We start from the raw sequence: 118,615 nt of genomic DNA on the forward strand, positions 1-118,615 counted from the left end.
CACAAGTCCAGACACAGAGTGTGTTCAACCTGCCAGCAGCCCCTACCTGATGATATCGAAGGGAGCATATGTCGGAACTGCCAACCAGCTAATATATCTTCAGCTTTTCAAACCCAGGACTCTTCATTTAGGGACTATTCAAGTCTCAGATTACAGAGACAGTGCAGAATCTGCTTCCAGTGCACGTGGCTAAGAAAGCTAAAAGAATACACAAAGAAACTACACCACAATTTGTACAGACTGCCTCTGATTCTGACAGCGCTGAGAAAGGTATATCTTCAGACGATTCATCTATAAGGGCCTCTGAGGATCTGTACCTGTTCCATAGTGACTCCTCTCTCATGAAAGAGGTTAAACGGACTGTGGAATCGGAAAGGAACACAGAAAACTCTTATTTCCCTGCAACTAAGGGCAAATACTTCCCTTCTCATCCTGTGCTCAAAAGTGCTTGGAGAGTGAATGGCCAAAATCAGATAAAAGAGAGGATAAAGGCTCAAGGTTTAAAGCAGTTTACAGACTAGACCCAAAAGAAATCTCCAGTTGGGAAGCACCGCCTAGGGTAGATTTGGAAGTCGCCAGGATCTCTAAAAGATCTGTGTTCCCTTCTCATGATTCCTCTCTGCTTAAAGAGCCTTTAGACAGAAAGGCTGACTCCTTTTTAAAGAGAGATTATGTAGCCACAACCTCATCGGCGCACATTGCCTTGTCCTCAGCTCCAGTAGCAAGAGACCCAAGGATCTGGCTTAGTCAACTGACAAATGACCTACAATAAGGGGTTCCTAGAGAAGAAATTTTGGAGAATCTTCCTATCATGAAATCAGCAGCAGATTTTCTGTGCGATTCTCAAGTGGATGCGCTGAAGTTCTCCTCTAGATCCATGGTTCTGTCAACAGCAGTCAGAAAAGCGTTGTAGATCAAACAGTGGTCCGGAGATGTACCATCAAAGTATACCTACTGTGCTTTGCCCTTTCAGCCAGTTTCATTGGTCAACAGCTGGAGGACATACTGAAGAACCTAAGCGAAGGCAAGGGTATCGCATTTTCACAGCCTAAGAGACCAACAACTAAGCTTTTTCGTGCCCAAAACAAAAGATCTCCGATGTTTAGAGGAAGATTTACTGGAAGGAACCAGTTCAGACGGAAACCAAGCTCAGACAATAAAAAGAAGATCACTAGTCAGAAGTTCTCTGATTTATGACGCCAGATCATCAATTCCTCCAGTTGGTGGCAGATTATCAGCATTTGCTGCTGTTTGGTCTTCAACGTCAGACTCTTGGTTGTTCTCTATAATAAAGAGAAGTTATTCTTTGGAACTGACACAAGTACCCAAAGACAGTTTTTTTTAGACAGAGGAGGGATTCCAATTCTTCTGCAACTAGTGGAAGAATTTGAAGCCAAAAACATCCTAGAACCCATTCCTCCTGCAGAAAAAACAAAGGGGCGTGTACTCTCATATTTTTGCAGTCTTCAAAACAGGAGGAGAATGGTGCTTAGTGATAAATCTTACTTATTTAAACAGATATTTAATCAAGAAAAAGTTCAGAAAGGAGAACATCAATTCCATTACTGCATTCCTGAAAAAAGGTGATTTTTTGTCAACAATAGACTTGAGAGATGCCTATCTCCATATGCCAATCCTTCCAGCCCACAGGAAGTTTCTAAGAATAGCAATACAGATGTCCTCTCATGTTCACCTTCAGTTTACGTGCCTTCCCTTTGGAATCTCAGTAGCCCCACGTGTGTCCACAAAGGTGATCGTGGTACTAACAGCGGCACTCAGATTAAAGGGGATATTTCTGGTTACATGCTTGGACAACTGGTTGGTCAAAGCCTCCTCAGAACAACAATTGAAGCTTCACCTACAGGTGACTCTGGAGATGAATCAACTTAGAGAAATCGAGTCTCAATCCATCCAATCATCTTCAGTTTCTGGGATTCATCATCGACACCAGACGACTCACAGCCATTAATGCTCACCTAAGTGGAAGATTGACCAAACAAAATGTGGTATACAGGTTTTTTAAAGCAATTAAGAACCTAAGACCAGTATTTCATCCTCCAGTTCACACATGGGACTTGGCAATCATTCTTAAGCAACTTGCCTTGCCACCCTTCGAACCTCTGGAAATGGCCTGTATAAAATATATATCCTTTAAAAGTCTCTTTTTTGTTGCTAATACATCTGCGAAAAAAATAGGACTACTGCAAGCCTTGTCCTCCAGAGAGCCTCATCTCAGAGATCTCTCTGACTGCTTAGTTCTTAGATTCCTCCCAGGTTTTCTACCTAAAGTTAATTCTGCAATTAATCTGAATCAAGAAATAGTACTACTAGTATTATTAAGAGATAATCCTGAAGACCCTCAAAAACAGTCTCTACATTTGCTGGACATAAGAAGAGCGGTCCTCTTTTATATTGAAGCATCACAAGAATTCAGAAAGGACGAAAACCTCTTACTCCAGTTTGCAGGCCTGAATAAGGGTAAGAAGGCCTCAAAAGCTTCACTGTCCAGGTGGATTAAAAATTTAATCTCAGACGCATATCAACTGGATGGTCGGGATGCTCATTTTCCTCTAAAAGCGCACTCTACGCGCTCCCTGTCAACCTCATGGGCAGAATTAGCACAAATTCCGCTGGATCTAATTTGTAAAGTTGCCTCATGGTCCTCAGCTTCTACGTTTGTAAAACACTACAGACTGAATGTCCCAGCACTAGAGGGGTCAGCCTTTGGCAAAATGGTGATCAAGGAAGCAGTTGGTGTATAACCCTCCCTTGATTTTTTTCTATTGCTACAGAACTCCCATTGTGTGCTGCCATAAGACGTCCAGGAAGTATTAAAATTTACTCACCAAAATTTCTATTTCCTGGAGTCCGTAGGCAGCACAACTTCCCTCCCTTAATAAATATATGTTATTGCTGCAGATAATACATGGTCTTGTCTTGTGCGCAACCCTTTATAGGCGTCAAAAGGGGATGGGCCAAAGTGATTGATTGTTTGCATATTTAATTAATATTGCTGATTAACATGTCTTCTGCTTTGAGTAGGGGTCAATCGAGTTGACCCCATTGTGTGCTGCCTACGGACTCCAGGTAATGAAAATTTCGGTGAGTAAATTTTATTACATGTGTCTTATACTTCTAGACCTTAGGGCTCATGCACACGAACGTATTTTCTTTCCGTGTCTGTTCTGTTTTTTTTTTTGCGGACTGTATGCGGAACCATTCCTTTCAATGGGTCCGCAAAAAAAAAACTGAAGGCACTCCGTGTGCATTCCGTTTTGCAAAAAAATAGAACATGTCCTATTATTGTCCGCATTACGGACAAGGATAGTACTGTGCTATTAGGGGCCAGCTGTTCCGTTCCGCAAAATATGGAATGCACACAGATATCATCCGTATTTTTTGCGGACCACAAAATACATACGGTTGTGTGCATGAGGCCTTAGACTCAGGGAAATCTCCGTTTGTATTGTAGGGGGATGCAGACTCATCTCTTCTGACCTTCAGAGATTACATCTGATTGGCAATAGCTCCTCTTTTCTCCCTTCCCCTTCTTACTTTTATTCCCTTCTCCCTTTTTTTTCCTTTGTCTTGTCTTTCTTTTTTTTTTGTATCTACTTGATATTTGGTTAAAAAGTGACTGCTGTTTTGATGGCCAAATCACTAATGTGGCCAAATTTATGGCTGGATAATTCTGTACTAACATTACGTACTCGTCTGTCACAAAATGTCATGATGTACAAGTTATTACCTTTACCCATAAAACGTGAAACATTGGGGGCAGATATAGCGCTGTATGAAATATGGAATTTCAGATTGACGGTATTCCCCATTTTGTCTCTTTCAGCACTACCCCAGATATCCAGATTTGATCTGTGTAAGTATTTCATCATATTTATAGTTTATACATAACTACACAATTATAAGGGCACATGGGATGTTACTGACTTGGCTACGATGGAGCCAAAACCTGTGGCAGTGTGCAGCTGATGCCGGTTTTTAATTAATTTCTAAGTGCCCACATGCCCAGCTGCTTCACCCATGTAGCCACTACAATCAACCACGTGATATGGCAGGTAATACAGCTGTCTGCAAAAAAAACTTGCGCTCACCTAAAGACAATTACAGTGATTTTCCGCTATCTCAGTTCCGCCCCGTGTGGCCCCACCTTTAGGAATGATATTTGTGTTACTTTTAGATCAATGATATGAGATCCTGAAAACAGCTACAAACGATGTAAATACTTAAACTCGTCCACTTTGTGTTCTTACAGAAGAACCCACCAACACGGAGTACAGTCACCAAAACACCTAACATATCTGAGACAACAGTCCAGCCTTCACAAGAGTCACCTACTGTATCGGTGACAACTACTGGGCCTACCCAACAAACGACATCATCTTTCAACACTACTGTAGACAATGATGTCATCATAAGAGGAGACAACTGAGTTGCTCACTCTGTACTATGTTTTAGACTGCAAAAGAATATTATAGAAAATGTATGAAGATTCCAGGCTGATTGATTATTCTGTATTTAAATGAAAACCCCCTGAAAACACGTTTCCTATATGAAGTCTCACCAGTATCAGATATCTGATGCAACTAGTGTCACTTGTAGGTTTCTGAAAATAATAAAATATTGGGCAATATGTACATGCGCCATTGCATAGCAGCAATGCAAGAATTCATTGGGTGGCAACTGCTAATGTTTTTGTGTGTTCTGCTGTTGCCATTGAATCGTCTCCAGGCTACTTTGTGTCACATTTACATGATATTAGGCTATTTCCAACCAGTCATTTCCAACACTACCAGGAGTTGGCTGGAGCCATCATAATATCTGCCCATAGATCGCTTGATAAAGGTCACCCGAGACCCAAACGTTGGGGAACTATAAATTACTTTATGATTATATAGATTTTCTGGATATGAATTATATTGTCTTGATATGACATTTTCTTGATTAAAAGCATCTACAAAACAATTGGAGTGCCATAGAACCTTTTATATATCATAATATCAGTGTCTTACATGCTGCCCCTCCTGTGCCTTTACCGCTGTCTTGCACCGGTGGCTTCCCAGGAGCTACATTACAATAAAGGGGTTATCCCATGACTATGGTAAAAAATTTAAATCAGACATCATATAGGACATGACAACCTCTTTCTAACAAAGCTAGAACCAGCCCTGTACCTCACATGGATCCAGAGATCTCCCCATTCATTGCTCTGCTAGATTGATATCAAGCTGGCAGCTCAAAGGGAGTGTCTTTTCTGCTGCAGCTAAGGGGCGTGTCCATGCTCTCCCTATCCCAGCTCAGGAGGTGTGTCCATGCTCTCCCTATCCCAGCTCAGGAGGCGTGTCCATGCTCTCCCTATCCCAGCTCAGGAGGCGTGTCCATGCTCTCCCTATCACAGCTAAGGAAGCGTGTCCATGCTCTCCCTATCCCAGCTCAGGAGGCGTGTCCATGCTCTCCCTATCCCAGCTCAGGAGGTGTGTCCATGCGCTCCCTATCCCAGCTCAGGAGGCGTGTCCATGCTCTCCCTATCCCAGCTCAGGAGCCAGTTGAAGGATGAAACTGAGCATGTGCGGCCATCTCAGTGAGCAGGTCAAAGAAATAAGAAAAAAAGCAAACAGCAGGTGGCGCTACACAGACACATTTTATTAAATAACTCTGTGGCTATGCTAAATTATTTTAATCACATATAAATACAAAAGTATTCAGACCCAGGTGCTGGTTTGAAAACTGTGGAATATTTTTCGTGGGACAACCCCTTTATTATAATGATAGGGTCTGACAAATGTGATTGGCTTCACCTTCCTACATAATGTTTGGGCAAGGTTGGATAAGATGTCAGGTGTTTGCTGGAGTTTTCTATGAATAGTAAACTTGTTCGTCACCGTAAGATGTTTCAGGCAAGGATAGGTTCAGATAAACTAATTGATTTATTCGTTTCTTTTTTTTTTTCATTCCTCTCATCTTGACCTCCATAATAAAAAAAGACAGATCTTGAAAAAAATATCTGATTGTTTAGATACAATGACAAAGATTCCACCAGTCGATCTCTTATAATCCTCTTTTTTCATAAGAAGCAGACAGGCGGTGCTTGATCCATGTAAGAACTGCTTAAAAGGGGCTGTCTCACTTCAGCAAATAGCATTTATCATGTAGAGAAAGTTAATACAAGCCACTTACTAATGTATGGTGATTGTCCATATTACTTCCTTTGCTGGCTCCATTCATTTTTCCATCACATTATACACTGCTTGTTTCCATGGTTACGACCACCCGGCAATCCATCAGCAGTGGCCGTCCTTGCACACTATAGGAAAAAGAGCTGACCTCTCTGGTGGCCCGGGACCATGGCACTGCACATAGGGTGGTGCTTTTTCCTATAGTGTGCAAGCACGACCAATAGTGCTGGAGTAAAGGGTGGTCATAACCATGGAAACGAGCAGTGTATAATGTGATGGAAAAATGAATCCAGCCAGCAAAGGAAGCAATATGGATAATAACAATACATTAGTAAGTGCCTTGTATTAACTTCCTCTACATGATAAATGCTATTTGCTGAAGTGACACAACCCCTTACTTCCCTGTAACTGCCACGTCCTCTCCAGAATAATCATCATCACACCTGGCCCTGTCAATCAAAGTGCAGAGGGTACGGCAGTTGCTGAAAGAGCTGAGCCTCTAGGTGTAAAGGCAACGGCCCTCCATTTGCATACATTAAAACATTTTTCTCAGCAATGCGGGCACATATGAACATGAAAGCAACACAGATGCCTTCAGCTGCCAGGTGTACATGTAACAGGTCAGCCAGTGTCATGGGTACAAATCTGCTGACAGATGCCCTTTAAATAACCAATGCAAACATGGATAAGGAAATGCATTATTTTATTTGTAAAACATGAAATTAATGTAATTCATATTTTCACTCCTTTAAAACATCGTTCTGTGGCAAAATCTCTAGGCCTGACTTTAAGCCAATAAATTATATAACTCTGACTTTACTGGTTCAGACACCTACTGGCAATGGCAACAAGCTTGACGATATCTATCCAGGTTTTAAGCAATCCACTCTCCATTTTAAAAAGACATTTTGATGCAAATAAAAGAAATAAGGATCAGAACTACCAATACGGATACCTCCACAGGTTACATAAAATAGGGTATTACCACTGTGGACTGCAGCCGATTCCGGTGTGAAGGCACTAGACTTTTCCAGGTCTACACTCTAGAGTTCAAGCGGAGGTACAGAACGATCCAACCCCCCAATTCCATTCTCTATATAAAGATAGACATCTTATCAGGGTTTGCTGTGAAGAGGCCATAGCAGCAACTTTCAGAAGAGTCAAGAGGACTGGGGATCGTTTGACACTGCATAGCAATGCTTTGCTCATGGCAAGGGAAAGCAGGAGCACCAGAGAGAATAAGGTGCCATATAACACTGGCAGAACAATAAAAGCCCAAACTTCCAAGCTATATTCTTAACGAAGGCTTGGAAGTAGGTGGACTATATTGAAGGTTTATGGCAACAGATCTAGGACCTAAATTATGCACTTCCTTTGGATTTCACCTTCACATTGCCTTCATAACATACTATGGGCTCAATTATGGGAATTAATAGTGAGTATTTTTACTGAAAAAAATAAAATGAAAAAAAATCAGGAGTTCCGTTTCCAATAAATGTCTCTATATATCGTCGTCTATGCTGTCTTCCTCATCCAGGTCATCTTCATCACCTGCATCTCCAGACTCCAAATCATCTTCATCCTCCACCTAAAGAGAAGGAAAATAACACATAAGAGAAATTGACAGTATTTTTCAGAATTCCTTGTTAAAGTTGTTCCTTATTGTAACTTGTTGAGGACCACATCAAGTCATTTTTTGGACTATAAGATGCACTTTACCCCAATGTAGAGCTGTACTCTCTGCTGAATGTAGAGCTGTACTCACTGCTCCCTGATCTTCTTCCGGGCCCCAATCTGCACTGCATCGTGCCTCTATACAACGTCAAGATGTAGTGTACGTAGACGCTTACTATGACCTGACGTCATGTGATGTCAGGTGACCAGGGAGCAGTGAGTGCAGGAAGAGCACGTGGTCTGGAGTAGGAGAGGCGAGGAGATCTGATGGAGCTTGGGGGTTTGATCTGAAGTCTGAGAAGGAATGGGTGTCTGATGAAAAATAATTTTTTTCTTATTTTCATCCTCTATATCCTAGGTGCATCTTATGGCCTGAAAAAGGTAAGAATATGCTGCGTGGTCTTGGGCTATAAACCTGTGTCATTATAACTGAACAGTGTGTGTTTAACCCTTTCAGCCCGGAGGTTTTTTTTTTTGCGTTTTCGTTTTGCGCTCCCTGCCTTCCCAGAGCCATAACTTTTTTATTTGTCTGTTCACATAGCCACGTGAGGGCTTGATTTCTGTGGGACAAGTTGTACTTTCCAACGCCACCATTTAATATTGCATATGATGTAGTGGGAAGCAGGAAAAAATTCCAAATGAGGTAAAATTGCAACAAAAAAAAAGCAATTCCACCATTTTTTTATTTACGATGTTGAATGTATGATAAAACTGACCGGTTACTTTTATTCTATAGGTCAGTACGAATCCAGTAATTCCTTATATGTATAGTTTTTCTTGCGTTTTGATAGTGATAAAAAAAAAATTAAAAAGTGGGGGAAAAAAATCAGTTTTATTCTTTTGTCGACATATTTTGACCCCTATAACTTTTTTGTAATTATGTGTACGGAGCTGTATGGGGGCTCATTTTTTGCGGGGGGGATCTGAACTTTTCATTGATACCATTCTGGGGTGTGTCTGACTTTATCACTTTTTATTGAATTTCTTTTTGTAGAAAATGAAGCAACCAAAAACGGCGAATCGGCCATTTGGACGTTTTTTCCGTTTTGCTGTTTGCCATATGGGGAATATATTTTTATATCTTTATACTATAGGCATTTTCACACATCGCGACACCCATGATATATATATATATTTTTTTGTGCTTTTATTTTTATTTTAGGAAAAGGGGGGTGATTTGAATGTTTATGTTTTTTTTTAAAACATTTTTTCCTTACACTTTTTTATAGTTCCCATAGGGAACTCGCATTGGAATCTATGATGATTTTACTACTTTCCTATGGAGCCCTATTACAGGCAAGAGCTCCATAGGAAATACTATGCAGCAGCCTCCTGTCATTCACAAAGACAGGGGCTGCTGCATACACGCTCCGGCTCCTCCGATCGCCGCACGGGGGAGCCGGAGCATAACCGGAAGCGCGCGCTTCCGGTTTTGAACGCGCTCAGATGCCGTGGTGAGGATGTGACCGATTTCTGTGTATCCTCAAGGTGTCTAACCTGTTCGCCAAGTTCTTTCAGTTTATTCTTCAGACTGAGAATTTTTTGGTCTTGGTCAGCCAAAAGTATCAAAAGATCATCTTGCTCCTTCTTGGATTCAGAAACCTCTTGCGTTAGTTTAATTTTCTCATCGTTTAAAATGGCTGCTGTGCTGTGAGCCGAATCTAGCTCCTGCTTTAAAGAAGACTTCTCCTCAGATAGTGCTTTACGTTCATCCTTAAGTATAAAAAAAAAAAAAAAAAGAGGTGATTACAAGTTCAGACAATTGCTTTACACTACTGCTAGCAATGGTTATTTTTCACAATACACTTGTTCTATAAAGGACATTATGGGATTAGAAAATATTGCAAAACCCATATGAGAAGGGATGATGTCTCATAACATAAGGTTTCAATGCAATCAGTCCAAGATCCATCAAGGTGAAACAATGTTGTCTAACAGATGAATCAATCAACCAACCAACCCACACTTACCAATTCCATTCCCACCCTGTCAGCGCTATGCTGCCCCCCATCTCATCTTGTTGACCGTATATCCTCGCATGTGATGACGTACATGAAATGTATTAATGGCAGTATCAGTTCAGTAGATCCTGACATGACTGTTCTAGTCAGCAATTGGTTACCACCGTCACCATCAAGCTTGGCATGTAAACAAAATGTAGCAGGGGACACAGCGCTTGGCTAGTGGGCATGGCACAGAATTCAAAGGTCACCTTCAACACCAAAACTTCAGAATACAGTAGAGAGCGCCACTGCTCCGCACCTTCTCACACTATTCTAATATCCTGTATTCAAATCCATATTACTATCATACGTTTTTGCCTGTATATATTTTATAATGGAGGAAATTTTGTGCAAAACAGCATTTAAAACAAAAAAAAAAAGGCATAAAAACCTTACATATTGTTCTGTCCAACTCCATGCATGTTCATATGCATCCAGAGACGTCTGCGTTATTGTGCATTCATTACAGTTCCACTTCTGGGGCACTTGGCTGGCGTTTTCCTGGGAGCATAGCCCACAAGCATCACTCACCAAGTGACGTTTTGAGGCTGGACACAAAACCACTGCCAGCAGCGTTTTTGTGTCTGGTTTTCAAAACGCAACAAATCGAATCCGGAATGAAAATCAATGTAAGTCAATGGTGCTAGATCCGTTTTTTGTTTTTTTTTTGTTGCTGAAAAAAAACTGATCCGGCACCCGTTCACTTACAATGATTTTCATACCAAATCCAAGTTGTTGCGTTTTGGTTTAATACAACCAGATACAAGCTGAAACAGAGCCATCAGGATGCATTAAATGCACCAGACCAGTTTAATACAGGTTCTGAGATCCTCTGCCGGATCTCAAAACTTGAATTAAAAACGCAGATGTAAAAGTAGCCTAAAATGTTTTCAATGGCAGAAATTACCTCTACTGTGCAAAGTCACGGTCCAGCCTTATAAACGTTGTAACTTGCATTTGTTAAACCTGAATTTTCTGTAGGGTGGAAAACATTATGTATATTATTGTGACCAACAAACCTTTAAAGAGCCAATCTCCTGCAGTAAACTGGCTATTTTTTCTTCCTGGTCATTATTTTTGGAGGAAGCAGTAGAACTGTCACCTGATGCCGATAGCGTAGCCTGCGGTATAAATGGAAAAAATAGATGATGACCATTTTGTTGAAAAAGCGGTTTACCGAGATTTATTTAACTGAAGACCTATCTGGTCCTCTGGATAGGTCATCAGTATCTGACCGGTTGGGGGTCCAACTCCTGGGACCCCCGTCGATCAGCTGTTTTAGAAGGCGCTGGCACTTGCAGTAGTGCTGCGGCCTTCTCTCAGCTCACCAAGCACAGCCCCGTATATTGTGTAGAAGCTGTGCTTGGTTTCGCAGCTCAGACCTATTTATTTCAACAGGGATGAGCGGCGCCTAGGCCATGTGACAGATGAACGTGTCATCACATGGCACAGGCAAAGCTGCAAGAAAGCCACGGCACTACTGCAAGTGCTGGTGCCTTCTCAAACAGCTGATCGACGGGACCCCCGGGTGTCGGACACCCACCGATCAGATACTGTTGACCTATCAATAAAAAAAAAAACTCTGAAAACCCTTTTAATTAAATGCCATCACGTAGAAGAGGAATAATGCCCATAATAATTAGTATATTTCAGACCAAATCAAACAAAGGAGGTAGTAGGTGTACTATGCATCTCATTTCTGAGCAGCTGTAAAACTTTTCCATTAATATAGGCTTTTTTTCTTAACCTTTCTTGGCGTTCTGTAGTATAAAAGTGCCTGTCCGCCTCTAATGATTATGTGATGAGACTGCCCATTGTGCCTCAGTCTATGCAGGATAGCTGATAAGTGAACTACAGAATGCAGAGAGCCTGGGCTTACACATTGGGAGGCCTCGTAGCTAATTTACACACTGGACTAGTTCAAATTTGTATTTATGTTGAAGGCCGCTAAAAAAAAACACCTCTACAATAAAATTAAAAAATACCTGATTTAACTAATATAATTTCTAATTCCCTTTAATCCAGGGTGCATACACAACGGAAACTTACACTGGCTTCTACTTTTTGAACCAATTCCATTCTTTCCGCCTGTAGCCTGTTGATTTCTGTAGACTGAACATGGAGCTGGGATCGTAGTGTTTCCATTTCCTGTAAATTAGTAGTAGAAAAACAAAAGGGGGAGATTTATCAAACGGGGGTAAAGTGTGGAACTGGCTTAGTTGCCCATAGCACCTTCCACCGCCTTTCATTTTACAAAGACGACGTGAAAAATGAAAGGTGAAAGATAATCCATTGCTATGGGCAACCAAACCAGTTCAGAATATTATAAAATTCATATTTACAAATATATTTCCTAAGTTTTGGTACTTGACACATTAACACAAGTGACAGTGTGCATGTGCTTTAGATTTCATGGCCATACTGATGGAACAACCGGCACTTACATTATTCTTTTAATTACTATTATTTGGTTTGCATTTATGACCTGTAAAATAATGGTCTGGTCAGCGGATTCCTGCTGCTATCTGGTACGGTAAGTGTTAACTTTGGTTAATGGTTTGTCCCTCTACAGCAGGCAGCTCTTGTCCATAAAGCATGAGAAGATGGAGGGTCATGTGATTCTACATGTCCAGGAGCAATCTGCGCATAGTGTAGCTTTCTGGATGCCCAGGACCTGTCAGTACTCACCATTTCCATTGGGCAGAGGTAGATCCTAATTGCCTGTTATTATTGCATTATTATCCTTTCGCACTGATGTCTTTGGGAAGAAACATCTGCCCCCCTTAACCATTTTCTGGTGTTCCCTTATGCTGTAGACAAGGTCCTGCTAACAAGCTACGATAGAGAATAAGAAGACACTGCTCCACAAGCTCTGGTAAGTCCTCCATCGACCTCCTTCTACCTGTAGTGTGTCCCCTTTATCACACAGTATGGCAATAATGTAATAATGGCAGGCAACTAAGATCTGGTGAATACGGAGACATGTCCTGGACCAGGGATGCCCAACCTGCGGCTGTTGCAAAACTACAACTCCCAACATGCCCCGATAGCTGTAGGCTGTCCGGGCATGCTGGGAGTTGTAGCTTTGCAACAGCTGGAGGGCCGCAAGTTGGGCACCCTTGTCCTGGACATTTAGGAATGCGCAGATTGCTCATGGACGTGTAGAATCACATGGCCCTCGATCTCCTGCCATTTTATGGATGAGAACTGCCTACCGTAGAGTTAGAAACCATTTCTGAGCCAGAAGTAGTGGTTTTTTTCGGATCAAGAAAACGGCACAGAATATTTAAATTAATATGCAGATGAAACTCGAAAAATTAGAATATGGTGCAAAGTTCATTTATTTCAGTAATGCAACTTAAAAGGTGAAACTAACATATGAGACTCATTACATGCAAAGCGAGATATTTTAAGCCTTTATTTGGTATAATTTGGATGATTATGGCTTACAGCTTATGAAACCCCAAAGTCACAATCTCCGAAAATTAGAATATTACATGAAATCAATAAAAAAAGGATGTTAAATAGAAAAATGTAGGATCCCTGAAAAGTATAATCATGCATATGTACTCAGTACTTGGTTTGGGCCCTTTTTCATCAATTACTGCCTCAATGCGGCGTGGCATGGGTGCCATCAGCCTATGGCACTGCTGAGGTGCTATGGAAGACCAGGATGCTTAAAGAGGACCTTTCACTGATTCTTACCCTATGAACTAACTATACAGATATGTAGAGCGGCGCCCGGGGATCTCACTGCACTTACTATTATCCCCGGGCGCCGCTCCGTTCTCCAGTTATGCCCTCCGGTATCTCCGCTCACTAAGTTATAGTAGGCGGAGATACCAGTCCCTAAGTTATGGTAGGCGGAGTCTGCCCTAGCGCTGGCCAATCGCAGCGCAGAGCTCACAACCTGGGAGGTTATTTTCTCCCAGGCTGTGAGCTCTGCAATGCGATTGGCCAGCGCTAGGGCAGACTCCGCCTACCATAACTTAGGGAACGGAGATACCGGAGGGCATAGCAGGAGAACGGAGCGGCGCCCGGGGATAATAGTAAGTGCAGAGAGATCCCCGGGCGCCGCTCCACATGTCTGTATACTTAGTTCATAGGGTAAGAATCGGTGAAAGGTCCTCTTTTTAAATAGCAGCCTTCAGCTCTTCTGCATTGTTCGGTCTCATGTCTCATCTTTCTCTTGGCAAGGCCCCATAGATTCGCTATGGGGTTCAGGTCAGGCGAGTTTGCTGGCCAATCAAGCACAGTACACTGCGTGCAGAATTATTAGGCAAATGAGTATTTTGACCACATCATCCTCTTTATGCATGTTGTCTTACTCCAAGCTGTATAGGCTCGAAAGCCTACTACCAATTAAGCATATTAGGTGATGTGCATCTCTGTAATGAGAAGGGGTGTGGTCTAATGACATCAACACCCTATATTAGGTGTGCATAATTATTTGGCAACTTCCTTTCCTTTGGCAAAATGGGTCAAAAGAAGGACTTGACAGGCTCAGAAAAGTCAAAAATAGTGAGATATCTTGCAGAGGGATGCAGCACTCTTAAAATTGCAAAGCTTCTGAAGCGTGATCATCGAACAATCAAGCGTTTCATTCAAAATAGTCAACAGGGTCGCAAGAAGCGTGTGGAAAAACCAAGGCGCAAAATAACTGCCTATGAACTGAGAAAAGTCAAGCGTGCAGCTGCTAAGATGCCACTTGCCACCAGTTTGGCCATATTTCAGAGCTGCAACATCACTGGAGTGCCCAAAAATTGGATTTTTTGTACTCACCGTAAAATCCTTTTCTCGTAGTAGGCATTGGGGGACACAGCACCATGGGTATATGTCCAACTACCACTAGGAGGCACTAGACACAAAAAGTGTTGGCTCCTCCCCGTTGGGCTATACCCTCTCCACAGGCACAAGGCTATTCAGTTTGTACAAAAAGCAGTAGGAGAGAGAAAAAAAGCAAGGAACCAACAACTCCTGTACCGGGAAAGATCAAGAGACCAGCCCGGAAAATCGGAAGTAAAAACATAGGGTGGGATCTGTGTCCCCCAATGCCTACTACGAGAAAAGGATTTTACGGTGAGTACAAAAAATCCAATTTTCTCGTGCATGGCATTGGGGGACACAGCACCATGGGACGTCCCAAAGCAGTCCCCGAGGGTGGGAAAAGAACAGCCATGCCACCGGTTGGGTATACAGGTGCAGGAGAACCATGTGACCCAACAGTAGAAAACACGGAATGGGCAAGAGGTTCCATAACAAGGAAGAAGCCTCAAGGAAGAATCAGAGAAGACTGTCAGCAGCCCAGGAAAAATGCCTGGAAGAAAATCCCAAATGCAAGAAGGCGGCAAAAGGGAACACCGAGCTCAGCCAAGGGCTGGAGAAAAAATTAGGACAGCACCGCGTGTTGGGACTACCTAACGCTCTAAATTGTCTCAGACCCAAAGAGCGAAAAAACCTGTGGTCAACCCCTGACAGGCCAGGGGAGAAAGGAAACAAGGAAGTAATGGAAGCCAAACGAGTGAGGGAAGCCATAGCAAGGCTCACATGTGAAGGGAGCAGGTCTCCCCTCACCACAAGGCAGATGATGAAGTTATGCGCCCTATTTAAAAGGCGAAAACCCAAGGCTGCTAGAGGAAACCGCCAACCCTTGGAGAAGGAGGGGGTTGTAGGTAAAAGCCAGGAAAAAAGAGTAAGACCTGCGTCCCAAAAACAGGAGATGAGGCCCGAGCCTCGGAAAACAAGATATCACTGTGAAGCGTAAGACCAGAGGAAACTCTGGGCATGTGAAGCATCAGGGGAAAAAAGGAACCAGATACAGGCCCAGGAAATCTCAGCAGGACACACTGGACTGAAAGACATGGAAGTAGAAGGAGAGTACTCCAACCGCCGAAGGAGGAAAGGTTCTACAACAGGAGGAGGTCCCTCCCGAAGGAGACCATACGGCGGAATTGCAAACCGTTGTGCTAAACCACTCAATACCAGGTACTTGACGTGGGAGGATGGGAAAAGAGACACGAATCCCAAGAAGACCAAGGCTATTGGAACCCATAAAGGGAACAATCAACCCAGGCCCCGATCCCCCCAAAAAAACGATTGCCATGCAGAACCTGAGTGGTCAAATAAACGGAGACCAGGGACTCCAGAAGGAGTACCCCGGATGGGCTCACAAGGAACCAGGAGCTGAACCACCAGAAGACAACGCAAGCCAGAATATCCAGGAAAGGAGAGATGAAACTACCATAGGGGAAGGGACATTGGCCATGGACAACTACCCGTTCCAAGAACAGTGACTAGCAAACTGTATACATTGTCCCAGAGAGGACAAGTACAGCAGCTCGGGATGTACCACTAAATTGACAGACATCCATATGCATAAGGAATGCAGAAGTCGCCATGAAAAAGCCGGGTGAGACTACACAGAAATGTAGAAACCAGCCGCGACCGGCGTACTGAAAACTCCCAGGGGGGAGAAAGTACCTGACAGGTGCAAACGACGGCAAGGTCCAAGGGGACTGCCCCTCTGTCATGAAGTACAACTAAGCAGAGAATATAAGGGAATACAGAGAACACCTGGACCCAGAAGGAACTACGGGACCCTGTCCGATGCCAGAGCAACCAGCTGAAAAATTACCTGCCAGGCAGGTGTGTGGCGCTCAGTGGTCCTGTCCCTGACCCGTCAGGGAGGACGTCCAGCGATGAAAAATGCTGATGACCCCAGAATGATTCCGTGTGGCGGAGGACATCCAGCGATGACCGAAAACTGCTGCAGCGGCCGATGCACACCAGCTACGTGCCCCAACAAGGTAGAAGATCCAGTGGAGATCCCTGTACTCCACCAGGAATGGGCCACTCTGTAATAGGAAACAACGCGAGTACTCCTCTATAACATGGGGTAACGCGAAGCGCAGCAAACCGTAGTACCTTATAGAGATGGCAAGAGCAACCCTAGCACAAAGGCCAACAACCACCTGGCCATGGTGTAGGGAGCATGGTTGAATGTGGACCACCCGCCAGATCAGAACAGATCAGCCATATACTGGAGCTACAATAAGTAGCACTAGACCGACAAGGTGGGGGTTGGGCTGGCCCACCCCTGCCAGATATGGAAACCATGCACATGCAGAACCAGGATGGCCTGTTGTAGACAGTGCCCTGAGAAGTACAAGGAGACCATTGAGTACGACAGAAACGGAGTGGAGATGTATGGAAGAACCAAAAGGGTGAAACCAACATCCGCAGCACAGATTAGAACCTGGGGGCAGAAAGCACCCTGTAATACAGAAACTGTATGGGCCACAGATTGCACCATAGCGCCCAGCACCTTGAGTAATACAACCACACGCTTAAAATATAGGGAAAGTGGCTGCATGTCTAAGGAGAGTGGAAACATAGCCACAGAATCTGGGAATGCTACTGCATTTGGAGGGTACAGGTACTCAACCTGTAAAGTAGAAATATGGCTGCGTAGTGCAGAAAACGACCAGAAAGGTGTAATGGGTACAGCATCTGGAGATGGTAGAGGTACTACCTTTAAGATCGGAGCAATGTGGCCACATGGTGCACCCTAGAACCAGAGAGGTGCAACGGCTACCGCGTTAGCAATGGTACCTATATTCCGCCCGGGAAGGGGAAAATAGGGCCGCACGGTACCACAAAGAACAAGACAGGTGCACACTACAATCAGGTAGGTGAAATGGCAACTGAAGGAGGCCCTCTATTTCGCCTGAAAAAAAGGGAAACAGGGCCGCATAGTACACCATAGAGCCAGACAGGTGTAACGGCTGCAGCATCAGAGACGGTGCAGGAACTCTACCTATGAAGGGAGTAAGATGGCCGTTTGGTGCACACTATGATGAGGTAGGTGCAATGACCACGGCAATTGGAGGAGGCCTCAATATCTCGTCCGGTAAGGGAGAGAAAATGCCACATGGTACACCATAAAGCCAGACAGGAGCAACAGCTACAGCATCAGGAAATGGTGCAGGTACTCTACCTATGAAGGGACCAAGGTGGCAGCTTGGTGCCGACTAGAACCAGACAGAGGCAATTCTACGGCAATTGAAAGTGGCCTCTATATCTCGCCCGTAGGGAGAAATGTTGCCGCATAGAACACAATAGAGCCCGCCAGGGGTATTGGCTACAGCATCGGAGATGGTGTAGGTACTCTACCTAAGAAAGGGAGCAAAAAAGTCTGGGGACAGACAGGAGCAATTGCAATGGCAATTGAAGGAGGCCTGTATATCCCGCCCAGAAGGGAGAAATAGTGCCGCATGGAACACCATAGCGCCAGCCAGATGTATCGGCTACAGCATCAGGAGATGGTGTAGGTACTCTACCTAAGAAAGGAGCACAGTGGCTGGGAACAGACAGGTGCAATTGCCAAGGCAATTGAAGGCGGCCTGTGTATCTCGCCCGGAAGGGAGAAATAGTGCCGCATGGAACACCATAGAGCCAGCCAGGAGTAATGGCTTCAGCATCTGGAGTAGGTGTAGGTACTCTACCTATGAAAAGGAGCAAGGCGGATGGAAACAGACATATATAATTGCTTTTCCTTACCAACCAACAGGAGGCGCTTGCCAAGAACAGGGACCCCCGTTATGAGGTAGAGTGACGAACACCAGCACCAGGATGGGGACCCGGTGGAAACACTCTCAAATGTGTAGAGCATAGCCCCTGGTATAGGGGAACCAGGAAGGCTTGTCAGGTACAGCCTATGGCAGTGGTGCAGGTACCCCCCTGTTAAGGAGAAGGCGTACGTACCAGAGACACCAAGTAGGTGACTCATTATGCTAAACACGGGGACGGCTGCCTTACCTGTGCGGTTGAATACCTGTGCAGTCAGGGGAGCGCCATCCGAAAATCCACTAGAGGGGATACCAACCCTGGGTAGGAGAGGTTCCTCCGTGCACGTTAGTCTTGACCTCCCAGAGGCTTCTGTATGGAGGAAGACCGCCTGATGCTCTGTTCCGAGGGAATCGGTGCAGAGGTGTCCCCCGAGGCAACGGATGGGGTGACGGGAAAGGATTCGTCACCAGCCTCAGGCCTGTCCTGGGGAGGACCCGAGGATGCCGAGGAGGGGTGGAATCCTGTTGAGACCACCCGAGGTTGTACTGTGAGCTACCCCTTGCCGGACCCGGTATCTGAGCATGCCTCATCTGCAGGGAGGACCCTGGGAGGGCATAGGTGGCCGCAATTGGATAGATAGCGGTCCAGCGACTCCGCCAGGGATTGGGAGAGTCGGACAAGGTTCCCATGGCTTTGACAAAGAGGGAGACCATTCAGAAGGGACCTACCCAAAAGGATTTGGTCAGGGGACACAATGGGGTCTGGAAAGAGGTACTTCACACAAGCAGGGACAGGCCGACCGCATGGCAGCCTTCGTAGACAGCGGACGCACGTGAAAAGACGTGGCGATCCGAGGAGAGGCTGGGAGAGGAGACCCTCATAGAGCAGCCAGCAGAGGCTGTCATATCTGGACCCGGATGCCATGTTCCCCAAAGAGGTGCTGCAGCAGCTATAGAGGCTGCAGGAGAAATGAAGCAATTGAGGAGGGGTGGGGGGGGGGGGAACGACTCGAGTGATCCCTATGTACAGCATTAGCTGCCTTCACACAGTACATAGGACAATGACCTAAAGGGGGTCTGTAGTTCTTTTAAACTGAGGATCTATCCACTGGATAGATAACCCACGTTAGATCCAGTAAAGGGAGGAGAGAGATAGCCCCTCCCGAGGGCCGGGCGGGGTCTGAAAAGCCCGGGAAGCAAGGAGGAGGGGCCGGGAAGATCGCGGCCTAGCAGGCCCAAAAGCCGGGGCCTCGATTTATGAGGCGGCCGGGAATGGAGCGAGGGGGGCGGAACAGGGGGGGGGTAGCGACGCCTAGGGGTGGGCGGAACAGGGCAAACAGAGCACCTGGGAGCCGGGAACGGGCCATGGAAGATGAGGCCTAGTCCCTGCAAAAACCGGGGACTAAAGTAGCGGGGAAGGCCCAGAAGAAGCGACGCCTGGACTGTGTAGCCAGGGAGGAGAGAAAAACCAACCAAGGGGGAAGAGAAAGGTGGAGGAAGATGGAAGCTTCTCAGGACCCCCAGCTAAGGTGGATCCCACCCCCCTGGCCACAGGAGGGAACCTAACCCTGGGGCAGGGACAGGGGAGTATACTCACTATACTCACCATCTGATGTCTTCGGGCGCCGCAGGGTCACCCCTTCGGCAGACTCAACACGGGAACCGTGGGAATGCCGGCAAGCCACTGCGGATGCAGTCTGTGGGGACTGGGTGACCGGCGATGGTACAGAAGTACGCGCCCGCAGGGGGGGCAACTAAAGTGGAACACGATGGAGCCCCAGCCTGCAGCAGGTATAACGGTGGAGATCACCGAGACCTGCAGAAGAGAGAAAAAAAGAATAAAAAATAAAATAAAAAATAAACAGCAGGACCTGCAAAAAAGCAGGACAGGTCTGCCTCCTACGGACACTAGACAAAAACTGAATAGCCTTGTGCCTGTGGAGAGGGTATAGCCCAACGGGGAGGAGCCAACACTTTTTGTGTCTAGTGCCTCCTAGTGGTAGTTGGACATATACCCATGGTGCTGTGTCCCCCAATGCCATGCACGAGAAAACACAAGGTGTGCAATACTCAGACATGGCCAAGGTAAGAAAGGCTGAAAGACGACCACCACTGAACAAGACACACAAGCTGAAACGTCAAGACTGGGCCAAGAAATATCTCAAGACTGATTTTTCTAAGGTTTTATGGACTGATGAAATGAGAGTGAGTCTTGATGGGCCAGATGGATGGGCCCGTGGCTGGATTGGTAAAGGGCAGAGAGCTCCAGTCCGACTCAGACGCCAGCAAGGTGGAGGTGGAGTACTGGTTTGGGCTGGTATCATCAAAGATGAGCTTGTGGGGCCTTTTCGGGTTGAGGATGGAGTCAAGCTCAACTCCCAGTCCTACTGCCAGTTTCTGGAAGACACCTTCTTCAAGCAGTGGTACAGGAAGAAGTCTGCATCCTTCAAGAAAAACATGATTTTCATGCAGGACAATGCTCCATCACACACGTCCAAGTACTCAACAGCGTGGCTGGCAAGAAAGGGTATAAAAGAAGAAAATCTAATGACATGGCCTCCTTGTTCACCTGATCTGAACCCCATTGAGAACCTGTGGGCCATCATCAAATGTGAGATTTACAAGGAGGGAAAACAGTACACCTCTCTGAACAGTGTCTGGGAGGCTGTGGTTGCTGCTGCACGCAATGTTGATGGTGAACAGATCAAAACACTGACAGAATCCATGGATGGCAGGCTTTTGAGTGTCCTTGCAAAGAAAGGTGGCTATATTGGTCACTGATTTGTTTTTGTTTTGTTTTTGAATGTCAGAAATGTATATTTGTGAATGTTGAGATGTTATATTGGTTTCACTGGTAAAAATAAACAATTGAAATGGGTATATATTTGTTTTTTGTTAAGTTGCCTAATAATTATGCACAGTAATAGTCACCTGCACACACAGATATCCCCCTAAAATAGCTAAAACTAAAAACAAACTAAAAACTACTTCCAAAAATATTCAGCTTTGATCTAATGAGTTTTTGGGGTTCATTGAGAACATGGTTGTTGTTCAATAATAAAATTAATCCTCAAAAATACAACTTGCCTAATAATTCTGCACTCCCTGTAATCCCATGGTCATTGAACCAGGTTTTGGTACTTTTGGCAGCGTGGGCAGGTGCCAAGTCCTGCTGGAAAATGAAGTCACCATCTCCATAAAGCTCGTCTGCGGAAGTGCTCCAAAATCTCCTGGTAGATGGCTGCGTTGACTCTGGACTTAATGAAGCACAGTGGACCAACACCAGCAGATGACATCATGGTTCCCCAAATCAACACAGACTGTGGAAACTTCACACTGGACTTCAAGCATCTTGCATTGTGTGCCTCTCCATTCTTCCTCCAGACTTTGGGTCCTTCGTTTCCAAATGAGATGCATCAGAAAAGGGGACTTTGGACCACTGAGTAACAGACCAGTTCTTTTTTTCTTTAGCCCAAGTAAGAAGCTTCTGGCGTTGTTTGTTGTTCAGGAGAGGCACGACAAGAGGAATACGACATTTGAAGCCCATGTCCAGGATCCAAAACTCCCAGGCTGTGAGCTGTGCGCTGCGATTGGCCAGCGCTGCAGCCTAGGAGGGGGAGACGCCCAGCAGAACAAGAGCAGACTCCGCCTACTATAACTTAGTGAGTAAAGATACCGGAGGGGAGAACGGAGCGGCGCCCAGGGATAATAGTAAGTGCAGTGAGATCCCCGGGCGCCGCTCTACATGGCAGCATACTTAGTTCACATAGTTTTTACAACTGAAAGGTCCTCTTTAAGCCTAGAATATTGAACCTTTTTCACAATATTCAAATTTTCTGAGATTGTGACTTTGGGGTTTCATAAGCTGTAAGCCATAATCATCCAAATTATAACAAATAAAGGCTTGAAATATCTCACTTCACCTGTATAGTATACTTGGTAAGTAATCTATTGTTATGTCTGCTGCACATAAATAGATCCAATAAAAAGTGGCCAACCCCTTTAAGCACATTGAAAGCCCTACTAACAAAGGAACAGCACCTTTTGGAGCTCTGTGACTTGCTCTGACACTCCAGTGGTTTGCTCTGTCTGACCGCCGGTTTGACTGTACTTCTGTAGATAAAAAGAAGAAGAAGAAGCAAATAAAATGTGCAAGATGTATACAGCATGTCTTAGAAAAAAACCGCAGCATCCAACCTCTGATTAGTACAAGATATCTTCCAACCATATTAGAGGCCTCAGTATGTTCAGTGCATTGTCATTTTTCTATTTACTTACATGGCTTATTGTAGATCACAGGTAGATTGCCTGATGCAAATTTGCCCACAGGCCTGAAACGTAACCTGTCATCAACTTTATGCTGACCGTACTGAGGGCAGCATAATATAGTGACAGAAATGCTGATTTCAGCGGCGTGTCATACATCCGCTAAAAGTAAGTGGTTGCCGAGAACCAGCATCATAATCATTGCAGCCCAGGTCTTGAAAAGAGTCAAATCTACCTGAGAAGAGTCATAGTTATTCATAATCTCCTGCTCTCTCACACATCTACTGATGGTTGGCAGTTCTCTCTGTTGTGCTTATTCATAAGTGTATAAAACATTTATCTAAATATTCTAGTTATAGTGGATTTGATTATATATATCTACAAGAGGCTATATTGCCATTTTGTATGTATTTTAAAGATGGCCTAGAGAGAGTTCATGGGAAGGGCACTGTTAATAAGGTTTCTTCTCATGAATGTACCAGTCTTAAAAGAGGCCTTCTTGTCTCCAAATAAATTTATGGCTGAAATAAGAGAGTAAGCTCTAGAAGCAGCTGGTGCTAATTAACTCTACAGTTTGGTATCTATTAATGAGGCAGAAAATCTGTGGTACCTATATACACTTATAATCAACCTTAGTTTTGTATAAGAAAATGAATAAGTCATATGTATTGTTTTATATTGTTACGTCTTAAGGACATTTATGTATTTGCTATCGCATATATATTCTTAGGAACGCATATATTCCTATTATATGATGAAGACAGTTTGGGTTTGGAATTTGTTAATGAGTATCTGTAAAGATGTGGTGTTTTTACTCACAATCAATTAACCGTTGGTGTAGCAGAGGAGGCACAGATATCTCTGTGAGAAAACAAGCTCATCATTTTCTTATCTATAACATAAATTTAGGAGTGTGAGAAACATTCAAAGGGGCGCCTAGAAGTCTGTCCTTAATTGGTAAGTGTCAGAATTAATCCCTCTAGTTTTGATTTAGGTTCTAGATGTCAAATGTATAGAATGCAAGATGAAGTCAGACTTGCGTAGTTAACTCTTTATAGTATGATGCTAATGGATTATACAACAGTGACACCTAGGTATGAGTAGGTGACATTACAACAGGAGCAGAAGTGCATTCTGGGTGATGTAGTGACATCACCACCCTTATCACATGTACACGCCTATCCGACAGTGATTGGAAAGTTCCAAACTAGGAAGGTGTTTCTAACTGATAAGTTTGTAGATAATAACCCACACAGAGGAGGTTGAAGAAAAAAAAAAAGAAAAAAAAAAAAGGACCACCAACAAGAAATAAAGGAGAGACCCCAGGAGAAAGATCCCGATGACCAGAACGTACCTTAGAGCTGACTTCCCTTAGTCTCTGCACATCATCTGCATTCTCGGTAATGTATAACTTTATTTTGTGTAGTATTGACATAACATTAATCAGGCTGATATTTAGCAAACTTCCCGCTGTTGGCAGATGTATAGTTGTTAAAGGGCGCTACATCAATATTATAACTATTCAGCAACGATGCATATTACTGAATCAAAGATCTAATATTGATTTTCAGAAGAAACTCTCTGATTGGAATAATTTCATTCCATAGTCAATATCAGCCTTGATAATTTCTATTGCTACCCATTATCTGAGATTTGTCATAGTTGTGTACAGAGCAAGGGTTTGTATCTTTTATTAAAGGTTATTGAGTTTTTATATCTAAAATTGTGGTCAAGACGGATTGTATTATAGTCTTATGTCTGAGAGGTACTGTGAATACGCTGCTATTTGTGTTGGTGCCATCTTGTGGCGGATTTTGGGTACTATATTTTACTAACTATCATTGGTTTTATATTAATTGTTATTGATGGTATATAAATTATTGTATAATAAATCATTTATATTTTTGCATAGATGCTTGCACCTTGTTTTACTGATTGCATAATATAATTAAATAACCGATTGAACTCTTTTTGAGGTGTCATATATGTCGACCTCGAGGATCAAAATCATTTGAAATTTTTCTTTGATCCTTTCTTTTATATAAAGCCTTTTGCTTTATATCCCCGACATCTCCTAGAGAGAAAGGGAGAACACTAGGTAGAAGACTGTCAGTCATCAGCAGGTGGGCAGGAGAACAGGAATTTATGAATAACCATGACTCTTCTCAGGTGGCCGTGACTCTTTTCCAGGCCCAGTCTGCAATGATTGTGATGTTGGTTCTCGGCAACCACTTACTTTTAAATGACAGACCGCTGAAATCAACTCACCTGTCTCTACTTCATTCTGCCGTTAGTATGGGCAGCATAAAGTTGATGACAGGTTCCCTTTAAAAGGGGTTTTCCCATCAGACACAATGGGGACAATATCGCTAGGATATGCCCCCATTGTATGATAGGTGCGGGTCCCATCCCTGGGACCCGCACCTACACAGATAACGGAGTGAGGAAAGGTGGTGGAGGGCGTACTGCACATGCGCAGCCGCCCCATTCATTTATATGGGGCCGACAAAAATAGCTGAGCGCTGGCTATTGTATGGAGAGAGCGATTGGCGGTGGCCGGACTCCGTTCCATTCTCGGCGTAGGTGCGGGTCCCAGAGGTGGGACTTGCATCTATCAGACAACGGAGGCATATCCTAGCAATATGCCCCCATTGTCTATGATGGGAATACCCATTTAATCACCTGAACGTTCGACTGGAAACTCAGAGTTTCTTCTACATCTGAATGTCAATTAGCACACTATCCCAACGTGAATACAGTATATAAACAAAAATCTTACCAAGTTTTCTACAAAAGTGTTCTTTTCAGAAAGCTCTCCTTGCAGTAATTCTTGCTGTTTCTTCAATTCTTCTATTTCCTCTTTTAACCGGCTGACCTCTTCAGACTGAAACCCATTCATCTGTGCATTGCTGTTATGTGTGTTGTGATGCGTGTTATCTTTTCCTATTTATATAAAAAGGAAATGCCAAGTGAATGGATCTAGGCCTCCAACAAAAAGGACAGAAGGAATGCAGAATGCGAGAATGGTCATAAATAAGGATTCACTCACATAGTAAGGGGGGAAAAAAAAAAAAGAGATCCTATAGACATTGGTATTCATTAAAGACACACTCAAGTAGTTTTTTTTTTTTATATAATGTTGACTCACCAGCAATACTAAGTGTCATTTGTTTCATTGCAGCTCATCTGTATTCATAAATTTTGAAGCCTTTAATTATGGGTAGATGTGTCCCCCCCCCCCCCCCTCCCCACTTATTATATATCCAGAACTTGATCTCCATTGTAGACAAGAGAATCTCTCCTGCTTGGCTGACTTCCTGTAAACTACCCTTATCAAATCTCTGCTGGCAGCACTCAGAGAGCTCCCTGTCCAGCTCTGCTTCCTTGTCATTCTGCAATTCCCTCCGTACATAAAGTGCGGCTGAAGATATCATTTCTACAAAGGAGTGCAGCGATTTAACATTTGAGTCCATAAACAGCTGTACAACTCCCATGACTCACACTATACTATGTATTTTGATGACATGCAACTTCACACTGCTCTCCCCTGCCTCCTCCTTGTTAGGGCTGACAAGGAGATACCTATCACAAGCAGGAGGCAGAAGAGACAGGCTGAAGCTGTATTACATAAGAATATACTAAGACTGTGTAATGTGCGTTAGGGGACAGAAGGTCCATGTCATTGATCTATCATTGCCTGCCTGAACCTCTGCAGCAGGGATCAACAACCTCCGGCACTCAACTGTTCTGAAACTTCCAGAATCCTTCTTTCACATCTATGGGAGTTACAAGAACAGCCGAGTAAAGTACATGCTGGGAGTTGTAGTTTCACAGCAGTTGGAGTGCCGAAGGTTGCTGATCCCCGTTTTACTATATTCTTTGATAATACGTAAGAGTTCTGTTATGCAGGCAAAACATTGCTGGAGTGCTTCTTTATGTAAGACATGAGCACAATATTCAGATTCTATTTTTTACACAATGGTCAATACTGAATACATATAATGAAGGTATGAATATCTGACCATTACCTAGTTGCACCTTGAGAAGATTGTACTGATCTTTGTGCTGTTGAATCTGCACGAGTTGCTGGGAGATAGTAGTCTGGAACTGTTCATTTTTAGCTTGTAAAGAAGAGACTGATTGTTTCAATTCTTCCAGTTGTATGTCCTACAAAATATAAATGAAGGAATGATAAACCTTAGTCCCTACTCATCAAGGATCTTCCAGTGTTACTGTAACAGAGGCAGCACCTGCTATGTATGGAGCAGGCTCAGTTGTTGAGCCCACTGAATATTTTTTTTAGCAACCTATAACATATATGCCCACTGCTCTTAGAGGTAAAGAGTAGGGTTGTTTCGGGTATTGAAATTTCGATACACAATCAATACTTTTGTAACGGTTTCAATACAATACCGGGATTTCCATTTTTTCGATACTGGGCTGCAGCGCGGTCTAGTATCACAGAACTAGGAGCGCGCTCCAAGTACCCTCAGCAGCAGACGGAGAAGGAAGTAGTCTCTCCCTCTCCCCTGTGCCGCCGCTGCCAATGAGGAGAGACGGAGGAGGAGGAGGAGGGGCGAGCGCACTGCGCCACCAATGAAAGTTAACTTCTAATACAAATAGAGGAGACGGCAGAATCACATAGCCGGCACCCTGTCTCTATGACAGGGCGCCGCGATCAGCCACAGTTAACCCCTCAGGTGCCGCACCTGAGGGGTTAACTGCTACTGATCGCAGCTCCCTGTCAGAGGCAGGGTGCCGGCTATGTAATTCTGCCGGCACCGCCTCCTGTATTAAAGGTTAACTATCATTGGTGGCGCAGTGCGCCCTCCCCCCCGGAATTAAAAACATCAGTGGCGCAGTGTGGCAGTGTGCCCTCCCCCCCTCCCTAGAATTAAAAACATTGGTGGCGCAGTGCGCCCTTCTCCCCTTCCCAGTATTAAAAACATTGGTGGCGCAGTGCGCCCTTCTCCCCTCCCCAGGATTAAAAACATTGGCGGTTGTCAGTAGTGGGAAGAGTGAACCTTTTAAAAATGGTAGTAATGCCTCAGCTGCTGTATGTACTTAATAATGCTCCTGTCTGGATCCCGCTAGACAGATTCAAGAAAATACATTCCATATTTAGAGATCTTATATGGAAGTATGGTCAAGCAAGGATCAAATTAGAGACGCTGCAATACCCTAAGACAGAAGGTGGTTTGGCAGTCCCTAATGCTTGGATTTATTTTCTGGCATCTCAGTGCCAGCACTTTAAGGGCTGGATGGATTTTCAGGTTCCAGATGTGACAGGCAAGATACTGCAGCATTGGTTGGGCAGTCGAGACCTTATGTGTATTCTGGAGGGGGCGGGAATGCATGGAGGGAGAGAGAAAGTTTTACTTATTGAACTTATGAAGAAAGTATGGGCGAAGGTGAAGCAGCTCAGAGGTGTGGGAGGAGTTGGAGAGCTTTCCCCAATATGGAATAATAATCTATTGCCAGAATTCACGTCCTTGTCAGGATTTAGGAATTGGGAATCCCATGAGGTACTGAGGATAGGTCAACTAACCGAGGGGAATGTTTTTAAATCTTTCCAGGGAATACAACAAGAGTTTAAGGTCCCCAAGAGATGGTTTTATCAGTATTTGCAACTGAGGCATGCCTATGAGGCCACGGTAAGGAAAGGGTGTAATATAGCTAAAATGGATGTGGTACAGAAACTTATTCTTCCCAAGGGGGAGAAAAGAGGATTGATATCACAGGTGTATACACTATTGTTAGATAAGTTTCTAGATGGGTTTCCTCTGTCGCGGATGACGAAGTGGGAGGGCGATTTGGGTGCAGTTTCCAAGGATCAGTGGGAGGATATATTAGAGGCAGTTCCTAGAGTGTCTTTAAGCGAGCAGGCTAAATTGTCTCAGCTGTTTATTATTCACAGAGTATACAAAACACCAGTATTTTTACAAAAAAATCGGGCTTAGGAATGATGATAGGTGTCCGAAGTGCATGGAGGAAGGAGCGGATTTGATACATATGTTATGGTCGTGTTCTGTGATAGGAAGATATTGGGATGAGGTGCTGAACATGATCAATCGCAAATTGGAGCTGAGATTGCAAAAGGATCCTAAGGCGTGTGTGCTGGGATATGTGTCGGAGATAGGAGGAAGTGAATTGGTCAAGGTGGCGGTGGGAAGACTGCTATATGTGGCCAGGAAACTGGTGGCGCAGAGGTGGATCCAGGGGAGTCCGCCAACGATCGAAGAGTTTGAAAGGAGGGTGAATGACATGTTGATTATGGAAAAAAGTGTGTTTGTTAAGAGAGGTTGTCCTCAGAAGTTTGAGAAATTGTGGAATGATTGGATGTCTCATACTCATATTGTGTTATAAATTATGACAGAAGTTTTATTACTCCTTTTCATGGGAGGGGAGGGGGGATGGGGTGGGAAGGGGGGGGAAAGAGCGTTAATTGGATATGCTTTGTGCCATAAAAAGTGTTTGGGGATATATCTTGTATTGATGTTGTATATTGTATACATTTTCAGGTACCCACGATTGATTATTCCTTACTGCTGTAGTTGGCATTTTGCCTGATGATGCAATTTATTATTGTATTTTGTATTTTATTTTTATATGTTCCATGGTAAAATGTATAAGTGTCTACAGAAAATGATTATATCATAAAAACAATAAAAACTATTTGATTAAAAAAAAAAAAACATTGGCGGCGCAGTGCGCCCTCCCCACCCCCAGCATTAAAATGATTGGTGGCATTGGACACAGGGTCCCCTCCCCTCCTCGGTAGCAGTGGCAGCTTCTGATCGGAGCCCCAGCAGTGTAATCCTGGGGCTCCGATCGGTTACCATGGCAGCCAGGATGCTACTGAAGCCCAGGCTGCCATGGTAAGCTCCCTACTGCCGTGTGTACTAAGCACAGGGCAGCAGGGAGAGTGTGTAGTCCTATTCACTCTAATAGAGCTCTATCAGGGAGAATAGGAAAAGGGATCAAAGGATCCCAGGCTCTAGCCCCTAAGGGGGAAATAGTTATTAAAATAAAAGTTAAAAAAATTAAAAATACCAACCAAAATATTAAGTATAAATCACCCCCTTTCCCAATTTTGCATATAAAATATATAAACAATAAACATATCACATATTGCCACGTCCGAAAAGTCCAAACTATTAAAATATTTAAAAAAAAATCTCCTATGCGGTGAATGCCAGAACAGAAATTTTTTTTTTATAAAACTGCGCGATTTGCCATTTTTTAGTCACCTTGTCCTCCCAAAAAATAGGATCGGACTTTTCGATTAGGAGCTGCACGTTCCATAAAATGCGGAATGCACGCAGCTTTTTTGGGAGTTTTATTTTTTTTGCGTGGTATTGAATGGTATCGAGTATCGCAATACTTTTTTATGGTATCGAAACCGAATCGAAATTTTGGCATCGAAACAACCTTAGTAAAGAGATGACAGTAGGGTAGTCTTTATATACTATCTGCCACTGAGGAAGGGGAGAGACGTCTGGCGTAGTTCACCCCCATAAAGAACGATACGGAGTCATCAAGAAAGTTTGCAAACTTCTTAAACATTGGAGCGCTCCATTTAGATACGAACCCGAGGTCGCTTTAAGGAGAGATAGGACTGAACACACTAACGGGCAATATCCCGCGAGACAACCACCACGTGGTACGGAAGTCTCGAACGAGGACGCCAAACAGCTAGAGAGGACGGCTGCACAGTGTGGTAAGTGGCGGTCAGAGAAAGGAACTTTCCATCTACCTGCCTCGGCTGATAAAGGGTAAGAAAAACCGCTATACCTTACCAGCCTACTCTCCACCTGCAGCTTTATAGTTATATAGTTCTGTGTTAATATCCATTGGAGTTATATATTCCCTTCTTGGAACCAACATATGACCATAGTGCCGACTCTGGACCATTGAATATCCCGAATTGGGAATATATTCTAAGGAAGACACAGCCATATGATATAAAGTTATCCTTTTCTACAGTTCTTTGTAGATTTAACCGAGAGATATTCATCTTAAGTTATTCAAGAGACATCTCTAACGTTTCCCTAAGTGGTAAAGACGGTATTGGTAGTCTGCATTTACTCTGCGGTCACCTGCATCTTATTTGCACTGTATTTTATTTTATTGCATCTTATTTCCATTACAAGTAATTGCATTTTATTATGTTGTTTTGTGAATGATATGCTGATTTTAACTTAGTATCTTAATAAATAGCCATCCTTCGATTGAACCACATATTTGAGTGCCAGCCTTCTATTCTTTTATTTTACTATTCCTCTTTACTGATTGGGTGATCAGTTTTTAGGCTAGAGCACCAGTTCCTGTTTGGAGAGGTGGTGAGCTATCCACTATTGTGTTATTACATATTAATTTATTAAGTCATTTATTTTCACAGGTATTTGATCATTAGCACATTTTATGTATGGTGATTTGTTCACATTTATATATGTATTTTTTTAAGCTAATATTTATTATCTAATATTATTTTTTATTTTATGTTTATTTATTTTTAAGAGATTTTTGTAAATCATGTATTATAGTTTTGCCCACACTGTACATTTTTGTTTAGTGCACTATACACATCTTTTCTCATATTTATATATATTAATATATTTTTTCACACATTTTGTCACTCAGATTCAATCACTTTTAGATCATATTAATTTATTTTATTACTTCAAGATTATGTGCTTTATAATATACCCACTAAGCTCGATCATGGTATTCCATCTACTATCTATTTTATTCTGCTTGATATGTTGATATGCGTTGGGCCCGCACATGCGTTATACCAGGTTTGATCCCTCCGGCATTTTCGTGATCTAAGTATCGCGGTTTTGCCGGGGATATCACGTGCTTTAATGGGTGGTCATGTGACTGCTACGTCACCGCTGACATCGCGTGATATTTCGCGTCTTACTAATGCGCCTCCATCCTTTCCTTCCCTCTTCTTCTAGCGCCATGTATTGAGATGTTATATATCATTGATTAAGTTGTGGGGTTCACGATTGGTTAGCCATTGTATTTAATGTGTGTCCCTCGGAGATGACGCCACCCCCAGACGAAGGTCCGCCAAAACGCGCGTCGGGGCTGGCGCCATCCCAGAGGAGATACATAATGGGTAAATAGACTCTTTGCATTATATGGATTTGATATTTATATGCACTATATTATTGTTCATGTGTGGACTTGAGTCACCATTTGTGTCTCTTGATGTGGATGTCGCCTTTTCCCTGCACTTGTTTTTATGTATGGACCGCTTTTTGAAGCAGCTCTGACTTTCTGAGCACCTGTCACGTTTCCTGAGGTTCTACAATGGCCAGACAGTACAAACACCCCACAAATGACCCCATTTCGGAAAGTACACACCCTAAGGTATTCGCTGATGGGCATAGTGAGTTCATAGAACTTTTTATTTTTTGTCACAAGTTAGTGGAAAATGATGATTTTTTTTTTTTTTTTTTTTTTTTCATACAAAGTCTCATATTCCACTAACTTGTGACAAAAAATAAAAACTTCCATGAACTCACTATGCCCATCAGCGAATACCTTGGGGTCTCTTCTTTCCAAAATGGGGTCACTTGTGGGGTAGTTATACTGCCCTGGCATTCTAGGGGCCCGAATGTGTGGTAAGGAATTTGAAATCAAATTCTGCAAAAAATGACCAGTGAAATCCGAAAGGTGCTCTTTGGAATATGGGCCCCTTTGCCCACCTAGGCTGCAAAAACGTGTCACACATCTGGTATCTCTGTATTCAGGAGAAGTTGGGGAATGTGTTTTGGGGTGTCTTTTTACATATACCCATGCTGGGTGAGATAAATATCTTGGTCAAATGCCAACTTTGTATAAAAAAATGGGAAAAGTTGTCTTTTGCCAAGATATTTCTCTCACCCAGCATGGGTATATGTAAAATGACACCCCAAAACACATTCCCCACCTTCTCCTGAGTACGGCAATACCAGATGTGTGACACTTTTTTGCAGCCTAGGTGGGCAAAGGGGCCCATATTCGAAAGAGCACCTTTCGGATTTCACAGGTCATTTTTTACAGAATTTGATTTCAAACTCCTTACCACACATTCGGGCCCCTAGAATGCCAGGGCAGTATAACTACCCCACAAGTGACCCCATTTTGGAAAGAAGACACCCCAAGGTATTCCGTGAGGGGCATGGCAAGTTCCTAGAATTTTTTATTTTTTGTCACAAGTTAGTGGAAAATGATGATTTTTTTTTTTTTTTTTTTTTTCATACAAAGTCTCATATTCCACTAACTTGTGACAAAAAATAAAAACTTCCATGAACTCACTATGCCCATCAGCGAATACCTTGGGGTCTCTTCTTTCCAAAATGGGGTCACTTGTGGGGTAGTTATACTGCCCTGGCATTCTAGGGGCCCGAATGTGTGGTAAGGAATTTGAAATCAAATTCTGCAAAAAATGACCAGTGAAATCCGAAAGGTGCTCTTTGGAATATGGGCCCCTTTGCCCACCTAGGCTGCAAAAACGTGTCACACATCTGGTATCTCCGTATTCAGGAGAAGTTGGGGAATGTGTTTTGGGGTGTCTTTTTACATATACCCATGCTGGGTGAGATAAATATCTTGGTCAAATGCCAACTTTGTATAAAAAAATGGGAAAAGTTGTCTTTTGCCAAGATATTTCTCTCACCCAGCATGGGTATATGTAAAATGACACCCCAAAACACATTCCCCACCTTCTCCTGAGTACGGGGATACCAGATGTGTGACACGTTTTTGCAGCCTAGGTGGGCAAAGGGGCCCATATTCCAAAGAGCACCTTTCGGATTTCACAGGTCATTTTTTACAGAATTTGATTTCAAACTCCTTACCACACATTTGGGCCCCTAGAATGCCAGGGCAGTATAACTACCCCACAAGTGACCCCATTTTGGAAAGAAGAGACCCCAAGGTATTCGCTGATGGGCATAGTGAGTTCATGGAAGTTTTTATTTTTTGTCACAAGTTAGTGGAATATGAGACTTTGTATGAAAAAAAAAAAAAAAAAAAAAGCAGCATTTTCCACTAACTTGTGACAAAAAATAAAAAATTCTAGGAACTCGCCATGCCCCTCACGGAATACCTTGGGGTGTCTTCTTTCCAAAATGGGGTCACTTGTTGGGTAGTTATACTGCCCTGGCATTTTCCAGGGGCCCTAATGTGTGGTAAGTAGGTAAATGATCTGTGAAATCCTAAAGGTGCTCTTTGGAATGTGGGCCCCTTTGCCCACCTAGGCTGCAAAAAAGTGTCACACATGTGGTATCGCCGTATTCAGGAGAAGTTGGGGAATGTGTTTTGGGGTGTCATTTTACATATACCCATGCTGGGTGAGAGAAATATCTTGGCAAAAGACAACTTTTCCCATTTTTTTATACAAAGTTGGCATTTGACCAAGATATTTCTCTCACCCAGCATGGGTATATGTAAAATGACACCCCAAAACACATTCCCCAACTTCTCCTGAGTACGGCGATACCAGATGTGTGACACTTTTTTGCAGCCTAGATGCGCAAAGGTGCCCAAATTCCTTTTAGGAGGGCATTTTTAGACATTTGGATACCAGACTTCTTCTCACACTTTGGGGCCCCTAGAATGCCAGGGCAGTATAAATACCCCACATGTGACCCCATTTTGGAAAGAAGACACCCCAAGGTATTCAATGAGGGGCATGGCGAGTTCATAGAAAAAAATTTTTTTTGGCACAAGTTAGCGGAAATTGATATTTTTAATTTTTTTCTCACAAAGTCTCCCGTTCCGCTAACTTGGGACAAAAATTTCAATCTTTCATGGACTCAATATGCCCCTCACGGAATACCTGGGGGTGTCTTCTTTCCGAAATGGGGTCACATGTGGGGTATTTATACTGCCCTGGCATTCTAGGGGCCCTAAAGCGTGAGAAGAAGTCTGGAATATAAATGTCTAAAAAATTTTACGCATTTGGTTTCCGTGAGGGGTGTGGTGAGTTCATGTGAGATTTTATTTTTTGACACAAGTTAGTGGAATATGAGACTTTGTAAGAAAAAAAAAAAAATAATTCCGCTAACTTGGGCCAAAAAAATGTCTGAATGGAGCCTTACAGAGGGGTGATCAATGACAGGGGGGTGATCAATGACAGGGGGGTGATCAATGACAGGGGGGGTGATCAATGACAGGGGGGTGATCAGGGAGTCTATATGGGGTGATCACCACAGTCATTGATCATGCCCCTGTAAGGCTTCATTCAGACGTCCGTATGCGTTTTGCGGATCCGATCCATCTATCAGTGGATCCGTAAAAATCATGCGGACGTCTGAATGGAGCTTTACAGGGGGGTAATCAATGACAGGGGGGTAATCAATGACAGGGGGGTGATCAGGGAGTCTATATGGGGTGATCACCACAGTCATTGATCACGCCCCTGTAAGGCTTCATTCAGACGTCCGGATGCGTTTTGCGGATCCGATCCATCTATCAGTGCATCCGTAAAAATCATGCGGACATCTGAATGGAGCTTTACAGGGGGGTAATCAATGACAGGGGGGTGATCAGGGAGTCTATATGGGGTGATCACCACAGTCATTGATCATGCCCCTGTAAGGCTTCATTCAGACGTCCGGATGCGTTTTGCGGATCCGATCCATCTATCAGCGGATCCGTAAAAATCATGCGGACGTCTGAATGGAGCTTTACAGGGGGGTAATCAATGACAGGGGGGTGATCAGGGAGTCTATATGGGGTGATCACCACAGTCATTGATCACGCGCCTGTAAGGCTTCATTCAGACGTCCGGATGCGTTTTGCGGATCCGATCCATCTATCAGTGGATCCGTAAAAATCATGCGGACGTCTGAATGGAGCTTTACAGGGGGGTAATCAATGACAGGGGGGTAATCAATGACAGGGGGGTGATCAGGGAGTCTATATGGGGTGATCACCACAGTCATTGATCACGCCCCTGTAAGGCTTCATTCAGACGTCCGGATGCGTTTTGCGGATCCGATCCATCTATCAGTGCATCCGTAAAAATCATGCGGACATCTGAATGGAGCTTTACAGGGGGGTAATCAATGACAGGGGGGTGATCACCACAGTCATTGATCATGCCCCTGTAAGGCTTCATTCAGACGTCCAGATGCGTTTTGCGGATCCGATCCATCTATCAGTGCATCCGTAAAAATCATGCGGACATCTGAATGGAGCTTTACAGGGGGGTAATCAATGACAAGGGGGTGATCAGGGAGTCTATATGGGGTGATCACCACAGTCATTGATCATGCCCCTGTAAGGCTTCATTCAGACGTCCGGATGCGTTTTGCGGATCGGATCCATCTATCAGTGCATCCGTAAAAATCATGCGGACATCTGAATGGAGCTTTACAGGGGGGTGATCAGGGAGTCTATATGGGGTGATCACCACAGTCATTGATCATGCCCCTGTAAGGCTTCATTCAGACGTCCGGATGCGTTTTGCGGATCGGATCCATCTATCAGTGCATCCGTAAAAATCATGCGGACGTCTGAATGGAGCTTTACAGGGGGGTAATCAATGACAGGGGTGTAATCAATGACAGGGGGGTGATCAGGGAGTCTATATGGGGTGATCACCACAGTCATTGATCACGCCCCTGTAAGGCTTCATTCAGACGTCCGGATGCGTTTTGCGGATCGGATCCATCTATCAGTGGATCCGTAAAAATCATGCGGACGTCTGAATGGAGCTTTACAGGGGGTTGATCAATGACAGGGGGGTAATCAATGACAGGGTTAATTATGAAATTGCTAATAAATTATACTTATATTTCATGCGTCTGGTAATTTTTGATGGACATATGTACATATAGAGTACGTATGTATAGTGCATTGTTCACAGGAAAGATGATGATTTCTATCTAGACTGCATAGCTTGACAAAAACCATGGCAAATACAACAAGTGAACATAGTTATCAACCCTATTATAGCTTGTAAAGTTAAAACATAAGTAGTAATCAGATCATCTCAGCTCTGTACAGAAAAAAGGGCTTCATATTTTTAAAAAGACCAATTGAAATTTTTTTAGCTCAAAAGGAGTACAACGCAATAATAAAAAAAATAGCTCCTAAAGGTGTACATAGCTTTTAAGGGCTATTGGTTATTTACTACTTTTACCTGCTCTCGGATGACACTTTTGTAGTGAGATATAATGTTATCATGCTGCTCCAGGGACTTTTTCTCCTCCTCTTCTTTCTTGTCTTCTTCACTAGATTTGTAGATGGCTTTAGAAATGACCACTAGAACCAAGAAGAGAGTAAGGCTCAATATTCCATCTATTTCAACACAACACTGGCTAATGCTGTATTTTTTTAGTATAGTACTATGCACAAATACATAGCAATATATACAAATAGATCTACATACACATTATTCGCATACTATGCTTCAGAGCATTACAGGAACATTGAGAACAATCTAAACAGAAGAAACAAGAGAAACTTATGTGTTTTGATTCAAGATTGGCGTATTTTGTAGATGTTCACCGCCGTCAGTGGGACAACGATAATGTGTGTTTTACATTTCCATCTATCACCAAAACTCTCCATTTTTATAAAGCCTTTTTACCTCATGCAACAATCATCATGTTGTGTTCGTTGAATTTTGCTCTAATCCTAAAAATACTGGGGCAAATTTACTGAACATTTTAAACGCAGAGAGGGTAAACTTAGACAGGCAGTCTAAAGACGCATCAGAAATCTGGTGCATGGTTAGACCCTTTTGTCTATCGTTAGCTTACTTGGAAATAGCATTTTGAGACAATTTTGGTGAGAATTGCTGCACCTTAAGTCATGGCCCTTTCCCACTAAGCTACTCCCAGTTCCCCAACTACACTACTTGACAAGCTAGGTGCTGTGGATTTTTATTTTGTCACCTTGGCCTCATAAATAGGTCCAAATCATAGATGTGCAAAGAATGCACCACAGTACGCCAACTTTTGGCGCATTTTACGGCAAGGTCTAGTTGCATTAGTTACATTAGTCATGGGATAACCCCTTTAAGTCTCAATCTACTCTGCATCATATTGAAATGGAGTTTCCAGTCTGCAGGTAACTGAAGCTTAGAGAAGTAACAGAGCAACCAATTTTTTATTCTAGACTATGAACTTTGATTTACACAGAGGAGTAGATAGATAGATACACTGTAGATATTAGAGAGAGCGATATGAGAGAGAGCGATATGAGAGAGAGCGATATGAGAGAGAGCGATATGAGAGAGAGCGATATGAGAGAGAGCGATATGAGAGAGAGCGATATGAGAGAGAGCGATATAAGATAAGGAGATTTTTTGTGAAGCTCACCTGTAAAATCTTTTTCTCGTCTCTTCCATTGGGGGACACAGACCATGGGTATAGCTTAGAGATATTAGTAGGAGGGACACTATGCAAATACAAATAGCTCCTCCTCCTCGGGCTATACCCTCCGACTCCACCAGGAGAAGCTCAGGCGTTGCACAAGCAGTAGGAGAAGGAGCAAGAAAAAATTATGGAAACCATCGGACCAAGCCATAAGGTCCAACCATAAACAGAAACTGAATTGAAGACCCCTCCTGCAACAGGCAGAATGGGTGGGAGCTGTGTCCCCCAATGGAAAAGACGAGAAAAACATTTTACAGGTGAGTTTCACAAAAAATCTCCTTTTCTCGTACTTTTTTCCATTGGGGGACACAGACCATGGGACGTCCTAAAGCAGTCCATGGGGTGGGAAAAAATATCAGCACCGCCAGGAGGAACGTCCAACGGTCAAACAGGAACCACAGCCTGCAAAACCCTGCGGCCAAAGACCACATCAGCCGAAGCCAGTGAATGCAACTGATAAAACTAAAGGTAAAGGTATGTAAGGATGACCAGGTGGCCGCCTTACACAGCTGAGACGCAGAGGCACGATTGAGTCTTGCCCAGGAAGCCCCCACCGCCCTAGTGGAGTGAGCGGTAATCCTAGCCGGGGGAACTCTACTACAAGCGCGATAAGCCGCGGAAATAGCCGAGCGGATCCAGCGCGCCATGAACGGCGGACGGAAGCAGTAGCCGCGAGATACACCTTCAGGGCCCATACGAGATCCAGGGAATGCAGAGTGCGTTCCTTGGGGTTAGCCGGAGAAGGGCAAAAGGAAGGCAGGACAAGATCCTCATTAAGGTGGAAGGGAGAGACCACCTTGGGCAAAAAGGAGGGGACCGGACGGAGCACAACCTTATCCTGGTGGAAAACCAGAAAAGGCTCCTGACAGGAAAGAGCGGCCAGCTCCGACACCAGTCTGATTTAAAAGCTTGTGATGGGATTTGAACTCACAGCTTCTGCATAATAGCCCAGAACTTTAATCACTACGCTATGTAGCTGTATTAGAAGTTATGGCCACAAGGAAGACCACTTTCCAGGTGAGAACAGTCAGAGACCTCCCTCAAAGGCTCGAAGGGGGCCGACTGCAGAGCGCGCAGGACCAAATTGAGATCCCAAGGAGACAAAGGGGGAACATACGGGAGAACCGAATGTGCCACCCCCTGAAAAAAGGTCTTCACCGGATCCATAAGAGCAAGGGACCTCTGAAAAAAAGACGGCCAGCGCCGAAACCTGACCTTTCAGGGAACCAAGCGACAGTCCCTTCTCAAGCCCGGACTGAAGAAAAGACAGTACCATCAGGATGGAAAAGCGAAGGGGAGGGAACCCCGAACTCTCACAAAAGGACAGGAAGGCCTTCCAGGTACGATAGTAAATCCGGGAGGAAGAAGACTTCCTCGCTCTGATCATGGTCCTAATCACTGAATCCGAGAACCCCCTCTTCTTCAGGTTCGCGGTTTCAACAGCCACGCCGTTAAACGAAGAGACCGTAAATTCTGGTGGAAGAGCGGGCCCTGAGACAGTAGGTCCTGTCTGTCGGGAAGAGGCCATGGGGCGTCCGCCAGCATCCGAGCCACGTCTGAAAACCACGCGCGGCGAGGCCAATCTGGGGCCATGAGAACGGTCGGGATCCCTTCCGCCTCGATCTTGCGTAGAACCTTTGGTAGGAGGAGAGGAAAACATAGAGGAGGCTGAGGTCCTGCCACGGAGACACCTGCGCGTCCATCCGTACGCCTTCGGACCTCGGGCGCGAGCCAGGAACGCTGGGAGCTTGTTGTTGAACCTGGACCCTATTAAGTCCACATCCGGACGGCCCCATCTGTGGCAGATTTCTTCGAACACTTCTGGATGCAGAGACCACTCTCCTGGATCCACCTTGTTGCGGCTTAGAAAGTCCGCTGTCCAGTTGTCCACTCCTGGAATGTAAACTGCTGACAACACTGGAACGTGCGTCTCCGCCCACGTCAGAATTCTCGTCACCTCCTGCATTACCAACCGGCTGCGGGTCCCGCCCTGATGGTTGATGTAGGCCACGGCCGTGGCATTGTCGGATTGAATCCTCACTGGGAGGCCCGCAAGGAGAGGGGTCCAATGGGAGAGAGAGAGAGAGCGGAAAAATCGCCCTCAGTTCCAGAATGTTGATTGGAAGGCGAGACTCTGCCGCCGACCAAATCCCTTGAACCGTGCGAGACTGGAGAACGCCGCCCCAACCCAGGAGGCCGGCATCGGTGGTGACGACCGTCCAGGAGAAAGGATCTCCCCGACCTCAGGTTCAATGGGGATAGCCACCAACGGAGAGCTGCCCGAACCCGCTGAGACAAGCGGATGCGATCGTCTAGACCCCGAGAGGTTTTGTCCCAGAGGGAAAGGATCTCCTGTTGTAACAAGCGAGTGTGAAACTGGGCATATGGAAAGAGGCCACCATAAGACCCAGGACCCGCATGCATTCCCGTATGGAGAGGAACTGGGATCGCAGTAGATTCGACACTGCCCTCTTGATCTGGGAGGACTTGGAGGGTGGCAGGAACACTCTGGCGGACAAGGTGTCCAAAACCATTCCCAGGAAGGGGAGCTTCTGGGATGGGAGCAGAGAGGACTTTGGAAAATTGATTATCCAGCCGAACTGTTCCAGAGTCTGAACAGTGAACCGGATGCTGTCCTCGGCCTGCGGAAGCGAGGGGGCTTTTATCAGGATATCGTCCAGATAGGGCAGCAAAGGAATGCCCCTGGTACGAAGAAGCGCCATGATCGGTGCCAGGATCTTGGTAAAGACCCGAGGGGCGGTTGCCAACCCGAAAGGAAGGGCGACAAACTGATAGTGACGAGCCCCAATGGCGAAGCGCAGGAATCGTTGGTGAGATTATGCGATCGGAACATGCAGATAAGCGTCATGGATGTCCACGGACTCGAGGAACTCCCCTGGAAGAAAAGAAACAATAACGGAGCGGAGGGAGAAAAAACGTTCCGGTGGTCTGGACGCGAACTCTATCTTGTAACCAGACGTTACAATCTCTAGAGCCCATGCGACCTGAACATGAGTCCAAACCTGCTGATAAGAAAGCAGGCGGCCCCCCACCACGAGGGGTGGGGGCGCCACTTCATGCAGAAGATTGCTTGGGAGCGGCAGGGCGGGTCGACTGTGTCCTCGGGCGCCAGGTAGGCTGGGGTTTGAAAGAGGGCTGCTTGCGGGAGTCCTGTGAACCTCCTGCAGAGGAAGCAGGCGACGACTTGTTCGCAGAGAAGCGGAGAAAGGACTGGTACCGAGAACAGGAAGTCCTCGCCCGAAAGGGGCGCTTAGCCCTAGCCTAGGGAAGGTGAGTGCTCTTGCCCCCAGTAGCGGCAGAGATGAACTCATCCTGTTGAGCCCCAAAAAGTCTGGAACCCTCAAAGGGGAGGTACGCAAGGGAACGCTTGGAGGAAGCGTCAGCATCCCATACCTTCAACCAGACCTCCCTGCGTTGAATGACCGAGAGGGCCGAAATGCGGGCAAAAAGGGGACCAATGCCCATGGAAGCCTCACAGAGGAATTTGGAGGCCTGAGACATCTGGAGAACCAAATCCAGCGTGTCCGCCGACGCACCTTGGTCCGCCAGGTCCTGGTGATGGCGCTGCAGCCACATTGAGAGAGCTCTGGCCACCCATGCCGAGGCAAAGGCAGGTCGCAGGGACGTGCCCGCCAGTGAGAATATGGATTTTGCCAGAGAATCTAGGCGCCTGTCCACAGCGTCCTGCAGAGAGGAGCCGTCCAGGACAGGGAGGGCCGTGTTTTTGGCCAACCTGGCTACCGGGGGGTCCACCCTAGGGGGAGAAGACCACTTCTACGCGCTGTCCGCCGGAAAAGGATAGAGAGTATCCATGCGTTTTGTGGCGGAAAACTTCTGATTAAGATGGTTCCATGCCCTGGCTATGACAGCGGAAAATTCCTCATGGACAGGAAAGACAGCAGCCTCCGGTTTTTTGGGAGGAAAAAGGGCGAACTCCCTCCTAGTGGAAGGAGGAGAATCCCCTTGGAGATTAAAGGTGTCGCGGACAGCCGCTACTAGATCAGCCACCATGGTGGAGAGCTTTGGCGGAAGGTCCCGCTCCGTGACCTCGAATTCCCCTTCAGACCTGCGCTCCCTAAGGGGGGGGGAGAGGAGTCTGAGCAAGCTTCTAGCCGAGGGGGAGAAGCGGAGTCATCCGAGGAGGGATGCTGTCGCTCACGCTGCCTCTTAGTAGTCAGGCGTCCTCTGCAGGAACCACTGTGAGGGGACGGAGTGGTTGGCGCCGCAGGATTGGAAACGGACATACGTTCTATGAAAGACATGGCTGCCTTGGCGAACAGGGCCAAATCAGCGGCCGCGCTGGACATGGCAGATGCCCAAGCGGGGGCCGCAGGCTCCGCAGTGACCGGGGGGGGGGGGGGGGGCTGGACTGGGCAAGAGAAGGGGGAGAAAGGTGATTCTGTCCAGAGGCAGGGCAGGAGGCACAGGCACCAGTGACCGAAAGTGGGAGCAGACACTCCAACAGGACCCCATTGGGGTCTGAGAAGAGGTCTTACCGGACTTAGTCTTAGGCATGATGGTCTCTTCACAAAAGTGACTGGAATCAGTACAGAGAGAAAAAATCCTACCGCTCAGGCAAGAGCATCAATCCAGAGAGGAGCAGGGGAGCAGCCGTTCAGTGTGAGAGCTTCTCAGCAGCAGCAGCAGGAAGGAGCCGGAGTTCCGATTAGGCTCCGCCCCCGGCCGCAATTGGCTCCGCCCCCATTGCATCATAGGAGCGGGAAAAGAACTCTCTGTGTAAAGAAGGGAAATAAAATGGCCCCCGGCGCCGCTCAGCGTGGAAAAAACTAAAGTAAGGCGTCCCCAGCAAGGGGGATGGCAAGCCCAGAGAAGCGGAGACCGGAGGGGGAAGTGCTCAGAGACATGATATGCCGCCAGAGAAGGAGCAGGGACGTCCAGAGACGCCTGCCCAGTTAAGTGCCTCCATGACCCTTGCGCCCCAGACAGAACAACAATGCCACCTAGATCCCCATTCACCCAGGAGGCCCATAGGTCTCAGAGCAGAGAGGTAGGGAGGGAGGGACACACAGAGGTGCAGCTTCATACTTATCTGCTCCTGCAGATCTTCTCCCTCGACTCCAGGACCAGCAGGGATGCACCTCTTCAGACATCTGACTCCTTGCCCAGGAGTGCAGTGCTCTGGTGGAGGGTGGCAGCAGGTGACCCAGGAGCTGGTGGGATGCCGGAGCTGACAGGTCGAGCCCGGATCCACTTGCCTTCTTGGGGGGATAATGGAGGCAGCCTGGCAACGTCCAACAAACAGCGGCGGGCACTCCATGGGGGACCAGGAAGGCGCAATGCCGACCTGCGTCCCCAGCTGGAAGAAAAATAACAAAAGGGAGACGAATGAAAGTGTCAACCTCCTTCACCAGACACTAAGCAAAGACTGAGCTTCTCCTGGTGGAGTCGGGGGGTATAGCCCGAGGAGGAGGAGCTCTTTTGTATTTGCATAGTGTCCCTCCTACTAATACCTCTAAGCTATATCCATGGTCTGTGTCCCCCAATGGAAAAAAGTACGAGAAAGAGCCATATGAGATAGAGCCATATGAGATAGAGCCATATGAGATAGAGCCATATGAGATAGAGCGATATACTGTAGATAATAGATAAATGGATAGATAGCTAGATAGACAGATATGAGATAGACAGATATGAGATAGACAGATATGAGATAGACAGATATGAGATAGACAGATATGAGATAGACAGATATGAGATAGACAGATATGAGATAGACAGATATAAGATAGACAGATATAAGATAGATATATAGACAGATATGAGATAGATATATAGACAGATATGAGATAGATATATAGACAGATATGAGATAGACAGATATAAGATAGATATATAGACAGATATGAGATAGACAGATATATAGATAGATAGATAGATAGATAGATAGATAGATAGATAGATAGATAGATAGATAGATAGATAGATAATAAACAATATGGATTAGTATCTTACCCTCTAATTCCTTAACTAATTTGGTGAACTCGTGATCAAACATCATGTGGTCAGGACTGGAGAAACTTGGTTGGGGTTTCTGAGCAGCCTTTGAATAGAATTCATGCTTTGTGATGAAGCTCAGCTTTTCAATAAAGATTTCCTTCCCTATTCTTTTTTCTATCAATTGCTTTAACTTCTCTCTAAAGAAAAAGAACCAATGTAGTGAGGTTAATAGACAGACAGCATATGGTACCACAATTAGATTTATACACCCACAAAATTCTAATGAAAATCTCCCTCGGCAATAAGGCAAATTTTGAGGCGGAGGTTTCTAGTATCCTCTTCTAATAAAATAAAGGCCTTTTAATGCACCCTGATAGACGCGGATATTGTGTGTGAACATACAAACCATACAAAATATTAACAAGAAATGAATAAGCCATCGGCGTATGAGGAAAAAGGAGGACTTTGTTACACACTTACTTGGTATTGTTTTCCAGTGAGTTATCGGTATAGTAAATGCAGATTCCTAGGAGCAGGGCACACAAGCCCTGAACAAGCTGCTCCTCTTCTCCAAGGTTCTCCGATATCTGCGCTGTGAGCTTGATGTCCACTAAGGAAGAACATTTCTCAAGAAAGAAGACATTGCTACCTTTTAGTGGTACTTTAAAGTGAAATGTAAAACTCTGCCTGAGGTTTGGTGCGCATTCTGAATCTGGCTATGAGGCACTATAGTTCTGTGTACATCTCTGGGGACGGTCTGAGGAACATGGACATCAGTCACTCATTTTTAATACTACTCAGATTATAGACTACTTTTCACTGTCCATTTTATGAACGTCATAAAAATGTTAGTATTTTCAGCATGAAAAATGTTTTGGCATAAAAATGATAATATAATGCAAACCCGACCATGGGGTCCAGAGTCCCTTGTGTGAATGGAGCATTAGTGTGCAAGTGTGGCCACCAGACTGCTTGGAGCAGAGGTCACACGCACTCCCATTACTTTCACACACTGAACTCGGGGATCCCTGTTCTTGGAACTTGCAGGGGTCCCAGAGGTAGGACTCCCAAGCGTTCAAAGATTTATCATCTTTGGAGAGGTAATACATGATTTATAATAAAAGGATACAAAAGGCACATTAGCTGCGTTGTGTAGAAAATGTGTAACCGCAATGGGACAGTTGGTTAACCAAGTGCACAGCAACATTAAAAGTCCAACTCTGGTCTGCACTTTACTACCCTGCAGAAACGGAAGACGATGTATAAAATCATGCCAACAATTTGTTGAGTGGTGTGTATATATATATATATATATATATATATATATATATATATATATATATATATATATATATATAAGAAGCCTTGCAAGTAAATGTCCCCCTCCCACTTAACAGTTTTAAATTGTATAAAAAAAACTGTAATACTGCACAATGGAAACCTTTCTTTAATTAGGCCACACACATTAGAAGAATTACGGCTGCCCCCGACAATTTCAGCTGACCATCTAGTATGTACAGGGGTGTCTAAACTTGAATTTCAACATGCCTGATCCTTTTCTTCTCAAGGGAGATAAGCTGCCACCAGGTGTGTCAGTTGCCTGGGCCAAGTGAACCGTTTGCTCCCAATACCTGCCTGCTCATCATAGGAGGTGAGAACTGCATTTCCATGCAGCAATCTCCTCCACTATATAGTGATGAATGATTGCTGCTCATACAGCTGCAATTCCCCGTTCTATTGATAACATATGCACGTTTGCCTGACCGGAACGTGTATGTGTATATAGGGGGATTGGAATAGCTCTCAGCCGACAGCTATCTTAGGTGTGACCAGCCTTAAGATAGGCCACCAATATCTGATCAATGGGGGCCGAACTAATGGCACTGCTACTGATCAGATGAATGAATCCCCTTCCTTATGCTTTCTGCACGGCAATCAGCTGATCATCATAGGTACCACTCCTGGCACCACCGGCAACCAGCGGATGTTTTTGTCGGGGAAGATGGTGCTAGCTAGGCATTTGGAAATGCAGTGTTACATGGTGCTCATTGGACAACTCAAGTCTGGCAGAACAGGAATCACTTTTACAGAACGGCTTTCCACTGTGGCTCAAAAAGGGGGTCTCAAGTGGGAGAGCTCCCTTTATGATGTCCACATTTCCTAAAAAGGGAGTATGAACAGGTGTTGCCTTCTTCATAAAGGAGCTTTAAAGGAATTCGATATTGAGGACCTACCCTCAGGTTGGGTCATCAATATCAGATTAGCGGGGGTCCGGCTCCTAGCATCCCCAACGATTAAGTGTTTTGAAGGAGGCTGCAGCGCTCACTGTAGTGACATAGCCTCCTAAAATCTTACCAAGCACAGCGTCATACATTGTAGAGTTGTTATCCTTGGTAATGCAGCTCAGGACCATTGATGTAAATAGGACTATGCTGCTCCTAGGCCATGTGACCGATGAACATGACATCACCGGCCTAGGAAGAGGCCACTAAGACACTCACAGGGGTTCTGCGGCCTCTTCAGACATAGGATCGGAGTGTGTGCTGGGAGTCAGACCCCCAACTCATCTGATATTGCTGACCCATCCTGAGAATAGGACATCGACATATAAATCCTGGAAAACCCCTTCAGCGCTGCAGATGCTTTGATCAGAATGTGGGAGAGGCAGCTTACCTTATTTCTATAACCCGGGCAGATCTATTAATATGGGTGCACTGCACAGAACTGTATGACTTGCACCTTAGAGAACCTTTTTTGTTTTCAATCATAATAAAGATTAGTGAACCCTCAGATAATATGTGAGCGGCTCTCCACCCGTATTTTGCAAGATCCCCTGTGTGGCACTTGGCTTTCTTGCATGAATCCTGCTGGGAACTTGTATTTAAAATGCCCTTATATCAGTAAGAATGGTCCTTTGCTGTTCTCGTAAGTAAATCGGGTCCCATGTTCTTTTATTTATTTATTTTTATTTATTTTTTTGGGAGGGGGGGAATTTTGTACAAGTCATAACATAGGCATGAACATTTCTTCACTTCTAGTAGTTGTCACTACACTGTCACAGACCACAATTTTAGGGGAAATTCTAAACTCTTCATTCTGGAAATCATTGAGATCACAAGTTCCATCAAAGTGATCTCTTTGACAGGTTCTGAATATATATTTATACTATCTGCAACCAAATTGATAGAATATAAAGTATACAGAAGATAGTATGTAGGCTTCTCTGGACACAATGAAAATGAGAGCACTCACGGCATGCATGGACTTTCAGTGACAGGTCTTAATTCACAAATTCCAGCAGCAAAGTTAGCACAAAGTTTAGATAACCCCAAAATGCAACAGCAAAACAATTACAAAGAGGTTAGTGCAAGTCAATTTTATGAATCTATTGAAAGAAATTAACAGGGCTTCTTCTGTCAAAACAACCAATAAATACAGGAGTGATTTATACATTGAAAATGTTTCTACTACCTTTTTGGTGGCACTCCTCTCACCCCTCCACCTACATTAATGGTACTGGTGAATGGTCCTAAAGAGGTATTTTGGTTGTTTGAATAGGATAGGGAACAATTATTAGATAAGTTGGGGCCCTACCGCTGGGACTTCCACCGATCAGGAGAACGAGGGCCCGTACCCCCTGCAGACCCCCTGGCCACAAATGCGTGTAGCTGCTCCATTCATTTCTATGGGAGTTCTGGAGATAGATGTACTTGGCCATCTCCGGACGCTGGACTGCTCAGTTCATTTCAGGGAGGCAGCAGGGGGTACGGGGACCTCATTCTCTTGATCGGTGGGGGAATCACCGGACAGGGGATAACTTCAAACAACTGAAGTACCCCTTTAACACGAAGCAGGCTAGCGCTATCAGCAGCATGTGTCAGCTGACACCCTGCTAAACTCTGATCCCAGTTATTTACCCCTTATATGCTGCAGGCAATAGGGACTACTACATCAAAGCAGTTAGAGCTCATGCACTCAACGTATTTTCTTTCCGTGTCCGTTCAGGTTTTTTTTGTGGACCATATGTGGAACCATTCATTTCAATGGTACGCAAAAAAAAATATGGAAGTTACTCCGTGTGCACTCCATATGTCCGTTCCGCAAAAAAATAGAATATGTCCTATTATTGTCCGCATTACTGACAAGTATAGTACTGCTTTATTAGAGGCCAGCTGTTCTATTCTGCAAAATACGGAATGTACACGGACGTGTTTTTTTGCGGTCGTGTGTATGAGCCCTTAGACAGAGGGAGGTGCTAATAGTACACTGTACTATAAAGTATTGCAGTGTATTATGAGAAATCACCTGGTCCACTGCTAGGACAAAAAAAAAATAATGAAAGAAAGTGAAACATTAAAATGTACTAAAAAAAACATTTTTTCCACTGCAAAATGTTATGAGGAAAAAAAAAAAAACACATGATTTGTATCACCACAACCAAATTGCACACTTGTCTAAGAAGGCCCTTTTGGCCTCCTTTGCTTCAGCATCTCTCACACATATTGCACACAAGCACATCAGTAAAAAAAACACTATTGGAGCTCCACTGGCTTTGACTTCCAGCTTCATCAGTGCACCCTTCGTTAGCGCCATAAGGTGAAACCGGTAAGGTACCAATCGTGCTTTTTACTGATATGCTTGTGTACAAGAAGTGGATTTTGTAAGTAAAATAAAGGAGTGGGGAAACTGCATGTTTTTATCAGAACCCTTCTTTTCTCATCTCCTTATATACCACAAAAGCAAAGGGGACCTGGAAAGTGGTCATCTGGAGGACTTCGATGCACAGGAAGTTTCACCCAATTGATGATCCATACAGCGGAGTGGAGGACAGAGCCTCGGCTAGAAACACTGAGGCGGATGAGGCTGAAAGGACTTCTCTGGACAAGTGGATATAACTGGAAAAGACTTGAATTTAACAGACTACTGTTATATTGGACTGTTTGTAGACAGGAAACTCCAAGGTCCTACCATTTGCAATTTAGTAGTTGTACTAACCCACGGAATAAAGTAATTGGACCACACAAAATAAAAATAAAAACCTGTGGTGGAACTGCTGTTTTTTTTTTAACCCCCTCAAAATTCAAAAATGGAATTTAACCCCTTAGTGACCACTAATACGCCTTTTTACTGATGTAAACAAAGGGGGTTCAAGACAGATAGCTGGTGTTAATCAATGATTATATGTACCCAATATGGTGCGTTAAAAACTATAACTTGTCCTGCAAAAAAATAAGGCCTCATAAAGGTATATTGATGAAAAAACAAAAAAGTTATAGCTCTTGGAATGCAATTTTGAAAAAAACGTGCGTGGTCACTGAGGGATTAAAGAGGACCTGCCATGCAAATACTTGCATTTAACATGGAATTATTCTGGAGCCATTGACAACTGGGTGTTACTACTGCAGTCGTCAATTGCGAGCATCCTAACACAGTCTGACCCTGTGTAAAAAGAGTCTAGGGAGACTCTTGGCAAGGGAATGGTAACATCTGGTTATCCATTCATACATTTCCAAAAGGATTATTAGAGGAACAGCTTTTCCCAGAAAACTGCCTATGGGATTCTCAAGGTAATTAAAGGGGTTTTCCTGGATGCCCTTATCCTTAGGATAGGCAATGGATATTCGATTGATTGGGGTCCAGCTCTCTCAGGTGTCTGAAGGGGCTGTAGCTAGAATGGGAAGAAGCTGCAGTACCCAGGCATGGCATGCCGAGCGTACGGTGGGAGTACTGTAAACATCTAATAGCCTGCAGAGCTCAATGGAGAGCAACGTCTCCTTCAGACAGCAGATAGTCGGACCTCCAGTGATCTCATATCCATGGCCTATCCTACAGATCAATCAAGATTAAAATTCCTGAAAACCCTTTCAATCTACAAGAGAAGAACTCACAGACTGAAAAGGAGCCAGTTAATCTTGCCTAGTGGGCACAATTTCTACTGAAAAGCATCAATTTCTACTCCTCTTCTCATTGGTAAAAACTTTCATTCTTAAAAATGTCCATGGTTTCCAGCCAGCCAAGCAAGATCACAGTGCAGACAATAAGACCATTGAAATAGTGGTGCTGCGAGGGAAACGAATGGTCATCTTTAGAATGGAATGGCATAGACATACGGGCAATAGTGGGGCACTGTAATGCCGAGCTTAAATAATCTTTCTGCACTTGGGCAAAGATAGGCATCACTTGCATGTAATGCTGGAAGGTAGCACCTTAGAACAAGGCTGACTCACTGAAGCAAAGATTTGCATAGAGATACATCAAGAACCAAACAGAAAAAGATGAATTTAGACATTCAATTCATCCTCAGGGAAAAAGAAGATGTGAAGGACATTGGAACGAGATTTGTTTTGTGGCTTTAAAGATGCAAACTGAATGAAAGACACCCACAATAGGTATTTAAGTGCCTTCTCCATCTCTCCTGGTTTGAGAAGACATGAAGACCAGAATCATGGAGAGGTCATGCTGCGTCCTGTAAGCACCAGTGATGAGCCCAGCACCCTATGATGGAATACCACAGCAGAAAAAGAGAACTTGTGAGTACCAGTCACTTCAGAGCAGTTATTTAAAGGTTAAATAAAAAAACAAAAAACAAAACCCATATTGAAAAAGCAAGTCAAAGAAGCCCTGGGGTGGCATCAAGCAGTGCCAACGTATACATACCCGTCTGTCGAGCTTATCACCCTGCAAATTATATGTCAGACATTTAATTTCTTTCAAAATGCTTTTTGGAATTCTTCTTATGGCACTCATAATATTTGTAGTGGAATTCATCCCAAAAAACACAATGGCACAGTCACCCCTCACCCCCATGTCTAGAGGAGTACAAATAACACAGACTAGACTTTCACAGAAATGATGTCAGGCAGTTTACACAGATTAAAGGGCATCTGTCAGCAGATCAGTCCCTATGAAACTGGCTGACCTGTTACATGTGCACTTGGCAGCTGAAGACATCTGTGTTGGTCCCATGTTCATATGTGTCCACATTACTGAGAAAAAGGAAGTTTTAATATATGCAAATGAACCTCTAGGAGCAATGGAGGCGTTGCCCTTACACCTAGAGGCTCTGCTCTCTCTGCACAATTGACAGGGCCTGGCCCTGACTCCTCCTAAAGTCACTATCTGCGTCTTTCGCTTCAGTATCCAGTACTATGAGCCTTTTTCCTGTACTGTGCCTATGCCAGATACTGAAGTGCACGGCGGGACTTTAGAAGTCGGGGCCAGGCATGATCACGTTTACACTGCCTGGCCCTGTCAAAGTGCAGTTGCAGAGAAAGCAAAGTCTCTAGGAGGAAAGGCAAAGCCCCCATTGTTCCTAGAGGCTCATTTGCATATATTAAAACTTCTTTCTCGCCCATATTCCTTGGGGGACACAGGAAACCATGGGTATAGCTCTGCTCCCTAGGAGGCGTGACACTAAGTGAAAGCTGTAAGCCCCTCCTCCATCAGCTATACCCTTCAGCCTGGAGAGAGAGACCACCAGTTTTTGCTTAGTGTCCAAGGAGGCAAGACACTCCCTGCTTAGGCAGGGTTGTTTTCCTATAATTTTTTATTTTTGCGTTATTTGTTGTTTTTAATTCGGTTTTTTTCTACTTACAGGGACAACAGAGGCGCACTAGACCCCTCTGTTTTCTCCCGGGGTTGAGTCGCGCCAGTGCCGGTAATACCGCACTGCCGCCTCCCCCACAGAAGACAAGGTGGACCAGGGCAGCCTCGCTCCCCTGCGTCCCGCCAGCTCAAGGGTCGCCCGCACGCCAAGTCCCTCCCCCGGCTTCCTGCCACTGCGGTGCCAGTGGCTGAAGGGGCGACCCTGCTGGATGGATTGAGGGCGAAGACAGCGTATGGTGAGAGTGGCTGCTCCAGCCTCCCCTTCCCTCCCTCCCACCGCTGCTACATCTCTCCGTGCCACTTCCCTCCCCTCCCCCATGGGCATATCGGGGCCGGCAACTTTACCGGCCATCATTTGGGGGGGGACTTCGTTCTGGTGTTGCAGACCCAGGACAAGCTGGTTCTTGGGGGGGTGGCTACCATCTTCAACGGCAGGGCAGTCAGGGGGACGGCTGTATGAGGAGATTCAGGCGGGGGCCGCTTACTTGGCGCGAACGGCACCTTTTCATGGCCGGCACTTCATCTACCTAGGGGGTTAAATCATTTTGCCGCGCGCGCGTGCGGCTCTGCTTCTCCTTCAGCGCGGCAAGGGGGGGGGCGGAGCTTTCTACATGCGCTCCGCTACTTCCTGGTTCGTCGGGCTCCACATCTCAGGTGCTGCGTGGAGCTCTCTCTCTCTGCCGTCCGATCCTGAAGCTATTCACCTCTGTGCCTGCCGCCTCTCCTCCACAGCCTCCCTTCAGTCTGCTGCCCTTGCTGTCTGCCGCTTGCATCATCTGGGTCTGGTAGGACTGTTAACCCCATCCGTGCCACCAGTACTGTTACTTGGGTGTGATCCCCGTTTTTTCACCTGGGGTCTTCCACTTTAAGTGCAACTTTTTTTCCACCATGTCAGACCCTTCTGCAGCTGCCAAGCCTTGGTACCATGCCTGTACCGCTTGTAGGGAAGCCTTTCCCCGGGGGCAGTCTGATCCGCACTGTCCTGCATGCCGAGCTCCACCGCAGCCTCAGTCGCCCGCTGTGTCGCTCCCTGCTTCCTCTGACCCGCCTGACTGGGCTAGATCCCTGTCCCAGGCCGTGGAAAGCCTCACTCAGGTCGTGGGCCGCCTAATAGACAGGCCGCCTACCCCGCAGGACGCCATTCTTACTGTCGCGCCCTCCGGGTCCATCGCTTCTGCCGCTGCGGCGGGTTCACCCTCTCTTAGTGACCCTTCCCGAGCTAGGCACTCTCAGAAGCGTTTTAGAGTAGAGCGAGCCTCCTCCTCGGATGCCTCCCTCTCCCCGCCACGCGTGCGCACCCAGACGAGCCTCTCCTCTCCAAAGGATTCGCTCTCTGAAGGTGAATTGGCGGTTTCAGATTTGGAAATGGACTCGGCCCTGCCGTCCAAGCTAGCCTCAGCGATGGGTCAGCTCATCTCTGATATTCGTGACACCTTTAAGGTGCAAGATGACCCCCCTAGCTCTGACGCAGCTAGCGTCTCCTTTATCAGACCCAGGCAGGCCTCAAAAGTTTTTCCAATCCACTCTGATTTCTCCTCCGTGGTGTCTAAGGCTTGGGCTCGCCCGGACGCCCGTTTTGTCAACCCCAAGAAGCTGGACATTTGCTATCCTTTTCCGGCCGATGTCGTGGCCACCTGGTCGTCCCCACCCAAGGTGGACCCCCCTGTGGCCCGTTTGTCAAAGAACACGGCCATCCCTGTTCCCGACGGGTCCTCTCTTCAGTCAGCGGAGGACCGTCGCATGGAGACCCTTTCCAAGGGCATTTTTGCTGCCTCCGGTTCTGCCCTCAGACCGGTTTTTGCCTCTGCTTGGGCAGGTAAAGCAATCTCTGCTTGGGGTGCGCAGCTGGAACAGGAGTTGGACTCGGACGTCCCCATCCAGGACCTACGTTCCTTGGCCCAGCTTATTATTCGGGCCGGGAATTTTGTTTGTGAGGCCTCCCTTGATGCGGGAGCCCTTATTGCACGCTCCTCCGCCCTGGCGGTTTCCGTCAGGAGGGAGCTCTGGCTGAAGGTTTGGAAAGCGGACGCTGCCTCCAAACGTTCCTTGGCGGGGCTACCGTTTGCGGGTTCCCGCCTTTTCGGGGTCCGCCTAGACGAGCTTATTTCGGAGGCCACGGGTGGCAAAAGCACCCATCTTCCTCAACCCCAAGCCAGGGGCGCCCCCCGCGGACGCCCCGGTGCGTCTCGTTTTCGGTCCTCCCGCAGGAACTCTGGGGCTCCCCCCGCAGCTGCCGCTTCGGCCCCTCCCCAGGATAAGCGTAGGAAGCCGTTTTTTTCGGGCGCAGCCCTCCTGGCGCAGGCCGCAGGCTGCCCGCACACCCGCAGCAAAGCAGTCCTCTGCCTGAAGGCGCGCCCCCACCCACCCGGGTGGGGGGCCGGCTCCTCCTTTTCAGGGACGTCTGGATGGCTCACGTCTCCGACGCCTGGGCTCTCGAAATTGTGTCCTCCGGATACAAAGTCGAATTCGCGTCCTTCCCTCCAGATCGGTTCTTTCGCTCCCGCCCGCCGCGGGACCCGAAAAGCGCGGCTGCGTTCTCCGCGGCCGTTCAAGCCTTACTGGACAGAGGGGTGATTACCCCCGTTCCTCTAGAGGAAAGGTTCCAAGGGTTCTATTCGAACCTCTTTGTAGTTCCCAAGAAGGGAGGTTCGGTGCGGCCCATTTTGGACCTCAAAAAGCTCAACCGTTTTCTCCTCCTTCGACGGTTTCGGATGGAGTCCCTCCGTTCCGCGGTGGCTTCCCTGGAGCGGGGAGACTTCATGTCTTCCATCGATATACAGGATGCCTACCTCCATGTTCCGGTAGCCCGGTGTCACCATCGCTTCCTCCGATTCGCCGTGGGGGACCTCCACTTCCAATTTGTCGCCCTTCCCTTTGGGCTGGCAACAGCCCCCCGGGTGTTCACCAAGGTCCTGGCCCCGGTTTTGGCCTTACTCCGTTCCAGGGGTGTTTTTCTGCTACCGTACTTGGACGATATCCTCATCAAGGCTCCGTCCCTTTCTCAAGCGGTTGCCAGCGTGGATCTCACTCTAGAGACTCTGGCGAGGTTCGGTTGGGTCATCAACTTCCCCAAGTCCTCCCTTCCCCCCTCCAGACAACTGGTCTTCCTGGGAATGCTTTTAGACACGGGAGCGGCGGAGGTACGTCTTCCCTCGGAAAAACGATTGACCCTCCGCCGGGCGATTCGGGGTCTCCTTCTCCACCGTCGACCGTCCTTCCGCTTCTGCATGCGGGTCTTGGGGCAGATGGTTGCTTGCTTCGAGGCGATCCCATTTGCGCAGTTTCACTCCCGCCCTCTCCAACGGGCGATCCTCTCCTCCTGGGACAAATCGCCGCAGTCTCTGGATCATCCCTTCCATCTATCGCCTCCGGTGCGGTCATCTCTCCGCTGGTGGTTACAGTCCCCTCTTCTGGGCAGGTCTTTTCTGCCGCTCAACTGGTTGGTGGTTACAACCGATGCCAGTCTCTTGGGCTGGGAGGCGTGTTTCCTCCCCGATCCGTCCAGGGCATTTGGTCTCCATCGGAGTCCAAACTCTCGATCAATGTCCTGGAGCTGAGAGCGGCCCTTCTGTCTCTGCGACACTGGACTCATCTGCTGAAGGGTCATCCAGTTCGTGTGCAATCGGACAACGCCACGGCCGTGGCATACATAAACCACCAGGGGGGCACTCGCAGCGCTGCAGCGATGCGGGAGGTCACCAGCATTCTCCGTTGGGCGGAAACCCACGTCCCGGCTCTATCGGCAATTTTTATTCCAGGGGTGGACAATTGGGCGGCGGACTTCCTCAGTCGCACCACTGTCGACCCCGGCGAGTGGTCTCTTCACCCGGAGGTATTCGAGGCCATTTGCCTTCGTTGGGGCATGCCGGACGTGGACCTCATGGCCTCCAAGTTCAATCACAAGGTCCCCGCCTATCTGTCCAGGGCCAGGGATCCGGGAGCTTGCGGAGCCGACGCCCTCGTTCGTCCTTGGCGAGGCTTCGCGCGTCCGTACATATTCCCTCCCATCCCACTCCTGCCCAAGGTCCTTCGGAAGATCGCGGCGGAGGGCGTCTCGGTGATTCTGGTCGCTCCGGACTGGCCCCGCCGGTCTTGGTATGCCGACCTCATGCTGCTCCTGGCAGACGCGCCCTGGCCGCTGCCCGCCAGGGAAGATCTTCTCTCTCAGGGACCGATCTTCCACCCGCGTTTAAGGTCCCTACGTTTGACGGCGTGGTTGTTGAGACCACCGTCTTGACACGTAGGGGTTTTTCTGCGGACGTCGTCCGCACCATGATCCGTGCCCGCAAGCCGTCCTCTTCTAGGATCTATTATAGGACCTGGAGGACCTATTTGGGGTTCTGTGCCGATCTGGGGATTCCTCCGCTCCGCTTTTTTCTCCCCACTGTTTTGTCCTTCCTGCAGAGCGGACTCGCCCAGGGTCTGGGTCTTAGTTCTTTGAAGGGTCAGGTGTCTGCGCTGTCCATTTTGTTTCAGCGCCCACTGGCCCCCCTTGGTCCTGTCAAGACCTTCCTTCAGGGCGTGGCTCACGCGGTTCCCCCGTACCGCCCTCCGGTACCGCCCTGGGACCTGAACCTGGTTCTCTCAGCGCTCCAGGCTTCTCCTTTCGAGCCTCTGCGGACGTTTTCCTTGCGACTTTTGTCCTGCAAGGTTATTTTCCTTGTGGCCGTCACCTCTCTTCGGAGGGTGTCCGAATTGGCTGCACTCTCCTGTCTGGAACCTTTCCTAGTGTTCCACCAGGACAAGGTGGTCCTTCGTCCGGTCCCTTCCTTCCTTCCTAAGGTGGTCTCCGCCTTTCATCTGAACGAGGACATCGTTCTCCCCTCTTTGTGTCCTTCCCCTTCCCACCCCCGGGAGAGGGAGCTTCATCGCCTGGACGTTGTCAGGGCGCTCAAGGTTTACCTGGAGGTAACCAGCTCTTTCAGGCGTACTGACTCGCTCTTTGTGGTTCCGGAGGGGTCGCGCAGAGGGATGGCGGCATCCAAAGTTGCTATCGCCCGTTTTGTCAAGATGGCTGTTACTGAGGCTTACCTCGCCAAGGGCAAGGTTCCGCCCCTCGGTGTTACCGCTCACTCCACTAGAGCGGTCGGGGCTTCCTGGGCTCAGAGGAATCGGGCTTCTACGGAGCAGATTTGCAAGGCGGCCACTTGGTCCTCCTTGCACACCTTCACCAAGTTCTACAGGGTGCATACTCATGCGTCGGCTGACGCTGCTTTAGGCCGTCTGGTGTTGCAGGCGGCAGTTGATTGATGCCTCCGGTGTTGGTCTAATTTGTTCTGGTCCCTCCCTTCTGGGACTGCTCTGGAACGTCCCATGGTTTCCTGTGTCCCCCAAGGAATATGGGCGAGAAAAGGAGACTTTTGTATTACTTACCAGTAAAGTCTCTTTCTCGCTCTTCCTTGGGGGACACAGCACCCGCCCTTCATTTGGGTTTACAGTTGTGGTTCCGGCTTGGTTGCCCCCGTTGGGGCTTGACAGTTCTTTTTTTCCGGTTGGTGGTTATCTTTCACTACTTGGACACGCAACTGGTGGTCTCTCTCTCCAGGCTGAAGGGTATAGCTGATGGAGGAGGGGCTTACAGCTTTCACTTAGTGTCACGCCTCCTAGGGAGCAGAGCTATACCCATGGTTTCCTGTGTCCCCCAAGGAAGAGCGAGAAAGAGACTTTACTGGTAAGTAATACAAAAGTCTCCTTTTTTCTCAGCAATGAGGACAGATATAAACATGGGACCAGCACAGATGTCTTCAGCTGCCAAGTGCACATGTAACAGGTCAGCCAGTTTCATAGGTACAAATCTGCTGACAGATGCCCCTTAAGGGGAATGTGTCACCCACTTTTCACATTTTATACTACTAACAATGTCCAACAGGACATGTAACCACCACTGCCAACCTACCTGTATGTCTCCAGGATGTGAAGTCATTGCCCATATGCAAATCCATCTCAAAGTGCCCAGAGGGCGGACTTTCCTTTTGAAAGTGCCCAAACCTGCCTTTTCTACCCGATTTCCGCTCCTCCCCTCTCCCTTGACGTCAATGTGCTGCACTTCCAAATCTTGGTCAACCAATATTAACCGGACAGAATGATATCAAATCTTGTGCAGGTGCCCTCTCCATGTTTTCCGGTGCCAGCGCACTACCCTCCCTTCTATGGGCTAGTGCTTCGGTGTATGTTCTGCGCTTGCACTGTGGCCTTTGCTCTTGTAGCTCGCACTAGCCCACAGAAGGGAATGTAGTGAACAAGAAAGCAGGGAGAGGAGAGGAAGGCTTGAGAGGCTAGTATGTTGTCAGCGTGGTTACATGGTCTGCTGGGCATTGCTGGTAGTATACCGTAAACTGTTGGGGACAGATTTATGGTCATGGATAGCCGAATGATCACAGTGTATCATGTTTCTGAGAATGATAGTTAATAAACGTGAATTTGGTTGAGTAATAAAACAAAGGGTTCTCAGGGGTTTACTAAAAAAAGTTAATTGAACAGAGCACAGGCAGCTGGCTACATGTGTTGGTTTACAAGAAAGGCATCCACGAATTAACATGTCCGGTATCGTTTATTCATGGATGGGCAAAGTGTCTACAAAGTGAAGGTCCCCTAAATATTGATAATTAAAGAAACCCTCCAGTTCAAGAAAAAAAATTCTGATTAACTGGGGAACTAACAGACCACTTACTTGTCCAGCCCTGCTCTTAGATTGGCCAGCACTGTTCATGTGAGTAGTGCTGGCCGATCCAAGGGCTACCAAATGCACAGTGTGCCTCAGGCAGTCTGAGAAGCTGTGCGGCCATCTTGGACGGCAGAAGAGGATCCCGGTAACTGACGGATCTGCAGCCAAAAAGATGAAAAGCATGGCACCATGCAAGTGTTCTCTCCGCGTTCTGTAGTTACTGGAAGGTCACTTTAAAGGGGGTGTCCAAAAACTAAACTTTTTCCAGAGATATTCCATCTCAGTATAAATTAAGTCAATGTCGCCGAGCTGTAATACCAGACACAGCACGTGGACAAGAGTGGTGCTATTTCTGGGTGAACGGCACGCCCTCATTTTATTCTTGTACAACCCAAGTAATATACCAAAAGCCAATTTTTGGTTAGCCACTCAAATCCCTCTAAAAACTGAATCTACAGGGAGTGTATGAAAAAGTGTCTGACTTCAGGGGTCAGAAAGGCGCAAAGTATTAGTGTGCAAATCTAGGGTCAGCACCACACGGCTTTCCTAAATACTGATCTCTACTTCAGATGGACTGTCCAACTGCCTTCAGATGAATCACTAGAACGAATATGATCATACTGTTAGTAGAAGTACTGCTTCAGATGATTTCAGATGCCATGGGAATGCTCATACCTGTGCCAAGATGTTGGTACACTGCTGAAGTAGAGATACCGGTGGATTGCCAATACTGGTCGCCAGCTGGACTCTGAGCAATTGCTCTTTCTGCGTAGGATTCTCTAACAATGCATGAGCCAAGGCCACGGCGGCACACCAGTTTGAGAGAGAATCTGTGGAAAAGAGACCTCCGCAGAGTAGCTGTCCGGCTGACAGTGAAGTGGCTGTGAAAAGAGACAGACGTTAATATGCAACCATCTGTTCCCTGTAGCAGTTCATGTCATGGTTAGAATAACCATAACCAGCAGATTTTTAGGATTTCACCTTTGCACTAGATAAAATATAACCATAAGAAACTAAGCCCACTAAGAAAGCAACCGATTATTGTCAAATGAGTCTAAAATATGAAACGGACCCTGGTTTACACAAACTATTCAGCACTGGGCAAAGCGCACCTCACGCCTTCCCAAATTCATAAGGTGGCTTTCTATCCATCCAGGCAATTATTCTGGATAGATAGATGGATAGAGTAGATAGATCGATAGATATGAGATAGATAGATAGATAACGTGGATATGATATGATGCAAATGTCTTAATGGTGGGATCTGACCAATGTTACAGCAATCCAAAACCTAAGCATACAGATGCCAGGTCTTGTTGAGCCTATGAGCCCTGAATATTCATGAGCTCCTGATTTTCTCAGCCCTGTGCGGCTAATTCAGATGGAAAAATCTAAAATCTGTCAATCAGTGGTGGCTGGGGGGAGTTAACGGAGAAAGCCAGAAGCTCATGAATATCAGGACTCACAGGCATGCATTAAAACCTAGATGCATAAAACTGGTGACAGATTCCCTTTAAAGGGAATCTGTCAGCAGTTTTCTGCTGCCCTCACTTTTAAATCCTTACAGCTCCAGCACATGCCAATAACTCCCCATATTCATGAGCTAAAGGCTATTCCCGCACACCTGCCTCTGATTGACAGTTTATTTCCCCTAGGAATCAGCAGCGGGTGGGCGGGGAAAGCCGGGAGCTCATGAAGATGGGGACTCATCCGCATGCGCTGATTTTGACAAAATGGCTGGGTGAATTAGAGAAAGTGACCCAGCATTTTGCTAAGGGGATCTGTCACTAGATCATGTTGCCCTTCTTGAGGACACCATAAAACTGGTGACAGATTCCCTTTAATGTATGAGCTGTCACTTCCGCTTCTCTGGATCTGTGAGCCCCACAGTCTTTTGTAGCATATCCAGAAGTCTATTATATGATGCGCCATGAAGTAAACTGCTGCTTCAGGGAAGGGTCAATTATCCAGAAAGAAATGCACAAAAGAGGCTCTACCATCAATCGTTGAAGGGAGGAGAGTGGCTACAATTTCTCCTTGACCCTTCTGGTTCTTGTAAAGGAAGCACTGGAAACAGTAAAGAACGGCACATCTCAGGACAAACGGCTGCCTTTCATTCACCATGGACATTAGAAGCACCACAATGGCAGGCCTTCAGGGAAACAAGAGGAAGAAACAAGAAATCAGAAGCATGTGAAGGCAGATAGTAACACAATATCTAACCGGGCTCCCTGCCAGGCGGAGGTCTCTGCCTAGCATAGTGATGAGAAGCACGGTACGTCACCGCGACCGTATCCGGCACGATGCAGCTCAAGGCAAGGGGAGCCTCGGAGCAAGGAAACGCGGACTGTGTAGTGATGGCGGGTCAGCCAACGTGTTCTTATCTTAGAAAGACTCTTAAAGGTCACCTCTTTATGTGCCAAGCAGAAAGACTAATCACAACGTAAGATTACCTTGGAGGATTTGATGGAGCATTTACAGATGCAAAGTAGTCCTGATTAACTTGGCTGCCTCTGATGACCTCCGAGACGGTGTTTATGGTCTTTTGAAGGCAATGGAAGATATCAATGCTCAGTTTAAATGTGAAAAGTCAGCAAAAATAAATAAATCACTGCACAATATATGTAATGACTTATCAATAGGGTTCATTTCTGCATAATACAGAAAGCACAGCTCAGGCAGAGATGATTGTATGGACCTGATTCATTGTAGCAAACCAGCAGCGATGAGAAGTATTGGGTTTGTACGGTTTTCAGCCTCTGGATGGTAACAATGCTTGCATTCAATGGCAATAGTGAAGACATGTAACACACAGTGAGGGTCCATTCACACGTCCGTATGTGTTTTGCAGATCCGCAAATTGCGGATCCGAAAAACACGGGCACCGGCAATGTGCGTTCCGCATTTTGCGGACCGCACATTGCCGGCACTCTCATAGAAAATGCCTTTTCTTGTCCGCAATTGCGGACAAGAATAGGACATGTTCTATTTTTTGCTGGAACGGAAGTGCGGATGCGGACAGCACATCCCGGCCCTATTGAAAATGAATGGGTCCGCCGCACCTGTTCTGCAAAATTGCGGAACGGATGAGGACCCATTTTGCGGACGTGTGAATGGACCCTAAAGATGTTATCACTAAAACTGGCTCCCCTGGTGATGAGGTCAAGAGGAATGAAAGGAATTGAAGACCCCCATTTCAGTCATCCGTGTAGGTCCCAGTAATCTTATATTCATCACTTTTTCTGAGTCAGGTGATAAATGTCATTATTTTAGGCTTCATTTACATAATTGTTGCTGCCATTCTTCCACTTTCCTACTAATACCTTCATGTCTGTGGAGGCCTTATTAAGCTGCCCATACACATTAGATGTGTATCGGTTGAACCCAATGAAATGGTCTTCGATGTGTACGGTGGCTTCCCGATTCTCCCCCGACAGCTAATGTTAAGATAAGAATCGGCATTTTGGATTTCAGAGCCTGATCCTTTCATTAGTAGGGACATAAGTCCCGCCAGGAGGCTGACAGCAGCTTTCTCTCCTCTCCCATTCACGCTCAACCAAGCATGAGTATGTGTGGGAGGGTAGGAAAGACATCTAGCGGCTGAAAAAGTGGTTTGCTGACTGCTATCTCATGTGTATAGTCAGCTTAAAGGGATATTCCAAGATTTAATACTGATGGCCTATCCTCAGAATAGACCATCAATAGCCGATCTGACTCCCGGCACCCCCAATGTTCTGCAGTAGCTCTGGCATCAGAAGTCGGCGCCGTAACTACACCGCTCCGTCCATTGAGAAGTGCATGCAGCTGGTTACTGCACAATGGAGGGAGCTGCAGCTAGTATGAAACAGTTGATCGACTTAGGTGGAGGGTGTCAGACCCGCACCGATCAAATATTGATGGCCTATCCAGAGGATACAACATCAATATTAAAATCCTGGAACATCACTTTAAAGCACAACAGCAAAAATGAGTCTGAGACTAAAGCGTGCCTCTTTTAGTCAGATCAAGACGTCTATGTGTGAAGATACTTACTTCTGTTAAAATGTCAGCAGGGACCCCTGTCGCCATCAGGATGATGCAGAGCTGCTGCAGCAAACCGCACTGATACATGAACTTCTGGCAACTGCTAGTGGCCCCTGGAGGATTCCCTGGAGATACCAGGACCCTTACAAGCTGCAAAAGGGAAAATATCAAATTACTGGTCAAATTTTGTAAACCTCCACACTTAACATAAACAGGTGCTCCGACTTCCACCACTTTTGTGGAGGCTGACAGCTCATATAAGATAAGTCCAGTATCATCTGTAAGTGCCCCAGGACAGGGATCATGTGTCTCCCTATATAAATGGCACAGCGATCACTGTACTTCTACTGTTGGGCCCCCACTGATCAGACCCTTCTACCTATCCTGCGCACAGGTGAAATCCTGAGACATGAGCCAGATCATCAGACACTTGATTATCAGATTTTTACATAAAAAAAGCTCCTGAATGTATGACATTTTTGAGTATTATTATTGATATTATTTCATCCTTATGGATTAATCAAATTTGGGACTTTTTCTTGTTTAACCTTCTTAAAGGGATATTCTAGGAAATGGCATTGCTTTATGATAGGGGGACGGTGGGACAGATTGTGAGTTTGAAGGGGGTGCATCTCTGATTTGTACTGTGTCACCCAGTGTACAGAGAACTGCAGCATGGGGGCACCTACAGTTTCCAGCGCAGTCAGGTCTGCTGTGTACAAAAAAAACATTTAAAAAATCTGAGAAGTGATGCCTTCCTTCTTGGGAGGGAGGGGGGGGGCTTTCAGAGGTTGGACCGCCACAAATTATACAGTGATGGCATATTTTAGTGATCTTATAAACTGATGTTCTCTATACATTCTATTACATACTATCTCCATACATACTATTGAACACCTGCCCATCTCTGCGCTTTTTGGCTTTATCCTATAGCAGGGATGGCCAACCTGAGGCTCTCCAGCTGTTGCAAAACTACAATTCCCAGCATGCATGCCCATACTGCCTACAGCAGGGCATGGTGGGAGTTGTAGTTTTACAACAGCTGGAGGGCCGCAGGTTGGCCATCCCTGTCCTACAGCAAGGGCAATGCTCCTTATTACCAGTATATCTGTCGCTTTATTTTGCATGTATTTCTTGTGTACGCTATGAATGGAGAAACCCCCATGTTTTATGGTGCTTTGCACTGACTGGATTTTAACAATCTTTTTGATGTATTACTATAACGTGATATTTGGGCATGTCTTACGTGGTCTAGCACCTTCTTGAACAAGTATACTGGTTTCATTGTGTGAGGTGTTACAAGTGCGGGGACCCCTGTTATTGAGATCGTCGAGGGTTCAAGCAGTCTGATCAGCTACTTGTCCCCTATTCTGTGGATAAGGGATAACTGTTAAACATGGCACAACCCCTTTAATGCTAGACAACTACAAGGAAAGTTCACTAGGTCCTTATAAAACCATCAACCATTAGCCAAGCACATCTTCCCTCCAGCTGGTGATAACGTGGGCACAGAGGATGTGCACAAACAAGACAAAATGGAGGAATACCCAGCCACCCATGGCATACATTAACTAGCATTAATACCTGCAGCATCAAATGAAGATTTGTTACTTTCTGGGCAGACCAGCCTGAGTTGTCATCCCTCACTTCAAACCATGGCTTCATACGCTGGATGTAGGAGCCCTCTTTAAAGAAGTTTTGATTGGAGTTGTTATTCTTCAGGAGATTTTGGAGCAGCAGGAGGCAATCTTCAACTACAATACCTATGCAACAAACAGTACAAGAAAATCCTCTACTAACAATCATCAAAAAGCATAATGAATGCCGATAACATACATCCTAGTGAAGTGTCAACTACAAGGTAAAGTAACTGCTCTGAGACTCCATTTTGTGTCACCCCCCTGTGGTTGACAATGAAGTGAAGGGAAACCAAAGTCTCTCTATCATTCGCATCCATCTGCCTGCCCTGTGGAAATCTCGCACCCTTCAGTATTCCGCGCCTGCGCAAAATACCGAACGGTGCAAGATTTCCCCAGGACACGCAGAAGGATGCGAACGATGCCTGGCCCTGTCAATCAACACTTGGAAGGCATGACTTGAGGTGGTAGACAGGAGCCTCTAGGTGCAGGAGCAACGCCCCCCCCCCCCCGCTCCTAAAAGTGAGAATTATACAGTAAGGGGGGCACGGATAATCACTAGAATAGCAGAGGTAGGTGCAGATGACATTAGCACATCGCTAATGTCAGCCAGTTTAATACTGAAAATTCTAGTGACAGAAATCCTTTAAGAATAAAAGGGGCAGAGTTCTGAAAACCGTTTAGCAGAACGGTTCTCTTCCTTGCAACCAGTCACTGCACAGCTTTCATTTCAGATTCTGCCCTATGATTGGTTGCTATGTGCCCCAAATCCTTGGCTGACTATATGACTGCCCACACTTACCACCGTCGCTGTTTCCTTCTTCAGTTATGATGTCAAGGAGTCTCTCAAAAGCATTTTCAAAAGCTACAATTTTCTGTATGGCGGCATTGCTTTTTGTCAATTGCTGTAGTAACAGAAGGCCCTGTAGTACAAAACAGATTGCTGAGCAAGCCCATGTCAGGTTATCACTGACAGCGTATTATTATAACGGACACGAAAAGTCAGCGCTATTATTACATGGAGGCTCAGCACAGGTAACAGGGTAACACAACAGAATTTACTTAAAGGGGCAGTGTAATGATACTGATGAGCTATCCTCAGGATGGGTCATTAATATCAGATCAGCAGGGGTCCGGCGCTCAGCACTCCTGGCGGTCCGCTGTTTGAAGGGGTCACAAAGCTGGTTTACCTGCACACAGTCGGGCAGGGTCATTATTACTTACTTTTTCATTCCCTTTAATTACACTGTGCCGCCTTGCAAAAGAGATAATGCACAGGTAAACTGTGAAAAGAAAGCATCAAGATCCCTTCAAACAACTGATCGGCGGGGTGCTGGGAGTTGGACCCCCACCAATCTGATACTGATGATGTACCATGAGGATAGGTCATCAACATTACTTCACTCTACAACCCCTTTAAAAGGATGCACATTGTGAACAAAAATACTCATTAAAGGGGTTGTCTCACTTCAGCAAGTTGCATTTATCATGTAGATAAAGTTGATTCAAGCCACTTACTTAGTTATTGTTATTGTCCATATTTCCCCCTTTGCTGGCTGGATTAATTTTTCCATCACATTATACACTCCTCGTTTCCATGGTTACGACCACCCTGCAATACAGAATTGGTGGCCGTGCTTACACACTATAGAAAAAAAGCACTGGCTTCTCTGGTAGCCGTGATCATAGGAGCACCCATAGGCCAGCGCTTTTTCCTATAGTGCGCAAGCACGCCCACCAATGCTGGATTGAAGGGTGGTCATAACCATGGAAACGAGCATGTATAATGTGATGAGTATATAATAAGTTAATAAGTATAATATATAATGAGTTTAGCCAGAAATGCATTGATTACTCTTACCGGTAATCCAGGAGCCCATGACAGCACCTATGAGAGATCCTCCCCCTTCCGGACAGGAAACAGGAACTTCCCAGATCTTTAAAAGGGTCCTCTGTACTCCACTGCTCAGTTTGTGACAAGATTCCTAGGACCGCCAAAACACCTATACACAGTGAAACTTAAGACCTCATACATAAATATCTTAAATATATGCCATTCAGCATATCTCCTCTTTAAGATAACTTCTATGAAACTAAATATATGTATAATTTTTTATTTTTTTTTGGGAGGGGAATAATGTAGGTGCTGTCATGGGCTCATGGAAAACAGATTATCGGTAAGAGTAATCAATGTATTTCCATTACGCCCCATGACAGCACCTGCGAGAGATTAGACTAGATAATTTTAGGGTGGGACTACCACCTGCAGCACCTTTCTCCCAAAGGACAGGTCCTAAGCAGACAATAAGTCCAATCTGTAATGTTTGTAAAACGTGGTCGGAGAGCTCCAGGTTGCAGCTCTACAAATTTGGTCAATGGTGGCACACCCCTTCTCTGCCCAAGATGATGCCACTGCTCTCGTATAATGGGCCGAGAATCCCGTAGAAACCTGGAGACCTGCCAGAGAATAGGCTAAGCCTATTGTCTTCATAATCCATCTGGCTAAAGTGCGACTGGTAACTTTTAACCCTCTGTTTACACCCTGGAACTGAACGAAAAGTTGAGAGGCTTTCCTACACTCCCTTGTTGACTCTAAGTATCTACAGACACATCTCCTCACATCAAGTGTATGAAATGTCTCCTCATCTTCGCTTTTGGGATTTTGACAAAAAGAGAGGAGAACTATTTCCTGGGATCTATGAAAATCCGAGACAACCTTTAAACACTATCCTATTATCTTCCAGTACCAAGGTATAAGGTGGAGAGGCGGATAAGGCGGAAAGCTCCCCCACTCGTCTAGCAGATGTAACAGCCACCAGAAATGCAGTCTTGTAAGACAACATTCTCAAGGAAATACACTCTGTGGGCTCAAATGGACTTTTGGTTAACCTAGAAAGTACTATATTAAGATCCCAAGGAGCTGTCTTGGCCTTAACAGAAGGGAATAAGTTGGATGACGCTTTAATAAACCTCTTAATCCAGGGATGGGTAGCAAACCTGAAGTCAAATAGTGCAGAGGGCAGAAATCTGGACTTTTAGAGTGCTAGGTTTTAATTTTTTGTTAAGACCCTCCTGTAGAAAATCTAAAATGAATGGAATATTTGGTGGCGATACCAGAACTAGGCCTGACCCAGCAAATTGAACAAAGGTCTTCCAAACCCTAAAATAAATGTTAGAGGTAACCTCCTTTCTACTACCTAGTAGAGTTTCTACCGCTTGTTCTGACAGAGCCCTGGCCTTAAAGAACTCCCCCTCAAAATCCAGGCCGTTAAGTGTAAACTTCTTTACTTCCGGATGACGTAGAGGGCCCTGATACAGCAAGTCCCCAGCAGTGTCCAGGGATCCGAAAGAGATAACCTCGTTAACCAGGCAAACCCTACTCTTTTCAGCCAGAATGGAGCTATTCAGATCACAGTTGCCTCCTTCCTCCCGATCTTCTGAATTACCCTGAGTAATAGGCAGAGAGGGTGAAAAGCATAAACCAGCTTTGGTTAATGTTGATTTAAAGCAGTGATTTTTAATCTTTTTTGGTGGAAGCTTTTTGAAATCTAGGCGGTATCCTTCCTTTAAAATATTTTTTAATCCAGGCACTTGTGATATTTTGCCAGGCTTGAGAAAATAAAGAAAGACGACCGCCCACCTGAAGTCTGGCGTCATTGCTGAGACACATTTGGAGTTTGAGGTTTGGATTTGAACAACAAACCCTTTGATTTGCTACTTCTCCAGTCCCCAAAGCCAATTCTTTTCTCTCCACCCCGAAATGGCTTTTTTTTGTTTGGGAAAAGCTGGTACTGGAAATCCCTTATTTCTATCCGACGCCTTGTGCAGTATGTCATCCAATGCTGACCCGAACAAGAAATTTCCCTGGCAAGGGAGGGCACATAATTTAGATTTGGATGCCACATCACCCTTCCATCCCTTCAACCAGAGGGATCTCCTGGCAGAGTTAGATAATGCAGCTGCTCTAGCCGATAACCTTAGTGCATCCGCCGAGGCGTCTGAAATAAAATCTACTGCCTTTAGCATGGTAGGTATCGCCTCCAGTAGTTTGTTCTCTTGGGGTCTTATTCACAATATGTCATTCTAATTCTCCTAACCAGACTTTAAGCGATCTGGTCACTGAGGTCGTTGAGATATTAGGCTTAAAAGACAACGTGGATGCCTCCAGGTGTCCGCTCTCTTATCCATCAGATCTTTAAGGGATCCTAGATCTTCAAATGGAAGTGCTGATCTTTTATTCACTTTTGCTACCGGGGTGTCTACCCTAGGGACATCCTGTCAGGCCACAATTTCTTCATCATTAAATGTGTATTTTCTTTTAACAGCTCTAGGGATAAAGAACTTTTTATCCGGTTTGTCCCATTCACGTTTAACTAGTTCTTTAATGCAATCCTGAATGGGGAATACTCTTGCTTTTCTTGGTCTCAGACTCTCAAAAATTACTTTTTGTCTGGATCTAGACTCTTTCTCTTCCTCTACCTCCATTGTGGACCTCACTGCTTTTAGTAATAAATCTGTATCCTCCACTTTGAACAGTGGCCTCCCCGCAATATTTTCAGATGAAGAATCCGAGCTTGTAATTGCTCCTTCTTCCTCTGAATCAGACTCAGTAGTGTCACATTCAATCACCTGAGTTTTCCTATGTTTGGAGGAACCTGGAAGTGACGTTTTACATTTTTCCACAGAGGAACGAACCTCCATTTTGACTAAATCCTGAATATTCTGGAGTAAGGATGGGGATTCTTCCGCTACCAATTTAACCAGACAGGGTTGACAACAAGCTTTGGGGGTAAGGCTACTTTCACACTGGTGTTTTGGTTTCCATTTGTTCCATTCAGTGCGCTTTTGCGTGCATTCAAGGAGTAGGGAAAGAAGATCTGGCCGCTTGATCAAAGCCTGCTGCTGTGCTGCTGCTTCTTTCCATGCTGGCTGTCCGGCGTCCCGTCTTCAAAAAGGCTGCGCACCCCCCAACATGTTTCTTGGCCCCTCCCCTTCCTGTTCAGGTCACTTCCCGTGCGCCCGGAACAGGCCTGCCAATAACCACGAGGAGAGGACGACTTCTCCCCCTCTTCGCAGACCGAAGGGTACGAGGTGGCCACCAGGGATCCCCCCATGGCATAATCTAGAGGGAACGACCAGGCTTTACAGTGGCTCCTAGTGGAGACTTACGCCATCCAGTACCTCCACTAGGCCTAAGGTAATTACCCTAGAGGTACTGCAACCCCCTAATAGACCTGGGAAAGAACCATCCCCTGTCCTACGGACAAGAAACAGGAAGAAACTGAGCAGTGGAGTACAGAGGACACTTTTAAAGATCTGGGAAGTTCCTGTTTCCTGTCCGGAAGGGGGAGGATCTCTCACAGTTGCTGTCATGGGGCATAATGGAAAATAAAGCAATATGGACAATCACAATACATTAGTAAGTGCCTTGTATTAACTTTGTCTACATGATAAATGCCACTTACTGAAGTGAGACAATCCCTTTAAAGTTCACGTGACCACCACAGCAAATCACTGCTCTCCAGTAGTCATGTACCAATGATGCACTTGACCACTGCAGGGCCAGAAGGGATGAGAGCGATTGGATTATTATAAGTGTTCTTCATTTCATACATCTATCTAGCAGTTTAAAAAATAAAACTTTAAATAGGGAACAAATAATATAAACAAGTTGTTTGAAGGTATATCAGTGCTTCCCAAAAGACACAGAAACCATAAAAACTGTACTCCAAGAAAATGTGGACTATCAAAAACCAGTACAAAACAGTGTGGTCCTGGAGACACCTCCAGTTAGCTATGCCTCAGGATAGCGGGACAGAAGTCTGGATCCAGAATGGCTGTTTAGTCTTTGACTTACGTCGTTACGGATAACTTCTCTAGAGTCATCAAGCAAATCCATAAGCCTGGAAACACCTGGGGAAAAAAAAACATCATACAATTTGAAAATACATTAAATAACATTGGTCACAAATCAAGATTTATTATGCGATACCTATAAACAAGTTGAACAATCGCTACTGATGTATTTCTCTTCAGCCCTTAAATTTGAACTTTGGGTGCTATTAAAGAACATCAGCATGATCAACCCTATTAAACCAGGTAGAGTTGATCATGCTGAATACTATTATACCATTCTCTTGTCTCTAGGGTCAATAGCTGCAGCGATACATAACTTTTTATATTTATGCAAATTTTCTACTTTGAGCAACAAGGGGCTGGCCATAGGGCTTGGAGCACCGCTAATGGTACGCCCTTGCGCTCTGTGCACTCCACTTTCCCTTTTGACTGATAGGGCTAGAACTCTTATCTAGCCCTGTGTGCCGACTCCTGTCCCTACCGACAAAAGGAGGGTATCACTTTACTTAGGATGGTCAACTCTACCTGATTTAACAGGGTTGATCATGCTGACAGAAGCTCTTTATGTTAATGCAATTAAACTCACTATAGAGCTTTGTTTCACAATTAATGGTAGTGTGCCACACGTCAAAACTGTGAATGTTATACCATGAATTGCTGCGGTGTGGTTATTGGTCATACTTTTTTTTTTTTTTTTTTTTTTAACAAATGAAACATGTGGAACCTGCACAGCCAATAATCGCATCTCAAAATCGCAGCAATTTGTGGTTAGCACAATACCGCAACGTGTGAACCCAGCTTTAGGGTATCACATTGATGGTGGAATTTAAAGAGGTCTCTCATAGTGACAAGTTATCTCTGAATCATATCTAGGCCGTTGTAGATTGCATATAAGATGGCGATTTCAAGATTCAGTGAAGCAGATGTCACTTACCCATAGGGCTAACCAAAATAATCTGCTGAACTTGAGGTCCCTGCTGTTTCATAAGACTTGTGAGTAGTTTTACAGCCGGCCAACGTACATGGAAATCAAATTCCTGCAAAAGCAATTGAAGAAAAGATGAATGGTGTGTGTGTTTTGATAGAAGAAAACAAAGATATTAGCTGCGGTAAATCCCTGAATGTGCCTGGTTAGGACACAAATAAGGCATACAACATGGCATTCAGCGATTTTCAGATGATTTTTACAAGTACTGTTTATGCTGGAAATAACAGCTGCTTTTTTAGCCTGTAGAAGGGCTAGCTTGCCTGTCTGCCTGTGTCTAACCCTGTGCTGTGTACAAGACAGAAGTGGTGAAAAACTCTTCCATCTAGGTAACTAGGAGCAGCACACTATATGTGTAGGGTCTGCTCTCCTGAATGTAGATGCCCAACGGCATAGGTAGGTTTAGCGTGCCTGACTGAGACCACCTTGGCGCAGGTAGGCGGGTTCAGATATGTTTTGATCAAAATATATTGGCAGAGAGTCTCAGATTTTATCATATCAGAATGAGGGCTCAGTTTATATATAATGTTTGCATCTATTGTGTTAGTGCATTATTTTCCGTGATTTTTTCCTCCCCAGTCCTTGCCAGCAGAGGACATGACACTCGGCCACGAATTGCTTGGGCAGCTGGCTATGGTGCACACTCAAAATGTACCATGGGGTGGGCTTTAGACGTGAATATTTACAGTAGGTGGCACTTATCCAGTTAAAGCTGACTGGGATTATGAATGCTGCATTATAATTTAATAATACAATGATAAGGAGGCAATGCAGGCAGTAAAGAATGTTATGGACAGTGGAGAGAACAGCTGCGGGGAGTTTGTATGTCTCGGACATGATGAATTGAGATCTATTGACCACCATTGCTAACATAGATCCCAGATTGTAGTGTTCAGAACACTAGTCACTTTCATTCACATCATGCGAAAGATTAAGAGCCGAGATCTAACCTGGGCAGAATAACCAACCTGGATAGAAAACTTATGAACTGAGGCCTGACCAAGTAGCATAAAATAACATTTAGTGGCGACTTAGGCTTTAGCTACGGATATAACTAGATTTCAAATTTCTCTTTACGAAGACTAACCTCTAAAATAGACAGTATCATTGTGACGTTCTCCTGTTTGATGAACATTTCTGTGAACTGGACTCCCAGATCATCTGTCTGAACTTGCTGGTTCTCTTCTGTCAAATGAATCAGGAAAAGTATTAGGAGGAAAATGGCAGATCTTGGTATTTCACACAAGAAACGTTAGTGGTTCTATAAATACATTATTCTTCTCCTAGAAAATACCTTTGAGAGGTTATCCCCCAAAATGAATTGACATATTCGATGACATCACACACCAGCATGTGAATTTTATCAGTGTACACACTATAAAAAAGCTCTGTGTGAAGATTACAGTATTGTTTTACTGTGCTATGCAATAGTCTTTGGCTTCTCTGCTTGTCAAGCGACCAGACACAGTAACATACTCTGCTTCCCTGACAAGCAGAGACGAACTAGCACCCGCAAAATAATTCCCATCTTCTCTGCTTGTCACAGAAGTGAAGTGTGTTCTATGTTAGTTAGTGAAGGTAACAGGACTTAACAAGCAGCAGAACAAGCCCCCCTGGAACTGTGGCGCTGATGGGTTGACAAGATAGAGGGGCATTCAATAAAAGGTAAAACTTCACCCAGAGACATTTGGTTTCATTTAAATCTGATATTTAGAAATGGAATGCATGGGATAATGCCTGGACTGGAGATAAGTGTCTGCATTTTTTTTTTTTTATTGTACTTATTTTGTAAAAGCACCAAGTCTCCTATACATTGTGCTTCTCTTCTTCCTCACATGGTTTTGGGAAGTAGACAGACACAGTTTTAGCTCCCAGTAGAGCTGGGCGATATGGCCTAAAATCTATATCGCAATATAATTTGAAGCATGTACGATATAACGATATATCGCGATATATTATTTTCTTCTGTATGTATACCAATGACTTGGCCATCACCATCCATGTCCCCCAGCCAGCGCCATCAGCCCCATGCCATTTGCCATCATCCATGTCCCCCAGCCCCATGCCATTGCCTTTTGCCATCATCAAGCTTGAAAAAGGCTACTATGTAGCCGAAACGTTACTGTTTTTGGACCTTTTGTACCGTCTCATGCACCACTTGTGAATAAACCTTGTTGGATTGGAGATGCTGCCATCACCTTCATTTTAAATATTAGTCACATTGACCCCTATGGATCTGGTGGGGCCTTGGATTGGCTGATGCATTCCTAAAGTTCCACGCAAAGGTACTGTTGTGCTGCTCTATATAATACATTGTCAATCCTGTGGATAGTTCATCAGTAGTAAACTCCCAGAAAACCCCTTTTAAGATTAGAAAGAAAGGTCTGCTTTTTTTTTTTCTCATAAAAAGTGCCACTCATGTCCACAAGCAGTGTCTGGTATTGCATTCACCTAAAGGAGATTTTCGTCATTATCACATCGATAGGGGTCCAACTTCCATCACACCCCGCCAATCACCTGTTTGACGAGGCTGTGGCACTCTGGTCTCTTCCTAGGCCAGTGACGTCACGTTCATCTGTCACATGGTCTAGGTGTAGCTCAGTCCCATTCAAGTGAATATAGCTGAGCTGCAATACCAAGCACAGCCGCTATCCAATGGTCGGCGCACAAGTTCACCAAGAACAATAAATGGCCTCAGATAACAGCTATACATTGCAATGATCCCAACCGGAGGTCAGGAAGTATCTGTTAGGGTTAAAACAGAAATAAGCAGCATACCGTGGGGTGAGTAGTGTACATCAGACCCCTGTAAATTGGAGGCTCATATCTAGAAGTTGTGCTCGTATCAGAATCGCAAAAAGTTGTATGGGATGCAGCCGCAGTCACACGAACTTCAAGGATAGGTGCCCAGTCTTCCAAGGTGATATGTAGAGTTGAGAATGATGGACTGCCAGGCGCAAAGGACCACATGAACTGTAGTGCGATCAATGGATTCTTTTTATTGCAAACAAAATGCAATAAAAAGAATCTATTGATCGCATGACAGTTGATGTGGTCCTTTGTGCCTGGCAGTCCATCATTCTCAAATCTACATTGCAATGAGGCTTAAAGGGATTCTGTCACCTCGTTTTAGCTTATAGAGCTGCTAGATCGCCGCTAGCATGTCGGCAATATACCGGTCCTATAGGGCTGTGTGCTTTTATTGTGCTTAAAAAATGATATATATATATATATATATATATGTAAATGACCCTGGTAAGGTGCCCAAGGGGCTGTACTAACCTTCTTGGTGCCCAGCCACGCCCCCTGTGAAAGAGCCCAGCACCGCCTGCATCCTCCGAGTCTCCTCCTTTCTTCACAGTTAGATTGCCGTGATCTCGCGATGCGCAGTTTCTTCCCTGAGGCTGATGCCAGCACAGGGAAGGAACACTATACCGGCACTGCGCATCGCGAGATTACGGCGATCTAAATGTGAGCAAGAAGGAGATTCGGAGGACGCAGGGGGCGTGGCTGGGCTCCAAGAAGGTTCCTACAGCCTGTTGAGCTCCTTACCAGGGTAATTTACATATCTATAAAATTATTTTTTAAACACAATAAAAGGACACAGCTATATGGGACCGGTATATTGCGGACATGCTAGCAGCGATCTAGCCGTGCATGTCCGCAGCTCTATAGGGTAAAAAGAGGTGACAGAATCCCTTTAAAAGGTTTTGGTTTTTTAATGGATTAGTTCAGTAAGGGTCTACATGGAAGTGGAAGAGTAACACAAGACAAAGCTAAACCAACACCAGGGTGGTTAGAGGAAAAGCAGGGTGAGGACTACAACACCATGCAGACACTAAATTTTACCTTCAGATTCGGCTGCAAAGACATGAAAGAAAGAAAGATGATAAGTTTACAAAACAGGAAGGCTACAATTAACAATTTAACACATCCAGTGGTGACTGTAGCATGCCATGTTAATAAAGCAACATTTTATCATATACCACACACTGCGATAATATTAACTGCGACAAATCAATGTCAGCCATGGTGCCGTAGCGGTGGGCATGCGTGTGAGGTCACCAACAGAAGCAGCCTGTCTGTTTGCCAGAAGCAATGTGTTCTTAGGTGGTAGTTCACCTGTATTTCTGGGAAGGAGGCTCCATGAAGGGAATCGATCAACTGCATGAATAATTTGGTACAGGAGTGGTGGGGGAAACATAAGGGAGCAAAATCAGAGTAGTAGGACGTAAATGGCCAATTCCTGAATATTAACATCAATCAAAAACTAATATAAATTATTGGCTGCATCTATGGGCATTTCCTGGGCGTCAGGACTGACAAGGGAATTCTCCATGTAGCATCTTCTACCAGTTGACCACTGTGACCTGTACATGGTAGGATGTATCCTCTTCCCTTGTCCTATTACGCCTTAATATAAATTATAGGCCTTAAAAGATGCACTTTGTGCTAAAAGAACTCACTAAAGACTCTACCCTGCTGCAGTTCCTTAAGACGAATCACTGTCTAAGGCCTCCACCTATTGGAAACGTTAGGATTTGTGTCCCTAAGCCAAGAAACAATGGGAAGAAAATGGGGAAAAGTCAGCATGGGCAGGGTCCACTCCAACATGGTCTATGCGGAGATACCTGCTCAGCCTGCTGACTCTCCTCCGCTTCTTCTCTACTACGCACGTTCTGTCCCACTCAAAGGCAAATCAGGGAACAAGTCACCATCATTTTCCCAACGAGTGAGGACTCCAGCAAGGGGACTTCCATCTATTATATATCCTGAGGTATGCAAGTGAAATCAGCAGCATATTCCAAGCCCATACAATATTAGATTATAGGGAGCACAGCAGCTGAGGTCTTGGTTCCTCAGACATATCACAAAAAGAATCAGACTACAGCACTTCATACAGGATAGGCACTAACTGTAGCGTGAACAGAGGTGCCTAGAAAGAAAAGTAAAGATTTAACCTATTTAGAGCCAGACGTCAGTTACATGTTTCAGCCCAAGTTCAGACTCCGTTCATAGGCGTGATACTGGACCAAGTCTAATATTTTTGACTTATTTGTTGGATTTGGTTATCTTTATCTACTATTAGGACTTGTGGAAAAATCTGATGTAGTTTTAGATCATATTTAGAAAATTCTGAAGGGTTCACAAACTTTTCAGCACCACTCTACTAGTGTAGAGCTGGCCATACACATTATACATTTGCTGGTTACACTAACGTGTCTCGAGGAGCTCTCAACTCTCCTCCAACAGATATTGGGGGAGACCAGGATTGGGTGAAATGAATATTTTCCCTGATCCTTTTGCTCTCCTGTGAGATAAGCCACCACCGGAATGGTCTAGAAGAGGCTTTATCTGGTCCTCCCATACAATACAAATAAATATTCGGCCAAGTCGAAGCCAGGAGAGCTATTGAACGTGTAAGAAAGAATAAGATAGGCATAATGTATACAAAGCCATCAATGTAGGAAAAAAACTTCTGGCTCTATGACAGACAGGCGCTTTCTGTTAGATAAATAATGTAAAAAAAAATAATTTAAAATCATTTCTGTGGATGATGGTAGTGTTATTTGAGAAACCTTAACTCAAAACCATAACTACTAATGAAAAGTGAGTTATATAGATGATGTAGGCGAGACCCATGACTTACCTGCCTCTTCCACATCATTGGATATGACGTTGTATAGAGTATCCAGAGCATAGCCAATAATTTCTGAATCAGCACTGAAAGATAACATGCAATCTGATCAGATAATCCTCTTCACATGTAAGGCCTTGCTCACATTGTTTTGGTGTCATTTTTCCATCTATGCAGCTGGGTCCCAAAGAGAGGTGAATAAGAAGTCTTGGCTTTATACTTTCCTCTCTCAAGGATCCACTCTTCTCTCCATGGGAGAACAGAAGTCACACATGGACAGGTAGATATTTCACTGAACTTAGGGTACATTCACATGACGGTGAAAAAAATGTCAACAGACAGTCAGCTTTTAACAGACTTTATTTCCCCCACTGATGCCTTTTTGAGAAACGGACGTTAAAAACAGTCCCCTTCAATTGTATGGGGGCTGTTGGTCACAGGAAACGGTAGATAGAACATGTTCTATTTTTTAGCTTCCGTTATTTACTAGCTGTCATAGAAACCGCTGTGTGAATAACCCCATAGACTACCTTTGCTTTCAAAATGGACGTGTGGCCATTTTTCGTGTGAATGTAGACTTAGATGTTGACCAGGACTGACCCCTTTAAAGTGGTTATCCCACAGAGTTAAAACTTGTTTTTTTTACTCACTGAAAATGGGCCAATTGGACAGAACATTAGTCAATCAGAACATAGTGGCCTCTACTAGTGATTGGGGGAAGACCATGTTGGGTATGAACAATAGTTGGATTGTTGGGTGTTTCAATAATTACTGTTATAGCAAAACTGAATGTTCAAATGGCCTGAAAGCATATCAGCTACATTTCTGAGATCAAATACAATGGAAAAGAGCAGAGATCTAGAGTGGAGCTAACAGAAAGTGACTCAACACATCTTGTGTTACATCAGCAACAATCCTGCACCCTCAGCTATAGCTACTGATTGATAGATCAACACTTCAGCCCAAGAAGACGTGTCCTAGGGGGTTACCCTGCACACACCTGACTTCCCCCTGTGAGCGCATAAAAGTACATGGTGTAGCCCACGGGGACCAAGAAGTCACTTGATAATTTCTACATTAGAAGAAATGCCACCAAAAGCTTGAACTTGATGGACCTAGGTCTTTTCTCAACTCTCCAAAGCATTGGAAGAAGTGTCTCTTACCGGTCAGTCTGTAATACGTTCAGCAGATGGTCCATGGCCTGAGTGCCCACTTCAAGACGATATTTCTGCTCAAAGAAAGGAACACAGATTTTAAATTTTTTTTGGGTTGTCTTTGAACAATGGGCCTTGTTCATCAAGACTGTCAAAAAGAAAAACTGTCTTGGTTGCCCTTAACAACAGTTGAAAGCAGAGCTCTGATTGGATTAGACAATTTTGATAAAGCTGCCCTTATCTGTAAGGCTACTTTCACACTAGCGTTGTTTTAATCCGGCGTTCAATTCCGACACCGGAACTGCCCGCCGGATCCGGAAAAACGTGTGAAAACGGATTACATTTGAATCCTGATCAGGATTTTGATCACAATGAAAAAATGCATTGGAAAAAACGGATCCGCCATTTAGGGACTTTAACTTTTTTTTCACATTTTTCGGGTTTAACATGCAAAAGCCGGATCCGTTTTGACTGAACACACAGTGCCAGATCCGGCGTTAATGCAAGTCAATGGGAAAAAGGCCTGATCCGGCGTTCAGTCAAAGTGTTCAGGCTTTTTGGCCGGAGGTAAAAATACTGCATGCTACGTTTTTCTGAAAAGCCTGATCAGTCAAAAAGACTGAACTGAAGACATCCTGATGCATCCTGAAGGACTGACTCTCCATTCAGAATGCATGGGGATAAAACTGATCAGTTCTTTTCCGGATTTGAGTCCCTAGGACGGAACTCAGCGCCGGAAAAGAAAAACGCTAGTGTGAAAGTACCCTAAATGTGTCAAACATTGCAAAGGCGCATTCACACTGCAGTGTACATGAGTCTACTGTTACCCTCGCGTTTTGGCTTTCTCTAACAAGCGGTCCAAAATGGATCAGTTTGCATTCTGAATGGAAAAGGATCCGCTCAGAATACATCAGTTTGCATCAGTTCAGTCTCCGTTCCGCTTCTATTAGTTCCTCCTCCATTACGCTTTGGGGACAGCCACCAAAACACTGCTTGCAGGGTTTTGGTGTCCGTCTGATGAAACAGAGCCAAACGGATCACAATGTAAGTCAATGGGGACGGGTCCGTTTTCACTGACACAATCTGGCACAATAGAAAACGGATCCGTCCTCAATTGACTTTCAATGGTGTTCAAGACGGATCCGTCTTGGCTATGTTAAAGATAATACAAACGGATCCGTTCTGAACGAATGCAGACGTTTGTATTATCTGAACGGATCCGTCCATGAAAGTAGTGTGAAAGTAGCCTTAGGCGTAAGCATCGGGAAAGCTCCAGGCATGTATATCAAACATATCCACAGGCCCTCACTCAACCAATAGAGGCTACAAGAGTGTTCCGTTGGTCTCTGGGGGCCACTAAGTGCCTACAGCTGACGGATGCCACTGTTCACCTATGCACTGACACCCTTTGAAGACATTCTTGAGAGGTAAACGTCAGGAAAACCAATGTAAACCATAGATGGACACTTCAAATGCAGTGTGAATGCAATAATTTACATTGTGAGATTTTCTATCTGTATAGAAACCAGCGCACAACCAAATAAATCCACGCGCTCAGTCAGTAACAGACCTTGGACAAGGATTTGAGGGCTCGTACGGCATCTCTTCGGTCGTCAAGTAAGGTCGATGAAGCAACTCTGTCACAAAGCTTTTGGATCTGGAAAGGGAAGACGGGGGATAATTAACATATTTCTAAAGAAAAAAAAATAACTCGATTTACCAATCCTATCTAGGCTGTGTAGACCTGCACCACATTTATCACAGTGGATCAGGCTGGATGATGTGGTGCAGGGATAGATACTTTTCTCTGACTCAATACCAACTATCGGTTGGCTTATTTCAAGAGATTTTTCTGCCAGAACTGTGACATAATTTGGCGAAAAATGGCATATCATAGGCCAGCCCTCTTTCATATAAAAACTCCATCCCTTTTCGCTAAGGCCCAAACCCTTGCTGCACAGTATGTAGAACTGTACAGTCTAGAGAAGATGTCCATAAACTACACCTTGGACACTGAGTGATTGGGCATCAACTTGGCAAATGAGGTTCAATGTGGATAAATGTAAAGTTATGCATCTTGGTAGTAATAATCTCTGTGCTTTATATGTCCTAGGTGATGTAGCACTGGGAGAGTCTCTTATAGAGAAGGATTTGGGTGTCCTCGTAGATCGTAGATTAAATTACAGCATACAATGTCAATCAGCTGCTTCTAAGACCACCAGGATATTGTCATGCATTAAACTAGTCATGGACTCGCGGGGCAGGGATGTAATATTACCACTTTACAAAGCGCTGGTGCGGCCTCATCTGAAATACGCAGTCCAGTTCTAGGCACCAGTACATAGAAAGGATGCACTGCAGCTGGAAAAAGTACAGAGGAGAGCGACTAAACTGATAAGGGACCTGGAGGGTCTTAGTAAAGGCCTCATGCACACGGCCGTGTTCCGCGGCCAAGAGCGGTCCGTGGTATGCCGGGCGGGATTCCTGTTGAGAGCAGGAGCGCACAACGTCATTGGTTGCTATGACGCCCTGTGCGCTTCATGCCGCCACTGCACTACAGTAATACACTCGTATTATGAAGAAAGATTAAAAGAGACGTCTAAGGGGGGACATGATTAACCTATACAAGTATATAAATGGGCCATACATGAATCTGTGGAATAGACTTCCTCAGGACGTGGTCACAGCAGGAACAGTGGACAGTTTAAAAAAGGGTTTAGGCTCCATTCACACATCCGCAATTGCGGAACGGAATTGCGGACCCATTCATTTCTATGGGGCCGCACAGCGGACCTGCACTTCCGAGTTCGCATTTCCGTTCCCCCCAAAAAAATAGAACATGCCCTATTCTTGCCCGCAATCGCGGACAAGAATAGGCATGTTCCATTACTGCCAGCAATGTGCGGTCCGCAAAATGCGGAACACACATTGCCGGTGTCCGTGATTTGCAGATCCGCAAAACACACATGGATGTGTGAATGGACCCTTAGACGAATTCTTAAAAGTAAATGACGGATTGCATACAAACACCATACTTTTTTGCTATCCAATAACAGGTCTTTTTTTCCGTGCCTCCCAATGACACACCGAAAAACTCAACCAATGACAACAAAAATCCACATTTTTTCCTATGTTTTCCTTGTTTCTGGAAAATGTAAAGAATTAATCCATCCAAAAAAAAAATTATATTAGGTTTGCATACATTTTTGCAATAGACCCAGTTTCTTTTAAAACAGATTCCCTGCTGGAAATAAAAAAAAAAAACATGAGGTGACTTTACTTGTTCCACCTTCCCTTTTTCTATTTTTTGATATCTTGCCCCTGTAATTCAAGTCACCTCTCCTGATTTGGTCAGTCTTGGGAAACTCTACAACCTATTATATTTGAGACCATTTAGCGTCCTTTCACACCGTGCTGACCCACAATACAGTCGACCGATGTTCACTGGTTTAAGGCTACTTTCACATCAGCGTTAGTAAGGGTCCAGCAGGCTGTTCTGGCAAGGGAACAGCCTGCCAGATCCGTATAAGCGCTAGCCCATGTGTGCCATCGGAAGTCTGCTCTGGCCCCATTCACTATAATGTGGACGGGCCGGAGGTCCGGCCGCAGCACAACAAACGGACAAAAACTGTAGCCGGACCCTGCTAACACTAATGTGAAAGTAGCCTAAGCTCCATTTAAAAGAAAGAAATCAACATTATCATGTATGGGTACAAACAAGCGTATTAATCTTGCAACTGGTCTACCCTCCAAATGAAGCTGCAATGAAGAACGGATAAGTACCTACCTGCAAGATCCAGCCAGCCAGGCTTTATTTAGCTGGCTGCAGGGTGATGTGATGTCAACAACGCGTGACCGCCGCAGCCAATCACTGGCCTCTTGGGAGTGCACCACTGAGGCTGGCTCTTGTCGACATCACATCACCACTGCAACTGGCTAAATAGAGCCCAGCCGGGAGAACTGGAGTGGCGGCACAGAATCTGGCAGGTAAGTACTTGCCTGATCTTCATTGAAGCTTGATCAGGAGCGTTGTCTGGTTCCATTGTCACGGTTTAACGTATATAGTTTGCATTAGTTCAATCAGTCCACAAGTATTTGCTGACCACTGGGCATGCTTACACGGGGCAAAGATTGGGAACAAACAATCGTAGGTAGACCTGATCCCCAATCATCAATGGGCCTTTACTCTGACAAGACTCTCCACGTTGTGGTCACTTTCATCCTCTCAATACTTTGTTACCATACTTGCCCTTTACATTCCATGAACCTGGACAATCTTGAGGATGAGCTCTTTCATCACAAGGCCCCCCCATGTTCAGTAATTTATATATATAGGACCATTGGCATGTGACAGCTGCTAGATCAGCTGCCAGGAACAGTTGCCAGCCATGAAAAGCTTGAAAGCTCAAAGATGCACAACTTTTTTCTTTTACCATCCTTCAGGAACATGAAAGTTGCAACCAAACTTTCACGAGAGGGTCACTCATCAAAATATCATGGATGGAATAAAGTAAGTGCTCTTGGATGTCTCTGTATCTCCCACAGGAGAGGTTGACCAGGATTTTAAGAAGCCTAAGGCCTCTTTCTCATGGGCGTTGCGGGAAAATGTGCGGGTGCGTTGCAGGAACACCCGCGATTTTTCCGCACGAGTGCAAAACATTGTAATGTGTTTTGCACTCGCGTGAGAAAAATTGCGCGTGTTTGGTACCCAAACCCGAACTTCTTCACAGAAGTTCGGGCTTGGGATCGGTGTTCTGTAGATTGTATTATTTCCCCTTATAACATGGTTATAAGGGAAAATAATAGCATTATGAATACAGAATGCATAGTAAAATAGCGCTGGAGGGGTTAAAAAAAAATATATATATAATTTAACTCACCTTAGTCCACTTGATCGCGATGCCCGGCATCTCCTTCTGTCTTCATCTGATCTCTGTGCAGCAACAGGACCTTTGGTGACGTCATTCCGGTCATCACATGATCCATCACCATGGTAAAAGATCATGTGATGTATCATGTGATGATCGGAGTGACGTCACCAAAGGTCCTTTACCTGTAAAATGCTCACCACAGGTCCTGTTCAGCAAAGGAGACAGAAGGAGATGCCGGGCCGCGATCAAGTGGACTAAGGTGAGTTAAATTTTTTTTTTTTTTTTTTTTAACCCCTCCAGCGATGTTTTACTGTGCATTCTGTATTCAGAATGCTATTATTTTCCCTTATAACCATGTTATAAGTAAAAATAATAATGATCGGGTCTCCATCCCGATCGTCTCCTAGCAACCGTGCGTGAAAATCGCACCGCATCCGCACTTGCTTGCGGATGCTTGCGATTTTCACGCAACCCCATTCATTTCTATGGGGCCTGCGTTACGTGAAAAACGCACAAAGAAGAGCATGCTGCGATTTTCACGCAATGCACAAGTGATGCGTGAAAATCACCGCTCATGTGAACAGCCCCATAGAAATGAATGGGTCGGTATTCAGTGCGGGTGCAATGCGTTCCCCTCCCGCATCGCATCCGCGCGGAATACTCGCTCGAGTGAAAGGGGCCTAAGAGTATGAAATGAAAAATAAATTACCCATTCAAGCCCCTGACACTCCAGTGCTGAGGGTCTGGTGGTCTCCTCCAGGCCTGCAGCAATCATGTAATGTGCATGGTGTAACCAAATGCCTCAGTACTGATGCTTACATGTACAACACGCGACCACTGGGCGAGTAATTGACCGCGCCAGTCATGTCCAAGACGTATAGGACATTTTCGCTGCACAACTGTTGATGCGTTTTCGTCCAGCAAAGCTCCCTCTGCTCCAGCGCTGCTGCAGTGATGACGTGCCAGTATACCACATGTAACTGCTGCAGCGATGACGTGCCAGTATACCACATGTAACAGCTGCAGCGATGACGTGCCAGTATACCACATGTAACAGCTGCAGCGATGACGTGCCAGTATACCACATGTAACTGCTGCAGCGATGACGTGCCAGTATACCACATGTAACTGATGCAGCGATGACGTGCCAGTATACCACATGTAACTGCTGCAGTCTATCATTTCCCTGGGCAGTAGAAGGTACAAGACAACTGATGCCAGTGACTGGTTGCAGTGGTCACGTGCTGTATACAGACATGTCTCTGCTGCAGTCATGTAAACAAATCCTGGCCAGGAGGACTTGAAAGACCATGTTGGAGTGGACGGGATCGGGCCAGTAAGTATAAGTTTATTATTTTAACGTGCCAGCCAAAATAATCTCTTTATAGAGAAGCTCATTCGTGCCAACTGGTGGCATTTCCCAACAGAATAGTCTAATGGAATTGGCGTTTTCTTGTAAAAAAAAAAAAAAAGAACAGTATAATGTACTGTAAAAACTGTAGTATGAACATAGCACACACTGCAAGCCTCATGCATAAGACTATCCATGTTGCAGTCTGCAAACAGATCAGCAACATATGGATACCGACCGTGTGTATGCCGCAATTTGCTATTCTTTCAGCCAAACGGACAAGAACAGGACACGTTCTATAATTTGCGGTACAGCCACACAGATGCACACCCATAGAAATGAATGGGTCCGTGTGCAATCAGCAAAAAAAATGCTAAGCAGACAAGGACCCAAATCGTACACGTTTCTAATACATGTGCATTTCTAATTCTGCTCACCTACCTTACTTAGATCTGCGTAGTTGACCACTATCTGCACATCAGAATGGGATATCCTATGGATCAGTCCAGTGTAATGTATAACCAAATAAAGCTAAATCTGGCGTAAGTCACATGACCCAGGCACTCAGTTAGCATCAGTGTTACATGACACCGGGCACATCCATGGGACGAAGAAGTAGGACTATTTACATGGTTGCCTGTCTCCAGGTGATGTTGTCAATAAAGGTAACTAAAAAACAAACAAAAAAAAAAAAACACACACACAACACTCACACATTGAGGAAGATTTATCAAAAGTGCTGTAAAGGAAAGCTGGTTTAGTTGCCCATAGCAACCAATCACCTTTCATTTTTCAGAGCTCCTTTGGAAAATGGAATGAGGAATCCGATTGGTTGCTATGGGCAACTAAGCCAGTTCTACTTTACACCAGCTTGGATAAATCTCATCATAAATGTCATCTACCTCCTCTTGTGTCCCTGCGGATTGGAGTATGTCGAGCAGATCTTCCATCCCATGAAATTGAGGTTAACCATCATTGCAGTAAAGGTCCATTCACACGTCTGCAAGTGTTTCGGGGATGCGCAAAAGACGGACACCGGCCATGTGCGTTCTGCATTTTGCGGACCGCCCATGGCCGGCCCGGTGATTGAAATGCCTATTCTTGTCCGTGGCTCCGGACAAGAATAGGACATGCTCTATCTTTTTTGCGGGGCCGCGGAACTGAACTATGGATGCGGACAACACATGGTGTGCTGGTGTGCTGTCCGCATTTTTGGTGGCCCCATTTAAATGAATTGGTCTGCTCCTGTTCCGCAAAGATTAAAGATTCCACCTCATTGAGACCAATAATCCTGGAACAGATTCCTGAGGCCACCAGAAGCCGCTCCTCCAGGCTCGTCAATTGGACCTACTGGTTACGGACACTAATTTTTAACACATATTGTATTTTTATACCTTCTCCAGTTCTCCGGGTTTTGTATGTAGCCTGAACCTGTATAAATTGTGATCCCTGCTATGCTTTCAGGGTGTCTGATGAAGAAAGCAGCGTGCTTTCAAAACACGTTACACGAATAAAGCAACTCCGTGGTATCCTGTGCTCCTCAGTCCGCTTTTTTTGGACGTTTTTCTTATAAACATTCTGATGGTATCTTATCAACTAAGCTAGGCACACGCAAAGGTATAGTACAAGTGATGTCACCATTACCCCAGCGCATTAAATGACGTCTCACTTCTATATGCTACGTAAGGGCATATGAGCCTTGTAGAGATGGCCCCTGTCTAAGGTGTTATCCAAAGCCTAAAACATGCCCCCCAATGCCTGGGCTCCTCATATACATCATACTTACCTGCTCCCCGACACACATGTCGCTCCTGATCCCCACACAACCGCCACTTTATCTCCCTGTTGTGAGGATTAAAACATACGGCGACGGGGGGGGGGGGAAGCAGCCAATTGCAGGCCGCGACGGGAACGAGCCTCCCTAGTGTTACCTGCACCCCGGCACCCACGTCGCTCCTGATCCCCATACAACCGCCACTGCATCTCCCTGTAGCGAGGATTAAAACATACGGCGACAGGGGGAAGCAGCCAATAGCAGGCCAGGACGAGAACGAGCCTCCCTAGCGTTACCTGCGATGCTAGGGAGGCCCGTCCCAGTCACGGCCTGCTATTGGGTGCACCCCAGGTCACACGACTGCACATACGGTCTGTAAGGGGGCCATATGTCCCAGAGCGGCATGCATCGTGCACACGGGAGCGCATAGCATCATAGTGCAGGACAGTAGTCCCGCGGGCGGCCCGATGAGCACAGTATCATAGTAACCTATGATGCTATGCGCTCCCGTGTGCACGATGCATGCCGCTCTGGGACATATGGCCCGCTTACAGACCGTATGTGCAGTCGTGTGCATGAGCCCTAAAACTACATTTCATCAGTTTAGGCTATGTTCACACACGGTATAAGTGTCACACCGTTGAAACAGCCTACAAATCCACACCAAAATCCTCAATGAAATCTGCGTTACACTGCGTTACTATCTGGGTTGAAAATCCACATCATATACGGCACGCTGAGAATACGACAATCTGCAAGGTGCCTACAATCTACTGCAGGTTTGTATGCAGTGAATGGGGTTTATGAAACTCTATTCACTTCCCTACTGTGCTTTTATCACGGAAATGGAGTTCCCTATCTCACAACCACTGCGCGGTATGTCACCAGCGGACTCCAGCGACAATGACAGCTGATCCCAGCGGCTTCCAAAAGCCTATCCAGGACAATATTTTCTTTATGGCTTCCCTAGCAGTGAGCAGATCACTGGAGGAGCAAGGGCCCCGGGTGGACAAGACACTTAGGGCTCATGCACACGACCGTATGTATTTTGCGGTCCGCAAAAAACAAGCATGACGTCCGTGTGCATTCCATATTTTGCGGAACGGAACAGCTGACCCTTCATAGAACAGTCCTATCCTTGTCCGTAATAGGACATGTTCTATTTTTTGGCTGAACAGTAATACGGACATATGGAAACGGAATGCACACGGAGTAACTTCAGTTTTTTTTTTTTGTTCTGTATATGGTCTGCAAAAAAAAAAAAGGAACAGACACGGAAAGAAAATACGCTTGTGTGCATGAGCCCTCATGATATGGAGACACATGATGGCTGGATTTTCCGCAGAGGATCGTGGGTAGAACTAAAACCCGCAGAATACATTGAAAACACGGTGTGAATTGAAAACCAGTTCCCGCTGCAGGTTTCAGCAACGTGTTGATAAGATTTGTCATCTCCTCCACTTTGCCTGCAGATTTTCGGCACGTAATTCCACTGCAGAGAATCCGCAGTAGTCAGTAATAGAAAACTGCTTCGTTCACTCAGGGCACAGGCTGTAAAGGTCCTCTTACATGGACCGATGTTTCAGGCAATTATCGGGAACGAACCAGATGCTGCCGATAATTGCCTGATGGTCAGCAGAGATGAAGCAATCACCTCCGATGTATGGGGACGAGCAAGGACTCCAGTGATCGCTCATGCCCATAGAAAAGAAGCAGCAGATCCCTGTTCACACAGCACCACCCGCTGCGCGGGAACGAGGATTCTAGGTGCTGGGTGAAAGACTGTAGGCTTGTTCATTGGGTGATCACGGACACCTTTTACACCAGCTAATTATCAGGACCCAGCGTCTCTACTGAAATAGTCCTGATTACTGGTCCATGTAAAAGGACCAGACGTGAAGGGGTGCAGCACCAGGCAGAGCATCGCCTCCTAGAAATTCCAGCATGTCACTATAGACGCTGCCACACCACAGCAGTATTACTCTCATCAGATACAGACAGGGCACCACTGATTCCGTTGCCTGCCCTTTGTGGCTCCTCTTTTAGGAGATGTCTGGTCAGTATTATTTGGGGAGCGATCTGCCATGTCCATGGATGATTCATGAACCCCCACAGAATGAGATCACCGCTTCCAAGTTGCTGTCTACCTGCCGACATGACCCGATCGGACCCATGCCCGTGACGTCACTGTGCTATATGTATTAGAAGCAGGCAGGGGCTGCTGTCACTCACAGTCTCGGCTCCGGACGGCTGCACCCCAGGGCTCTGTTGACCTCCCATCACTCCCCTTAGGAAATTCATGGTGAAGGATGCTGTCAGGTGTGAACGTGCCGGAGAAGAAGGACTCGGGGGAGGCAGATCCCCAGCACTGGACAGGCAGGGTGCAGGCCCCGGTGCTGTGGAGACGCGGCGGGGTGAAGGGTGAAGAAGGGGCGGAGGATGCGCCCAGTGTACACACAGTAGAGGTGTGATGACGTGGGCATTCAGGAATGAAAACCAGGAAGTGACTGGTGGCCGGCGCCTGCGCGGAGGACGTGGCGGTGACGTGTAAGGGCCCGGGCAGGTGTCACGTGACCCTGCCGTACAGCACACACTCAGGCTGCTGTCGTGTCGTTGTCCCAGTGGGACCAGGATGCTGATGACATATTGACATGTACATGTAGTGATATACCACAGCTCACATGTATTCCTGATAGTAGGAACCACATAGAAACTCTCATTGGCTTTTGAAATCTAGGTCGCTTCAATTAAAGGGGTTGTCCGGGTTCAGAGTTGAACGGGTTCAGAGTTGAACCCGGACATACCCCTATTTTCACCCAGGCAGCCCCCCTGACTTGAGCATCGGTGCAGTTCATTCTCCGATGCTCTCCTTTGCCCTGCGCTAAATCCTAAATCGCACAGGGCAAACGCATTTTTAGGAGTTCCGGTGACGAACCGGGGCTCTCCATGGGGCTGCCAGGAAGCCCGGTGACGTCACCTGTACTGATGGGCGGGCTTCGGCCCTGCCCTAGCCAGTAAAATGGCTAGGGCAGCGCTAAAGCCCGCCCATCAGAGCCGGTGACGTCACCGAACACATTACCGGACAAAAGTTTCCGCCCGGCAGTGTGTTATGATAAACAAAAGAACCCTTGCCCTGCGCGATGTAGCGCAGGACAAGGGAGCGCATCGGAGCATGAGATGCTAGCCTCAGGGGGGCTGCCTGGGTGAAAATAAGGGTATGTCCGGGTTCAGCTCTGAAACCCGGACAACCCCTTTAAAGGGGTTGACTCACTATAGCAAATAGCATTTATCATGAATAGGGATCAGCAGCCTTCAGCACTCAAGCAGCTGTGGAACTACAACTCCCACCATGGACTCTGACTTGTCTGTTCTTGTAACTCTCACAGAAGACAAAGGAGGTTTCTGGGGGTTGTAGTCTCAGAACAGAGGGAGTGCCAGAGGTTGCTGATCCCTGATGTAGACAAAGTTAATACAAGGCACTTACTAATGTATTGTGATTGTCAATATTGCTTCCCTTGCTGGCTGGATTCATTTTTCCATCACATTATACACTGCTTGTTTCCATGGTCATGACTAGTCGCTTTGTTCAAAACTTCGGAATAATACTGTTCGGAGATTTGTCTCTGTACAGTATTAGAATGTATGGGCTCTGGTGAGCTGAAGTTATTCAATGAAGTCACGCGAGACGAAGATGGATCTCCATACAGTATGATTCTGACGTTTTGAACAAAGCAACTTCGGATGAAGCACCCAAAGCTCGCTTCACTCAACACTAGTCATGACCACCAGCAGCAGTGGCCGTGCTTGCACACTATAGGAAAACGTACCAGCCTCTCTGGTGGCTGGAACCGTGGGAGCACGCATAGGCAGCAACTCCTGTTCTGGCCACCTCTTAGGCTACTTTCACACTAGCGTTTTGGCTTTCCGTTTGTGAGATCCATTCAGGGCTCTCACAAGCGGTCCAAAACGGGTCAGTTTTGCCCTAATGCACTCTGAATGGAAAAGGATCCGCTCAGAATGCATCCGTTTGCCTCCGATCAGTCACAATTCCGCTCTGGAGGCGGATACCAAAACACTGCCCGCAAAGTTTTTCTGTCCGCGATGTGGTGCGGAGCAAGACACAGTGTAAGTCAATGGGGACGGATACGTTTTCTCAGACAAAATCTGACACAATAGAAAACTGATCTGTCCCCCATTGACTTTCAATGGAGTTCAAGACGGATCCGTCATGGCTATAGAAGACATAATACAACCGGATCCGTTCGTGACGGATGCATGAGGTTGTATTATTGTAACGGAAGTGTTTTTGCAGATCCATGACGGATCCGCAAAAAACGCTAATGTGATAGTAGCCTTATCTGGACTGCAGTGGTGGCTGGAACCCCAGGATACGATCAGAGTATAACGTGATGGAGAAATTAATCCATCCAGAAAAGGAAGCAATATGGACAATCACAATACATTAGTAAGTGCCTTGTATTAACTTTCTTTATGTGATAAATGCCACATACTGAAATGAGACAAACCCTTTAAGTACAGAAAATTCAGCCCCTCTAACAGAGAAGGTCTGTAGTGTAATGGTAACTTCTGCCTGCCATACAGAAGATCTGGAGTGAAAATCCTAATGAAAACCTGTTATATAATTTTATTAGTAAAAGTCTATGTGCCCCTCCCCCAATCCATATCCAAGACAGCTTCATTAGTATTCACTGCACTGAGGTGCATACTAATGAGACTTTTTGGATCTGTGAGTTTTGTGTCAGCATATAAACACAGGATGCGGGTCACAGATCGCAATTATGCTGGTGGAGTCAAAATGCACTCAGAACATCATCATCTTAATTATATAATGTAGTAAGGCTCTATGCCGGTGGTATTTTTTATATTTTTTTGTGTAATTGGAAAATCCCTTTAACCCTTTCTAGGTCTCTGCTGTTGTGAGGGATTAGAATCCATTTTGTATAAACATGTCCTCCATCTTGTGTATGTAGGGGATTTAGGTCAGTGTCTTGAATGGAGCTTACAGGGTTAATCTAAAACAAGGCATGAAAAGGTCAGCTCATGTGTGCACCCACATCCCCCTCCCCCCCCAGTTTCCTCTCTAGCCGATAGTATAGTCTGAGCCTCAGAAAGTGCGGGTGGGGGGGGGGGGGAGGAGAGAGGAATGGAAACATATGTATGGTCTTATGATTTATATCTTATAACCGCAAATGTCATGTGATTTATTTATTTTATTTTCTGTTTTAAGCCTATATTATTGTGAGCTTGTCTTTGAATTAAAGAGAAATCTGATGCAGCTATATCCAATAACTGTGTCAGTTTCCCAGAGCGCTCCTAGTCGTATCCCTTTTCATTTGGATTTCAACAATCATAGGTGAAGGGATATTTCTCTAACAAAATCTTGGCGCCCAACGTGAGGCTCAACTAAAGTACACTTCATCTGGTACCCAACAAATTGGTTGTTCCGGTCCGGGATTTGCAGATGTAAGAAATAGCGCTAAAAGGTAAGAGACTTTATCTTACACTATATCTGTGTCTCCCTGAGTGGTTTGTCCGGTTCGAGGATCTGGTGATTGAATGTACGTATAAGTCCTTTTATAGTTAAGCCTATTTTTGGTAGGAACCTGAAAATGACTATGATTGTTGGATTTTGAGACCTAAGAGATAGACAGTTTCAATTGGGAAGTCTTTAGTTTAGTTTTGGGAGTTTTGGTATATGCCTTATTTTTTCTTTATTGTATGTGGAAAATCTTGGAGAATTACAGGAAGGGTAATCAAAGTCCTTGGACTCCAATGTCCGGTTTGTGAGGTTTTGATTGGTTAAGAAACTCAGTAACAGAATACACTAGGTAAATATAGTGGGGAAATTCTGAGGAAACTGAGGGAAAATAGACATTTTAATAATTGTTTAACTTTCTGTGGAAAAAGATTGACATACAAAATGGGGAACAATTTCAGTATACCAGGGGGTTACAAAACAGCTAAGACTTTAGTTGAAGAGAGGGAAGGAAAAGAAGGTTTGAAAAATATTGACAGGGTGTTGAAGAAGGTAGGAATAAAGCATGGAAATTTGAATGTGGATATTTGGGAAAGATTCAGAAGGACACATTGTGGTTGGATAAAGGATCATGGATGTGAAGAAGTAGTTAATACCTGGGTTAAAGTGGCAGGGGAAGTTGAAACTGAGGGGTGGCGAGGAGAAGTAGTCAGAGATAGACTGTTGTATACTCAGAAATCAAAAGACAATGATCCTGACGAACGACCTCCCCATATCCAACTGCCCCTAGACCTCCAAGAGGGAATGGACCGGAGGGATGGACTTGTAATGTCTGTGGCAATCAGAATCCAGTCTGGGCCAATGCATGCCGAGCCTGTGGTGCCCCCTGACCCCACAGACCTGTAGGAATCTACCCTGTTCTGACTAAGACAAGAATCCTACCTAGACCCACAACAGGATAACAGGGGGCGACAGGAGGAGGACCTGATACAACCTCAGGACCACCTGGACAGGTCATTGGAGTGACCAGCCGGAATCAGGAACCTGAATTTCTTCACGCCAGTGTGACTGAGTACCACCCCTGGAGTCCGAAAGACCAACTCAGACTTTTGACCCGACTGCCCGACCCTCTGACGAGACCTATGCCTACTTCTAGGACTCTTCAACAGATACAGGTGACTTATGGGGCTACGTTGACTGACTTAAAGGATCTGATGTTGCTGAAGATGGGCGAGTCACAACATCAAATGGTGAATGACTATATGAACGAACATAAAAATGTCCCCATGGATATTATGACTAGAGACTGGGTCAAGACTTTACAGTCTGGGACTGAATTTGTCAGGATTTTTACAGAATGGGCACGTACAAGGGAGGAAGAAAGTTTCCGAAGTCTTAAAGACATAGTACAGGGTCCTCAGGAGCAGGGGCGGATTAAGTGCATGATAGGCCCGGGGCTGTCTACCCAACTTGGGCCCCTCCCTCCATTTTAGTTTAGTTTTTTTTTTTGTATGACGAGGCTGCGGTGCTTCATGAGCGCCACAGTCTCTTCCTAGGCCATATGACATCTTCAGACAAAAAAAAATACCCCAAATTGGGTCCTAAACTGAAAAATTTGGTCGCCAAATTTAAAATACACTGCTCAAAAAAATAAAGGGAACACTTAAACAACACAATGTAACGCCAAGTCAATCACACTTCTATGAAATCAAACTGTCCACTTAGGAAGCAACACTGAGTGACAATCAATTTCACATACTGTTGTGCAAATGGGTTAGACAACAGGTGGAAATTATAGGCAATTAGCAAGACACCCCCAATAAAGGAGTGGTTCTGCAGGTGGTGACCTGACCACTTCTCAGTTCCTATGCTTCCTGGCTGATGTTTTGGTCACTTTTGAATGCTGCTGGTGCTTTCACTCTAGTGGTAGCATGAGATGGAGTCTACAACCCACACAAGTGGCTCAGGTAGTGCAGCTTATCCAGGATGGCACATCAATGCGAGCTGTGGCAAGAAGGTTTGCTGTGTCTGTCAGCATAGTGTCCAGAGCATGGAGGTGCTACCAGGAGACAGGCCAGTACATCAGGAGACGTGGAGGAGGCCGTAGGAGGGCAACAACCCAGCAGCAGGACCGCTACCTCCGTCTTTGTGCAAGGAGGAACAGGAGGAGCACTGCCAGAGCCCTGCAAAATGACCTCCAGCAGGCCACAAATGTGCATGTGTCTGCTCAAACGGTCAGAAACAGACTCCATGAGGGTGATATGAGGGCCCGACGTCCACAGGTGGGGGTTGTGCTTACAGCCCAACACCGTGCAGGACGTTTGGCATTTGCCAGAAAACACCAAGATTGGCAAATTCGCCACTGGCGCCCTGTGCTCTTCACAGATGAAAGCAGGTTCACACTGAGCACATGTGACAGACGTGACAGAGTCTGGAGACGCCGTGGAGAACGTTCTGCTGTCTGCAACATCCTCCTGCATGACCGGTTTGGCATTGGGTCAGTAATGGTGTGGGGTGGCATTTCTTTGGAGGGCCTCACAGCCCTCCATGTGCTCGCCAGAGGTAGCCTGACTGCCATTTGGTACCGAGATGAGATCCTCAGACCCCTTGTGAGACCACATGCTGGTGCGGTTGGCCCTGGGTTCCTCCTAATGCAAGACAATGCTAGACCTCAAGTGGCTGGAGTGTGTCAGCAGTTCCTGCAAGACGAAGGCATTGATGCTATGGACTGGCCCGCCCGTTCCCCAGACCTGAATCCAATTGAGCACATCTGGGACATCACGTCTCGCTCTATCCACCAACGTCATATTGCACCACAGACTGTCCAGGAGTTGGCAGATGCTTTAGTCCAGGTCTGGGAGGAGATCCCTCAGGAGACCGTCCGCCACCTCATCAGGAGCATGCACAGGCGTTGTAGGGAGGTCATACAGGCACGTGGAGGCCACACACACTACTGAGCCTCATTTTGACTTGTTTTAAGGACATTACATCAAAGTTGGATCAGCCTGTAGTGTGTTTTTCCACTTTAATTTTGAGGGTGACTTCCAATCCAGACCTCCATGGGTTAAAAAATTTGATTTCCATTTTTTTTTTTTGTGTGATTTTGTTGTCAGCACATTCAACTATGTAAAGAACAAGGTATTTCAGAAGAATATTTAATTAATTCAGATCTAGGATGTGTTATTTTTGTGTTCCCTTTATTTTTTTGAGCAGTGTACATATAATTATAATAAAAAAGACCATGGAGGAGAATACAGCACCACATACCTCTTACATCCAGGGACATCTCCTGTCATGTAGACTTTCTCTTTCCTCTTCTCCTCCATTTGACCCAGACCACCATGGCAGAACAGATGTACTCCAAGCACTCGGGGCCAGTATCCATCTACACCCAGATGGGACTAGTCACGTAGACTTTGGAGTCCCAGAAGAAGTTCTCTGCCCAATGATGGCTTCTATAACGGTGGCTGAATTAAATCTTCCTGATTGGACAGAATCTGAAAAGAGTCTGCTCAGCCAGGTCCCTGAGAGCCTTTGGGCCACCTCAAAGATGGACATAGGCAAATTACCTGTGTCCCCTGTGATGGTGTCTCTAAAGCCCGAGTGTCAGCCCCCGCAAGTTAAACAGTACCCATTGAGTCACGCTCAGGAAATAGCAGTGTCCAGCCAAATAGATAATTTTGTCCGAGCAGGTGTTCTCATCAAGACCGTGTCCCCGGCAAACACTCCCCTATTTCCAGTTAAGAAGAAGGCCGTTAAGGGTCAGCCAGTCACATATCGAATGGTCCATGATCTTCGAGAGGTCAACAAAGTCACAGTCCTACAAACCCCAATAGAGCCCAATCTGTACACTCTGCTGTCCCAAGTTCCTTCCACAACTACCTGTTTTACTGTAATTGATCTGGCAAATGCATTTTTCAGTGTGCCTCTGCATCCAGATTGTCAGTATCTTTTTGCTTTCACTTTCAAGGGGAACCAGTATACATGGACTGTTTTACCCCAGGGGGCCCAGAACTCGCCCATGTACAGTCAGGCCCTACAGTCTGTCCTAGCCAACTGGTCCCCTCCTGGAACCGTGGTCTTATTGCAATATGTCGATGACTTACTTTTGTGTGCTGAAACGGAGACCAGCTGTCAAGCTGCAACTCCTAATTTTTCTCCAAGAAAATGGATGTAAAGCTTCTAGGCATAAACTGCAGTTTTGTAAAGACAAGGTGATATTTCTTGGATACTGCCTCTCGCACGGTGCCCAGCACCTCACCCCCGAACGAAAAGAGGCAGTGCAAAAGATACAGGTGCCCAAAGGAAAATGCAAAAAAGAAAAGTCAGTCCTGTGTCCCAACACGGACAATTACTTGCGCTGCTGCTGGTCCCGGAATAGTGTGGTAGGTCGTTCACACCGGTTTATACAAATCAAGGGGTTTTGGAACCGCGCTGCTAGAAACTATGTCTCCCGGTCACCAGTGGATGGCATAGGGTATCAGCCCCTCTCCTCAACACCCAAAGGATCCGATCTTCCCCAGACCTCCTCCTAAGAGTCGGTAGACAAAAAGCATATAGTACAAATCAATCGTCACGTGCCTGCCCGACCCGGGTTTCGCTGCCTCGCTTCTTCAGGGGCGATAACTGCGCATGCTTGCAGTCGGGCCCTTAAATAGCCCAGCTGATCTCATTACATAAGCCGGTATGGTTCCGGACCGTATACCAAATTTTCAAACAACGGTTGCAAATCGTACATAATAAAAATACAATTCATAATCCTTAATACATTCATACTTAAAATAAACATTAGAATAACAATAAAAAAGAGAGTTATTCTCGCTGTTACAAATTCATTCGCATATATACCCTTTCGGGTTACCGCAATTACATACACTCAATACATTGTTCCAGCCTCCTTTCTAAAATTACTATCCCACATCATAACGGTACCATCTAATCTCCTAAATCTCTCCAACTTTGTCTATAGTATTCATAATGCCGTCCCCTAGGCTCCGCCCACTCCTGGAACGTCATTCAGGTATTCTCCACCCACTCCTAGAGTGTCATTCAGGTACTCTCAACCCCGCCTCCAACCCCCTGATGCCCACATCACGAAGCACCACCGCCCAATTGGACGGTCAAGACAACATGACATCGCTCAAAGGTCCTTAAGATGCCAGGTCAAGAGAAGCCGAACGACGCTACCAGTGAGAACACTTTACAGTATGCACGGCTTCAATGTTCAGCCCACTTGGTTGTAGGGTCCCTAGCTGATAGATCCACTCTACCTCTTTTTTGTTAATCTGTGCCAGCGAATCCCCTCCTCGCCAGTGTGGCTTGACAATTTCCACTCCAGCTAATTTTAAGCCCCGCGGATTTTTTCCATGCATCAGCTTAAAATGGGCTGATACACTGTGGGTCATCAGGCCTTTTTTGATGTTCCGTAGGTGTTCTTGTATCCTAACCTTCAACTTCCTCACCGTCCTACCCACGTACTGGAGCCCACATGGGCACTCCAGCACGTATATGATGCCCTTATTTTCGCACGAGCAGTTCCCTCTTATGCGAAACTCCACCCCATTCTTTTTGGATACCATATAGTTAATATTTTTCTGCCGTTCTTTTGAGTTCCGATTTTTGCACCCTGCACAAAATCCGCACCAGGTAAATTTTCCTCCTTCTTTATTCATCTTTATATTCATTGGGGGGATGGCACTATGTACAAGTTTTGTTCTAATGCTAGCCGCTTTCTTAAAAATAAAAGAGGGGTTTGTAGGTATTGTTTTTCCTAATATTGGATCGTTCTTTAATACTCCCCAGTTCTTTTTCACCATTTTCTTAATATTGTCAGACATAGAGCAAAATTGTGTCACAAAAGAGAACCTGTAGTCCCTATCTACCTTTTTCACTTTTCCTTTCATGTGTTCCTTTCCTCCCCCTTTTTCCATCTCCACATTTTGTATACACACGTCCAGACTAGCCTCATCATAACCTCTTTCCACAAATCTGTCTTTTAGTACCCTACATTGTGTTCTGTAGTCACACACTTCTGTACAATTACGGGCCATCCTCTTGAACTGGCCCTTCGGTATCTTCTTGAGCCATGGGCCGTAATGACAGCTCTTCATATCAATGTAGGAGTTAACGTCTGTTTCCTTGAAGTATGAGCTTGTCATGAAGCGGCCATCCTCCATCCGTATACACAGATCCAAAAAATTGACACTCACATTACTGATCTCCCGCACAAATCGCAGGTTCCAATCATTGTTGTTCAACTGGCAGATAAAGGACTCGAGTCCCTCTCTCCCTCCTTCCCACACTAGGAGACAGTCATCGATATACCTCCTCCAGAAGGTCAATTTACCCCCTGGGGTGTCCGCTCCTAGTGTGGGAAGGATGGAACTCTCCTCCCAGGCTCCCATGAAAATATTAGCAAAACTGGGGGCGAATTTCGCCCCCATCGCCGTGCCAATGCACTGTACATAATGTGCATCTTTAAACCAAAAATAGTTATAGTCGAGGCAGTAACTGAGACACTCGAAGATAAAATTTCCCTGCTGATCCCCTATTCTTTCATCATTTCTGATCCTGTTCTCTACCGCCTCCATTCCTAATTTCTTTGGAATGACTGTGTACAGGGAGGCCACATCAATTGTGGCCATCCATGTATTCACAGTAGGGGGGCTTAAATCTTTAATGAGATGTAACACAGATCCAGTATCTTTCAAATGCGAGGGGTTCTGCAGCACGTATCCCTGCAGGTAAAAATCAATATACTCCGTGATTCTGCACGTCAACGAGTTAAGCCCCGAAATTATCGGCCTCCCCGGAGGATCTGTTGGATTCTTATGCACCTTGGGCAGGTGATATATTACCGGCACCAAGGGAAATGGAATGGTAAGATACTCATACTCTTTTTTATTTAGTATTCTTTTCTTAAAACCCTCTGATAGTATGCTGTCAAGGATTCGTTTGTACTCCTGGGTGGGGTTACTTTTCAGTTTTTTATAAGTTGTTGTATCTGATACTAGTCTCGCCATTTCGGCTTCATATTTATCTTTATTCATTACAACCACCCCCCCCTTTATCAGCTGGCTTAATAATTATATCTGGATTTTTTTCCAGATCCTTAAGGGCTTTTCTCTCTTTATAAGTGAGATTCTGTGTCACCTTATCCATGTCCATCTCTTCCAGCTCTTTTAATAGGCCAGTTTTAAATGCCTCCACACACTCATTATTTGGATTTTTAGGGAAAAATTTAGATTTTTCTTTCATTTGTGTATGCAGAATCTCATCATTCTTATCCGGCTCTATATTCACCACTGCAGGGTTTGTACTCTGTGGTGCGGGGTTATTTATCCAATACTTGGCCATATTTATTTTCCGGATAAATTTGTGTATGTCCAGAAATGCCTCAAATTTGTTGATCCTCTGACTGGGTGCATATTTTAGGCCCTTACTCAGGACACTCTTTTCTCCCTCTGTTAAAACGTGACTACTTAAGTTGAAAATTCCTCTTATATCTCCTTGCTCTTTTTGGTTTTTGGGCTTAGTCTTCCCTTTTCCCCGTTTTCCTCTGCCAGGCTTCTTTTTTGTGGTGTCCTCACTATCTGTTCTCTTATTTCTCCTTCCCTCTGTACTCCTTTTATGCTCTGATGGGGAAAATTCTGCTCACCTTGTTGCTTAAAACTTAATCTGTCTCCCTCACAGTTGTCCCTTTTCGGTTCTTCTCCATAACTATTTCCTTCAAAATGAGCCCCTTTTTCATAATAACTTAAGTTGTAATTATCATTATAATTCTCTTGTGGTCTCCATTTCGGTTTTCCCTTATATCCCCCCCCCCCTTGGTACGGCTGTCTATATGGTTGTCTGTATTGCTGTCCCCTATATCCATTATTCTGCCTATAATTCCCACTATATTGTCCTCCTCTATATCCATAATTTTGACCCCAACCACCCCCCTGTTGGCCTCCATGGTTGTGCTGATATATATGGGTCTGCTGGTACCTATGATCATTCCCTTTCCCAACATATGGCTCATATGCATATTCATTATCCCTATTAGGCTGATATGTACGCTCATGGTTTCTATGGTAATATCCATGATTCCAAAATAATATCCATGATTAACAAAAAAGAGGTAGAGTGGATCTATCAGCTAGGGACCCTACAACCAAGTGGGCTGAACATTGAATTTGATTTGAAGCCGTGCATACTGTAAAGTGTTCTCACTGGTAGCGTCGTTCGGCTTCTCTTGACCTGGCATCTTAAGGACCTTTGAGCGACGTCATGTTGTCCTGACCGGTGGTGGTGCTTCGTGATGTGGGCATCAGGGGGTTGGAGGCGGGGTCGAGAGTACCTGAATGACACTCTAGGAGTGGGTGGAGAATACCTGAATGACGTTCCAGGAGTGGGCGGAGCCTAGGGGACGGCATTATGAATACTATAGACAAAGTTGGAGAGATTTAGGAGATTAGATGGTACCGTTATGATGTGGGATAGTAATTTTAGAAAGGAGGCTGGAACAATGTATTGAGTGTATGTAATTGCGGTAACCCGAAAGGGTATATATGCGAATGAATTTGTAACAGCGAGAATAACTCTCTTTTTTATTGTTATTCTAATGTTTATTTTAAGTATGAATGTATTAAGGATTATGAATTGTATTTTTATTATGTACGATTTGCAACCGTTGTTTGAAAATTTGGTATACGGTCCGGAACCATACCGGCTTATGTAATGAGATCAGCTGGGCTATTTAAGGGCCCGACTGCAAGCATGCGCAGTTATCGCCCCAGAAGAAGCGAGGCAGCGAAACCCGGGTCGGGCAGGAACGTGACGATTGATTTGTACTATATGCTTTTTGTCTACCGACTCTTAGGAGGAGGTCTGGGGAAGATCGGATCCTTTGGGTGTTGAGGAGAGGGGCTGATACCCTATGCCATCCACTGGTGACCGGGAGACATAGTTTCTAGCAGCGCGGTTCCAAAACCCCTTGAGGTGCCCAAAGGAGCACAGAACTTGAGAGTATTTTAGGGTCTTGTCTCATACTGTTGCCCCTGGATATGGCACGCATCTATGTTAATGCAGCCCCTCTATGACTGTTTGTCTTCTGATCCCTTTCATCTTACAGAAGAAGCTGTTAATAACTTTCATACTTTGAAACTGTGCATACTGTCTGCCCCCGCTCTGTGCATTCCAAAATATGACGAACCTTTCTGTTGTTTTGTTCTGAAATGCAGGGGCATAGCACTGCTGTATTGACACACTGAGATCGTCAACGCCCCATTGCCTACTTTTCTGCTCGCCTCGATCCTGTTGCCAGAGGCTCCCCCTCTTGTGTCAGGGCAGTAGCGGCAGTGCAAGCCATGATTGACAAGGCTTCTGAAATTGTTCTGGACTACCCTGTAACTGTTCAAACTCCTCATGACATTCAAGGCATTCTCACTCAAGTGCAACCAAAACATATCTCCATGGCCAGACAACTGAGACTACAGTGTGCACTCCTCATGCCTGCAAACATCTCATTCAAACGTTGTACTACTCTGAATCCTGCTACTCTGTTACCGATTACATAGAAACATAGAATGTGTCGGCAGATAAGAACCATTTGGCCCATCTAGTCTGCCCAATATACTGAATACTATGGATAGCCCATGGCCCTATCTTATATGAAGGATGGCCTTATGCCTATCCCATTACAGATTCAGAAATAGGGGAGGGAGGTGTATCAGAACTTTTAACCGATCTTGTTGAACATGACCCTCATGATTGCGTACTATTAATGCAGCAGGAAACGTCTGGTTTTTAACATGTTCATGAAAAACCTCTTTCTAATCCTGACTTTGAGTATTTTGTAGATGGAAGCAGGCTCATGGGAGAGGATGGCCGGTTCCATACTGGATATGCAGTGGTCACACAGCACGAGGTAGGTACAGCTGAACCACTCCCACCTCATATATCAGCACAAGAGGCATGTGAGAAAAGGACTAGATCCAAGATTCGATGGTCCCTTTTAAGTACTGTTGACCACCCACACCGCTGTAAAGGTTGAAGGAAAACCCAACTGGATACACGCTTCTCACTGCAAAAAAGTCTTGGAATCACAGGATAAAGATTCTTCTGTTGGCAGTGGCTCTGACCCTGAGCGTGTCAGCAGTGTTTCGTTCACTGAATGATGACTGGGACAATGCTTTGATACAGCACCATCAGGTGCTGTTTGAAGGAATGAATGGAAAGTGATAGACTGTTGGATCTGTACTCACAGTCCTGTGAGTTCAGCCAGTATGCCCTATTTCGCCGTGCCCCTCAATTTTTCTGAATTGACTGAACTGGCCAACTCTACTATCTTTTTCTCAGGCATGAAGCAGGTTAAGCCTAAAACTAGAGACAGGGAAGCACCCTTACCCGTTGCAGGATGGGCTGAGCCCCCCTGGCTCATGGTAAATAGATTAGGGCCACCAGTTGATTATAGCTCTACCCCCTGGAACGAGAACATGTGGTGCAATGTGTCATGCTTTCCAAGTTGGATACATTGTTATTGTTTGCAAAGTCGAAAGGTATGTCTTTTAGTCCTCATAACAAATTCGGCTGCAATGACTCTAACCCGAACAGCCTGGTGCGGTGTGTTGGAATAGATCCTGTAAAGGGTAATAATCTGGCCTGCAACAACCGTACCTTACTTGATTTAATTGCTGGAATAACCTCTAACTCCTCAGAGGGTCAGGAAAAGGGACCAAAACTGGCAGAAGGTGTCCGACTGGCCAAATTGATAACTCAGTTGTTTAATAGTACGGTGGTTGCAGTCCCAGAAGATATATTCCTGGTCTGTGCGGATAAGGCATACAAGTGGTTGCCCAGAAATGTCACTAGTCTATGTACAATTGTCCGGTATACTCCTGCAACCTTTATAATACCCCATTCCTACATAGATATAAACGCTGTACCTAAACATACTCTGTATCGAAGGGCAAAGGACAATACAACCAGACCAAATGGTAAACCTCACGTAGTAAAGATGAGCATCTCCAATAAGATTTTCAGTATCTTGTTCTTGTACCCCATGGTAATGCAGATGTGGGACAAGCTAGTGGTGGCAACTGATCAGATATGGGAGGTGTTAAGACTCATGAACACCTCTAACATTGTCCAGAACCAGATAATCATTGTCACCAATCAACACACCTTGGTTTTAGACTACCTGACAGCAAAGGAGTGAGGTATGTGTCAGGTTGTAGGACCTGCTTGTTGCCATTATATAGATCCCCAAGGTAACCTACAGTAAAATCTGGAATAGAAAAGGTGAAAGCCATGAGAGACAAATAGTTACAGGAAAATAGTGCAGACAAAGACTCATAGTGGGGAGGCATCTTTTCCTTCTTCAACCCTGCCAACTGGTTCAAAACTTTGGGAGGGTGGTTCATGGGAATTCTTCAAACGATTGTCCAAGTCGCCATAGTTATCCTCATAGCATATGTATTGCTTCGGCTACTGTTTATGTGCACAAACAAAGTATGTACCAAGAGAAGAGATTATAGAGACTATTGAGAAAATCTTCTGTCCTGCGACAGCTGCAGAACTGAAGATATCTCAAAATGGGGGAATTGTGAGGGATGAGAATCCACTTTGTATAAACATGTCCTCCATCTTGTGTATATGGGAGATTTAGGTCAGTGTCTTCTTTTTTTTTTTCAATGCTTTATTGAAAGTATTAATATTGCATATATGTAATGTGGTGCAGTCTGCAGCAATAAACAACAATCTGCTGCATAGAAAAATTTTAGGTAACAAAAGTAGATGTCATCTCTGAGCGCAATACATGTTCATAGTCATCATATCTCATGGATCTAAGTACAAGGATCAAAGCACGGTCAACGACCTCTATTGAACTGTCTGAATTCTTCCCAACATTTCCACTGAACACAAAGTCTATTGTGAGTACGATTCTCCCAAGCGGCTATTTCCTCAAATCTATAAATGGTATCGACCTTGTTTATCCAATGGTCTATTGATGTCAACCAATTTCGAGGAACTAATAGACGAGCGGCCATCAGTAATTTTTTAAACAATAATGGAACTTCAGTGTCAGTGCGGGAAGGGAAAAGGCTTAGGAAGTAAGGGGGGGGGGGGTGAAAGGAGAGAGGAATGGAAACATACGTAGTGTATGGTCTTATGATTTATATCTTATAACCGCAAATGTCATGTTTGTCATGTGATGTTTTTTTTTTCTGTTTCAAGCCTATATTATTGTGAGCTTGTCTTTGAATTAAAGAGAAATCTTATGCAGCTATATCCAATGACTGTGTCAGTTTCCCCGAGCGCTTGTATCCTTTTTAATTTGGATTCCAACAATCATAGGTGAAGGGATATTTCCCTAACACTATCTGTGTAAGGCAGAAGTCCAGTCTTTAAAATTGGCACCCACTCGCAAGTGTAACAGGCGCCATAGCTGCCGGGTTCCTGCTGTTTTATACAGCAGACGTCCGAGGCTAATGTTTGCAATCAGAGATAACACTGGTTGCATGAATTTAACCCTTCAGATGCACAATAAAAATTATATTGCGTATTTTTAGGATTGTAAGACACACTTTTTCCCCCCTTATACTCCAAATGCTAATGACTACTTCTATTATGGAAGCAGTCATCAGCATGTGTGAGGCGTAGTGAACGGTGATGGAAGCTCTGAGTTGGCTTTACTCACCCTTCCTGGTCTTCTTCTGGGCCCTGCACTGTGTCCGGACTGCACACATCCTCAAGTCATAGTGCACTGCTACGTGCACTATGACCTGACACTGTGCAACGTCAGGTCACAGTGCAGCGCGGTCCGGAAGAAGACCAGGGAGAGATGAGTGAGTGGCAGCACTGTCCGGAGCAACCACAGTAATTTTTTTTATTTTTTTAGTGTCTGGTCTGAGGTTGATGGGATCTGATCTGAGGCGGATGGGGTCTGATCTGAGGCGGATGGGGTCTGATCTGAGCCTCATGGGGGTCTGATCTGAGGCTGATGGGGTTTGATCTATTCTAGATTTCTTTATTTTATTGTATGTTCATATACTGTGTATTTCAATAAAGCTTGTATTGTTTTGTATAACTTAGCGTGAAATGCTGTTCTTTGTAGAAGATGAAAGATGAAAAAATATAGAAACTATAGCTGTGCCAATTTGCACTACTTTTTAGATAAATTCTAGGCGCAGAACCACTAATAATGCCAAATTAATCTAGACTAGTATGTTGTAATGTGTCGGGACTTGCTGAGGGTGTCGCAGGAAATGTTGCAGCCACCAGACTTGTAAAACAACAATTCAATACTTATCACTGCACAAATCAAAAGTTAGGCTACATGCACACGACTGTATGTGTTTTGCGGTCCGCTAAAAAAAAGGATGACATCCGTATGCCATCCGTTTTTTTTTTTTATTTGCAAATCCATTGTAACAATGCCTAAAAACGGACAAGAATAGGACATGTTCTATTTTTTTTGCGGGTCTACGGAACGGACATACTGATGCGGACAGCACACGGTGAATGAATGGGTCCGCATCCTATCCACAAAAAAAACGAAACGGAAACAAACAACGTTCGTGTGCATGTAGCCTTACCAGGAGAAAAATCTGGAACAGCTCATGCTACAGCTTTTTGGTTGCTGGCAACCTTGGAGTATATTACATCGTCATTTAATCTTGGGCCAATCTCCCACAATTTGTCCGCTACGACTGGTCTTCCAAAAGAATGACTTGAGTCTGTGGAGGTGGCACCCACAATTTGTCTTCTACAGCTGCTGGCTCTGAAGAAGGTGAACTGTCTGGTGCTGGTATAAAAGGTTGATTCACTAATGTGCAAAGCTGAATTAGAGTTCCGGTAGGTCCCTATGCTCTCTTAGATTTCACCTCTAATCCCCGTCTGGCTCACAGAGGGTGGTTGTCCATTTCCACCTGAGGTTTCCAGCTTCCCTTTTAGTTCTGTTGGGCACAATGACTATGTCTCCCATCTATAGTAACAGTTCTGTCAATTTCTAATTAACAGAGTTTCAGAGCCCAAGCATTGGGCTGCCAAATCATACATCTCTTGTACCTTTTTACGTTGACCATACATCTAGGTCTGCAGCATCTATTCTTCAGCTCTGGTGCGTATCAGCATTGTTAGGGTTAGGCTACTTTCACACTAGCGTTTTGGCTTTCAGTTTGTGAGATCCGTCATGGGCTCCAAAACGGATCAGTTTTGCTCTAATGCATTCTGAATGCAAAAGGATCCGCTCAGAATGCATCAGTTTGCCTCCATTCCGCTCTGGAAGCGGACACCAAAATGCTGTCTACAGCGTTTTGCTGTCCGCTTGACGAAACTGAGCCAAACGGATCCGTCCTGGCACACAATGTAAGTCAATGGGGACGGATCCGTTTTCTCTGACGCAATCTGGAACAATAGAAAACTGATCCGTCTCCCATTGACTTTCAATGGAGTTCATGACGGATCTGTCTTGGCTATGTTACAGATAATACAAACGGATCAGTTCATGACGGATGCATACGGTTGTATTATTGTAACGGGTCCGTTTTTGCAGATCCATGATGGATCTGCTCAAAACGCGAGTGTGAAAGTAGCCTTAGAGGGTAGCATACATTTCTCCCAAACATTTCAGGAACAGTGAACACCCACTATAATGGGGGTGGACCGGAGGTCCGGCCGCAGCACAGCAAACATGCAGAGAGGCGGCTGGACAAAAACTACCGCCGACTCCCGGCGGCATGGTGGGCTAGCGTTTGCACGGATGCGGCAGGCTGTTCCCCCGCCGGTACATCCTGCCGGACCCTGCTACTGCAAGTGTGAAAGTAGCCTAAATTCTGCCACATGTATGTTTGTGCATTTTGCTGTGAGTGTCTACCATCATACCTCATCTTTAATATTTCTGTTATCACGGTAAGGGCTCATGAACACGATTGTTGGATGTTTTGCAGTCCGCAAATTGCGGATCCGCAAAACATGGATACCGGGTGTGTGCATTCCACATTATGCGGAACAGAACAGCCAGCCTTTAATAGAACAGTCCTATCCTTGTCTGTAATGCCAACAATAATAGGACATGTTCTATCATTTTGCGTAACGCCCATCGGACATACAGACATGGAATGCACATGGAGTCATTTCTGTTTTTTGCGGCCCCATTGAAGTGAATGGTTTCACATACAGGCCACAAAAAAAATTGTACGGACACGGAAAAAAATAGCCCTAAGGCCTTATGCACACGACCGTTGTTTTATTCCATGTCCGTTGTGCCGTTTTTCGTGATTTTCTGCGGACCCATTGACTTTCAATGGTTTCGTTGAAAACTCGGCTAATGCACCGTTTGTCATCCGCATCCGTGGTTCCAGTCCGTCAAAAAAATATAACCTGTCCTATTATTTTTGCGGAAAACGGTTCGCGGACCCATTCAAGTCAATGGGACCGCTAAAAAACACGGAGGCACACAAGATTGTCATCCGCGTCCGTTTTTTTTCCTATCATTTGCATGGCAAACCTGTCTTAGATTTTTTTTTCATTCCTTCATGTCTGGTGATCCTCCAAAAACAAACAGATCACGGAACAACGGAACCTCATTTTGCGGAACGGAACACAACAACGTTCGTGTGCATGAGGCCTAAGTTGGGCCCCCAGAATCAGTTACACTGGAGGGCCCTAGGTACCCCAGTCCGACATTGGGTAAGAATATAGAAAAAACTTAAGTATTCTTACTTATAAGTTGCAGCAGGTTTCAGGAAATAGTTCACTTTCCCATCAAAATTCAAAAGGAAACGTGCAGCTCACCACCATGTAGGGAGAAAGGGATAAGTTCATATACACATGGCACTCCAAAGCAACGGTAGTGTCCAAATGTGTAGTCAGTCACCACCTTTTTCTGCTGAGGGTAATTCCTTCCTTAGGTATGCACACCATAACCTTAAAAAGATAATAGGGTATACCATAGTGAGGCACCTTCAGGATCAAAGCTTGGACATATCTCTGAACAGTCTCTTGGCTTCACACCTTACGTGTATTTCCTCCTTTCAGTGCAAACAACAAAGGAACTGCAACGGTGAAGTAACTCCAAACAGTAGCTCAAAATCCAGACTTTTATTATACTCACAAGACAAAACTTTGATTTGTTTGCATAAGATCATTCAAATCGCCCCTGATGAAGCAGAAAGTGAAACTCGAGTTGGGTGATTTGAATGATGGTGAGCATCGTGGTGGTGGGCTGCACGGTTTCCTTTTTATGTAAGGGGAAGAGCACAGAGGAAAACGTGAGAAGAACTCAAACGTGTTTTCTGTGTAGCCCACTCAAGTCCACTCATCGTGCCAGCGAGAATTTGCGACATAGTAACATAGTTTGTAAAAAAAACAGACATCTGTCCATCCAGTTCAGTCTGTTATCCTGCAAGTTGATCCAGAGGAAGGCAAAAAACTCTCATGAGGTAAAAGCCAATCTTCCTCTTTTTCGGGGGGGAAAAAAAATTCCTTCCCGACTCAAATCAGTCAGTCAGAATAAGGCTCCATTCACACGTCCGCAATTTCGTTCCGCATTTTGCGGAACTGAATTGTGGACTCGTTCATTCCTATGGGGCAGCACGATGTGCTGCCTGGACACGGAATTGCGGATCCGCACTTCTGGGTCCGCACTTCCGTTCCGCCAAAAAATTGAATATGTCCTATTCTTGTCCACAATTGCCGCTTTCCGTGTTTTGCGGCTCCGTGGATCCGCAAAACACATTGAAGACGTGTGAATGGAGCCTTAGGCTACTTTCACACTGGCGTTTTGGCTTTCCGTTTATGAGATCCGTTCGGGGCTCTCACAAGCGATCCAAAACGGATCAGTTTGCCCCTAATGCATTCTGAATGGAAAAGGATCCGCTCAGAATGCATCAGTTTGCCTCCGTTCCGTCACCATTCCGCTTTGGAGGCGGAGACCAAAACACAGCTTGCAGCGTTTTGGTGTCCGTCTGATGAAACTGAGCCAAACGGATCCGTTCTGACACACAATGTAAGGCTACTTTCACACTGGCGTTTGGTGCTATGTCTGCCTTGTTCACTGGAGCCCAGAACTGTACACAGTACTCCATGTGTGGTCTGACTAGTGATTTGTAATGTGGTAGGACTATGTTCTTATCACGGGCATCTATGCCCCTTTTGATGCAACCCATTATCTTATTCGCCTTGGCAGCAGCTGCCTGACACTGGTTTTTACAGTTTGCTGTCCACTAAAATTCCTAGGTCTTTTTCCATGTCAGTGTTACACAGTGTTTTACAATTTAGTATGTACGGGTGACTTGCATTATTCCTTCCCATGTGCATAACCTTACACTTGTCAGTGTTAAACTTCACCTGCCACTTCTCTGCCCAAGCCTCCAACATAACCAGATCCATCTGTAGCAGGTTGATTTTTTCATTGCTTACATTGGCACCTGCAGGTTTGACATTTTCTAAATTGCGCACCGCCACGTTGTTGCGCGATTGTGCAGCACACCACAACTTGGCGCTACACTTTTGATCCCCAAAATCCCCTGTAACTTCTTCTTGTGGAGATACATCAAAGACCTTGTTTTTGTGCCACCATTAGCAACTTAGGCCTCTTTCACACTTGCGTTGTTGGGATCCGGCATGCACTTCCGTTGCCGGAGGTGCCTGCCGGATCCGGAAAAACGCAAGTGTACTGAAAGCATTTGAAGACGAAACCGTCTTCCAAATGCTTTCAGTGTTACTATGGCACCCAGGACGCTATTAAAGTCCTGGTTGCCATAGTAGGAGCGGGGAGCGGGGGAGCGGTATACTTACAGTCCGTGCGGCTCCCGGGGCGCTCCAGAATGACGTCAGAGCGCCCCATGCGCATGGATGACGTGATCCATGCGATCACGTGATCCATGCGCTTGGGGCGCCCTGACGTCACTCTGGAGCGCCCCGGGAGCCGCACGGACGGTAAGTACACTGCTCCCCCGCTCCCCGCTACACTTACCATGGCTGTCAGGACTTTAGCGTCCTGGCAGCCATGGTAACCACTCTGAAAAAGCTAAATGTCGGCTCCGGCAATGCGCCGAAACGACGTTTAGCTTAAGGCCGGATCCGGATCAATGCCTTTCAATGGGCATTAATTCCGGATCCGGCCTTGCGGCAAGTGTTCCGGATTTTTGGCCGGAGCAAAAAGCGCAGCATGCTGCGGTATTTTCTCCGGCCAACAAACGTTCCGTACCGGAACTGAAGACATCCTGATGCATCCTGAACGGATTACTCTCCATTCAGAATGCATTAGGATAATCCTGATCAGGATTCTTCCGGCATAGAGCCCCGACGACGGAACTCTATGCCGGAAGACAATAACGCAGGTGTGAAAGAGCCCTAATCTAGGTGACATCAAGAATAGAAACATAGCAGTGAAGACTACAGTGGAAGAAAACACTTTGGAGGTGTTTGGGGCAAATTCAACTATCATCTCAATGCTGTCCGTGGAGCAGGGGGAGGGCATACAGGGCAATTATGAAATGGTTACTAAAACTTGATAATTCATCAAACCGTTTGTAACTTGGGTAACTGTAGTCATACACACTGCTTGGTCATGTTCCATTTAGGGACATGTTGCCACTGAGGCCATTGATTGGCTGCAGCAGTGCATATGACCCCATTCAGAAGTTTACAGGTTGAGGACCAAAAGGAGCAGAGATCAGGCCCTCATTCATAGAATCGAGCGGCAGGGAGGTGCAGTGCAGTACAGTACTGCGTTATAAAGCTGGAATATCCCTTTAAGGTTGTTCTCCACATCAATTAAGACACTAAACTCCTGGCTCCAGCCCCATGAAACTGACTGAGGGAATTCATGAACGACCACTGTCCACCACATATTTACGCCTCTTGCACACAACCGTATGTAGGACATGTTCTATTTCTTTGCGGAACAGTAATATGGAAACGGAATGCAAGCGGTGTACCTTTAGTTTTTTTAGCGGACCCATTGAAATGAATGGTTCCGTATACGGGCCGCCAAAAAAAAACGGAACGGACACGGACAGAAAATATGTTCATGTGCAAGAGGCCTTATTGTGTGGTTATTTCTTTATTAAATGTTTTTCAGGATTATTATATTTTTTTTACCACAGAGCAGGGGTCTTTATGAAAGAAAGAAAACCCACAATCGCCTTTTAACCCTGTAAGGAAAGCCTTTAAAGGGGTTTTCCAGGCTTTTGTCAGCTGCATCATCATTGTATTTCTGGCCGTGTGTCAGGCGGTTTGAAGGTATTTTTCTTTTGGTGCTCTAGTATTTTGGTTTATATTAATTTCTTTTTTCCTGGAATTTATTTTCTTGGATTTAAATTTTCTTGGATTGTGTATGTATAGACTCAGCGGTGTGACTGCACTGCATTGGTTTTTCTCTAATTGTCTCCTGACGAACCAAATCTAATGGGGAAACGCGTCGAGACGAGAACCTTTAATTGAATTTTGATTACCTTTCCGGTATTCATATCTTACTACATTATATGACCTGGGCATCCATAAGGGTCTATTGTGTGTTTTAGGGCTGTTTCAAGGACAGATAGGGCAGGTACGGGGACAGAGTGCTCCCACCATTTGGTTGCATCTCTGGGCTGAGTACTAGGAAGGGATACCTTAGGGCTCTACTAGGGACCCTTCTGGCCTGCCCGTTCCCCGCCATACCATCACTCTCCCCCCCTGTTCTTGATCCAGCCCAAGTGTACGTGTTTGTTTGTTTTTCATGTTCTATTGTCCCCATGTGAGGGATTTATGGTAATTTTTAATATTTTCAAATAAAAGCTATATTTTAGGTGGTTGACCTCTGTGATAAATAATTCTTTATACAACCACCATTAACGCATTTTTTCAGTGTTTAAAATTTTAATATTGATGACCTATACTCAGGATAGGTCATCAATATCAGATCAGCTTGGCTCCGGCACCCCCGCCGATCATCTGTATGAAGAGAAGGCATGCCCCGTGCGTGCGTTCCGTCTCTTGCCTCTCTTCTTGCTTGCCATAGACATAGCAGCAGCGAGCAGGAAGAGAGACAGGAGACAGAACACATGCCTTATCTTCATACAGCTGATCGGCGGGCGTGTCGGAGCCCCGCTGATCTGATATTGATGGCCTATCCAGAGTATATATAGGTCATCAATATTAAAAGCCTGGACAACCCCTTTAAGGCTACTTTCACACCTGCGTTCGGGTGTCCGCTCGTGAGCTCCGTTTGAAGGGGCTCACAAGCGGCCCTGAACGCATCCGTCCAGCCCTAATGCATTCTGAGTGGACGCGGATCCGCTCAGAATGCATCAGTCTGGCAGCGTTCAGCCTCCGCTCCGCTCAGCAAGCGGACACCTGAACGCTGCTTGCAGCGTTCGGGTGTCCGCCTGGCCGTGCGGAGGCAAACGGATCCGTCCAGACTTACAATGGAAGTCAATGGGGACGGATCCGCTTGAAGATGACACCATATGGCTCAATCTTCAAACGGATCCGTCCCCCATTGACTTTCAATGTAAAGTCTGGACGGATCCGTTCAGGCTACTTTCAGACTTAGAATTTTTTTTAAACTATAATGCAGACGGATCCGTTCTGAACGGATACAAACGTCTGCATTATAGGAGCGGATCCGTCTGGAGAGACATCAGACGGACCCGCTCCAAACGCTAGTGTGAAAGTAGCCTAAGGCGCTCTAATTTTTTTTCACCATTTTTGATCTGTGAATTTCAATAAACATACCTTGTTAATATTTACATCGACATAGCTATATAAAGGTTTGTTTTAAATGGGGGAAGTATTTTGTAAAGGCACCATTTTGGGGTACATCTGGTATTGATTGTATAACTTTAAAAAAAAATGGTGGCCACGGTGTGAAAAAACTATTCGATTTCGAGTATAATACAGCTGTCACTGGCAAGCAAAGGCACAGATGCCGTTCCTAAGTGCACGCCATCAGCTTAAGGCCTCATGCACACAACCGTATGTGTTTTGCGGTCCGCAAAAAAAATGGATGACGTTCCGTATGGAAACCATTATTTTTGCGGATCCGTTATTTTTGCGGATCCATTGTAATAATGCCTATCCTTGTCCGCAAACTAGAAAAAAATAGGACATGCACTATTTTTTTGCGGGGCTACGGAACGGAGATACTGATGCGGATAGCACATGGTGTGCTGTCCGCATTATTTGCGGACCCATTGAAATTAATGGATCCGCATCCTATCCGCAAAAAAAACGGAACGGACGCGTAAACAAACATAGCCTTAAGGGTCCATTCACACGTCCGTTTTTTCTTTCCTGATCTGTTCCGTTTTTTCAGGAACAGATCAGGACCAGATCTGGACCCATTCATTTTCAATGGGTCCTGGAAAAAATCGGACAGCACAATGTGTGCTGTCCGTTTCCGTTGTTCCGTTCCGCATGTCCGTTTAAATATAAAACATGTCCTATTCTTGTCCTGAAAATTCGGATCCTGGACCAATACAAAGTCAATGGATCCGCAAAAAACGGAAGACATTCGTATGTCATTACGTATGTCATCCGTTTTATGCGGATTCCATTCCTGGAAATTAGGCTTCCTCCCCAGTATTAAATGTGCCCCCCTCCCTCTATATTCATTGGTGGCCAGTGCGGCAGTGCGGATTCCCAGTAAGTTTTCTACAGATCTGATTTTTCACTTCGTGAAAAACTCAGATCCGACAGTATATTCTAACACAGAGGCGTTCCCATGGTGATGGGGACGCTTCTAGTTAGAATATACTGAGAACGGTGTACATGACTGCCCCCTGCTGCCTGGCAGCACCCGATCTCTTACAAGGGGCTGTGATCTGCACAATTAACCCCTCAGGTGCTGCGCCTGAGGGGTTAATTGTGCATATCATAGCCCCCTATAAGAGATCGGGTGCTGCCAGGCAGCAGGGGGCAGACCCCCCTCCCTCCCCAGTATTAAATGTGCCCAGTGCGGCCTCACCTCCCCCCCCCCCATCATCGGTGGCCAGTGCGGATTCCCAGTATTAATAAATGTGCCCAGTGCGGTCTCACCTCTTCCCCCCCCCCCCATCATTGGTGGCCAGTGCGGATTCCCAGTAATAATAAATGTGCCCAGTGTGGTCTCACCTCTCCCCCCCATCATCGGTGGCAGTGCGGATTCCCAGTATTAATAAATGTGCCCAGTGCGGCCTCACCTCTCCCCCCCCCCCATCATCGGTGGCAGTGCGGATTCCCAGTATTAATAAATGTGCCCAGTGCGGCCTCACCTCTCCCCCCCCCCCCCCATCATTGGTGGCAGCGGAGAGTACCGATCGGAGTCCCAGTTTAAATCGCTGGGGCTCCGATCGGTTACCATGGCAGCAAAGACGCTATTGCAGTCTTGGCTGCCATGGTTACTTAGCAATAAATACAAGCATTATACTTACCTGCGACTGCGAGCTGCGATGTGTGTCCGGCCGGGAGCTCCTCCTACTTGTAAGTGACAGGTCTGTGCTAAAAGCAATGTGCCGCACAGACCTTTCACTTACAAGTAGGAGGAGCTCCCGGCCGGTCAGACATCGCAGCTCGCAGTCGCAGGTAAGTATAATGCTTGTATTTATTGCTAAGTAACCATGGCAGCCAAGACTGCAATAGCGTCTTTGCTGCCATGGTAACCGATCGGAGCCCCAGCGATTTAAACTGGGACTCCGATCGGTACTCTCCGCTGCCACCAATGATGGGGGGGGGGGGAGAGGTGAGACCGCACTGGGCACATTTATTAATACTGGGAATCCGCACTGCCACCAATGATGGGGGGGGAGAGGTGAGGCCGCACTGGGCACATTTATTAATACTGGGAATCCGCACTGCCACCAATGATGGGGGGGGGGGGGGGGAGGTGAGACCGCACTGGGCACATTTATTAATACTGGGAATCCGCACTGGCCACCGATGATGGGGGGGGAGAGGTGAGGCCGCACTAATTGTGCGGATCACAGCCCCCTGTAAGAGATCGGGTGCTGCCAGGCAGCAGGGGGCAGTCATGGACACCGTTCTCAGTATATTCTAACTAGAAGCGTCCCCATCACCATGGGAACGCCTCTGTGTTAGAATATACTGTCGGATTTGAGTTTTCACATGTTTCCGTTTTTTGCGGATCCGCAAAAAACGGATGACATACGAAAACATTTTCAGGAACAACGGATCCGCAAAAAACGGACCGAAAATCGGGATGTAGAAAAATACGGACGTGTGAATGTAGCCTAAGGCTATGTACACATTTTTTTTATGATTACATGTTACTCATTTTTGGCTAGAAATTATATTTTCAATTGGTCTATATTAAAAAAAATTATTGAGCCATTCTGTCACAAAGGGTTAACTGTTTTTCTAGCTGTGTGACTGGTACTTTCACTTTGTGCCGGTCATCTAATAGCCCTTATATCTAAACTTCTAAGAGGTCATAAACAGTGATGGCCAGTTCGCATTGTTCGCCAGCGAACACATGCGGGCTGCCATCTTTTCTCACAAGTCCAGCGATGCACAGGTAAGCCCTGCTCCCGCTGACCGCATTTGTTTCAGACCGGCTCGTGGCACAGGCACAGGTAAGGGCTTACCTGTGCCTCGCCGGACTTGTGAGAAAAGATGGCAGCCCGCATGTGTTCACGGGCGACCAATGCGAACTGGCCATCACTGGTCATAAACACTTTTTAAAGGGGTTCTGCACTTTCATTTAACTGATGATCTATCCTCTGCATAGATCATCAGCTTCTGATCAGCGGGGGTCCGACACCCGGGACCCCCGCCGATCAGCTGTTTGAGAAGGCAGCGGCGTTCCAGCAGCGCCGCGGCCTTCTCACTGTTTACCGCAGGCCCAGTGACGTCACGACTAGGGTTGAGCGATATACCGGTATCACGATATACCGCGGTATTAAAAAAACGGCGATATGGCGATATCGCCGTTTTGTAAATACCGCGGTATTTCGTGACGTCATAGGAGCGGTCATGTACGCTGACCGCTTCTAAATCTGCGGCCGCCCGCCCCAGCATGAACCGATACGGGACATTTGCAGAGTACTTCTACTCGTGCAAGTGTCCCCGATACCTGCTGGCCGCTTGCGGCGGCGCTCTTAGCAGTTCGGCCGGCGTGGGGGAGGGAAGGAATTCTGTCACTCGCATTTCCTGCACCCGACCTCTGAGAGGACGCTGTGATCCGCGCAATTAACCCCTCAGGTGATCACAGCGTCCTCTCAGAGGTCGGGTGCCGGGAATGTGGGCAGTGCCCCCCTCCTCCCTCCCTCCCCAGTATTAATCATTGAGGCCACAGGGTCGTCCCCCCATCATTGGTGGCAGTGGGCCCCCCCTCCTCTCTCCCTCCCCAGTATTAATCATTGGAGGCCGCCACAGGGTCGTCGTCCTCCTCCTCCCCCCATCATTGGTGGCAGTTTGCAGTTCCGATCGGAGTCCCAGCAGTGTAATGCTGGGGCTCCGATCGGTTACCATGGTAGCCAGGACGCTACTGAAGCCCTGGCTGCCATGGTATGTTAGTGAGCAGCATTATACTCACGTGCGTCGTGGCCGCCGGGCGCTCCTTCTTCTCATAGGTCTGTGCGGCGCATTGCTAATGCTATAAGCCTTAGCAATGCGCCGCACAGACAGAAGAAGGAGCGACCGGCGGCCACGACGCACGTGAGTATAATGCTGCTCACTAACATACCATCGCAGCCAGGACTTCAGTAGCGTCCTGGCTACCATGGTAACCGATCGGAGCCCCAGCATTACACAGCTGGGACTCCGATCGGAACTGCAAACTGGCACCAATGATGGGGGGAGGAGGAGGACGACGACCCTGTGGCCTCCAATGATTAATACTGTGGAGGGAGGGAGGGAGGGAGGGAGGAGGGGGGGCCCACTGCCACCAATGATGGGGGGACGACCCTGTGGCCTCCAATGATTAATACTGGGGAGGGAGGGAGGAGGGGGGCACTGCCCACATCCACCAATGATGGGGGGACGACCCTGTGGCCTCCAATGATTAATTCTGGGGAGGGAGGAGGGGGGGCCGACTGCCACCAATGATCGGGGGGAAGACCCTGTGGCTTCCAATGATTAATACTGGGGAATGAGGGGGGCCCACTGCCACCAATGATGGGGGGATGACCCTGTGGCCTCCAATGATTAATACTGGGGAGGGGGGGGGGCCCACTGCCACCAATGATGGGAGGGGCACCCTGTGGCCACTGCCACCAATGATTAATACTGGGGGGGGGGTGCACTGCCCACTGCCACCAATGATGGGGGGGGGGAGACCCGGTGGCGACTGCCAGCAATGATTAATACTGGGGGGAAGGGGCACTGCCACCAATGATGGGGAGGGGGACCCTGTGGCCACTGCCACCAATGATTAATACTAGGGGGGGGGGGGGTTACCAGAGGGGGCTGATAAGAGGGAGAGGCTGGGGGGGGCTGATCAGAGGCTGGGGAACTGCCCGTCTGCCCCCATACAGTATAACGTCTCCTTGTGGCTGCCCCCCATACAGTATAACGTCTCCTTGTGGCTGCCCCTATACAGTGTAACGTTTCCTTGTGGCTGCCCCATACAGTATAACGTCTCCTTGTGGCTGCCCCCATACAGTGTAACGTCTCCTTGTGGCTGCCCCCATACAGTGTAACGTCTCCTTGTGGCTGCCCCCATACAGTGTAACGTCTCCTTGTGGCTGCCCCCATACAGTATAACGTCTCCTTGTGGCTGCCCCCATACAGTGTAACGTCTCCTTGTGGCTGCCCCCATACAGTGTAACGTCTCCTTGTGGCTGCCCCCATACAGTGTAACGTCTCCTTGTGGCTGCCCCCATACAGTGTAACGTCTCCTTGTGGCTGCCCGGCTGCCCCCATACAGTATAACGTCTCCTTGTGGCTGCCCCATACAGTATAACGTCTCCTTGTGGCTGCCCCATACAGTGTACATCTCCTTGTGGCTGCCCCCATACAGTATAACGTCTCCTTGTGGCTGCCCCATACAGTGTAACGTCTCCTTGTGCCCCCCCCCATACAGTGTAACGTCTTCTTGTTGCCCCCCATACAGTGTAACGTCTCCTTGTGGCTACCCCATACAGTATAACGTCTCCTTGTGGCTGCCCCCATACAGTATAATGTCTCCTTGTGGCCCCAAGTGTTTTTTTCTTCTAAATGGGCATTTATCGCGATATATATCGTTATCGCGATAAATTTCTTAATATCGTTATCGTGGGAATATTTTTGATATCGTCCAACCCTAGTCACGACTAGTATCAACTAAGCTCTGTTCACTTGAATGGAGCTTAGCCTCGCCCACGCTAGTTGATACTAGTCGTGACATCAGTGGGCCGGCGGTAAACAGTGAGAAGGCCGCGGCTGCCGCTGCCTTCTCAAACAGCTGATCGTCGGGGGTCCCGGGTGTCGGACTCCCGCCGATCAAAAGCTGATGATCTATCCAGAGGATAGATCATCAGTTAAATGAAGGTGCAGAACCCCATTAAGCCACATTCTTATCAATAAGATAAGAACTGAGCTCTAAGGGCTCTTTCACACTTGCGTTCTTGTCTTCCGGCATAGAGTTCCGTCGTCGGGGCTCTATGCCGGAAGAATCCTGATCAGGATTATCCTAATGCATTCTGAATGGAGAGAAATCCGTTCAGGATGCATCAGGATGTCTTCAGTTCCGGAACGGAACGTTTGTTGGCCGGAGAAAATACCGCAGCATGCTGCGCTTTTTGCTACGGCCAAAAATCCGGAACACTTGCCGCAAGGCCGGATCCGGAATTAATGCCCATTGGAAGGCATTGATCCGGATCCGGCCTTAAGCTAAACGTCGTTTCGGCGCATTGCCGGAGCCGACATTTAGCTTTTTCAGAGTGGTTACCATGGCTGCCGGGACGCTAAAGTCCTGACAGCCATGGTAAAGTGTAGCGGGGAGCGGGGGAGCAGTATACTTACCGTCCGTGCGGCTCCCCGGGCGCTCCAGAGTGACGTCAGGGCGCCCCAAGCGCATGGATCACGTGATCGCATGGATCACGTCATCCATGCGCATGGGGCGCTCTGACGTCATTCTGGAGCGCCCCGGGAGCCGCACGGACTGTAAGTATACCGCTCCCCTGCTCCCCACTCCTACTATGGCAACCAGGACTTTAATAGCGTCCTGGGTGCCATAGTAACACTGAAAGCATTTGGAAGACGGTTCCGTCTTCAAATGCTTTCAGTACACTTGCGTTTTTCCGGATCCGGCGGGCACCTCCGGCAACGGAAGTGCATGCCGGATCCCAACAACGCAAGTGTGAAAGAGGCCTAACGAGTCTTTATAATGTCAGTGAGCAAAGATAAGGAGACTGTCAGCTCCTCAGATGACGGAAAAGACAGAAAATCCACAGGCAGCTAGTAGAGCATGTCAGCTCTGTACAGAAAAAAGGATTCCATATTGTTAATAAAGACTGATTGAAAAAAAGATTTTTAGCTTAAAATAAGTACAATGCAATGATGCAAAGGTGTACATGGCCTTTAAGCATTAACTACCAGCACTC

At 45.9% G+C, this 118,615-nt stretch overlaps 1 protein-coding gene across 4 annotated transcripts; it reads right to left on the bottom strand.

Annotated features, from left to right (window-relative positions):
- Positions 1–6,754: 6,754 nt before the first annotated feature.
- On the bottom strand, positions 6,755–88,094 carry USO1 (USO1 vesicle transport factor). 4 transcript variants are annotated; one of them, XM_040418102.1, is made up of 26 exons: positions 87,857–88,094; positions 79,199–79,285; positions 77,638–77,702; positions 76,487–76,560; positions 74,686–74,697; positions 71,924–72,021; positions 70,786–70,888; positions 69,853–69,908; positions 64,798–64,918; positions 63,943–64,121; positions 62,368–62,508; positions 60,789–60,877; positions 60,333–60,487; positions 59,011–59,216; positions 50,724–50,744; positions 45,196–45,306; positions 44,547–44,665; positions 44,082–44,263; positions 36,848–36,969; positions 26,730–26,868; positions 25,481–25,644; positions 22,477–22,548; positions 11,918–12,016; positions 10,888–10,989; positions 9,363–9,578; positions 6,755–7,779 (listed from the first exon to the last, which is right to left on the bottom strand). In XM_040418102.1, exons 1-26 carry the CDS (start codon positions 87,923–87,925, stop codon positions 7,693–7,695), a joined length of 2,889 nt encoding a protein of 962 aa, XP_040274036.1. In that variant the 5' UTR covers positions 87,926–88,094; the 3' UTR covers positions 6,755–7,692. The 4 variants fall into 4 exon arrangements, with proteins under 4 accessions (XP_040274036.1, XP_040274037.1, XP_040274038.1 ...); XM_040418103.1 differs by lacking the exon at positions 74,686–74,697; XM_040418104.1 differs by lacking the exon at positions 50,724–50,744 and having other exon boundaries at positions 6,756–7,779.
- Positions 88,095–118,615: the final 30,521 nt, after the last annotated feature.

Source organism: Bufo bufo, chromosome 2, assembly GCF_905171765.1.
Source record: "Bufo bufo chromosome 2, aBufBuf1.1, whole genome shotgun sequence".
In the NCBI taxonomy this organism is placed as follows: Eukaryota; Metazoa; Chordata; class Amphibia; order Anura; family Bufonidae; genus Bufo; species Bufo bufo.

Bases quoted from the DNA above. Each gene is read 5' to 3' on its own strand.
- USO1 (XM_040418102.1), bottom strand. From the start codon at position 87,925: ATGAATTTCCTAAGGGGAGTGATGGGAGGTCAACAGAGCCCTGGGGTG. The intron at 59,217-60,332 runs GTAGAGCCTCTT...CTCTTTTCACAG, and splicing joins CCTCCCTTCAACGATTGATG to CCACTTCACTGTCAGCCGGA. The intron at 10,990-11,917 runs GTAAGTTTCCGT...TTTATACCGCAG, and splicing joins TTCAAAAAGTAGAAGCCAGT to GCTACGCTATCGGCATCAGG.